We start from the raw sequence: 115,202 nt of genomic DNA on the forward strand, positions 1-115,202 counted from the left end.
CAATATGTTAGTTGTAATTCTACTTTATTTGTAAGTAAGTTGAACTAAAGTTTGGTTACAAATTTGATTGTCTACAGCTTTATTGTAAACGCAATAAACTTTATTGTTATATATGAAAGTTCACGCATATTTATGTCGATGTATATGTTTGCTATTGAAATATTAAAGGAATCATAAGTTTAATAAGACGAATAAAAGAATAGTGATATATTCATCATTAAAATTCAATGTTTGACATTTGACAAATGCAATCCATCATTAAGAACATGTTCCTCACATTTTAATATATCATCTTTAATGTTTTTGTGATAAATTTTGAATGTAAAGGTATATGTTTAATTGATAGAAAAAAAAGTCAACTTTCAAGATATTTTTGTTGACAATGCAAAAACAATATCACGATAGATATTAATTGTAAGTCTTTATTGTTGATTGAAATTTGGCATCGTGAAAAATCTAATTATGACACTAACTCGAAGAGTCATCTATAAACTTATATTGATAGTGGATTAGAGGACTAAAAACAAGAGTCACGGAATCTAGTAATGACACAGTTTTAGAGTCAAGAAATCGGGTTTTCCTTGTGGTGAGTAAACTCTTGGTTACATGTAAAACCTGGATTATTCGATGTATGCTCCTGTTGATGATCTGCAAGTTAAGGAAACAAACAATATGATCAAGAACAAAGAGAGTAAAGCTAGCCATTTGTTGCAATTCATGGTCATGGGTGTTTTTCCTCATTGTGTGTAAAGCTAGAGGATCAGCTAACGAAACAATATAATGATAAGTACACTTAATTACTTGATTCCAGTGTCACTACTGACTCTTCCTTATTCACAGTGCACAATGTGTGGAAATCATGCTTGAGATGAGGAGACACAATTTTATTTTATCCTGCCAAAGATGACAAATATTAATTAAGAGATTATCATTATGTGGCAATAAAATACTTCACATAATCCAAAATAAAAGTGGTAATTATTCTACCTTGAACTTTTTAAAGGAGCAAAAATCTGAACCATCACAACCCTATTCATTCAAATACAAGAGATTTTGTTAATAATATACGAGAAAACGAGATTACTTCAAAGAAGTTCCAAGCATGAGATATGAATAAGAAATAATGATACGAGACTACGAGTGATTGTAAGGGCGCTAACCGGCATTGCTATGGGTTCTTCATTATGCAAGACTCGAACAAAGTACTCGTCGGACGAGTTAGCCATAGGGCAGCTATAGAGAACCAACATGTTATTCCCAGCAAAAGGTGAAACATTTCTTACCTTCCAGTTTCTAGTAGTTGGAGGCCGTGGAGGAAGCTCTAAAGACTGCTCCCTTCGGATTTGTTTAAATCCTGTTATTTTAAAATGTTTTTTGTAACAGTTTTAAAGATGTATAATAATTAAGTGTATAACAACATTTTTCAATATATCAAAATCTATCGATTCTAGACTTTATCACTAATAATCCTAACGAATATGGTCTATCACTCCAACGTTAAAATTTTGATAACTTAAGAATTGGGTTTGGGTTTGGGTTTGGGTTATTGGGTTAGTATTTTTTTTTCTAATTAATTTAAAATATTTAAATTTATCTACAAATGAGTATTACTCCAACGTTAAATACCGAAATATTCTTATACCTATTATAAACTCAAACATATACATATGAATGTATATACATATATGTATATTTTGTGGGTTCAAGTTGGTAAAGAAAAACATGTTATTGATTATCATGTCTCTTTTAGAAGAACAAATTCTTTTACCGTTTTACATACTTCTTTTTTATTAAGACAACTTATTTCATGTTCAGACAGAGCCAAAAAGTTTATAGGTACAAATCGAACATTTGAATGTGTGACTTTTTAATTTCTAAATATTTTGTTTTTAAAATTTTGATTTTGTGTTAAATAAGTTTTTAGTCTAATAGATTTTAGATTTTAAAATTCATTCATGAATTTTTCAAAATTCTTTCTAACATGTTATTGATTCGTTCATCAATAATTTTCTTTTCAAATTTCAATAATTTTATTTCTACAATATTCCAAACTTCAAAACAATTGACAAATTTAAATAAAATCATAAAATAATCTTTAAAAAAGAGAGAAAAAAAACTAAGATAAAACCTTAACTTATTTCTTAATTACTTCTATTATAGAAAATATTGTTGAAGTGCAAGACGTCGAGATATTCTTTTAACACTTTTAGTGTGTTGTTTATAAAATTTTTGTATTCGCTACCTCACTTCATAATAGATTAATGACTTGTAAAAGTTGTAAAAATTAGAATTGTGTAAGATGACAATTAGAAACTTACAAAATATTTTTGGTCCTTAAACTTTCGTAAAAGTAATAATTAATCACTAAACTTTGCTTTGTAATAAGACAATTCCTAAACTTTTAATTCTGTATCAATTTAATCTCCAAGGTAAAACGATTAATCATAATTTGATTTATTACATCATGATGCGGTCAATGTGTTAAATAAAATTATCCTATAAATAAATTTATAGGAGAAATCACGTTAAATTTTTCCACTAACTTATAAATTTTTACAAAATTTAAAATGTAGAAACTAAATTTTTATAAAATTTAAAAATTCAACCAAATCGTTACAAACCAAAACTCTGAGAAAAGTGGTTTTAGCTCAATTAGCAGTGCAGTCCAAAAGTCCGTCCAACTAATTCTCCCAAAAAGCCCAGCCCAAATATTCCTCTATGAATAACCTAGGGTTTTCTTAAACTCAAACTCTTTAGTCTCTACCCCTGCAGCGGCCGGCCATCTTCTCCTCATCTGCTCCGTGGAACATCCCGTTTCGACAACATGGTAAGTGGATCCGTCCTCAATTCCAGAAATACGCACGCAATCGATGAGGTTTTCCGATTAAATTAATGTGTATGTATGGGTTTGACAGGCGAGGGGTTTGAAGAAACACTTGAAGAGGCTTAATGCTCCCAAGCATTGGATGCTCGACAAACTTGGTGGTGCATTTGTGAGTTTAATTTTTATAGTCTCTGATTTTTGTGTACTTTTAGTTCTGTGGTTTTGATGTTGAGTCCCTTTTGTAGGCCCCAAAACCTTCATCAGGACCTCACAAATCAAGGGAATGTCTCCCATTAATCCTCATATTGCGAAACCGATTGAAATATGCTCTCACATACCGTGAGGTTATTGCAATTTTGATGCAACGCCATGTTTTGGTTGATGCCAAGGTCAGGACTGATAAGACCTATCCAGCTGGTTTCATGGGTATGCTCATCTCAAACTCAAACTCAATATTGCTTTTATTTGAATAATTGTTGGGTGTTGCATTCTTCGTCTATCATCTAAATTTTAGTTTTAAGGATATATGGGGAGTTTCAACTTTTGCTTCAATGCTGACTTGCTTCCAACATAACTCAAAAACATTTTTTTAATGAATATTTCGACCGTCAAAACTACTCTTTCATACAAATGGGGAATGCATCTTCAACTCTATCACCAATCTTACTATTTGCTGCTAACAAACACTTGCGGTCACTTGTTATTGCATGGAAATTGTTTGTTTGGAACTGCTCTGTCTCCTAGTTATTGTATAGTATGCATTCTGTTTAATAGTTTTATAGGCTTAACAATTCTATTTGTTCTAGATGTTGTGTCCATTCCCAAAACAAGCGAGAATTTCCGGCTTCTTTACGACACTAAAGGTCGTTTCCGTCTTCACTCAATCAGGGATGAAGAGGCTAAGGTTTGTTATTTTCACTTATTATTTCTTACGACAATTCTGTTTATAGAATCAGAATGAATGTATGCTGCCCAAGTAAATACCATATCTTAAAACTGTTTTGAACTTTTCTATATCACTTTTGTAAGTCAACTGTATAGTTGTTTAATATCTGTTAGGCCACCGATTATCCTTCAATATAGGAAGAGGCAAGTCAGTATGGTTAAGATTGATTCTGGAATGTTTAAAATGTGTTTGATCACACAAAATAAAATTAATATTAAATTTTATATTTCTAAATGCAACTTTCATCTGATGAAAATTGATATTGAATGATGAAAAGCATATTTCAGAATTCATAGTACTCTTGAGGTGACAAATCTGATTTTAATCATATCGAAATCACTCTTGTACATGACTTAGTTACATGGGAACGATTTACAGCTTTAATGCTGGCATTGTTGGGTGCGGATGATTAATAGAAAGGGGAAGTTGTTTGTACGAGTAGAAGGGAGCAGTAGTATAAATATATGAGAATCGGGGAGGTTCTCATCTTTTTCATTTTATGCTTTTGGCATCAGAGAACTTGTATTGCCTTAGGAAAATTTCCTTTTCAATACTAATACATAGTGACGGTGATCCTTACAATGCCATTTGATATGGTCTTTGCAGTTCAAGCTTTGTAAGGTACGCTCAGTGCAGTTTGGGCAGAAGGGAATTCCTTATCTGAACACATATGATGGGCGTACAATCCGTTACCCTGACCCTCTAATCAAGGCAAACGACACCATCAAGTTGGATCTCGAGTCAAACAAAATTGCTGATTTCATTAAGTTTGACGTAGGAAATGTTGTGATGGTGACTGGTGGAAGAAACAGAGGGCGAGTGGGAGTAATTAAGAACAGAGAGAAGCACAAGGGAAGCTTTGAGACAATTCACATTCAGGATGCAACTGGGCATGAATTTGCCACTCGGCTTGGCAATGTGTTTACAATCGGGAAGGGGACAAAGCCATGGGTGTCCCTCCCTAAGGGCAAGGGTATCAAACTAACCATCATTGAAGAAGCCAGGAAGAGGCTTGCTAGCCAATCAGCAGTCACCGCTTAAGAGTTCTGAGTTATTACTAAATTGTAGTCTTGAGTTTTTTAATCAGTTTTGGTAGACACATACCTTTCTCGAATTTGCTCTCCTATTATGCCTAAGTTTGTATTTTGAGACAATTTATTTCTACCAGAAATATTGGTGAGGCCGTTACTTCTTTGATTTTGTTTTTAAAGAACACTTTTCGCATATTCATAGTTGTGTAATGTGTTGTGACTCTGCTCTATAGCCTCATTTATCTGATCTATTGTCATTTTTTATATTAGTATTTATTATTGGCTGGTCTTTTTTTTTTTTTTGAAAAAACTTATAATCTTTCTTCAATCCAATTATGTCTACTGTACATTGTGTACTGTCCACAAGTTAATATATATGCATTGATAGTTGACACAAAAATTAAGTTTTTTCATTTGAGTTCTTTTCCAAGCCTACTAGGTAAAATGGGGTTTTGAGGAGAGATTGTTTTCTTTATTTGAGTTCATTTCCATGCCTACTAGGTAAATGGGGTCTTAAGAGATTGTTGTGTTAGCAAATATTTGTTGCCTTTATGGTTTTGTGTTCTCATCAGAGACCCCACCATTGATGGTTACATTTCTATGTTTGACGTTAACAGGGCATTGTTTGGTTTTTTAGCCTATAGTCTGACTAGAATGAATAAACTTCATTAATACCCTCCTCTTGACCATCTCCTCCTTTCTAACTGATGCATCGTCATCACACAAGTTAATACTCTCCTCCTTTCTAACCGTCATCACACAAGTTAATCACCACGAGTTAAGTATTTTGTAAAAATTCGAACTTAGATTTATAAATCTTGATGCCTAGAGATCATTACGGGGTGCACTTATATTTTTGCATCTTGGCTGCAGGAACTTTTTATCTTTTTTCTTTAAAATATTTTAGGAATAGTTGCAAATTTAGTAATTCAATTCAAATTAATTAAGTATATAACACAATTTTAAAAAATTTGCAAATATAGCAAAATATGTCAAATTCTACCAATGATATAAGTCCATCACTAATAGACTATGTTGCAAATATTGGTCTATCTGATATACTATATGAAGTCTATCAACGAAAGTCTATTAGTGATAGTTTTGCTATATTTGCAATTTTTTAAAAATGTTGCTATATCCTTGATTATTATTGCTAAAATAGTCATCCATTGCAATTTTCCTACTATTTATGAGAAAGAAGGAATGAACCCGAGTATTGCGGTATTTGAATATTCACGAGAAACTCTATTCTATTATCGTAATTAACCCAACTCTATTCTATTATCGTAATTAAACCAAAATAGAGGTAAAAATTGTGGGAGAAAAGGGCCAAATTGTGGGAGAAAATGGCCAGTGGACTTTCTTTCTTGGGCCTTTTCTTCTCGTAAAATGGTGTCCAGTTAATTCTCCCAAAAAGCCCACCCCAACCCAAAATCTTCTCCTCTTCCTTCATGAATATAACCTAAGGTTTAAGCTCTACGAATATAACCTTCTCCTCTTAAGCTCTACCTCTCTGCGGCCGGCGGCAATCTCTGCTCTCTGTAACGTTCCATTTCGACAACATGGTAACTAGATCCCTCTTCAATTCTTAAAATATGTTCAATCGATAAGTTTTTCTTTTCGATGAGATTAATGTGTTCTATGGATTTGACAGGCTAGAGGTTTGAAGAAACACTTGAAGAGGCTTAATGCTCCCAAGCATTGGATGCTCGACAAACTTGGTGGTGCATTTGTGAGTGAAGTTTTTTTTTTTTTTGTTTACTATTATTTCTGTCGTTTTGATGATGAATAATCCCTTTTGTAGGCTCCCAAACCTTCATCAGGACCTCATAAATCTAGAGAATGTCTCCCATTAATCCTTATATTGCGAAACCGATTGAAATATGCTCTTACATACCTGCAATTTTGATGCAACGCCATGTTTTAGTTGATGCCAAGGTCAGGATTGATAAGACCTATCCGGCTGGCTTCATGGGTATAATCCTAACGAATATGGTGGACTCCAACAACTACATCTACAAAAATTATGTTGTATTTCTACTGATACTTTAACTTTGATTGATTTATTTGTAATTGTTCGTTAAAAAAAATTAGTGTACCTTTTCCTTCTTCAAGGAAGAGCCCCAACAAACATGTGAATGGAATCAAAGTTTCAGCATGAGAAAAACGAAGTCTTGCCTTCTCATAGGTTCCGGGAACTTGTTTTTCTACCATAACATAAAAAAAGTTAAATACAAATTCCACCATTAATTGGTCTTTAATTAAGATGTGTATGTGTGTAATATATATATATATGTGTATATATATGTATATGTATGTATATATAGTATATGTATATGTATGTATGTATATGTATGTATATATGTACTTTCTTTGTTGTAGATAGCTTTGTCCATGGAGTTAACAACATCTTCCAACAAATGAACTCCCATCCTATAATTTAATGAATTTCCATAACCCTTCAATATAAACACCTCCATATCATCCGTCCACTCCAACAAAGCAACCTATATTGTGCAAAACATAAGATTGTAAAGCTGAGAATCAAGAAATGCCAATAAGAATTTGTAAACTTCATTTGTAATTTGTTTGAGTCTAGTCTCTTTTCATTTAAATAACCCTGAATGTATGTGTGTCTATACCAAATTGGATTACCAACTCTCGATCATATTTGCTCTCCCTTACCTATTGTCTCTCTTGTTACTTGCTTGTTGAGAAGTAGTTATATATACACGAACATATATTTACAAATATAGTAGTTATACTACTATATTCACACATGGATAGTTCTATATAGTAGTTATACTACTATATTCACACATGGATAGTTCTCAAATATAACAAATTAAAATAAACTAAAATACTTACAAATACAGTAAAATATCACTTATATATTGGTAAATATAACTGATAGATGTTTGTTACTGTCCATCACACAACTGATAGATGTTTGTTAGTGTTCATCACTATTTATAATCGAGGACTTTAAAATTTTGCCATATTTATAAAATATATTTTCAACCGTTTTTCATTTAAAATATAATTTTCTTTTATATATATATATATAAAACTAGTGTAAATTTCTTCTCCCAAACCCTCTATTGATCTTTTAAGGAATTGTATATCTCTCCGACTATTAGCAGATTAGGGCTCGTTTGGTAATGTTATTTTCGTTTCTCGCTTTCTGTTTCTTGTTCCCTGTTTCTTGTTCCCCATTCCCTGTTTCTTGTCTTTTTAGAACAAGAAACATGAATGTGTTTGATAACAGTTTCTGCTTCTTGTTTCTTCAAAAAAAAAAAAAAAAAAAAAAAGAACGAACTAGAAAATGTGCTTGATAATTGTTTATTGTTTCTTTATTTTCTTCAAGATTTATTTTTTATTTTATTCATGTTATTTTATTCACATCTAATTCAATTAAACAGTACACGACTCACTTTATCAAACATAGATAGAAAGGTCTTCTAGTAATCTTATGGAACTCAATATGAAGATTGAGATATGAAGGATAAAGTCGGAGAAGTGGAAGACGAAAACCCACGATGAAGAGGACTAAAACCCATGATGAAGAGGAAGATGAAGATCCATGGTAAAAACCTACAGATTCTACAAAAACCTAGATTTGTGCGAAGAGGGAAAAGGAAAACCCAGATCCCACAAAGAGGAAGACAATGAGAGGCGAGAAGGAAGATGACGAAGACAATGAGAGGAAGAGGAAGACGATGGTTATTTGGGGAAGACAATAGAGATAAGAGGAAGAAAAAGGAATCACATGGAAAAATGGAAAAGGAAAATGAAATTAAAAAAAAAAATTGAGAAAAATGAAAAGGAAACCGATAAAAATAATTGAGAAAAATAAAAAAGAAACCAATAGAAATAATTGAGAAAAACGAAAGGAAAAATGGAACCAATAAAAATAATTGACAAACGAAATAGGGGAAACTACTTTGTTTTGTTTCCAATAATTCCTTACAAAATGGAAAACGTTTCTACTTTATTTTAGAACGAGAAACCGAAAATGTTACTAAAATACCTATGTTTCTTAAAAAATGAAAACAAAATAGGAAACATGATACGGAAACGTTACCGAATGGGCTCTTAATTTCTCATTCAACCCTTTTTAGGTTTGTTCAACCCTTTTTAGATTTGTACGATGGCATACATAAATACAAGTTCATATTGAAACAAAAACTAATTTTAATTAGATGAGAAGTAGTAAGATATAGTTGCTCCATCAAAAATGAGGACGATTTAAATCATTGATTCAAAAAGTTTAAGGAAGTAAATAAAGATAAACTTAATTATATATTATCTAAGAATAGCAATTCAAATAATACCTCAGAAGGGGTGAACAGTCCACAGGCTTGATCCGTTGTGTCAAATAAGGATGCCTCCTACATATGATTTAAGCACAAGAGGGGTTGTCTTAGAATCATAAACGTACGTAGATCCAGGAAACATATGAATGAAAAGTCACCTGCTTACAAAGAAACCACAAAGTTGAAATGTGTTTTGGGGTAAATTTTAGACCATAACGTGCAGTGACTGACTTAGTTATATCAACAAGTACAGGTTCCTTAAGCTCCTCAACTTTAGGTTTCTGATCCTTCTTGTAATCCTGCCATTGAAAATTGATATATGGTCATGAATGATAGCAACTTGTCAACCAGTAAATAACTAATTAGTAATGGCATATTTAAAGGCTTTAAAATAATTTAGTACTCGTGGAAGGAAGAAGGAATGATTGTGTCTTGAGCCCTAATCCTATTGAACGCTTCTTTTAGGTTGTGGTTATGATATCTTTCCTCTTCTTTGCTCTGATAGGTTTTAGAATGCTGGCTAGGAAGATGACCTCACTAACGAGTCCTTCAATTTCAACTATATATTAGGGTTGTCACAGTTGTGAGGTTTGTGTGGATTTGTAGTTTATTGGAGAAGTTGATTAGTTGTCTAAATGGATACTCATAGGATGATCAGGAAGTTCCATCCTTCATTTGCCTTTTAGAGACAAAAAGTTTAAGGTTTAGGGTTTAAGGGTGTTGTGGGGTATTTGGAGAGAGACAATATAGAATGTTCAAAGTGAAGTTTCATTGTTTTGGTTTGGGTTTGGATTAGTAATTATTTTCTAGGTATCATCTTACTCAGTCAAAACCCTCTCATTTTGCATGTGATTATTTTTTTTTAGTACTTGTATTCTTACAATTTCTTTCAAATAAACTTGTTGATTATATTAAAAAAAATCAACAAAATAGTTTCTTATAAAAGAAATTGTAGTTATTTCCCCTTTTCATTTAAAAAAATATATCCATTGTTAAAATTTGGGAAATATAAACTAGAAAATTAATAAAAAAGATATATTAAGAATTTTGCATAATAATTAATTACCTCATATTTGTGACACCGATCGAAAAACCTAAGCATGGTATCGTTGGCACGACTCTCAGTAACAACAGAAAAAGCTCGATGACGATCTGAACCAAGACTTCCATTCCCACTGAATAGCCCCATACCGAATGCCACAGCACTAGCTGATGCTCGAGCAACCTAATTATTCATGGAGGAATAACTCACATAAATAATAAGCATACAATTAATTAACTTACCTGATATACTTTAGTTAGTTTTGTAACAACTAAAAAGTATTTTCAAATATCTTTCTTCTCTATAACTCGTGGATAGACATTGATCAGTAGTAAATAAGTTGGAAGGACAACAGATACAATACTAATAGCGAATATAATTAACCTGAGTTGCTTTGATTGTGTATATATCGGAGTTGTAAGGATCGATGAACAAGTCAGAGAACAATTTTTTGGTTTGGATTCCGAGATCGTACAATTCTTTCTCTCCTTCGGGGATTAATTCTCCACCATTAATTTTTGCAGCCCAAGGAGATTTCCAATCCTTCAACCAGGAAGGAAGAGAAAATAAGTGATCGTCATTTCCTACATTAGCTCCTAAAAGTTTCTTCAATTCATTTTCCAAGTTGTTTAACTCTTTGATCCTTTTTGTGGTTGGAGCACGAGTTCCGTGTCTTGCCTGACCAAAAACAAAATCCATACTGAATTAATCACTAATTAATTTACATATATGAACATAAATAACAACAAAATGAGCACACTTGAAAATAAGTTGTGAAGTTATTTAAAATAAAAACAAAAATAAAAAACTTAATTGAATACTAAACAAAAACTTGTTTTTCAAAAACTAAAAATCAAAAAATCAAATGATTATGGAATGGACAAAACCAACAAATTTAGAATATAACATACCACAAGATTTAAGTAAATTGGAATGCATCCATTCGGAGGAGCAGAAACAGAAGCAGGTCGATCACCTTTCGATGCACCATATCTATCTAGAAAGATTAATATTAGAAGGTATCATTTTTTCCGATTGAGGAATCGTGTGTCTAAAAATGTTGAAAATATCTACAAATAATTTTTTTTCTTTTTGAAAATGTATTATTATTATTTGCTCAATATTTGAAATTGTATGTTGGAAATAATAAACATGTGCAACACCTAGGGTAAAAGTATAAATTATAAATGTGGAATAAAATTTTTCTTGGACTATATTAATATTAATCTTTTTAAAAATAAATAAACTATCTTTAAATAATCCTTTCTTAATATTTAACATTTAATTGTTTATTTATCATATTTCATCCATGAATTGATATTAATATGTAAGATAACCAAGTCAATCAACTTCTCTCTCACTACTCTTTAAATTTTAGGTAGCAATAATATATACTTATAAACAAGAACTTCTCTTAGTTTGTTCTTTTTATAAAATAATTTCAACTAAAACTTATAACTTTAGCAGTAATAATGGTTTTATAACCTCTCTTTTTATATTCTCGTGATTTTTTTGGAGTTATAAAATGAACATTTTTCATTTTTCTTTCACAAAGGTGGGTTGTTTATACATAATGATAACAATTTATAGTTATAATTACATTTTAAATAGAAAAATCACGTGCTAATTACACACACAAGTAGAACTTTATAAATAAAAAAGAACCCCATGGGCCATGATCATGTAATTGACATAATCTTGTCTACTTCTCATCTATGGAAGCTAATTAAGCTAGCTATATTTTAAAATAAAGGAATATTTCTAAAAAGTCCATTTCAGTAATTGTATGATATGTAAGATTAATGTTTAAAAAAGGTTTCAAACAAACACAAGCTAGCATCCATCCATCTTTAAAATCATTCCCAAGCATACGTACTCTCAATCAACACAAAGCAAAAAGGAAAAAGAAACCCACACAAAATGGGGTGAGAAAGGTAAGATGATGAAGAGAATTACCTGGTAACAGTGGACAGATGTTGCTTTACATTGAATGTTATCTCTTCGCCTTTTGAATTAGTGAATAGAATTAAGAAAATAAGAAGAATAATCGCCATCACAATTTTAGTTATTTCTTCCCTTGTGGCTATTCATTTCAAGTATGAGTATATATAGAACAAGAAAACCCCAAGAAACTCTACAAGAAAAACGTGATAAGTCATGCTGTTAAATTAAAAACTTTGGATTTAAAAAAAATATTAGGAAAACCATGTGATACCTGTTTCCTTATAATAATAATAATTATTATTAAGAAAACCATGTGATACCATGTTTCCATGCATTTTCACTTTTTCTTTCTTTCTATAATATGGTTTAATTTCATATTAAATTAGGGAATCTAAAAAGTTTAGAATTGGTTTAATTTTAGTCTTCCCTGCTTCATTAGACAAGATTCAGAAGTTCGTGTTATGAAGATCACAATTTGCATAGGATCTATATATATTTTCCTTAGACTTTAATTAAAAGATTATAATACGTTACTAAATTTTTGGTTTTTTATCTATATATTCTTAAAGTATCAAATTTGCATCAAAAATTTAGAAAAATGTTACAAAGTTAGAAAAATGTATACATTGAAAAATAAAGTAAACAAAATTAAATAAGATATTTATCATGAGTTTTTAATTTGAGAAAATAACTTAGTATTATTTAGGAGGGAAATGATCCAAAATGATAATGTTGGGAGTTTTTCGTCTTCTTCTCACAAAATCATGCCTTTTTCATTTCGATACATTCTATGACTATTTTTTACGGTCATTGATGACACAAAAAAATAGCTATGTTCGACGAAAAACTCCCTACTTTTCCACTAATCACATGTAGAATGAGTTTTTATTATGACTCATTTTCCAATCCCCATCCATTTTGGCTACTAGCCATAGAAGCCCCGATGTTATATTTTATGTTTAAAAATCGGCTTTTAGTTGTCTTTTATGTTGAATTTGTAACAATGATTTTTAGTTGGTTTATTATGTTTGAATTCCTTATTAGTTTAAGTTACGTTTGTATGTTTTTGTATGGTTGTTGAACCTGATTAATTAAGGAGTTGATTTCATTATTAATATTTTGTTAATTTCGTAGTTATATGTTGAGAGAAGATGGGTGTTTGAATGTTGTTGAAATTGTATTTCTTTAAACATGTTTAGAGTACAAATGGTAGGGTTTGTTCTTTTTCTACTATATCATGCAACTATAATAGTCATAACTTAATAGTTGCATATAAGTTTAGTTCATTTTTTTCGTTTTTATTAAAAAAATTCATTAATCTAACTTCTATTTATTTGTTTATACAATCTCATTTCAACATGTTTAAAGGTTGAGAAAATTGAAACTGACCATGAATTTGCACAAGATATTCTCCTGAAAGTCAAAGTAATTTAGATACACATAGATCTTCTAATTTAATTAATGATGTTGGCTGCTTGCACTCTATGTATTTGTCTCGTAAATTCCTGATTTACTTTTTTATGTATTTGTAAGGGTTATTTAGTTGTATTTCTCAAATGTGTTGTAGTTAACAATTATATATATTTAAGAAAAACGCTATATGGTGAAACTGTCGATATATGAGACAACTTCATGAAGCATTCGGGATCATGAATTAATTATTAGTAATTTCAATGTTTTAGAGTTCGTATACTTGTTATATTTATGTTTGCAAGTTCCGTGTACGAGTTTGCAAAAGATACAGATAGTCATACTACTTTTCTTTAAGTTAATTTTATGATGATATCATAATGCTAACTAGGAAGTACGTGATATTATCTATTATTCCTAAACTTGCTCTGAATATTATTGGATGCAAGAATACTGCTGCTTCCCAAACTTTTATTCGATGCAATGTATATATGTTTACAAGAAATATATATTATAACATGTACAAATTACAACAAACAATATTTTTAATAAAATATAATGACAAACATATATTTCATGGCTTAAAACAAGATATTTAATGTTTGTTTTTAACTCATTCACCAACATTAAAATCTGATTGAATGTTTTAAAAATGCACCCTTAGAAAAAAATCTCCCAATTATAAAAAAAAAATTGAGTAAAAATTTAACATAGAAGATGGTGTACAAGGTAAGTTTTTAAGTAGCATTATATTGAAGATGGTGAAAGATAATTGATACTGAAAATTTGATAATCTATAATGTTAGTTTAGAACCGACGTTGTGTCGATATTGTATCGTTTTTAACTTACATTAAGTTCTAGTTCTATACTAGTGAGTTAAGAAAAACAAACAATAATGTAAAGCAACAAAGAGTATATAGACTAGTAGGCAATATTTGTTACAATTCATCTTTTTGAGGTTGTTCATCATCGTTGCGAAGCCAGAAGAACCAATCTAACAATGATAACTTACTTGGCCAATCGAACAATGATAACTTACTCGATTCGAGCACCTGTGTTGGTTCTTCCTCATTTACCGTGCACAACTTCTTGAAATCATGCTTAAGAAGAGGATCCACAATTTTTTCCTACATAGGATAATAGTTTTAAGATTATTATTAATAACGTGGTAAGAAAATAATTGTGTAATTCAAAATGGAGAAGGTAATTCTACCTTGAACATGTTGAAGGGACAAAAGTACGAACCATCACAACCCTATTCATTCAAATTCAAAAGTTTGTTACTATACCAACTAAAACTAATAAGATTAATTACTCAAAGAAACCAAATGAACACAAATTAAAGATAACTATATTGCAAAATCAATAATGATAAGACATAAGAATGGAATTTCATTCTTAATAGAAGTCAAGCATCAGGTATAGGAATAAGAAATAATGATACGAGATTACGAGTGATTGTAAGTCTGCTAACCGGCATTGCTATGGGTTCTTCATTATGCAACACTCGGACAAAGTACTCGTCGAACGAGTTAGCAACAGGGCAGCTATAGAGAACCAGCATGTTATTCCCAGCAAAAGGTGAAACATTGCTGACCTTCCAATTTCTAGTAGCGGGAGGCCGAGGAGGAAGCTCTAAAGGATAATGCTCCGTTTGGATTTGTTTAAATTCTGTTATATATATTCAGATAACAAAATGAAAGAATAAAAAGAGTGCTTTGGTCATAAAAAGAAGTGTGTAAATGAATCTCACGACACTTTTAGGATAGTACTTAAATTTATAATATTTTTTTTAAAAAAATTGTAAATATAGAAAAACATATCTATGATATTATCACTAATACTTCTATAACCATTATGTCTTTTAATAGATTCCAAAAACTACATATAAATTTTGCTACATATGTAACGACTTTTCTTACACTATGTTATTGTCTCAGCTAATCTTTTGTCTCATTGCTATATTAGAAACTTTAGAAGAAAAAACACTTTACCTTCTGCTTCTGCTTCTCCTTCGAGGAAGAGCCCAAGCAAACATGTGAATGGAATAACAGTTTCAGCATGAGAAAAACGAAGTCTTGCCTTCTCATAAAGCCTTCCAGGGACTTGATTTTCCACGAAAAAAGTAGATATAATTTCCATACCATATATTAATTAAGATGTGTCGTGTTTGTGTATATATATAGATACCTTGTCTGGCTTTGATAGCGTTCTTCATGGATTCAAAAACATCTTTCAACAAATTAACTCCCATTCTATAATTTAATGAATTGCCATAACCCTTCAACATAAACACCTCTATATCGTCGGTCCACTCCAACAAAGCAACCTGCGCATTTACACAGCGGAATCTAGAAATTTTGTTAACAGAAGAAAAAATTGAAAAATAAATGCATGCTGAGATGGGAATTTTAACATGATACAATAAATAATAAAGTAGGAACGATAAATCAAAGTACCTCGGAAGGGTTGAACAGTCCACAAGCTTGATCTGTTTTGTTCAATAAGGATGCCTCCTGGTAGTTAATTAAAGGCAAGAAAAATCCTATTTTCAATATCCTTGAACTTAAATATTTTATGAGATACACTATGACATCTCGTATTTTCTAAGTATATGAATGAAAAATCACCTGCTTACAAAGAAACCAAAGAGATGAAATGTGTTGCTGAGTAAAATTTAGATCATAACGTTCAGTGAGTGACTTAGTTATATCATGGAGTACCGGTTCCTTAAGCTTCTCCACTTTAGGTTTCTGTTTCTTTTTGTATTTCTGCATTATTGAAAATTGATAGACATGAATGATAGCAACCAATCAACCACTAATTAATTAATTAATAATATAGCAAATTAAAGGCTTCGAAAATAGAAGAGATTTTGGTATTTTCTGATGTATTTCATCGATCAAACTATGGATAATACAATGGTACTTATACACGAGAAGATACCTATACAAACAGCAAATATATCGGAACAAACTAGACCATCTAAGCTAAATATAACAATTATGTTTACATCACCTCAAACTCAAGTCGTAGGTAGGTTAGAGACCAACTTAAGTTTGCAGTGTAACTGGTTGGGCGATTCTAATGCTTTAAAAAGTTGTGTAATTTTTCATTGTTAGAACTTAACTAAATCTGATAATAATACTAGAGGTAGAGATTGATCATTACTTTTTTCTCATTTACCACTGCTCGCACGAAGTTTTGCTTTAAATCAAATCTATAATGGAGGAGTGTGGAGAGAACATAACTAATGGAGCAGTTGAAAGACCCATGTTCGGAAAACACTAAACAATGGCGAGGTAACAACATAAATTCATTCTTCATTTTCATTCTAGCTAATATGTCAGACCTTATATTTAGTTTACTTTCTTCGCTTATATAAAGATAGGATAATGTGTAATTTGGTAACTGTACTATTCTATATTACCTGTCTATTTCTCCTTAGATCTTCATCAAAAGGAATATGCACTTTTTACCCTTTTCTTAGTTGGAAAAATCTTTAACACTCTTACTTTTTGATTGACTGTATGAAACTATCCTCTCATTTGTTTTATGCTCATGGAAGGCACACAAGAATCTTACATGATTCTTTCTTCTTGTTTCATTTTCATAGTTTTTGGGTTAAAAAACTCATGGCAATCAAAGCTTCTAGAGTAGTGTTTAAGTCAAGGCAATCAAAACACATGATGGAAATGCTATGTATATGCTTTTATCCTAGAATATTGAAGAGGTTCAAATGTATGGACAAAAATTCTGCTCACTTATCTCTCTTATATGTAGCAACAATTTAAATTGGATGCTTTTTCTTAATGTATATGTGAAACTTTCCTTTACTCAATTATCATTCATTTGATTTCTATATATAAATTTTATTTTGTTTTATATGAAAATATTTATTTGATAAATAATGTTTTAAAATTTAGGATTTGATATAAAAAAAAAAAAACGAAATAAACCATAAGAAAATAGGTTTTTCTTAATGTTTTGGGAACTCCCGATGCCATTTTTATGTCGTTAGGAGTTTCTATCTCCCAACGCCATATACTATGTGTCAGAAGTTTTCAAGAACTCCCAACGCTTTTTACTTGGCGTCAAGAGTTACTTATTTCCCGACCAAGCTCCAGACAATTAAAATATCATCGAAAAATTATGATCAATGATCTTCAGATGCATGTTTTACCATTTTTCGATGACTCCAAGTGTCAAAAAATTAAATTATTGTTTTCTTTTAGTGTTGGAAGGGAGTAGGATTATTAGGCTCTAAAGGAATCACACAGTAATTAAGGCTCTTGATCACTTACACTCTTCCCTTGAATCAGACTAAAAGGGAAAGAAAGGTTGATCCTCAAGGAAAGTGATATATCCATGGAAACAAAGTAGTTACGAGAAGGAGGATGAAAACATTTATAGTCTTGTTTGATGACGAGGATTTCCAACAAAAACACAAGCATGAGCTTGAAGAGTGAACTTGGTCTGGTTAAGGCTATGACTATATGAACATAGGTAATGCATCCAAACGTAACACACAAAAGGGGACCTCAGGAATAAGATAGGTAGAAGGATAGGACTCATTGAGACATTCCAAGGGGGTCTAGAGGCGAAAAATACGAGAATACATTTTATTAATAAGATGAACTACAATGAGTACAACATTGCCCCACAAATAGAAGGGAGGGGAAGTAGACAACATAAGGCAGCAGGCTACTTTCGTTAGGTGAAAATTTTTTTGTTCGGAAACCCCATTTTTCTTAGGAGTGTACGCTCAAGAACTTTGGTGGACAATCCCTTTGGAGGATAGGAACCCATGAAGGGTGTGATTTTGGAACTCATGACTGTTGTCACTTTGTAAAATTGCAATTTGGGCATTGAACTGTGTTTTTACAGAGTGTGATAGAAATCTTGGAATATGAAAGTGACCTCGAATTTATTAAAGATGAAGAAAACTCATGTAAAGCAGGTATAATCATCGATAAAGCTTCAACAAAAATCACTATTTCCCAAAAGAGGTGGTAACGTTGGATTGTCTCCAAACATCACCATGGATTAGGATAAATGGTTGGGTTGGTTTATACGGTTTTGAAGGGAAAAGAGATCCTATGTTGTTTAGCACAAATACACACATCACAAAATAAAATAGAGATATCAACTTTAGAGAAAAGGTGGGGAAATAAAAATTTCATATGTTGAAAGTTCGGGTGGCTCAGATGGAAAATGCCATAACATACAATCTTTCTCAAAAGTAGTAAAATACGAAGATAAAAAAATTGGTCCTAAAGGTACTTCCCAGCAATTGGAGTCAATAAACCATCTACTTTCATGATTTTATCATAACTAGCACAAGGAAGATAGGACAAAAATTCTCAGAAGAACCTATCAAGAGCGATCTGTAGCAATGAATCCAGAATCTAGGGATTCTCCCAATCGATACCGATAAGACTGAAGGACTAATTAGGCATACCTGATTGAGCAATAACTTCCAATGAAAGGACTAGGATCATTCCAATTTTCTATGGAGTCGGATCGTTGAGATGTTTTAAATTATTCACTCACATATGTCCGCCTTGAATTTATGTTTTTCATTTGGTGGTTGTTTCTTACCACCTAGAGACAAACCATGCAATTTTCAAAAGTGTTCTTTTGTGTGTCATGGTTTCTTACAATGCTCACTAAAAGGAGCATGTTTTCTGTTGTGCTTCTCACTACCAAAAGTAGAGGACCTTGCATTGAATGTGGTTGAATCATTGGCAAGAGTGTGGTTAGAATATTCATAGCACTCGTACGATCCTCCTCTAGACAAACTTCATAATAGACCTCTATCAAGGAGGGAATAGGTCTCTGCCCAATATGCGACCATGAATCACATCAAACTTGGAGTTGAGGCCAGAAAGGAAGTTACATTCATAGTCCTCTACATGCATCCATGGACTCGTGTTCTCAGTTCGTAGAGACAAGAAGCGCTATGATATTTTGAATATAACTTTTGAGTTGTGTCCCATATATCCTTAACAGTAGAAGCATTTAATAAAGGTTTGCCAATTTGTGGCTCCATACTGTTAATCAACATAGATCGTATGAGAGAATCCTCTCTTTTCCAAAAAGTTCGTAAATATCACTTGGTTGAGGTCATGGTATCTCTCCTATTAGAAAGTCAAATTTGTGGCATCCCTCAAGAATCATTTTAACAGATAGAGACCAAGAAATGTAGTTTTTGTCATTTGACTTCACCTTTGTAAAGACTTCTATAGATTGTGCCACAGACCTAAACACATAAGTAAGAGTCGCATTAGGGAACAAAGTTATCATACTCTATCAAAATACATTGACAAGGTTGTAGGAATGTCAGAACTTGGTGTGTGTATGTAGAAGCTCTTAAAGTTGCCTCAAAAGTTGTGATTTGCTGTTGAAAACATAGCAAGTTGTTGTTGGGTGGTACCTTGAGAGAAATAATCTTGCACATTTGGTTTGGACTGAGTCAAGGATTCACCAGCATCAAATTTTGACTAGGTACAGAGGTTACAAACACGAGGAAGACAATTTGGATAAGGTTTTATTCAGCTAGGTTAGGGTTTTCGACAACAAGGGTGATGGTGGCGATCGAGTTAGGATTTGTGTTGACGGTTGGGTAAGGGTTTGTAGAATAGTGTGCAGTGGCTGCAGTTGGACATGCAGCGGCAGCTAAGCTTGACGATGCGTGGAGTGGTTACAACTGGGTGAAAGAGGCGCTAAGTAGCACTTGCAATTGGATCATCATGTCGATTAGCATGGTGATCTGAAGCCAGCAAAGGAGCTAGTCCATGGCAGCGACAATTCTAGCATCTATGACGACTTGAACTAGCAGCACTAACACTGGCTCTCATCTTGTTGGCAGTGTGATCCTTTATTGTTTGCTCCTCTGTTTAGGTTCCATCAAGGTGTGGTTTCTAAGGTTTCGTCATTACCTCTCTATAATACCATATTAAAAGAAGCAAAAAAGAAAGAACACACCAAGATATATACGTGAAAACCATAATATAGGAAGAAAAACGACAATATAGATAATTTTTTCTTATTATTTTCTTATGAATCAGAATAATAAATAGCCAACATGAGTCTTAATAGAACATAAAAGGAAACTAGATATAGTAATTTACCATGGGGGCTTTTAACAAACTACAATCTCCTAAATTCATATAGCTTTTTTATTAAAAAAGATTATTGTTTATTTTACATTTTTTTTTAATAATGCATCATCACATGCTTGTGTTTTAGACACGGTCGATAAATTAAAACATGTAGAAATACAAATGAAAAAAAATTTAAATAGGTGAGTGTTAAAATTTTTTATATGCACAAACAAACACATAATATAAGTAAACATGTCTATTATTTATATTATATGTATATTAGTGTCATTTTGGTGTTTAGTTTTTGTGATTTGTGGAAATTTTTTAAGATGTAATGAAAATGTTGATTCACCTTTTCTATCGATATCGAACCCATGAAAATGTGAAAATAAACCATAAAAATATCGACATAACAATATATCGTCATATCAATGAAAATTTAAAATTATAGTATTTGTTTTGGGTGTTAAAACATTGGTCTAAAAATTGGATTAATGAGAGTTTTTTTTATATATATAACTTTAAGGGTATTAATGAAACTTTTGAATAGTTCATAGTTATTTTTCAAATAAAACTTTAAAAGTTAGTATCTAAAATTAACGGTAAGGATATTTTTTTTTTTTAACTTTTTTAAAAGTTTACATGCATTTTTTACATATATCACAAAGTTTATGGGCATTTTGTTATAATTTAGCCTAATAACAAAAGTGCAAAACAGAAAACAAATGTAGGATAACGACCATATTTGCATGCCCATCTTTTGTGCATCTCTATTCTCTCTCACCACTTAGGTCAAATTTTGGCGAATATAAACTACAAAAATATCAAGAAGATATTGAAAATTTGTAATTACCTTATATCTTCGACAACTTTCAAAAAACCTAAGCATCATATCACTAGCATGATTCTCACTAATGACTGAGAAAGCTCGATGACGATCTGAACCAAGGCTTCCACTCCCATTAAATAGCCCCATACCAAATGCCACAGCACTGGCCGATGCTCGATCAATCTAATTTTTCGTGGAGGAACAAACGTAAGCATATATATTAAATTGCAAAACTACTATAAATATTTGTAAGAATAACAAAAAATAAAAATTGAAAATAGTAACTGTGGCGGAACAACACAAATTACAATGTGGAAAGCGAAAATAACCTGAGTTGCTTTGATTGTATATACGTCGGGGTGATAGTTGTCACTCAACAAGTCAGGAAACAGTTTTTTGGTTCGGATTCCGAGATCATACAACTCTTCCTCTCCTTCGGGAATCAATTCTCCACCGTTCACTTTTTCACTCCAAGGGGATTTCCATTGCTTCAACCAGGAAGGCACTTTGTGATGAGACGAATCAATCTTTCCTACATCATCTCCTAGGAGCTTTTTTAATTCATTTTCCAAGTTGTTTAACTCTTCGATTCGTTTTTTGGTCGGAGCACGAGTTCCATGCCTTGCCTGAGGAATAACAAATCCATATCCACAAAAACTTTATCAGCATTTTATATGCATGAATTAACTATATAGTACATACAAAGAAGAACAATAAAAATAAATAAATAAATATATAACTAAACATTGAACTATACAGCCAAACTATAAGGATCGGGTTCGGGTGAAGTTTGCCTATTCTTGTTGGGTTGGATTGAGTTGGTTGAGTCTAAGGATATGATTCTTATGATTATTACTTGATCTAGCTCCTTGAGTATTACATGTATATTAATAACAAATATATACAATTCTTTTTTAACTCTAATTTAGAAAGTTTATCTTGTAGAGATATTATAGATATTGATATTTGGTATTTAAGAATTGAGTTTAAATTTTAGTTATTCAATATGGAATGTTAGATAATTTTAAGTATTTTAAATTAATAAAATTAAAATAATAATAACCTATCAATCCAACCTTGAGTTGGGTTGGAGACCTATAGGTCATTTGAATTGTCAACTTGACCAATTCAAAGTTTTGGGTTGGTCAAAAAACTGCCACAACCCAATCGAACCCATATGTGGCATGAGACAATGGTCTCTTCCATTAAACCAAAGAACACAAGTTGAATAACCATCAAAATATATTTGTTATTTAAATTTAATAAAAAAAATAGAAAACTCAATTGTATAAGGCATTGTTTTCAATATTTTGTTTTTGAAAAATTAAATGTATAGAGACTAAGGATGTGTTTGGGAGTGATAGTTTGAATGGTGATTTTGGGAAAGAAGATTTAGATAGAAATGAATTTGTAAAATTGATTTCTAAATTTGTTTGGTTCCAAACTTCTTTTAAAATTGATTTTCAATATTTAAAATTGGTTTTAGAGCATTCTAAAAGTGATTTCAAAATTTCAAAATTATATATTATATTTTTTAAAATTATTTAAATAATTAATTATAATAAATCTATTTTTTTATGAATTTACTTTACATTAAAAAATTATTAAAAAGTTGGCCATCAACCGTTGCTAACAAACTGTTGTTGGAAACAATGGGTGTCGGTAGTCACTAAAAAATGGTGATAAGAGATAAGGTAACAATGGTCACTAGTTGAATTGAAGTTGATCAAAAGGTTGGCAATAATGGAGCGGGAGGCACTCCCCATACCTATCCCTGTGGGGCATCTCGTTCCCCATTTTGGGGAGTCGGAGTCAAGGTCAGGATCGAGTTCCCGAGGGAAAATTACTTGTTTCTGTTTTTTAATTGTTTTTTTAAATAAATTAAAATTAATAATAATAAAAACTTTACTAATCATTTATTTTTAATTTATTTTAAATTTTAAGTTAATATAAATATTAAAAAAACAAAGCTACTATTTTTAAATTTAAGTAAAAAATATGCTATATATATCTCTATATATAACAAAAATTATTTGGGGCGAGGTCGAGGATGGGCGGGGAAATATACCCTCCTCGTCTCCCGAATTCGAGGACCTAATTGGTGTCTTTAGTCAAATCGAGTATCCCTTCCCTCGGGGGAATTTTGTCATCCTTAGTCACTGAAACACAATCGTCTTCTGTCAGTCAAACCGAGGATCCCTTTCCTCGGGGGAATTTTGTCATCCTTAGTCGCTGAAACACAATCGTCTTCTGTTGGGTGAAAATAATTTTTGAGAATATGGTGTCCGAAGTTCTAATAAATATGTAACTTTATTAATTTATTTTTAATAATTTTTAAAAATGCTGGAGGTGATTCTCTTTCCATCACCAAAAGAAGAATCACTTGATTAATAATTTTTAACAATTTTAGTCCGGTCAAAATCACTCCCAAACACACCTTAATTTTATCTCCAATTCTTTTTCTTTGTTATCTACTTTACCAACGGTTTAAAAAATTAAGCCAAAATTTTAAAGAGAGTGGTTTTTTAAAATAAGAAAATTTATTGTAAATGATAAAACTAATAAGAAATGTTTACAAAATATAACAAAAATTTAGAATCTATTAATGATAGCTAGACTAGTGTCTATCAACGATACATATATTCATAAAATATAGCAAAATTTGATATTCTATTAATGGTAGACACTAATAGAAGTTTATCAAAGTCTTATCACTAGTAAATATGAATTTAAACCATTGTACTTGAGAAAAAAATGCTAATAATTACCATATATGTGGAGAAAATAAACTTAAATTTCAAATACCAAAAGCAAAAAAAAAATAAAAAACCGAAATAGTTACCCAATGCAAACGAATCCATTACTTTTGTTTTTAAAACTAAAAAAATGAAATGGTTACCAAACAACTTCTAATTAAATTGTTTATGGAAACCAAACAGGTTTGAAATATAACATACCACAAGATTTAAGTGAATGGGAACACACCCATCCGGAGGAGGAGGAATATTATGGTTACTATTACGACCACATTTCGATGCTTCATATCTGTAAACAAAAATATCAATATTAGAAGTTATCTCCATTTTTTCTTAACAAGAAAAATAACAATTCTTTTTCCTTTTTCTTTTTGGTTGATATTTGAACAGAAACAATAACTAGAGGGAGAGGAAGAAAAAAAAAAACCCTCTAGGTTGCATGCTTTCTTGCAACCTTTTTTAAATATACAAAAGATTTCCCAAACATCAAACAACGCTACTAATATAATTAGAAATGTATATAGTAAAACTACCAATGTGAAAGAAACTTTTTTTTTTTTTTTGTACTATTATATAATTCACTCTTTTCTTAATATTTAACTTTACTCTCACTCCTTAAATATAAGAGTTTGGAATACCAAAAGTTTTCCAACTCATTTTCTTTTCAACTATAAAAAGTATTTTTTTCCATCTTCAAAAACTCATTTTCATATCTTAGGTCTTGTTTGGAACGAGTCGAGAAAAAAATGTTTTTCAAATAATGTACTTTCATTTATACTTTTATTTCTTTCCAAAAAAAACCTTAAAAGAAAAGCACAAATGTGTTTGGTAATTTTTTTTTTTTTTGTTAAAAATGTAATTTTTAGGTAAAAATTTGGTTGATTTGGTATATACTAAAAGGTTTCTTTTATATATAATTTAAAATTATAATAAAAGAATTTCTCCATTGAGATTTTAATAGGAGTTTGGTAATGATCGTTGAGAATGATGGTTGGAGGTACCAAGGAAAAGTCCCTGTCAAATGATACTTAAAGGTTGGCGACAGCAATCGTTGGAAATCAATTGATTGCAATCACTGAAAAACAATTGTTGGCAGTTCAACGATAATGATCACGAAAAAATGATTGACAAAAGTATATTGACAACGATCACCAAAAAACGGTCGACAAAAGTAAACTGACAACAATCACCAAAAAAACGATCAACAAATGCTGATAGAAAATGACCACAAAAAACGATCAAAGAAAGTTGGCTAACAATGGGCACCAAACAATAGTCGACAAAAGTTGGTCTGAAACAGTCATCGAAAAACGGCCATTGGTAGTTGGCCAATAATTATTATCGAAAAACTGCCGATGAAATTTGATAAAAAAAAAAAATGGTTACCAACGGTCTACAAAAATTGGCTTACAATGGTTAATAAAAATGTGTTGACAACAATCATCGCGCAATGATTGACAAAAGTTGGTCAACAACGGTTACAAAAAATAATCAATGAAGAAAGTTGGCAAGCATCATCGAAAATGTTCGATGAAAGTTGGCTGACAACGATCGTCGAACATTGATCGACAAAAGTTGGCCAACAATATTTACTGAAAAATGATCGATAAAATTTGGCCAATCATGGTTGTAGAAAAGAAGTCAAGAAGATTGGTCAATGCAAATGCCAGAAAATGGTGGTTGAAGGTTGACGATAGTAACAACCAGAGGTTGGTTGGCAGCGGCCATTGAGAAACGGTTGTCAAAAGTCGATGAAAGTTGACCAAAAACAGTCACCAAAAAATTAACGACGAATGTAAGATGACAATGGTCACTAAAAAATTATCGACAAAAGTTGACTGTCAACCATCACAAAAAAATAGCCGACGAAAATTGACTAAAAACAATCAATGCAAGACGGTCGAAGAAAGTAAGTCGACAATAATTCAAAAGTATTCAAACTTCACATAATGAATTTGTGTACATTAAACTTTTGTTTTTTTTTCTTTCTTTTTTTCTTCTTCTAATATTCCTTTTATTTTTTATTATTTTATTGATATCGAAGTCATATAAAAGTTGGTATTTAATCACTTTAATGAATTTGTGAACAAACTTATCTTTTGATAGCATTATGCCATGCCCAAAATAAATCCCACGATACTCCAAAAAATTTTGCAAATAGAACTCCTTAGCATAGACAGTATGCCCCCACAAAATTCAAAGACAAATAGCACAATCCATGGGACACACATTGTACCGTCATAAGCACCTACCTTAAGCAGGAACAAGGGCAAAATGCTATCCAAATATGGAATCAATTCAAAATTGAGCTTCGTAAGGACTTTCTCCCACGCACACAATTCAAAAGGCAAGCTTTGATGCCTTCGATGGGCTATTAGCATACTTGATTATGTCAAAGAGTTGTCACCCCTCATCATTGAGATAGACAATTTGTTCGAAAAGGATGCTCTCTTTTCCGCTTTAAGCTTGGGTGGAAAGATTGGGAATGAGTTGAATTAGACTGGCACAATGTACAAACTGTTGATAATGTCAGTATTGTAGTTGATACACTCACCGATTATTATGCCCAAAATAAGGGGAAAATTTTGGTCCACGTAAGAGCGGGGGAGACAAAGTTGACAAACAAAAGGATCACAACCGCAGAGAGGGAGGCAAGTTGAAACTATTTAGTAACAAGTTTGGAAAAGGTTTCGGCGCAAACAAATGTGAGTCCTCCAATCCTTTGAAGCCATGTTTTGTCTGTGATGGCTTGCATTAATTGGACGAGAGATTGTCTAAATTGAAAAGCCATGAATTCCCTTGTAGCTAAGCTTTGTGAAACAAAAGCGGATGCTAACACTCAAGAGGCTAAGCTACGGTCATTTCAACAAATATGCACACCTACAAAGGATAGCTCCTCAAAGAAAAGCAAGAAGAGTGGCGCTTTCTATAGATGTCCTAAAATATGGGAAGGCTGCTATAGCCATGATAGATACGGGTGCCATTCACAACTTTATGAAGGAACGAGAAGCAAAGAGACTTGATCTTAGTCTCTCAACAAAGCAAGGCGTCGCTAAAGCTGATAACTTAGAGGTTCGACTTATAAAGGAGATAGTCAGGAATGTCCCTATGAAGTTTGTCGAATGGCAACATAAGCTTGACGAATTTCAACTAGTCCTTGGTCTAGCTTTCTTAAAATTCAAAGGGTTTACTCAGTTTTATCAGTCAAGTTTTATTATGTGTAATTAAGTTATAGTTATAGTTAAATTTTAAATAGAAAAAAGCATGTGCAACACAGACGCAAAAATCTATAGATAAAATAGAAGGCACGATCATGCCATTGACTTTCTCGTCAATTCCCCTCAGAGAATTCATGAAAGAAGATGAAGCTAAATTTTAAAATAAAGAAATTTTCAATAACTTCCATTTGAAGCGTATGATAAGAAAGATTAATGTTTAAAACAGGTTTTAAATAAACAGGTCGAGATCCAAAATCACTTCCAAAGCATATCCTAAATCAACCCAAAACAAAAAATGAAAAATAGGAAGGCAGATTGAAAAAAGAAGAACCAATTAAGAGAATGAAACCCAGAAAATAGATGAGAAAGAAAGATTGATGAAGAGAACCTGGTAACAGTGGAGAGATGTTGCTTTACATCGAAGGTTAGCTCTTGGGCTCTGAAATTAGAGAATAGGAATAAGAAAACTATTAGAAGAATAATGGGCATATCACAGTTTTAATTTCTTCCTTAGGTTGTTGCCATTCATTCAAGTATGAGTGTATATAAATAAGACAAGAAAGCACCAAGAAACTCCACAAGGAAACTAGAATCTTAATTCATGTGACAATTTTAAGATATTAAACGAGATCATTAATGGAACCATTTCATACCATGTTTCCTTTATATATATATATAAAACTCCTGACGAACTGGCAGTTGCATTTTCATTTTTTATTTTCTTTCTATATTAAATAATGAAATATAAAAAAGTTAAGAAGTTTGTGGGAAAATTGCCGAAAGTAAGACAAAAGGGAGGGGTTAGCTTTTAATTTTATAGACTTAGAGGACTTTCCAAATGTGAAAGGACTTTTAAAATGGTATTTGTTATTAGCTTTGTTTTGTGTGGGCTTCAACTTTTGAACCAGTTAAATATTCTGGAATGAGATTGGCCAATCCTTTGAGCATCTGAGGATTTGTACAGTAAAAAATCACCAAATAAATACTTGTTCAAACACGTTTAAGATCACTCTAAATTATTCTAAAATCATTTAGAAAACATAAAATTGATTTGGGGTTGGAAAATTTCAATTTTGAAAGTTGCATGATAAAAACTTGTTTACATAAAATTGATTTGGGGTTGAAAATTTTCAATTTTACCATTTTAGATCATTTAGAAACTTTTCCTTTTGTTTACTTTCTACCGATTCTGGATTCCATTAAAGTTTAATTGGTTGATCCTAGCAAAATCTAGAATTTCAATTCATATCCAACCTCTTAAATTTAAAACTAACTTTTACTAAAAAGAGAATGACAATCTTAAAAAAAAAAAACATGGATTTCTCCTCTTCCAAAAATTACAATAAAAAAAGAGTGAAAAGATAAAGCTCATCTGAGACAATAGAACTTGTTAGTGAGATATTTGCAAGATAAAAAAACACCTAAAAGATAGAATAAATTTTGGGTTGAGTTTTTCAAACTTGTAAGTTGTGAGATGCTTGTGTGATATTTGTGAGATAAAAAACAAGAGTAAAAACAACACTCTATAAAACATATGTAAAACCGTCATAAATCATCTAAACAAGTAGAAAATTGAATTGGAGTCGTTGGGTATTTTAAGTTTGGAAGTTGTGAAATATTTGCAAGATATGTGAAAGAATAAAAAAAACATAAAAAAAATCATCAAACTTGTAAAATCATCTTATAATTTGCCTAAAACAAGTAAAAAATTAATCTGGAGTTGGTATTTCAAGTTTCAGCGTTCTGAGATTATGTGTGACATATTTGTAAGATTCAAAAAACAGCTAAAAATCTTCATAAAAAATATTGTAAAATCACCTAAAACAAGTATAGTCTTAATTTGAAGTTGAGTATTTCAAATTTGAATATTGTAAGATATTTGGAAAATGTTTACTAGATGAGTAGATCGTGTTTCTTTTTTTTTTTTTTTTTTTTTTTGCAAATTAAAATAGAACAAAACAACAACCATATTCCTTAGCCAAAATAATCATAAATCTTCCATTTTGACGGCCAATGCAAATTATACAAATATTAAAAAGAATAGAAACCTCCAAAAAAAAAAAATACAACAAAAATGAGCCAACCACAATATTAATAAGAAAGTTGACCAATTTTAATAATCCTAATTCTTCCATTTTGAAGGTCAATGTAATTATACAAATAAATAAATTAATTAATTTACAAACAAGCAAGCAAATAGAAACCTCCCAACAAAAATAAGCCTAAGCAAAGAATAATCTAATAATCTAAAATGGTAAAAATTTCCTCAAAGAAATAAATTTGAAGGTTTAAGTTCTTCACCAGTTGAAGTTTGAGGAAGAAGTTGTCATCTTCTGCCTTAGTTTTACTATCAACATCATTGATGAAGTTCAAAATCCCGTGGTTATAGTTCGTCCAAGAAGTTATTCTCGATTCACAGGGGTCATCGAAGTTGCTGGGTTCGTGGCCGACACTTAGAGTCAGTTCGTCTGTTGAATTCGACATCCAAATAGTTTGTTTGCCACTGCAAAAAAAAATAGAGGAGATGGGAAGAATTAGAGCATGAAATGTGGAGTTTTTTACCATGGCAATTATGACATTTTCCATCAAATTTGTTCCAAAACTCTTCTTTCTAAAAAAAACCTTTGACATCTTAAAATGTGTCCCACTTTTAATTTAGTATTTTTCTTTTTCAACTTCGTTTAATTTTAGTTTTTGTAATTGAAGTGGGATCATTAAAGGGATAAAAATTTGGGTATGAACTAAAACTTTATAGATCCCTAAATTTTTTATTTTTTTATTTTTGTCTAATAAATTTTTAAATTATTAATTTGCATGCATCCGGTAAGTTTCTAACATATCCAAAATGTTAAAAACTAAATGCTACATTATTAGACATTAAATTTATATGTGAGTCTACAAAATATTATTGGTCATTTATAAAAATTAATGTGTGTCTATTAACTAAACCCTTGAAAATTTCAGGTTTAATTGGAGAAAAAAAGTTTAATTAAACAATTAAAATTTAATACAATAATTTATGATGTCTAGTTTAATTAAGTAAAATAAGGTAAAAAATTACTTAAAATGTTTGTAGATTCATTCACATCAATATACTTTTTTTAAAAAAAGAAGTAATCTTAGATATTTCTCATAAGTTTTTATATATAAAGAAAACAACCAAATATTGTTCTTTTTGAGAGTTTGAAGGGGCCAAGGGTTGGTCCAACGTATGTCTTCCATGTTATAAGGGTGTTATATGTAACGGACATACTTGTCCAAGGTGTGTTACCTATGGCCGTATGCTCCGATTAGCCCCAATTTATCTTGTCTTTATGTCTTGTAAGTAGTTTAGGTAGTTGCTTTCAATTTCGAGTCGATATGCTTGGGTGTGACGTTTCGGCATTTTGCATATGCAAGCCTGCCAGAGATGAAAAAGTTAAAAATGTACTATAGGGGAGTCATACCTGTTGAATCCCCGCCCAAGCCTTGTCGTACTCTTTGCAACCTATGCTTTCTTATTGCAATTGACAGTCTTCAATGCTTGTTTTAACAATGTTTTCAATCAATTTAATCATCTTTCACGTTTTCTAAAAATATTTTCCAAAAACGTGAGGGGAGGTTGAAGCATGTGTTAAAGTTGTCCGCGAATTGCGGATTTTGATCGGCTGACTTGTTCGTCGAGCTAGAACAAGTGCCGCACAATCGTTCACATCGTGTTTGAAGGACTACGATTGTGACAAGAGGCATGGTTCGTTAGGAATCAAACCAATACAAACTATAATTTGCATTACAAAATTCATTCGTGAATGTCATGATGTGTTCTAAACATGCGACTTAATTAAGAAGGTGACTAGGCTAGGGTTATACGATGAAAGGGGGCACATTCTACTTATGCGTTGCTAATTTCATATTATTCAATGTCTAGCAGAAGTTTTCCTCGAAGTTTTCCTCTCTCTTGCCCAAGTGTGAGCAAAGAGAGAAGTTTCCAGGTAAGTTTAGGGTCGAACATAAAGAATTGGTGCTCTAAATGGAATAATCGTGCATTTTAATCCTACGAAGTATATCTATAAAATACATTGTTATGAACAGTATATTTTATCCTAAATATTTACACTAGTGTGCAATGGAGTTAGCAAAATGAAGATGGCAATGAGATGTGGTGAATTATGAACTTAGGTAATAGGCGTGATAATGCAGGAAATATAATATTTACCCAATTACATTCAATGTGAGGGAAAATAACATATTGAGGCGATACAAAGCATTTATTTACTTTAAAATTAAGGCACTCAATAAAAAGCAACTCATCCTAAATTAAGTGGAGCAACCTTTTGGTGCTTTCACCGCACAAACTTGCATTTTTTATATGAATGCCAAAGATAAGTTTGGTGACCAGATTGCATTGCTACAATATCCTTGCCTTCTGTTTAGTTAAGTATGAGGTCATCACACGTCAAATGACAACAATCAACCCTTTGTCTTTTCTCTCGAATAAAACAAAGTATTGATGGCCCACATTTAACTGAATAAGAAAAATAACAGAGACATCTAGATTTTGATCTATTATTAATTACGCCTTAACATGGTTCATACAATCAATTAAATGTAAAATAGATGGTGAGATAAAGAGATGGCAGAATGACACTAAAAATGCATTAAAATTATAATTAAAACTCTAGGTCTCGCGGCCATAGAGTAGTCATTACAAGTTAATACAAATAAAATACAAAATAGGGTACACACAAATAAGGCAAGCCACGAAGTATGATTTCTCATGCTATTTGGCTCTAGATTTTGCCTTTTTTCTCTAGGGAGAAGTGATATTGGGATCTCTCTATTCTAGATTCTCATCTAAGACAAAGGAAACGATGGAAGTATAAAGCTTGCTCTCGATTTGTAATTTTTTCACACCGGCAAATGAAGAAGACACTGCTATTTTAATTACGTTAGCTTTTACTTTATGTTTTTTTCCTATCAAGTGTAAGGGAGATTTTACTTGACATTTTATTCACGTTAAGTATAGTAAACATTTACATGACGCGAACAAAATGATAAGTATGGTGTTGAAAAAGCAAAATTTTCATAAAATTTTTTGAACTATTTTATGTTAGCTTTTACTTGACATTTTTCTCGCGTCAAGGATAGTGGAGATTTATTTGATGGTCTATTCGCGTCAAGTATAGTAGATATTTTACTTGATGTTTTTTTCTCATCAAGTACCTAACATTTATTTGACGCAGAAAAAACGTCAAATATAGTTAACATTTTTATTTGACATTGTAGATACCGTATTTTGTCCTGCCTTTTTATTTTTTTCATTTATTTTTTTATTTATTATTATTTTAAAAGAATTTGAATTTAAATTTAAATTCTAAAATTTAAATCTTAATTTTTAAATTTATGTTTTAAAACAAAAACAAAAAAATAACATATTTAAAATTAAAATTAAAAGAAAAGATTTTTTTTTCTTCTCCCTATCTTTCTCAACCATCCTCTATTTTCGTGGGTCACAACCCTCCCACTTTCTCTCAATCTCTCACGTTCTCCCACTCTTCCACCTTCTTCCCCAATCTCTCACGTTCTCCCACTCTTCCACATTTTCTCTATTTCTCTGTACTTCATTTCAATATCTAAACCTACTCCACTTCTATCTAAAAAAAATGAGACATTTCCCTATAAAAAGAGAATGAGAAGATTCAATTGTAGGGGAATTTCTTTTGCTATGAGGATTATTTGATAGAGAAGAGAGACACGTAAAAGATATTTTTTTGGAAGAGGTGAAGAGGATCAACCCAGAACATTTTACATTTAAGGCAGACCTTGTAAGTTCTTTTTTTTTTTATTCAAGTTGATAATACTGGTTTAATTATTTGGCACACATTTGGGTGCTGTCTTAATTATTCATTTAAATCACTCATTAATTAGCGGTTGAGTTAATCATTTGACACTCATTTCACATCTTTTAATTATTTGCATCATTTGAATCATTTGGCTCCCATTTGACTCTTTGATTGCTGCCCTAATTAATTAGTGTTTGTTTTGCATCTAATTACACTTATTTATGCACATCTATTTGGCCATTTGACTATTCTGATGGTTGAGTTCTGCATTCGTTTAATTATTTGGCACCCATTTGAATGTTGTGAGTTAATTATCTGATTTTGCTGCTATTAATTATTTCATTTGGTTAATTAATTAGCATACTGTCAATGCTATGTTAATTATTTGATCTGTGTTAATTTTCTGCAGCATCATTAATTATTTGGGGATTAATTATTTGCATTATTTGACATCCATTTGCGCTATGTTAATTATTTCATTTAGTTAATTAATTAAATGATTTGTTAATTATTTGATTGATGTCTTAATTATTTAACACTCATTTGACACCTATTTGGCATAATGATTTAATTATTTGCTATCTTTTTAATTATCTAGGCATCCATTTTACATTCTGTGTTAATTGTGTGTATCTATTTGGTATCTTGCTTTAATAATTATCAATTTGACATATATGTTAATTATGCATTTGAAAATAACTATTCATTTGACATACTCTCTTAATTATGCATTGTTAATTAATTAGCACAATGTATTTGACAGTTTTAATTTTTGGCATCCTCCATTGTGAGCTAATTATTTGCCTATTGTTAACTTATTTTGACACTCATTTGGCATCTTATGTCAATTACGCATTCAAATTATTTGTATTCTATATTAATTAATTAATCACTAAAACTATTTGACATCCATTGGGTACTATGATTATTTATTGGTTAATTATTATTTCACCCATTTGACATCCTCGAGTAATTATTTATTACTCTAGTCTGGCATAAATAATTATTTTGCATATTTCTGAATTAATTAACTAATTTGCCTATTTCTGCATTAATTAATTATTTTGCATCCTTTTGAATTAATTAATTATTTTGCATCATTATGCATTAATTAATTATCTTGCATGTACTGTATTAATTAATCATCTTGTACATTTTGCGTATTGCTTACATTATCATGTATTTGTTTTATGCATTTATTTTATCTCAACATATTACCCTTTAAGTATTTTTCAAATTTCATAATGTTTTGTCATTGTTATTATTCATTTTTTAATTTAAATATAAAAATGTAAATTGAAGAAAAAATATTGTTTTTTATGGATTTTATAATTTAAAATCCATGAATACATAAAAATTTTCCGTTTGAAATTTAATTAATAGATTGTTTTTAAATAAACACATTTCATATTTTAAATGAGACTGAGTAGTGTTTTCATTCTAGATACATGAAATTTCTCATTAAACACCTATGATAGATATTAAAATATCAAGTTTTGGTATCTTAATATTCTTAAGGTGAATAAAAATCTTTTAAAACAAAAATAAAGTTAATTTTTCTAATGGCTCCTATGCCACCCATAATCATCAATTCATGCTTAGGTTTTACTTTCTTCGATATGAATTGATAAACATGGGACATTTAAACAAAACCTAAATAAAAACTTTGTTTTGTGAACCTCTCTAATTTAATTTAAAAGATAAAATTGGGTAACCATTTTTTGGGTGTTGTAGGGTGCTAACACCTTCCCTACACACAACTGACTCCCGAACTTAAATCTCTAAATGTACGCAAACCATTTTTTTTCTTTTTTTGGTTGACCAATCACACCCTAATATGGTTGGTGGCGACTCCAAAACTATTTATTAAAATTAAATAAACGGGGAGGTCGGTCGCTCCGCGTAGCGATCACGTCGCGACAGACATTTTGGAAATGTCAATTATAAAAAGAATAAAAATAATTTTTATTTCCCTTCTCTCATTAAATAAATTTAATAAATTTTTTATTACAATTTATTTATTGAAATTAATTAACTAAAATAAATTTATTACAATTTATTTCCCTCCTTTCATTTTTTCGGGTCTTTCAACGAAAACCTTAAACTAAAAGATTTCATCACTAAACTCATAGAAAATGGTAAGTATTTGCAATACAATGATATATATTTACATTTTTTTCTTCTTATAAGTATAGTGATGAAATCTTTTAGTTAAAGGCTACCAATATAAGAGTTGAAAGGTCATTAAATTAGTTGAATATTGGAATTTTTCGTTAGTTGTAAAGTCGCATTCATCTGCATTTGAACATGTTTTCACTTAAGGGATAAAAGTCCTATGGCAGCGGAAGATTTTACGGAATCATTTATCAATTTAATTTGAAAATCCCAAATAATTAAGAAATTAGTTTTCTTATTAAGACTTAAAGGCTAAGCATGCTTTCTAATTATAGATTAAAGAAAAAAAAAAAAACTTACTTGTTTGACGTCTCTCAATATACAAAAAAATCTCCAAATTGAGACACTATCCGTTGGAGACCTTCTTATCCTTTGGGATAAGATTGGTTTGTGGAAACCAATTAGGATGAAAATAAGTTTAGAGATTTTCTAGAGAAACTCTTTTGTAGAAAAACAAAATATTAGTTGAAGAAAAACTATTTTCAAGTCCTTGAGACATCATTTAGGGGAACACTCATCTATTTACCCTAAAGTAGGAAATGAGTGAATTTCATCTTGTGTAATTATGTTCTCAACTTCCCACTCAGTCTTATTCTTAAAATGATAAGCTTATTGAGTTGACGATCTGACAACTCTACCCCATACAAATTAAATGACAATTTCTCACGAACATGAGTTCATAATACACTCAGAAATTAGATTAAGTTACATACGTCATCCTAATCAAATAGAAATCTAACTAGTTAACGAAGTTACATTTAGTACTGGTTACTATTTTGATGTCCGATTTTATACTCTCAAACTCACTTATGGAAGAGGGAAGAGAAGGAGGAAAAGGAAAGAATTAAGAAGATGAAGAAACTTTATCAAATTGAAAGAGAATTGAAAAATTGAAGGGTTAAAATTACAAAAAGAAAAAAAATGCTCCTAAACTTTGTAGTTTGTGTACAAAAATACCTTTAAAATCTAATAAATTTTAAAAATGCCCTTGAATTTTTAGGAGTTAAAAAATACTCTTACTATTAGTTTTGGAAGGAAACTGTTAAAGATTTGTTTCAAAAGTACTTCAATACTATTTAAAAAGTTTCATCAATACCCTCGAGTTTAAAATAAGTTGAAAAATACTACACCAATCAAAATAAAAACTTAAATTTTAAGTTAATGTCATAATCTCAATTTTATTTGACTAGTAACACATAGTGATAGATCGCCAACATAACCAATCTCTATAGTTATTGTTGTACTTAACATACAATTAATTGTAAAATAAAATATGTATTGGACTATTAACACATAAATTAAGTATGATAAATCTATTTGTGAGATTGTTTTGTTTCACTAATTATTTTTTTAGTATGTTTGAAGGATAAATTTTTATTTTAGAATCTTGTGAGATTTTGTACAAATTTTGTTTTTTTAACCAAGGTCTAAAACAATGATGTTGATGGATATATCAAACTCTTAATTTTACAAAAAAAAAATTATTTCAATGGATATTTCTAGAAAAGTTATAAAAAGATTTTAAATTAATTTTTAAAAAATATTTTATTACTTTTAAGTGAGTAAACATATGTATTATTTATATTATATTTACATTAGTGTTATTTTGATGTTTATATTTTTATGGTTCGTGGATATTTTAAGATGTAATGAAAATATTGATTCACATCTTCTATCGATATCTCAAACCTATGGTTGACATATCGATGAAAATTTAAAACAATGATTTTAACTTAAAATTTTAGTTTTTACTGTAGATGCTAAAAAATTTGGTGTCAAAATTGAATTAATAAAAGTATTTTCTAATTCTTTAGGTTCAAGAGTATTTGTACAACTTTTCAATCGTTTATAGGTATTTTAAAAGAAAAGGAAAACTTGAACCGTTTTCCTTATAAAATTAATGTTAAAAGTATTTTTTAACTCTTTTCAAAAGTTGAAAGATATTTTTGAAATTTTGGAAAGTAAAGGTGGAAGAGAAAACTGAATAAAATGATTGCTTTGTTAGAAAATCATGAGAGGAAAGAGAGTGGGAAAATCGATGAAGGAAAAACGTGGGTGAGACAATTAAAATCGATTGAAGCTTCTTCGAAGATACGTACAAACTTTCTTTCTTAATTACATGTTTCGCTTCCTCAAATCAAGCATAAGCATCCAATCAATAAAGAATCAAATGATCAAATTTTAGAGATCGAATTACATTGTATCAAATCAACAAAAATACAACATCAACTCAAGTTCAACTCCACGAATCAAATTTCTCCGAAAAATGTCCTTCAATCTAAGTTTCTAGTGCCTTAATATACATATAATTAATAATACTTATAATTAAAAGCAGATTAGCTATGGAATAGAAAAAAACCAAATCATATTGAACATTAATGTTTTATAATCTAAAAAATTTGAGGTCTTCTTCTTCTTTTTTATATTTGTATCTGTATTTGTTTTCTTTCCTACAGCTATTAAAAAATAAAGTAATAATAAAAAAAAGACTCTTATATTCTCAACAACCATTTAAGGTCAAATGTTCTTCTTTTTATATTTGTATTTGGATTTTTTGTTTTTCCTTAGTTTTTCCACTTGCTTGCTACACTAGCCATAGGAATTAATAAATAAATAATAATAAAAAAAAAAAGCAAAAGCTCGTAAAAGTTGTCACAATGCTTTTAGGTTTAAAACAACTCAAATATTGTCTATCTCGATCAAATTTGCATTGAAAGACGATCAAAATGCAAACAACTTTTATGATTGTGCTTGGAAAACGAAGTAAAAGTTGATCGAAAAGGAAAACATAAAAACAGATAAGAAAAGAACGGAGAAGTATTTTTCTTCATACTCTTAACATAAAAAAATGAATATGTAACTATTCAACTTCAACCGTCAAATTCAATTAAAGAAAAAATCAATTGGATTTGAATCAACGAAAAATGCGGATAATAAAAAAATATTTGATTAAAAAATAAAATAAAAATATAGTATTATTTTATTTCTCATCCCGTCCCGCTTAACTGACCAAATGGATGGTGGTGCACAAATGTGAAAAAGACATCGAGTCCACATTAGTCTATCTTCTCATCCCTATAAATCTTTTTAAATCGGATAAAAGACATCTTTTTAAATTTTAATATTTAATAGTTCATTCTATTTTAATAATAAAAGCTTAAAAAAACTATTTAAAATAGGAAAACGGTTAAAATTATCGACAAATATAATAAAATTTCATAATCAATCAATAATAGATATTTATAGTCACGGATAATTAATGTCTATCAATGTCAATGAGTATATTATTGTCTATTAATGTTTATCATCAATAAATTCTAAAACTTTCTATTTTTTTTTTTCTGTTAATTTTTCTAAATGATGGTGTACCAATATTCAACTATTTTTTTTCAAGATCTTTTTTTATATTTGTTAAATTTAGTTATAGCCAAATCTAAACATCGTGTGTCAATATTCTAACGATTTTTGTTTCACATCGTGTACCAAGATCTTTTATATTTTTTACACGATCTTCTTGAAATATAATCTTGAACCAAATAACAGTTTAAAAAAAATATATATAATACAAGATTTATGATTGATTGAAAACAAATATCATGATTTTAAAAAAAAATGAAGAAGAAGAAGAGAAGAAATCGATGGAAATGAAAAAAAATTTGCAAAAGAATAAGAGAAAAAATAAGATGAAAAGGAATGACAAATTGGAATATTTATAAAAAATAGTTGATTTCATGAACTTTTTTATTTTGTTATACGATCCGCAAATATTTTTGTATTTTGTTATATTTATGAAAATTAGCCAAATCTTTTCGGTAACTTTACAATTTTTTTAATAATTTGCATGTCTTGTATTACTATTATTTTGAGCTTCTCTTTGGTCGGGTTTTAAAGACTAAACCATTCAGGCTCGACCAAGTTTAAATTTTTTTCATTTTTCATTTAAATTAAAAAAAAATTAATCTATTTCAATTTTATTTTTATGTACGTAAAATTTAAATTCTTATTTTTTAAAATTTAATACTGATTTATTTTTCTCCATGTAACGAAAAAATCTACTATTGATCAAGAAGTTACACTCAATTAAATTATGTCACGTCATCACAACAAACATTGTGATAATTATAAATTGATTGGGTTTGGGTAATTAAATTTTATCATACTCAACCCAATTCAGGCCTTAGATATGAAAATTGAACCAAAAAGGATAATGATCCAAACCCAAGTCAAACAAGTTAATGGATCCAAGCCCAACCCCAAGTTCAAAAGACAAATGTGGGCTCAAGCCCAAGCTCGCCAAACAAATGGGCCCAAGCCTAAATCCAACAAGCAAATTGGCCAAAGTTCACCTAAAAAGTCATGGAATTTCTCTATAAATAGAGACTTTCTCATTCATTTTGAGGATCTTGGGTTGAAAGAAGAATTGAGGCTCTCAAGAATTGAATACTCAAACTTCTAAAAGCACTCAAGACGTTGAAATCATCATCTTCTAAAAGATTAAAGACTTGAAAGATTATATTTTCCTTGGATTTCAGAATATCATCATGCATTAATTAATTATTTGACATTCTAACATCTTGCCTTAATTACCCTGGTCTGCGTTAATTAATTATTTTGCATCATGCAGGTTCGGTTTGTAGCCACCTATTTTTATCCTACATATATATCTTTTTTTTAAATATTAATATTAGTAATAATTGCTACATTATTTATTTATTTACTTTAAAAAAGTAAAAAAAATTAATAATAACATAATATCTTATAATATTTCATTTTTATCATTTTAGGAAACAAAAATAAATCAATTTGTTTTTTAAAAATCTTTTAATATTATATTTGCTATTTTAGGAAAAAAGAAATGAATTTGTTTTAAATAAAATCTTCTAATATCAATTTTGACTTACTTAAATCATTTTAGGAAAAAAGAAAATCAATTTTAAATAAAAGTATCTTAATATTCATTTGATATATTAATTTATTTTTCACAAAATCTCAAAATATCTCATTTAATTTATTTTAGGAAAATGAAAAATTGTTTTATTAATATAATATCAATTTTTGATTTTATTCTTATTATTTTTTCCTAATTTGTGATATACTCGGAGTCTATAAATAGGGACCTTGTTATTTGAAAAAAAGGAGGAGAGGAGTTTCTTAAACAAAGAATTCTTTAAACAAAAAATTCTTTGGAGGAGAATTTCTTACAAAAAAATTGGAGAAAGTTTGTTAGAGAAATCTTTTTAAAAAGAGTGCTTAAGAAAGTTTTTAGAGTGAATTAAACCAAAATGTGCAAAAAAAAATCAAGTAATTTCTACAAAATGTGCGTTTCTATTATTCTCATCATTACCTTATTGTCTCTATATTTTTTTAAAATTTTATCTTAAGCAAATTAAACCTTATTGTTAACTAAACTTAGTTGGAGGTTGCATTTGGTAGGGATTTAATCTCAATGATCCGCACCTCATACAACAAGTAATTTCTTTGTGATTCGAATTCTTATTTTTCTTTTTTCTTTTCTTTCCTTATTTCTTCATTCCTTTTTCATTATTGATTTATTTATTTCATTTATTTCATTTCTTCTTTATTTTTATTTATTTATTTATTCATTTTCGTTATATGGCGCTTCTATTTTCTTTTCATTTATTTTAAATTGTTTTTATTGTATGCATAATAATTATTGTTATGTAGTTTTAAACTTATGAATATTTTTTTACATTTCGCAATGTTACCATGTTAGTTTATATCAATTATTTTTTCTTCTTCTTATATCGTATTTATCTTTACATTTTATCATTCTAAAAAAAAAATCTGACGATGGAATTAGAAATATCTGGGAGTCCGTTATTTCTAAATTCTTAAAGTGAGAAAATCGGTTCTTTGGGAATCCAAGATTCGATTCCCAATAATTTTTTAAAAAAAATAAAATTTTATCTTACTTGCTTAATCCGTCGTGTGATATATTTGATTCCATTGTGCATTATTTCCTATTAAACTAATTTTGAAATCTTTCTTAAATTTCCTTTTTTAACCGTTTAAAAAATTTTACTTTAAAACTATTCCTTTTAATTTTTTTAAAAAATGTTTAAAATATAAATCTATATTTCATATGTTTTCCTTAATCAACTTTTTTAATAACTCACTTCTATTTCGCTCAAAATATTCTTATGATGGAATCTAGGAAATTTGTAAGTTCGATTTCCTAGAATTCTTAAGGTGAGGGATCATATCTTTGGAAATCCGAGATTTGATCTAAAAAAAAAGGAATTTAATCAATCTTTTAAAAAAAAAATTTATTCAAATACTAGCCTATGATAGATTTTGAGAAATGGTAATAATTTCTCATTTTCTTAAGGTGAGAAACTTTCCTTCAATATATAGTCTAATTAATAGAATATAATTCCACTTATTTTATGAGACCATTGTTTCAAATATTGGAGTAACGAGGGATGAAATAAAACATTAGTTTTAAAATAAATTTAAAAATATTTTCAATTCAAGATTTTAAATTTGGCCACCGTTTTTCTAAATTGGTGTTATGGGGTGCTAATACCTTCCCCACACATAAATGATTTTCGAACTCAATTCTATTTTTCGCAGACCATTTTTTTAAAATTGTTTATTTTATTTCGGTGTCCAATCACACCGTAAAAAAGATGGGTGGCGACTCCTATTTTATTTTAAAACTAGCTCTTTTGAGGACGTCGGCCGCTCCGCATCGTCTCGGACACGTGGCGATAGAGTTAATTTATTATTTTGCATCATGCATGTTGCATTAATTAATTATTTTGCATTCTCGCATCTTACATATTTTTGCATCCCACTTTATTATACCTTTATTTATTTGTTTGTTTATATTATTTCCCTTTTTATTTTATCTCTCTATATTATTTTATCTCAAACTTTTTGTATCACTAATCATGTGTTATTTTATCTCAATCTCTTCGTATCATTTTATAATTTTATCTCAATCTCTCTGTATCATTTTATTATTCTATCTTAATCTCTCTGTATTATTTTATATCATTGTATATTTTATCTCATCATATTAGCTTATTTATTTCATAAGTATTTCTCAAATTTCACAATGTTTTGTCATTATTATTATTTATTTTTCCATTTAAACATAAAAATCTAAATCAGAGAAAAAAAAATTGTTTTTTATGGATTTTATAATGTAAATTCTTTGAATAAATGAAATTTCTCCATTTGAAATTTAAATAATAAATTATCTTTAAAATTATAAATCATTTCATACTTTTAAATTGGATTGAATAGTGTTTTCTATTAATTTATTAATTCTTAGATACATGAAATTTCTCATTAGACACTTATGATGGAGATTAAAATATCAAAGTTTGGTATTTTAATATTTTTGAGATGAATATGAAAATTGAAACAAAAATAAACTTCATTTTTCTAATGACTCTTATGCCACCCATAAATATCAATTTACGCTTAGATTTTATTTTCTTTGATGTGAATTAAGAACTATGGGGCATTTAAAAATAACAAAATAAAAAACTTTGTTTGGTGAACAATTTTTAATTTAGTTTACAAGATAAAATTGGGTAACCATTTTATGGATGTTGTAAGGTACTAACATCTTCCCTACACACAACTGACTCTCAAAACTTAAATCTCATGAATTTACGTAGACCATATATATATTTTTTTTTATTTGGTGACCAATCACACCTTAATATGGTTTATGGCAACTTCAAACCTATTTATTTATTAAAATTAAATAATCGAGGACGTCAGCCGCTCCGCATCACGATCACATCGCGACAAGGTGACTCAATGCTAGTAATACATCAAGTCAAGGAAGAATGGGAAACAAGAGATGCTAAATTGGTGTTTTACAGTCAATATGTTGCAAAATTGTCTTTGTTGGAGAAATTGAGAGTCCTGACAGTGATGTTTTGAGATGGAACCTCATATTATCAAATTTAACAATCTTAAAATTTTGAGAAATTTTTATTTGACCATGTTCACAAAGAATACAATCGAATGACAGATGCATTAGCCACCCTGGTAGTGATGTTTGAACTTAATCTTGAGTGTGAACCTTATCAAATCCAAATTACAAAGCGAGATGCACCGGTATATTGCATGAATATTGAAAATGATAATAAGCCATGGTATTTTGACATCAAGCAGTATATAAAGTATAGAGAATATCCATATGAAACTTCAAAGAATCACAAGCACACAATAAGAAGGTTGGTCATGAACTTTTTCTTAAGTGATGAAGTTCTTTATAAAAGAAACCATGATATGGAGCTCCTTCAATGTGTTGACTTGGAAGAAGCAAATCAAATTATAACAAAAGTTCATGAAGGAATATGTGGAACACATGTTAATGAACATATGGTGGCTAGACAAATACTTAGATCTGGTTATTATTGAACAATGATTGAATCATACTGCATAAAATATGCAAGGGAACATAAAAAGTGTCAAATTTATATGGATAGGATCCACATAGTAGCATCTCCATTGCATGTCTTGTCAGCACCCCGACCATTTTGTTTGTGGGGAATGTGGATGTTTCAGACCAATTGATCCTAAAGTCTCAAATGGTCATCGTTTTATTTTTGCGGCCATTGGTCACTTCACTAAATGGATAGAGGCAACATCTTATTTCAACATTACAAAAGGAGTGGTGCTCATCAAGTTTGTCAAGAAAGAGTTGATTTGTCGTTATGGTCTCTCAGATGGTATTATTATGGATCATGCCAAGAACCTTAATAACAAAATGATGGATGCTATTCAAGATCAATCACATAAATTCGACTCCATACCACCTTAATATGAGTGGGGTAGTTGAGGCAGCCAACAAAAATATTAATAGAATCATTGAGAAGATGACAACAACATACAAAGATTGTCATGAAATTTTACCGTTTGTGCTCCATGGCTATCGCATCTCAGTTCGTACTTCAACAAAGGCAACATCATTCTCTTTGGTTTATGGTATGAAAGTTATCCTACCTTTAGAAGTTGAGATACCTTCATTGAGAGTTCTCATGGAAGCTAAGTTAGATGAAGTTGAATGGATACGAGGTCATTATGAGTAGTTGAATTTCGTTGCAGAAAAAAAATTGGTAGCATTAAGTCATGGACAACTTTACCAAAGAAGACTAATGCGAGCATACAAGAAGAAAGTGCACCCTCGAAGATTTCGAGAAGGAGATTTGGTGTTAAAAATGATACTTCCATTTCAAACGGATCATCGAGGAAAATGGACTCCTAATTATGAAGGTCCATTCGTAGTGAAAAATGTTTTTTCAGGAGGAGTTGTGCTTTTAACTAATATTGATGGCGTTGAGTTAAAAAAATTTTGTGAATTCAGATTATGTTCGAAGATATTATGTATGAAGAATTTTCTTAGAAAGTTCTGTAGTGTTGAAAGAGGTCAGAGATATTTCTAGAAAACTTACATTTAGTTCTTAGAATGTTATTTCCATATATGTAAACTTTCCCTTACCTCCTCTTTTTGTACTCCTATTTGAAGAATCATTGTTACCTTTTCATTTCTTATTATATAAACATTTGTTTATTTGTCAATCCTTTCTTTCATCTTTTTAAAATGTCATCAAATTATAGTAAACATTCATTATCTATCAGTATATTATTCTATTTACTATTAATTAACAGAGATTCAATACAACTTATTGTATTTGCAAACCAAGGAAAATGTATGATTTTCTCTTGTTAAGACTTAAGGAAATATAGGTGTTTACAAGTCTAGAAAAATTTCTCTATGATTGTGAGTTGTTGCAATTGAAAGTCTACATCCTAAAAAATTCATGTTTTGTGAAGTCCAAAACTAAAACAACATTAGGTCTTTACAACATAGTGTAGTCTTTCACAGTTTGGATTCATTTGTTTAATACGAAGAGTGGCGAGTTTGGTAGCTTAAAATGTTCTTGTGATACATGTGTTTATTCTACCCTATGACCATGCTGATCAATTGTTAATGGGATTAGTAAAATGGAGTAGTGAGTTATTTATTTTTTTGGGAAGCACAATATTTTCAAATTAAATTTCAACTGAGTTTAAAAGAAGGATGAGTCCATTTTATCAAACCTAGTCCTAAAGGTAAGGTTGATGTTTTTTCAATTTGGTTAAATCGAGCCTAGAACTGAAGTTGAGGTCTAAGCTTGTATAACATGTCCTTTATTTATCAAACCTAACCTTAGAGCTAAGGTTGATGTTTTTGTTCAAATTTGGTTAAATCGAGCCCATATTTGAAGTTGAGGTCGTAGCCTATATATAAGGTCCTTTCCTTTTATCTCTCTAAATCTCTACTAATTCACTAAGTATTTGAACAATAAATCTACATAAGACAATCTTAACATTTTCAATGCAATAAAAGTTGTCAAAAGATTTTAAAATATTAAAACATATATTTAAGGAAACTAATTGAATTAAAAGTTTTTATTGAGTAATTAAGAAGTGGGATTTTCAAAAATAGCAAATTTTACAAAATATCTACAACCTATAACAAAAATTTTCAATTCTATTAGTGATAGTCACTGATATGCTACAATAATAGAAGTCCATAAGTAACAATCATTGATAGAATCTAAAATTTTGTTATTGTAAATATTTTAATTTATTTTGCTATTTTTAAAAATGTCTCAATTAAGAACTACATTCGACTTTTTCAATGACGACTAAACGTAAAAGATATTGAGTAAAATAATAGGTGATATATTTTTATTTCAAAATTTACATGTTGTAACACATAATTATGAAGCAGAATTAGAAAATGATAAAGTTCAAAGTGCCAATAGAAACTAAATTACGAAGTTTATTAGAGGATGCATGACCTAGACGAAGATGCCGCTGACATAAAGTGTATCAGTGACTGGTGTAGAGATATGTGGAAACACAGGAGAGTGTTGGAAAGATGTGAGCTCAAATAATCATCCCACCTTCCATCCTGTACCAATCACTTGCCCCGTCTGAGAATTATAAACTTGACACCCATGAGAAGAAAATATAATGGTTTAGTTCGAGATCACATAATTGGCCAACAGAAGCTAGGTTGAATGTGAGATTTGAAATATGATAGGTGTTTGACATATTTATGGTGGGTGTATTAAAAGTGCCAATGTGAGAGATTGACATGTGATTATCATCTCTAGAGTGAATTAGAGGAAGAGATTGAATGAGAATAGGTGAGGATAAGAATAAAATGTCAGAAGTCATAGAATCACAACAAGTCGAATCAAGGAGCCAAGAAGTACCTGGAGTGACAGCAAGAGCAGTAGAGTTGGAAGAGATCACATGTTTCAGTAAGTCATGAAGATTATTTAGCTGAAAGTTCTGAAGTGCAGTGATATCAAATGAGGTGGCAGCAACAACAATAGGTTGATAACTAGTTTTTGAAGAAGACTTGGGTTTATGTGAGTGACCATGAGGGCAGGGTGAACGAGTGGGATAGTTGTCCAAGATGTGACCTCGCTTGTGAAAATACTCACACTCAATAGTAGGGCAATTAGCAAGCTTATGACCATGAAGCTTACAATTATTTGCAGAAAGTGGACTCATTAGCAAGTCGTGGATGTGTGGTTGCAAGAGCGACATCAGAAGGCAGAGGTGAGACAATGCCAAGTCATTTTTCTTCAAATAAAATTTCTTGGATGGCAGCGTCGAGAGATGGCAAAGGGTTGCGATGTAATAGTGCAGCACAAACTGATGCGATGTAATAGTGCAGCACAAACTGATTCATACTCTGGGCGAAAACCCATAAGGACTTTGATGAGGCAAAAATGATCAGGACTAATTTTTGGCTGATCTAACGAAGTCCAAATTGATTGAAGAGTGGCAAGATACTCATTCACAGATTGTCCTCCCTTCTGGTTTAGACTAACAAGACGAAAATTTAATTGATAATAATGAGCAAACCCAATAGACTGAAACCGTGTGGACAGAAAATCCCAAAGTTCTTTTGTCGTATTAAATGCATCGAATTGAGTATGAATTGCTGGAATTGAAATGTTACTCAACCAAGTGATGATTTGATGATTTTTGCTATCCTAGTCCTCAAGTTTTTCAATGTACTTGTCGTCTTCTTCGGTGGTCTCTTGAACGGTGGCATCAAATGAGTCAGTATCGTCTTTCTCAATGGTATCCTTAATGTTTTTCACTAGAGAAGTAGGTTTGACCGATTTGGTGACATTGCTAGTAACGATACTCCATAACTTTTTATCGATCAAGAAACTCATCATTTGATGAGCCCAGGTAATGTAATTCGTCCCATCAAGGATGGTACTATGGGACGAGCAATATCATTTTTCTCCATATGAAAAGTTTAGTGAGAAACACAACCAACAAATAACTCCCCAATCAAAAGAATGGCAAAAAGACAACAACACAATGCCAAATAAAAGAGCGGACGGACATGCACAAAGATAAGAGACAAATCTGGATAGAAACTCAACAGGAAGAACAAAGACAAATCTAGACAGAAAACCCAGCGGACGAGTTTGGAGATGATCGAAGATGAGATCTAAGATTGAATGAAGAACTTGAACAGAGACTGATACACAAATTGAACCCTTGAACAGATGAACGATCTGAAGATGGATGCTCGAACAAACGGAGATGCACAAACTGGTTCAAGTCTGAGCAGAGATGAACAACCAAATCAACTCAGATTTGATGCGCGAATGGAACGAAGCCTTGAACGAACTTATCTGCAAAAGAAACAGAGATAGATCAGGCGCGAATCGAAGAAAGGTTTCATGGCAACGAAGGGATTGGTCTAGACGGAGACGAACTGATGCGCGAAGGTATCGATTTAGACGAAGATGAACGGATAAAGAAAGATCTCGTCTTCGCCGACGAGATTCATGGTAGGGAGGAGCAGCGACGACGACTACATAGGATCTAGGTTAGAAGGCTCTGATACCATGTAGTTTATTATTGAATAATAGTTTATTTGTTTGATAATTTCCAATAATACAAATGTAATTATACACAAAACAATGCAACATAAGGAAAGAATAAATACAATAATATTATCCAAAAACATAGCCAAATTATCCTAATTACGATGATAGTTTTTATTTTAAATCTAGAATTATTAGTTTCTTTTTTTAAAAATTAATATTATTTTTTTTTGTTTTTAAATCAATGTTATAACTTCTTTATATTAATACGAATTTTTTTTCCATTTTATTTCTTCATTGTAATTGATTGTTTATATTAATATGAAAATTTTGTAATCCATTTTTAGTTTTCAATTATTTATTTGGGTAAAAATTTAATTTTGTAGTCGATCCGATTTATATTAATGTGAGATGAAAAATTACGGTTGTAATTCATCTAGTTTATATTAAATTAATTTTGAGAAAAATTAAAGGAATATTGCATGTTTTCAGACTATTTATTAAAACGGTGTAATTCTAAAATTATTTAGCAATATAAGGTTGTTTTGATTTTTTTTTCTAAAAAATTTGATCTGTCTCTTTGGTAGAGTGTTGAATACTCGACCAAAATAACAAATTTTTTAAAAAATTTAATAATGATTTTACTATTTTTAAAATCATTCTAACCAACTCTTTAGAAAATTTAATTTGGCACCAACCCATTATCTTTTTTTTCTTCTTAATTTAATGTTTATTTCCTTTTCTTTTTAAGTGAAACAATATGAGGGAAAATCTAAAATTTAATACTTCTTTACATTATTTACCTTCATTTATACTTCTTTTATTGTTGTATATTTTAATAATTAAAAATTTTGTCATTTGTTTTATGATCATTCTAGATTGTATGGAGTGTTTTAGATGTCTTTGTCAGAGGAAATAATCATGTTAATAATTTTGAAAAATTATTTATCAAATTAATACTTTTTAAAAACTATTTATTGAAATAATGCCTTTTTCAGAGGGAAAATCTACTCTTTTTTTTTCCCTTTTAACATCTGACATAGCATCAAAAGTGTTTTTCCCTACTTTTAGATATACTTGATATGTTATGAATTGTAGGATGTGTTTGTAAATATAATTAATAATCCTAGGATGATGATATATGTAGAGACAGAAATTATAATCATATTTTCTTATTAGAGAATAAGAATGAGACCTACCCCTTTTGGAATTATTATATGGACATGTGTCATAAATAATTTCGAATAATTGATTAGTTTTGATCATTCGACCTAGTATTAAACATAAGAAGTAATATATTTTGATGCATCAAACAGTGTTTTAAAAAGCGCCCTAAGGCGCGCCTAGGCTCAAGGCGCCCACTTGGGGCTTATTTGTGAGGAGGCGCAGCGAATTATAAAAGGCCCATATTAGGCGCGCGCCTCCCTTGAGGCGCGCCTAGGCGCAAGTCGAATTAGGCGTGGGCTTTTTTTTATAAGTTATGGGCTGGGCTTTAATTATAAAAAACTATTATTATCTAGGTTTTTTAAACCTATTACGTAAACGTGAAGAAAGAACCCTTCTCCTTTCGCGCGTGAAGTTTCTTCAACACGACTCTTCATCTACTTCTTCAGTTCTTCGTCTTCCGTTCTGCTTCTACTTCAAAAAAAATTTGCTTCCTTTTCCACCCTTCCGTTCCGGCCACCCTTCTTCTTCACACAAAACGGGTGCTGCGGCTGCCATTACTCTGTTTTTTGGTGCAAAAATAGAGGAAAAGAGAAGACAATAATATTCTGTGCTACAGTGCTAGTGCTTCAGTTTTCGCCTCCTCCATCTCAGCTTTATCACGGGTGAGTATCTCAATCGTTCAGTTAACATCTGCATTGCTTTCTCCTTCTTCTGTAACTCTTTGACAAGAACATCAAACTCCATTGTTTTCTGTTTTCATAGCATGGTATACCCATTGAGTTAGAAAAAACTCTCTAAAGTCTACATCTTCTTCTTCTTATACTTCTCGACTTCAACTTCCTTCGATAACCCATCAAACTCAACCTTCATCTCATCCATCTCACAACACACTCCCCTCCAATCCTCCATTTATAACAACTTCATCCCATCCATAGATAGCTTCTGTTTTTTTTTTTTTAATAACAGCTGCTGTTTTAAATAGTTTCTGTTTTTTTTTTATAACTTAGATCATAGATGGCTGATGAAAGTTCGAGAAAAGATCCGGCATGGAAATATGGTCAATTGCAAAATGACCAAAATATAAATACGTTTGTCTGTGGATTTTGTTCGAAAGTAACAAAAGGAGGGGTATATAGAATGAAACAACACCTCGTTGGTGGTTATAGAAATGTCACCGCCTGTACAAAATGTCCGGATCACGTGAAGGAAGAAATTAAAGAGTACATGTCCAAGAAAAAAGATATTAAAGAACAAAGAAATCTGATTGTGGACATTGATGTAGAAGATTACGATATTGAGGATGAAGATGAAGGGAGTGTTAGTGTAAACAACAAAGCAACACCAAGGGGCCCGAGCTTGAAGAAGCCAAGGCAAAAGGGTCCAATGGATGCATTTTTTACTCCTAACCCAGAAACTGTGGTTCAAAATAGAAAGGACAAAGGAAAACAAACTTCATTGAATGCGACATACAAGAAGGAAATGAGAGAGCACACCATCCAAAGAATTGCTCGATGGTTTTATGATGCAGGAGTGCCTTTGAATGCTTGCACATATGAAAGTTTTGCCCCTATGATTGAGTCAATTGGGCAATTCGGTCCTGGATTGAAACCACCATCTTATCATGAGTTAAGAGTTCCATGTTTGAAGAAGGAATTAGAAGCAACAAATGAGTTGATGAGTAACCATAAGGTAGAGTGGGCCAAGGTTGGATGCACTGTTATGGCTGATGGATGGACCGATAGAAGAAATAGGACATTAATTAACTTTTTAGTTAATAGTCCTAAAGGCACCATGTTTATTGAGTCCATCGATGCTTCATTTTATGTGAAAGATGGAAAGAAGATGTTCGAGTTACTTGATAATTTTGTAGACCAAATTGGAGAAGCGAATGTTGTACAAGTAGTTACCGATAGTGCCTCAGCAAATGTGATGGCAGGTAAGAATGTAGACTACTTACAAGTTATAACTTTAATTTATTAGATTTAGTTGAGTTCTACTTTAAATGTGTACTTATTTTCTTTGTTAATAGGGAGATTGTTAGAAGCAAAACGACCACAGTTAATATGGTCTCCGTGTGCCGCTCATTGCTTAGATTTGATGTTGGAGGATATATACAAGATGTCGAATATTCGCAAAGCATTGAAAAGAGGCATAGAGATCAGCAATTTCATATACGTTCGTCCTGGATTGTTAAACATGATGCGACGTTTTGCTACTGCTTGCATTACATTATCGAGTATACATCGTCAAAAGAATAATCTGAGGAAGATGTTTACTTCAGATGAATGGAAGGACAGCAAATGGAGTAAGGAGCAACAAGGGAAACGAGTAGTTCAGACTATTTTGTTGGCTAGTTTTTGGACTACAATTGTTTTCGCTCTTAAAGTATCTGGCCCATTAGTCCGAGTTCTTAGATTGGTGTGATGGCGAGAAGAAGCCACCTATGGGATATATTTATGAGGCCATGGATAGAGCTAAGGAAGCTATTGCTAAATCCTTTAATAATAATGAAGAAAAATACAAGGACATTTTCACCATAATTGATAAAAGATGGGAGCTTCAGTTGCATCGTCCTCTGCATGCAGCGGGTATTATTTAAACCCGTCATTCTATTATTCGAATCCTAACATCCAGGAGGATGATGAAATAGTTAATGGACTCTACTCATGCATAACGAAAATGGTTGCTTCATTGGAAGTACAAGACAAAATACTTGCAGAACTAAGCAAGTATAAGAGGGCTGAAGCATTATTCGGACAACCTTTAGCAATCAGACAAAGGGACAAAATATCTCCAGGTAAATTTCAACTAAACGATTACTCAACGATACTAGCAACAAGCTCTTCTATTAATATATATATTTTTTTGTTTGTGCCTATAGTGGAATGGTGGGATAATTTTGGACAATCAACTCCAAACTTGCAAAAGTTTGCTGTGAGAATTTTAGGTCTTACTTGTAGTGCTTCTGGATGCGAGCGTAATTGGAGTGTGTTTGAACAGGTTACCTTTCCTCTCCTTAAGTACATTGAGAATGATAATCAAAATTTGTTGATTCACTGACAATGAAACTTTCTAATTTTTCAGCTTCATAGCAAGAAACGAAATAGGCTTGCTCAAAGTCGTTTGAATGATCTAGTGTTCATCAAATACAACAGAGCACTAAAACGTCGATACAACCTACGAGATATTGTCGACCCCATCTCCTTGAAAGGTATTGATGATAGTAATGAATGGTTGATTGGAAGATTGGATGACGATTCTGAGGAGGATGATGAGTTGGTATTTAATGATGATTCTTTAACGTGGGGTGATGTTTCTAGAGCTGTCGGAGCAAAAGAACCATCATTCTATTCTAGAGCTAGTACCTCTAGACCAAAGACTATTGTTTCATGTTCATCCTCGTCTACCACGCAACGGAAACAAGTAAATTTAGATGACTTCGATTTGGAAGAAGAAGATACTGATGGCTATAAGTCTAACGAAGGATTGAATGAAGACGAGGATCAATTTAGTGATGATGAGTTTGATCTTTAGGGATGAACTTTTATTTTGATTATTGACTTGTTGAATACTGGGTAGTTTTTTGTTGTTTAGGCTACTTATATTGGGTACCTATATTTTATACATTGTTGCTCTGCTATATGTGTGTATATATATATTTTCTTCTCTTTTTATATATAGTGCGCCTTATGAAAAAAAGATCGCGCTTTTTTTTGCGCCTTGCGCCTAGGCTCCAGAGGACCAATGCGCCTTAGTGCGCCTTGAGCCTTTAAAAACACTGGCATCAAATATTACCTTTAATCAGATAATTATAAAGGTTGTACTTAAATACGTTATGAATTATGCAGTTGACAATGATTAAATCAAGATGTAATTTATCCCTCTTACTATGGAGAGATATCCCCTTGATTAAACGTAACTGTGGAAATGCATGGTTGTGCTATAAATGAATTAATAAGGGTATTCATGTAATTTATTATTTTAATACGTTTATTGATCTAGAAAGCAATTGAATTAGATAAAGTGACTTTGTCCATGCCTTATATTCGGATATCGCATGATAAAATGATTAAAGCAATAATTATATTAGGTTATATTGGATTACCAATTTAATTTAATATGGGTAGTCATAATTGCTAGAGGCCAATTATGACTTATGGACCATAACACGAGTTATGAGCCCATCATCATATAAAATTAACCTAACGGGTAAAGATTTGGATCAAATTTGTCTTTAGATTAGGTAATTAATAAATCTGATCGGAGAATTGGAATCTTATTACAAAACTTAATTAATAAGCGTAATTGGAGAATTAGAAGAAAAAAAATTAGTAAGTCGAGAATGAGAAGCTTATTAGGATATCCTAGGAAGCCTATAAATAAGATTTTGGAGTCTTATTTTACCTACAAGCAGAGACATAAAATTCTTTCTATAGAGAAAATAAAGAGAGTCGAATTTTCAGTTCGTGTGTGGATAATATCAAAGAACTCACGCTTGTGATTCACAGTGTTTTGGTGATACAAATTCTTTAAGAAATTTTGAGGAACATCCTTATCAGAACAAAGACAATTTGAATTTGAAACATAATAGAGACAGAGGTATGATTATTCATGATTTAGTTGCTTATGCATGGTTTGTTTACGTTCTAAGGGTTAGAGGTTTTTTTATGTTAATTTCGTTCCATCTAGATATTTCGATTTCCAACAAAAAAAAAAAAGGTCAATTGCTAATAAAGTTCTAAGAAATTAGTAAGTGTAGAAAATTTTTCAGTTTATAAATCTTTTTCATAATCGATCAAATTAAGGATGTGTTTGGCCTTTAGACTTGAGAGGAGTTGCGTGAGTTATTTAACACTCCACTTTTGTGACATGAATTAAGAAAAAAGAGATTATGATTATTTTACTCCATGCCATGGATGCCACACACTCTTTCATTCTCCGGTTGTTTTTCTTGGAGTCAATCTCGACCAAGATCACTCGAGATTTTTTTCAAAATTTAAAACTCTTCTAACACAATTTCTATTAGATGTAATCAATCCCAAAGTTGTTTAGGTGGCTTAGGCAATTTAGCAAAAAGAAAAAGAAAAAAGAAAAAAAAGAAGAAGCTATTTTCGTCATTTCTCTCACTCGCTCGATGTGTTTCGTTCTACAGGAGACATGTCGAGGGCTTTGTGAAAAAGGAAAAGAGAGAGAAAGGAAAGCTCAAGTTCTAGAGAGAGAAAATCCTCATTCATCAACCAGAGGAGAGAAAAATTCGGAGGTGGAAGACAAGTCTTTGGAGCTCATATTCAACAGGAGCTTAAACCTAGGGTTTCCAGTTCTTTTGTTAAGGCAAGAAACTTTATACTTGCGTTTCTTGCATTTTTATGTTTACTCATTCTTAATTCCTTCTTCATTCTATACTGTATTCCGTATCTGCGCATTAATTTACACAAGCACCTTTTGGAATTTTGCATTCCATTTTCATTCACGCCGGTTTTTAGTTTAAATGCTGTTGTAAAGCAGTGTGACTTCGTTTGATAATTTCTATTTCTTCTTTGTTCTAACCTATCATCTTATTCTGAGATACGTCCATGTATAGTTTCTTAATCTCGTTTGGCTTTTTCTGGGAATACTGACGAACTGCTTACTTAACTCTGGTTGTTATTTGGAATTTTTTGTCGTTTTTACAATCTAGTTGCATTGGTAGCTGGATGATTTTGCAATTTCTGTAGCGAAAACAATGATTTAGTGAATAACAATGATCACTTTCCCTTTTTACTGGTTTTTTTCTTTTCAAAATGGCTCTGCCCTTGATTGTAGTAAGGGGCACTGCTTTGGATTTTGTTGGTAATCGATAGTTGGAATCTCCAAAGCAGTGGTAGGTTGTCTTCCAAATCACGATTCATTGCCACATCGTGTTTAATTTTGCATTTTAGAAAGTTTCACAGGAACGAAGAGCTTGCTTGTTACCGTCCTTTGTTTTTGGTGAATATGTTGAAAATTCCTACAATAATTGAATGGGTTTTTAAACTGTTACTCCTATAATCTAAATCCACTAGCTAATATGTTTTCTAAATCCACTAGCTAAGTTGGTGGGAGGGGGTTCTCTCTCCCCAGCCCTTGGGTTGCCCTTGTCTTTTTAATGAAGTTCTTGGTGTTTCTTGTTTAAAAAAGGAGAAGAAGAAGAGGAAGAGTGATTTGGATGAAATACTGTCCTTTTGTTGTAGTTTCTAGGTAAATCTCTCTGGGTCTGTAATCATTAAGAACGTTGCTTGTAGTTATTGGAATACTAAACTGAGACAGTCTTTCTTTTGTTTTACTTGTTTCCTGACTACATTTTAAGTTTTCATATCAAGGCAATTTTGGTGCAGGATCAATTATAGACACTGTAAGGTTTTAATTATTACAATCGATTTAGATGTTTATTCATTGGTAATTTTTAAATGTTGCCTTGTACAGCTATAGGATTGAGGTGCGATTTATTATTATTATTATTTTTATTATTTTTTGCTTTATTTTGATTTGATCTTTTAGCTTATTGACTTCGAATACTTTTCTTAGTGTGTGGTGTACTTTATCTCAGGTGTATTGATAACATATTTTAATTTATTGAGCCGGATGCTCGTGTAATCATCAGGGTTTCATTTCAGGCCTTTTATAATTGGGTTGCTGTATTTTTGTTGTGTAGAACAATAGTGGATTTATCAGTTATTCCTGTTTGAACATTCTTATATCTGATACAAATATCGAGTTTAAGTGAGAACGATGAATACAATAAACTAGGGCGTATATCAGATACATACCCAACAATTCTCCCACTTGTCCTAATTTAACCCGTAATCCAAGATTATACAAAATGGGGCTAAGACGTAATTTTAGTTTTTGATTATTTGGGATGATTAATGATTTGTTTATTTGCCAAATTTGTTTCTGTAGATTGAAGATTTTGTCGAGATTGAGATTGTTATCCAGCTGATTACTGATACAGAATTCTCAATATCTAATGGATCGACAGTCTCAAGACTATGCAGCTGCTTCTGCTATGGCTGCATATGCACAACAGCAAAGACAAGCAACTAATATGCAACAACAGCAGCCGTTTGGATTTCATGGCCAACATCAACAATTTCCTCCATCTGTTCCAGGTCCCCCTTTCCTACCGCCACATCCTGCTATGCAACAGTTCCCTTATCACCACCCTATGCAGCAGCAACCACAACTTCACCCACATCATCCACCCCACCCTCACCTTCTTCATTTTCAACAGCAGCAGCAGCCACCACCAGCTTTTGCTCCTCATTTACCCCCACCCATGGGTCCTTCACCTTTCCACGGGCCCTATGATTCTGCTCCTCCACCACAAGTCCCACCTCCTTCAGACCCCGAGCTCCAAAAACGGATAGACAAACTTGTGGAGTATATCATAAAGAATGGCCCTGAATTTGAGTCCATGATACGAGAAAAACAACAGGACAATCCAGCATATGGCTTTCTCTTTGGTGGGGAGGGGCAGAGTTACTACCGTTATAAGCTTTGGTTAATGACTCGCCCCCATCTTGGAGGACCCTTCAATTCTCCCTTTCCATCTTCATCTGTGGCCATGTTGCACCCTCATCCAAATCCTATGACAAGCCCATCTCCCCTTAATGCTCCTCCATTGAATGCTTCTGCATCAATAATTGGGGGACCTCAAATGCATCAAACTCCTTTTGCTTCTTTCTATGAGCAGCAGCAACACCATCAACAGGCTTTTGGTATCCCTGGTCGGTCAGATTATGATCAATCATCAAAATCTTTTAAAGGGCTTTCTGGACCTCTTCCTTCTGATGTTGCTTTGGAGCTCAACAATGTACTCAGCAACCTTACTGGTGCAAAAGAATCCATTAAAGGTGCCAAAACTTGGTTCATGCAGCGGTCTCCTTTTGCACCAGCCATGGCTGAGGCACTTAGAGACATGATATTTAACATAGATGAGTCTGAGAAGCAACTTCATATTATATACCTTGTCAATGACATTCTTTTTGAGAGGTACACAACCACATGATTACTTCTGTTATTGGTATTTGAATTTTGTAATTTCTTGGTTTGGTGCATTTAGCTTGCTGAAGTTTGTGATGTTGTTGAATAATGGTAACATGTTTATTTTCTTGAACTTGTCTAAACTAACTGCTCGTGAAGTGAGGGATGTTCTCTCCTGTTTGGCTTCTTAAATAGAATCAAATCAGATGAGGAGTTTTTTTAGAAGCTCTATTCAATAAATTGTCATTTGTGTTAGCCAAGTAATTTGATAGCAGTACAGCAATATAATAATTCGAGGTGAATTAGTTTTTCCTCATTAATTTTTCTTCCAAAATTTGCAGCATGATGCGAAGAATCAACTCAAAGGACCTTGACAACGAAGCTCTAGCATTTGAACCAGTTTTAGGTTCCATGCTTGCAAGAGTATATCACAACCCTCAAATGAAGGAGGAAAGCCAGTTGAAATTACAGAAGTTGGTACAGTTCTGGGCGTCTAAGGAAATTTATGATCAGGATACTATTAACGCACTTGAGGGGGAAATGATTAATGGGATTCCAACTAAAGCTTTGCCAGGGCATCCAAAAGAGCTATCTGCTACAGTAGATTCAGCTGCTGGTAGGTTTTCGGCTTTCGTTTTTGTATGCATTCACTTATGTTCTTGTTTGCAGAGTGCTTTTGTGAGAATCTTATTTTCAGGTCAAATGGGTAAAATCTTTGTTAAACTTTTTCTTGGTGCCATGCAGGATTGACACAGCATACAAACAACCACGCCATGCACCAGTGGCAACCTGATAGGCAAGGGGCCATTCCAAGTTTTCCAGATCAAGAACACCCAGATAAGGCTGTTTCCTCAGGCCAGGCGCTGCCAAGATCTGTGACGCCACAGCAATTTCTACCAAGTACAATACCCACTGCTGCTTTTGTAAGCTCCATTCCTTTGCCAACTTCTGTTCAACCACCAAACCAACAGCCCAACGCCCAATTAATGCCACCACAGCCTGCTGCTGTGGGTGAAAAATTGCCACCATATCCTTTGTTCCCTCCTGGTCTTATTCCTGGAATGGTGAGAAAAATGCAGATTGGAAGTGGAGTCCCATATTCTCCCATGAGCCCTTTGGATATTCCAACTGTAATTCCTCCATCCACTATATCTCCCTCTGAAGTTCTTGAAAGAGTGTCTAAGTTCTTTAAAGAGATTGGTGAGGTTAATCCCTCAGAAGGACCCATGGGTTCTGATGGAAAAGACGATGATTTTGAGTATGAAAGAGAGCCACCTGTACGTAAGGGTGGAGCTTGCATTCCTCCTCCTCCCAACCTTCAGGTTGACCCAGAGACAGGTGCTTACGCTGATGGAAGTGTAGATCGAAAGGGCTCAGGAAGATTAGGACTTGGAGCAACAACCAACCCAAACGAGGATAGTCAATATGATGATGTTTACACTTCTTATAGAAAACAAAGAAGTACCAATTACCACTCCTCTATGAGCGCAAGGGCCACAACAAAGTGAAGAAACATTTCTATTTAATTACTAGGAGAGACCTCATAGTTTGGAACATATAACATACCAGCCTTTTTCTGTTTACTTCTAAGTTTTGCTAGATTTGTTCATCATTAGGTCATTAGCATCGGACCCAACCGGCTGAACTGTGTATTTAGTTCTGATCTAAATGATCATTCTCAAGAAAGACAGACGTTACAAATTGAGACTCAATTGTTTTTTTGTTTTTTTCTTGGATTTTGACTTCTCGAGTAAATTGAACAGTGAGTTTTATGGTGCATGGATTAACAGTTGGCTTAATTATTTGGGGAATTTCTTCTTGAAGCTATTCTTGACGGGGCTCAGAGCAAAACCTTGATTGGCAAAAGCAGATTCAAAGTAACATTTCCTTACCTTCACTATCACACATGCATATATAACTTTATAAGCAGAACATGTGCATCCATTCTTTTACCAAATTTTACGAGATAATTAGAAATATGTAAAAATGATATACATGAAGAAAGAAATAGGTAGTATTGTCGTTAAATTTAAACCAGAGTCAAAGATGTTCGAGAACATATGAACTAATTAAATCACGGATAGGTATTGATAGATGCAATCGTAGAGATTAAATGATTGCCTTTACCAATGTTTGAATTGGCAATTAATCAATCTTTAATTAAAATGTGAGATAGAAGATAATTATGGAAGATTTTAAGTGTAGTACATCATCACATGTTAACGAATGTGTAATTATTAAAATTTCGATAACTTAAGAATTGGGTTTGGGTTTGGTTGAGTTATTGGATTAGTATTTTTTTTTTCTAATTAATTTAAAATATTTAAATTTATCTACAAATGAGTATTACTCCAACTTTAAATACCGAAATATTCTTATACCTATTATAAACTCAAACATATACATATGAATGTATATACATATATATGTACATTTTGTGGGTTCAATTTGGTAAAGAAAAACATGTTATTGATTATCACGTCTCTTTTAGAAAAATAAATTATTTTAAAGACTTATTTCATGTTCAGACAGTACCAAAAAGTTTATAGGTACAAAACGAACATACATCCAACTTCATGAAAATTTGAATGTGTGACTTTTCAATTTCTAAATATTTTGTTTTTAAAATTTTGATTTTGTGTTAAATAAGTTTTTAGTCGAATAGATTTTTAGATTTTCAAATTCATTCTAACATGTTACTGATTGGTTCATCAATAATTTTCTTTTCAAATTTCAATAATTTTATTTCTACAATAATTCCAAACTTCAATACAATTGACAAATTTAAATAAAATCATAAAATAATCTTTAAAAAAGAGAGAAAAAAAAAAAACTAAGATAAAACCTTAACTTATTTCTTAATTACTTCTATTATAAAAATTATTGTTGAAGTGCAAGATGTCGAGATATTCTTTTAACACTTTTAGTGTGTTTCTTATAAAATTTTTGTATTTGCTACCTCACTTGATAATAGATTAATGACTTGTAAAAGTTGTAAAAATTAAAATTGTCCTACCATAATTATGGAGTAAGGTGACAATTAGAAACTTACAAAATATTTTTGGTCCTTAAACTTTCGTAAAAGTAATAATTAATCACTAAACTTTACTTTGTAATAAGGCAATTCCTAAACTTTTAATTCTGTATCAATTTAATCTCCGAGGTAAAACGATTAATCATAATTTGATTTATTACATCGTGATGCAGTCAATGTGTTAAATAAAATTATCCTATAAATAAATTTATAGGAGAAATCACGTTAAATTTTCCCACTAACTTATAAATTTTTACAAAATTTAAAATGTAGAAACTAAATTTTTATAAAATTTAAAAATTCAACCAAATCGTTACAAACCAAAACTCTGAGAAAAGTGGTTTTAGCCCAATTAGCAGTGCAGTCCAAAAGTCCGTCCAACTAATTCTCCCAAAAAGCCCAGCCCAAATATTCCTCTATGAATAACCTAGGGTTTTCTTAAACTCAAACTCTTTAGTCTCTACCCCTGCAGCGGCCGGCCATCTTCTCCTCATCTGCTCCGTGGAACATCCCGTTTCGACAACATGGTAAGTGGATCCGTCCTCAATTCCAGAAATACGCACGCAATCGATGAGGTTTTCCGATTAAATTAATGTGTATGTATGGGTTTGACAGGCGAGGGGTTTGAAGAAACACTTGAAGAGGCTTAATGCTCCCAAGCATTGGATGCTCGACAAACTTGGTGGTGCATTTGTGAGTTTAATTTTTATAGTCTCTGATTTTTGTGTACTTTTAGTTCTGTGGTTTTGATGTTGAGTCCCTTTTGTAGGCCCCAAAACCTTCATCAGGACCTCACAAATCAAGGGAATGTCTCCCATTAATCCTCATATTGCGAAACCGATTGAAATATGCTCTCACATACCGTGAGGTTATTGCAATTTTGATGCAACGCCATGTTTTGGTTGATGCCAAGGTCAGGACTGATAAGACCTATCCAGCTGGTTTCATGGGTATGCTCATCTCAAACTCAAACTCAATATTGCTTTTATTTGAATAATTGTTGGGTGTTGCATTCTTCGTCTATCATCTAAATTTTAGTTTTAAGGATATATGGGGAGTTTCAACTTTTGCTTCAATGCTGACTTGCTTCCAACATAACTCAAAAACATTTTTTTAATGAATATTTCGACCGTCAAAACTACTCTTTCATACAAATGGGGAATGCATCTTCAACTCTATCACCAATCTTACTATTTGCTGCTAACAAACACTTGCCGTCACTTGTTATTGCATGGAAATTGTTTGTTTGGAACTTCTCTGTCTCCTAGTTATTGTATAGTATGCATTCTGTTTAATAGTTTTATAGGCTTAACAATTCTATTTGTTCTAGATGTTGTGTCCATTCCCAAAACAAGCGAGAATTTCCGGCTTCTTTACGACACTAAAGGTCGTTTCCGTCTTCACTCAATCAGGGATGAAGAGGCTAAGGTTTGTTATTTTCACTTATTATTTCTTACGACAATTCTGTTTATAGAATCAGAATGAATGTATGCTGCCCAAGTAAATACCATATCTTAAAACTGTTTTGAACTTTTCTATATCACTTTTGTAAGTCAACTGTATAGTTGTTTAATATCTGTTAGGCCACCGATTATCCTTCAATATAGGAAGAGGCAAGTCAGTATGTTCAAGAGTGATTCTGGAATGTTTAAAATGTGTTTGATCACACAAAATAAAATTAATATTAAATTTTATATTTCTAAATGCAACTTTCATATGATGAAAATTGATATTGAATGATGAAAAGCATATTTCAGAATTCATAGTACTCTTGAGGTGACAAATCTGATTTTAATCATATCGAAATCACTCTTGTACATGACTTAGTTACATGGGAACGATTTACAGCTTTAATGCTGGCATTGTTGGGTGCGGATGATTAATAGAAAGGGGAAGTTGTTTGTACGAGTAGAAGGGAGCAGTAGTATAAATATATGAGAATTGGGGAGGCTCTCATCTTTTTCATTTTATGCTTTTGGCATCAGAGAACTTGTATTGCCTTAGGAAAATTTCCTTTTCAATACTAATACATAGTGACGGTGATCCTTACAATGCCATTTGATATGGTCTTTGCAGTTCAAGCTTTGTAAGGTACGCTCAGTGCAGTTTGGGCAGAAGGGAATCCCTTATCTGAACACATATGATGGGCGTACAATCCGTTACCCTGACCCTCTAATCAAGGCAAACGACACCATCAAGTTGGATCTCGAGTCAAACAAAATTGCTGATTTCATTAAGTTTGACGTAGGAAATGTTGTAATGGTGACTGGTGGAAGAAACAGAGGGCGAGTGGGAGTAATTAAGAACAGAGAGAAGCACAAGGGAAGCTTTGAGACAATTCACATACAGGATGCAACCGGGCACGAATTTGCCACTCGACTTGGCAATGTGTTTACAATTGGGAAGGGGACAAAGCCATGGGTTTCCCTCCCCAAGGGTAAGGGTATCAAACTAACCATCATTGAAGAAGCCAGGAAGAGGCTTGCTAGCCAATCAGCAGTTACTGCTTAAGAGTTTTGAGTTATTACTAAATTGTAGTCATGAGTTTTCTTAATCCGTTTTGATAGACACAATATCTTTCTCGAATTTTGCTCTCTTATTATTTATGGCTAAGTTCCTCTTGTGAGACAATTTGTTTATGCCATAAATTTTGAGGGGGCCATTTGCTTCTGTGATTTTGTTGTTAAAGAGAACGCCGTTAGCTTATTTGTTAGTTGTGTTGTGACTCTGCTCTATAGTCTCAATTATTATCTATAGTCAGTATTTCTTCGAAGAACATTAGTAATTTACTATGCTACAAATACTCTTTTGGTTTAGTTAGGTTGGAGTCTGGTTTCTATTTTAATCTTAGGCTTCGAAACTTCAAAATGGTCCTTGTTGGTTTACTTTCGTTATGCTTATTAAGTTAAAAAAAACAACCTTAAGAGCAATTAATATGTTGTCTGATTTAGTAGAATTACACATTGTTCACTTATTTCTGATATTGCTGCTTCATGTCGATTTTGGAGAACGATGTGGGGTATTCGATTTTTAATCGCAGCTGTACAAAACCATTCAACTCCTTTACCATGAAAACTTTTGAATAAAAGGGAAGAAAACAGAAAACCTAAACACTCAGATCTATTGAGAAGAGGAGCGTTTATGGTTGATAATCGATCTCTCACTATAATCATTTTGCTTTCAAGTCCGACATCTATCATAATTCACGATTATGATTGAGTTTTCTACACCTACATTCATGAATTTTCTCCACCAATATTCATGAAAATTCGCAATCGCAATAAATTGAGATTGTGATAGAGCTGGTCTTTCATTTTAAGTCTATACATGACTGACTATTACTAGATTCATATCATGATTAACAAGGTTAGGGGGCTGAAAAGTGTTATAGTGTTATGTTGGAATAACATAATGTTATTGGGACCAGAGCGTATTGAAATTTTAAAGACTAAATAAATATTAGAAACTAAAAGTTTATTTTGCTTTATAAATGTTTGTTTTTTTTTGAAAACGTAATTTGTATTTACTTATTTTAATTGAATAAAAGGAACACAAATGTGTTTCTTCATGGGAATCCACAGTATTTGACCCTAATTTCTTTTTATAATTATCTTTCTATATTTTGAGTCCATACCCTTGGCTAGTAGGTATGTAAAGTTAGAGGATGATTGTTGTTTCGGAGAGGGAAAGTGAAAATCTAAAATTAGTTTTGATTACCGTCTAATGTTTAATAAATTATGTTTGTGTTTGTTTTATTAGTTTTTGTTTTTACTAAGTTATACATTATACTTTCTGAAAGTAAAAGAAAACTAAATTTTAAGATGAGAAACTATTTTAAACTAAAAGAATTTATAAACATATTGTAGTCTATTTTAATCTATGTGTAGCCTACCTACTCAAATTACAACTTTAAAATTAAAATTTTAAAACTAGAAAGACATAAAATAATGACTAAAAAACTTATAAAACAAAATTGAATATTATGACTATAAAAGCCTTATAAAACAAAATTGAATCCGAAAAGATCACGAAGACATAAAATGATGACTAAAAAAGCTTACAAGAATTGAAAATCAATACGTATATACCAACAAACAACTTCGAATGACGTTGCTAATTGCAAGAAAGGTAAAAGCGTGAATCTGAATTCCAAAACACATTTATACTGGTTTTTTAAAATGGTAAAGAATCCTCCTCCTACCAAAGGAAGCGTCAGATAACCTAACGTTTTTGTTTATTTTGTTCTGTTTTGGTGAGAAAACCGTTACTTTTATTTATAAAATAAATGTAAATAATAATCTCCATTACTATCTCTATCTTATGCGGATGATTTTCATTTCCAAATCGAACCACTCAACTCCTCAATATGAATATTGAAAAATTGAAGATCAAACAATATTGCCTATTACGCCTATCATCAAATAAATCTCTCTGTGTATCTAGAAGAAAACAAAAATTACCAACATAATGTTAATACCATTTAACCATTAACCCTCCTGCCTCAAGGTCATATTATAAAATAAATAAATAAAGATTTATCTTAATTAAGAAAAATAGAAATATTGGAAATGCTATAACAATCATCATAATTAATCCTAAATTGTGACGCCTTCATCCTATCTTAAAAAATGGGATAAGGATTAGAATATTAAGAGTCAAATAGGGTAAATAAAGTCTAGTTTAGAATTAAAAACAAGTGAGAATCTTCCATTAACATCAAAATAAACCTTTGAAAACCAAAACACAACATTAACTAACACGTTAACAACAGAAAATTCTAACACAAATCATCATCTGCCCTCTAAAACTAGAAATCCAAACAACCACATCCAACCTGGACACCATTTTATTTTCATATTTCACTAAACTTTTACTCTATGCAGCCAAATCCCTTTGTTTATGCTTCCTCGTGAAGCAACATCTGATCAAAGTGCCACACTCCTGAAAACAAGGTTTCAAAAAGAATATCGTTAACCACCGGAGACACATTAGGAACGAGAAAACCGAAAGCCAAGAGGCAATGGGGGGCGAGGGCATTGTTGTTATCCTTACCGTGTCCCTTGCCTAGTCTTCTTAGCTGTGCAACATACTCTGAGATTTTCTTGATTGCTTCTATCTAGAATGGTTAAGTTTTAAACATTGAGAATATTTATGCTTATGTGACAACAAAGTATAATTAAAATCAATCACTCGCAGAGGCGTTGTTACCTGTTCTCCCAAGAATTCGCTTTCAATAAACTCGGTCATCTGCACGTCTTGATTATCTTCAGCCACCTAAGAGAGAATGCACATAATAAGTATATTTCTACAACTTCAGAACTCAAGCAACACCCTAAACAAAAATGTGAAAGCCATAAATAAAACTCTACCTTGTGCAAGTGGAGTAACTTTTCATTTGTTAGCTTCTCAAGGGATAAAGCGAGCTCCATTGCTTAAAATTTAAAACACATAAGACATCTCAATGTCACAATCAACAACATAATTATAGAATTATAGCATGCAAGTATAAACTAGGAATAAGACATCAATCAACATGCAGATAATTTCACAAATTCAAGTCCTTATCATTGATGTTAGGAAGTCAACATCAGTGAAACAGAAATGATAAATAATTGCAAATCTCATATTCAAATATATCTACCATTCATATAAATATAGCAATGAAAAGATTAAAAAAAAAAAAACAAGGAAAACTAACCATATAAGGCATCTCCTTTTTCCTCATTGTCATATTCACACAAGGGCTTAATCAAAGACTCTAATGTCACTCGCCCACCTCGTTTGTTCTGCAAAATGATCCAAAATCAATAAAAGAAATTCTAAAAACACAAAATCAACCTTCCTCGCAACTTATCTACCTGATATTCCATCAATTTCTCAGCGTGATCCCTTTCTTCTTCACTTGATTCCTTGAAAAACCTTTGAAGTTCCACAAATTATAAGGAAAAAAACCACTTAGTAACGGTTCGATTTGGTTTTTGAAAATAAGACAAGATATCCAAAAATCAAAACTCACTTGGCCAAACCCTTGAGTGCTACATTGTCTCTGTCAAAGTAGGCATACATGGAATGATATACATATGACACATTGTATTCAACACTGTTATCAAATCCAATCTCGTTAGTTTTCATATATATAACCATAAATGTAATATCAAATCAAATATGCATGTTTCATTGTAAGGTAACAAATAAATTCCATGCAAAGAATCATATGCATATAAAAATACCAACAAGGAAACTCCAAACAAAATATGTACGTTAAAAGAGAAAAAAAGAAATTTCCTGATAAAGATTCATATTCAAACCAAAGATAAAAAACACTAAACCTCAAATCAGCAAGAAATGAAAGCAATCCATCACATAATTAAGAAAATCAGATAACTAACAGAAAAATAATCCTTCCCATAACAGAACACAAACTTAAAAGGATTCACAATAACATAACTCAAAAACAGATGTCCAAGAAAAAATCCACAAACAAAATTCCTCCCGAGAACAGACCAAATCAAGGGAAAAAGAAAAAAAGAAAACAAGAAAACTCACTTAATTTGCTCATTAACCGCAGCCTCACAAGCATCGGTGTACTTCTGACGAGCAAGCGAGACTTGAGGAGCAGAGGGAATAAGACTAAGCTCCTTCTTAACCTCCTCAAAAGGCTCAAAAACCACTCCCGTTAAGGGACGAGTATTGGCGCCTTTGGAGGCTGAGACAACGAGCGAAGCGCCAGCGTTTCTGGGGGGAGAAAGCTTGAGAATGGAAGAGGAAGAGGAAGAAGAAGAAGAAAAGAGAGGAGTGAGATTATCGGGTAGAGAATTAGCGAGGGAGAGAGCAGATGAAGGAGCACGAAGAAGCATGATGGAGAAATGGAAATTTTTTGAGGGTTTTGAGAGAGTCACTGTGCGTGTGTGTGTGTGGTGGAAGAGGATGAGGATGGAGATGGAGGAGAGTTGAGAGAAATATAAAAGGAAGAGAAAAGGAAGGAAGGGCGTTGGATTAAGAGGGACGTGGACGGATATGATTGAGAATCGGAGATGAGCGCGTGTCAAGCTCGTGCCAGGTTGTGAGTTGGATATTGTTACCGGAAATATCTCCAGACTTCTGATTTTCTATTTCTCAACGTAATTCCACTCCACCCAATTCTCTCTTTCTTTTCCCCCTTCCTTTCTATTTCAAAAATAAATCAACAAAATGACTCTTTTTATATTTCTTTTTGCCTTCATTCTTTTTTTTTTTTTTAACTTTTCGGTTCTTTCAACTTAAAAAAGAAAATTGTATGTATATATATAAAAATAAAGCCTACTGTGATTTTATGATTTTGATCATTTTTTATTTAAATGTGTACCTTTATTATAGAAATAAATTAGAAATATTTTTTTTAATTAAGTATAAAGTAAGATCGTTTTTAATATAGAATAATATACTAATTAATTATAATTTTATAATTGGATAAAATAAGATTTTTTTAATTTTCATTCTTATACCAAAACTACATCATTCCTCCCGAAATTAACTTTAAAGTATATATTTGTTTAGTAAATATCATTAAAACTGTAGTAAACTATAAAATTCTTACATACTTATTATCATTTTATATATAATTTAATATACCTTTAAATTATATATTTTACGGGTATATAATTATGTAGTGTAAGAAGTCTAAATTTATATAAACTAAGTATCTATAATAGTACTTTTATTTAGTTTATATAAGGTGATAATATAATTTTTTTTTAAAAAGTACCAGTGGTATGTTAGTTTGATTTGATTAAGTACATGAGTTGTGGTATCAATTTGAGTTTTTATATAAAGTTGAAGAATAGGAATGCAACATTTAAAATTAAAATTATTTTGAAACAAAAATTGAAGAGATAAAATTTGAAAAATTTTAAAGTCCAAAAATAGAATTTGAGTCATAATTTTCTTCTTGGTTGAAGAGTAAGAGAATAAAGAGGACAAAATATAATTTAAGAAGAAAAAGTTGAAGGAGGAGATTTCTGACCACAAACACACAAATGAGGATCATATTTCATGGAAATTTATCAACAAACTTTTTTTTTTTGTGCCTAATTTTTTTCTAACATGTGTCCAAAATTGAATGGTTCTCATTTTTTGTTTACTTTATGAAATTTAATTTCCAAATTGTATTATTTTAGTATTAGGATATGTGAAACCTTCACAAAAAAAAAAAAAGAGGGTTTCAAACCTATTGCTTTTACAATACTCCTTCTCAAAGCCTATCTTATTAATGGAATCCTCTTGGTAAAATAAAAGAAAATTTATAGTGAAAAAACTAATAAATAATAAAAGTTTTTAAAATTTGAATACTAAAACAAGTAGTATACTTAGAACAAGAAATTTTGACCAATCAAATATCCTCATGTCATCCGAGTGAAAATCGAGCTTATTGTGATGATTATAATATTGATTTGGTTGGGTAATTAAAACTAGTTAGACCTAGTTCAATTCAAGCCTCATGAGATGAGATTGGGCCAAAGAAGATGGAATCCAAGTCCAAGCCCAATAAACAAATAGGTTTAGGTCCAAGCCCAAGCCTAACAAGCAAAGGAGACCAAATTCAAGCCAAATAAACAAATGGGCCCAAGCTCACCAAAAACCTATGAAATTTCTCTACAAAAAGAACCTTGTCATTCATTTGAAGGATCTTTCGTTGAACGAAGAATTTGAAGCTCTAAAGAATTGAAGATTCAAACTTCTAAATTAATTAAAACATGAAAGTTCTTATCAACTTCGAGGTTACCATCTTATGAAAGATTGAAGACTTAGAAGATTAAAGCTTCCTTGAATTTCAAAAGATTGGAGCTCAAATTGACTGACAACCACAACTTCTTGAAGATCGAGGAGCAAAAAGTTCTAAGTTCTAATTTATGTTCGAGATAAAATATCAAAGGAGTAAATATTAAAGATTGTATCAATTACACTAGAAATTAATCTACAAAGTTCAAATTCCACGAACTACATTTCTTTGAAAATCTTATGTGAACAATTTGGCACGCCTAGTGGAACCATCTCTACCTTAGGTAGTCTTACAATTTAATAAACATCAAAATTTATTAAACCATCTCTGCTAGCAGAAGTTAGCCTTACAATCATAGTAGCGGCCCGTGGGTCGAAGTCGTTTCTATAATGACAACATGACCTTGTTGAAGAACGAGGTCTGCCAGTTGACCGACTAAAATTATTCAGAGAAACCCATGCTTGGAATGGAGAATTCATTTTGCAGGCGGCTGCGGATGCGCATGTAAGTTCGAACTTGATTTTGTCATAATTTTGTACTTACATTTCTCCAATTAATAATTTACATAAATTTTAATTTGTTGCAAAGTCAAATGCTGGAACTTCAGCGCTAGCCTATCCTAGAGGGCTCTCAGCCACAATCTGACGATGATATTTGCAAGATTGTTTTGGGTAAGCGTCCAAGCTACTCAAAAGATCTTGATTGGGGACCCAGACCCAAGTCTCGCAAGAGTCCTGCTAGCAATTCTTCGACCACTTGTTCGTATTCTACAGCGGTCGAACATGCTAATACAGTCCTCATTGAGCAACAAAAACTCGAGCTTCAAGAAGCTAGACGCATAATTGAAGAGCAGAGAAGGATGTTCGAGCTGCAGTCTAAACAAATGGAAGAAATGATGAAGAAGATTGAAGAAATGAGTCGGGCACAAAGAGGACTGTGAGTGGAGATCTTGCGGTACCTATTTTTAAACTCTAACCTTGTTTACTTTGCACTATTAGTGATATTAGCATTATATATATCTAAATTTAATTTTTTCATCCTTGTAGGTGTGGACCTGTTTAGTATGACATTCGCGGCTAAATTATTTTAATTTTTCTTTTTCATGTAATTTTTTAAACAAATCTGAAACTGTCTTCTTGTGACAAATGTTTATTTAATTATAATACAATTTCGATTTGGATATATTATTTACTATTTTGGTTATTCAGTTTTTATTTAAATTAAATTGAGATGAAATCGAATAGAAACTACAATTGAAACAAAAGAATTAAATTTTTTTAAAAAAGATATTAATTATAATAATAATACTTTTTAAAAAAAAAACCTCAAATTAATATTCTTGACGCGTACTGTGTCGGGAAGAAGACCTTCCCGCGACGCATGTAAGATGTCGTTGGGGACAGTTTCCACGATGTAGTGTTGGGACACATCTTCTGACGTGATGAGGACGTTGGTGGAGTCATACAGTTATCCCGACACATTGATGATGTCAGCCAAAAGAACGTCGAAAAAAAGGGAAATCCCAATTTATTTTTAGCTTGCATCGGGAATGGGTCTCCCAACACGATTTTTCCAACATCCTTACTGATGTTGAAGAAAAGGTCGGGAAAGCTTTGCCCGATGCATTTTGTAATTGTCCTTGACGTCGTACTGCGTCAGGAAAATACAAAGTTCTTGTAGTGCGATGCAACCAAAAGAGACATTTATCCAATCAATGCCGACAACGAAAAATGGTAGCATATGTTGAGGAAGAAGAGAGCCAAGAAGACGAGGCAAAACGTAATTCCGAAGAGGAAATAAATGAGTTGGAATCAGATGAAGGGGAACAACTATCTTTTGTGATACGACGAATTCTCCTAACATAAAAAACGGAGACTCACCCTCAACGACATTTATTATTCCTTACACGCTGCACAATTAACGGTAAAGTTTGTAATGTCATAATTGATAGCGGAAGTAGCAAGAACATTGTCTCCTCAAAACTTGTTCAAGCGCTCAACCTCAAACTTGACCCACATCCACATCCATACAAAGTGAGTTGGATCAAAAAATGTGGCGAAGCACACATAAGTTCAACTTGCACCATCCCTCTTTTTATTGGTAATTTTTATAAAGATCAAATTATTTGCGATGTTCTTGACATGAATGTTTATCATGTATTGTTAGGATGTCCTTGGCAATACGATCTACAAGCATTACATCATGGAAGTGAAAAATACTTACGAATTCACTTGGATGTGTTAAAAGGTGAAGCTCTTATCTTCTACGAGCTCAATGGAAAGATTAGCTTCCAAGAGCAAGAAAGAAGTCAAGAAGTAACTTCTTTACATACAAGAAAGTGGAAGAATCATTGATAAAGAGGATAAGAAGGTGTGGGCTTTGATAGTTAAAGATCACCCCTCAAGACCATTCTTGCAAGAAGACAATCAAGACATTAAAGATTGTTAGAAGAATTCCATCAAGTGTTGGAAAATCCAAAAGACTTGCCTCCACTTCGGGATATCCAGCACAATATCGATCTCATTCTGTGTTCCACTCTTCCAAATCTGCCTCATTATAGAATGAGCCCAAAAGAGTATGAGATTCTTCAAGAACAAGTTAGTGAGCTCCTAGAAAAAGGACACATAAAACCAAGTTTGAGTCCTTGTGTCGTTCCTATCCTTCTAGCCCCTAAGAAAGACGGTTCACGGAGAATGTGCGTGGATAGTTGCGTCATCAACAAAATTATAATTAAATACCAATTTTCCATTCCAAGAATGTTCGATCTCTTTGATCAACTTGGAGGAGCAAAATTTTTCTCCAAGATCGACTTAAAGAGCGAACATCATCAAATTTGAATCCAATCTGAAGATGAGTGGAAAACAACATTCAAGACCAATAGTGACATCTTTGAATGGTTGGTAATGTCAATCAGACTATCTAACACTTATAGCACGTTCATGAGGTTAATGATCCAGGTTTTACGTCCTTACCTTAATAAATTCGTAGTAGTTTATTTTGATGACATTTTAATATATAGCAACACTTATGATGAACACTTATTTCATTTGCACAAACTTTTTTAAAACACTCCAAGAAAATAAGCTTAGCATTAATTTCAATGTGTACTTTTGTTGTTAAATAAATAAACTTCCTAGGTTTTCTCATAAATGAGTTTGGAATTTTCGTAGACCCTAACAAAATAAAAGCAATAAAAGATTGACCACAACCAAGAACGGTAAAAGAATTGCAAAGTTTCCTTGGGCTTGCTTCTTTTTATAGAAAATTTATAAAAAATTTCAACACTATTGCATCTCCATTAATGAAAAGAAAATTTGTTTGGACTAACTATTAAACTCAGTTCTTAAAAAATAGGTTGTCCAACACACCCGTTCTTACCCTACTAGATTTCACACAACCATTTGAAGTTGTCGTTGATGCCTGTAGAAATGGAATAGGTGCAGTCTTATCCCAACACACTCACCCAGTTGAATACTTTAGTGAAAAAGTTAAGTGAGGCAAGACAAAAATGTAGCACATACAAACAAGAGTTATACTCTTTGGTAAGAGCTTTAAAGGTTTGGAAGCACTATCTTTTAGGACACGAATTCATTCTATTCTTCGATCATTTATCACTAAACTATTTGGAAACATAGTAAAACATTAGTAGAATGCAGTTAGGTGGCTTTCTTTTATTCGACGTTTTAACTTTGTGATAAAACATAAGGCCGACAATACCAATGTAGTAGCGGATGCCCTTCGTAGGAAAGCCAACCTACTTAATATTCTTAAAACTCAAGTCGTTGCATTTGATTATTTGCCTAGTTTTTATAAAGATGAACCCGATTTCGGTAAAATTTGATCTTTTTGTGTTGATCATGTCAATTGTAATGACTTCCATTTAACTAACAATTTTCTTTTTAAAAATAATCTTCTTTGCATCCCTAGAACATCTCTTCATGAAGCCTTAATTAAAGAGCTTCATAGCAATGGTCTTGCGATGCATTTTAGCATACACAAAACTTATCAATTATTGAGTGATAGGTTTTATTGGCCTCAACATCGCAAGGACGTTACAAAGACTGTTAAGCATTGTTTTAAGTGCCAAACTGCCAAAGGACAATAGTAGAATACCAGACTGTATACACCTTTACCTATTTCCAAAGGCATTTGGGAAAACTTGTCTTTGGATTTTATTCTTGGCCTTCTAAAAACACAAAGGGGGTATGATTATGTTCTTGTTATAGTTGAGCGATTTAGCAAAATGTCTCACTTCTTACCTTGTAGGAAAACACTGGATGTCGTTATATTGCTAATCTATTTTTTAAAGAAGTGGTACGTTTGCATGGAATTCCCAAGTCTATAATTTTCAACTGTGATGTCAAGTTCTTAAGTCATTTTTGGAAGACACTTTGGAAAAAATTCAACACAACTCTCAAGTTTAGCACCACTAGTCAACCCCAAATCGATGGACAAACCGAGGTTACTAACAGGACGCTTGCCAACCTAATAATGTGTATTGGAGGAGATAAACCTAAGCAATGGGACCTTGTTCCCTAGCCCAAGCAGAATTTGCTTATAATCATATGAAAAATCGAACAACAGGGAAGTCACAATTTGAAATTGTGTATAATGAGTTACCTAGACTAACTGTTGATCTTACTAACATACCTTCCAATGTTGATCTTAGCTTCAAAGTTGAAAATATGGTGGAAAGAATAACAAAGCTCCATAAAGACGTAACCACCCAAATTGAGAAGATGAACCAAGCATACAAAAGTCAAGTCGATAAACACCAAAGATTTAAAGAATTCAAGGAATTAGGAGATCTAGTAATGATACACCTTCGGAAGGCGAGACTACTGGTTGAAAAATACAGCAAACTACAGCCAAAGAAGATAAGACCCTATCCAATAATAAAGAGATTTGGAGATAATGCGTACAAGATTGATGTCTCAAATCACATACACATCAACCATATCTTCAATGTGGCCAATATATTCGAGTATTTCCCTCCCTAACAACTACATCTTTCTACCTAAAACTCGAGGACGAGTTTGCTATTCTTAAGGGAAAGGAATTTGATCTACAGATAAAGAGTTGTTTTCTCTAGTCCGTGCCTTGCAAGTGTGGCAACATTACCTATGGCCAAAAGAATTTGTGATTCACACTGGTGATGAAAGGTTAAAGCACCTTAACTAGAAATACATGTGTGACCTAGGATCGAAAGAAGATTTCTTATGGGAGTTTAAGATACTTTAGGGGATTTTGAGATTATAAGCTTCTAATATTCTGATTATTGAATTTCTTCGTTTACTTTCATGCATTTGATTTTTAGGGCTTTCACCATTGCTAAGAAAAATAGGCATGTTTGGAAAGTCATCAACGTATAAGGGTGAGAATTAAATACAAGTAATTGGTAAATGTAACTTTATTTTGATAATTCTAAACATAAACTATATTATTCTTTGTTATGTGCATGGTGTCTGAAGCAGTTAAAAGTTGTTGAATGGAGATATTATGTCATACGATTCATGTGTCCGAGTAAGTTTTTCTTGTAATCTTTTTTTTTTTTTTCAAATTCTTTGTGATGACTTTCATCTTAGACTGAGAATGTTGAACCATAGCTCTCTTATATTTTGGTGAAAGGTAATATTTATAAAACATATCTCCTAAAACTTTGATTTGACTGAATTGAATTAGAATAAGTGTTGAAGTGTTCTAACTATCCTGCAGTTATGATAGTCATAAATTAGTTGTATGGATAGATTGTTTAGACATTTGGGCATTTGACAAACCATGTTGGAATATAATTAAGAAGTTGATAGATCTTGAATTGTGAAATGGGTAGCTATGCAAACCCCTCTATGCCAAACGCATGCACATAGTTTTAATCCTCTAGTGTGTGGGATGTAGTTACTATCGTGTTATGACATTCTATTTTTACTTATAAATGAGCCTTTTATATTATCTGTGATTTTAAAAAACTGTTGCATTGAGTATACTATATTGTATTATGCAATTCAATTAGCTACCATATGTTTTTTATGGATGCATGGTTGCAACATAAATGTCCCCCATCTACGTAGTTTGATTACGAACTTCTCTCTTGAACATTATAAAGAAGTTTATAATTTATGTATTTGTTCAAATGAATATAGTTGATATTAGTCTTTTTTTCTTCTTCTTAGTTTTTGATAAACTTAGTTTGTTGAGTTGATAAGTTTGATATGTTTTTGTCCTATAGTCTTGTTGTTAAGGTATTTATGGTTTCCATCGACTTATATGTGTTTATAAGTTTTTTTGTGTGCTTATTATGTTGATCGTGTGTGCTTGTTAATTTAAGTAATATTTCAACATTTTGTATGAGTAAGAAATTACATTACAAGAAATATTCAATATTGGCATGTACTGAACATTCATTTTCGATGATTTTGTAGGTTTTCGAAGAATTCTTGAAAGGATAGAAACATGTCACCTTAGATGTGTTAGTTTTCTTTTTTTTTCTTTCTTTTTTTTGTTGAGGATATGTGTATCATGTATTTCATTGTAATGCTTTATGGAATGGATTCTTGTAAAACATTTACCAAATATTGCTTTGATAATGTAATTTAACTTTTCATTGTCAATATATAGATCAATTTAAAGATGTACACTACTTTGTTCTTTAAATTGTTTGAGAAATGACAAGCTAAATGTGTCTCATGAAAATTTGAAATTGATTTTTTTATAGCAAAAAATGTAGAATTATGTAATTACATGTTTGTAAAATCGATGTTGTGATATGAAAATAATGACATTGAAGAAGTGCTAGTATATAAGTAATTATAACACAACAAAATTCTTATGAGTGTATATATGTAGACAGTAATAAATTGTTACTAAAAGTCAATCTATGACACAATAAAACTGTTGTTATTAATGAAAACGTTACAAATAAACCAATTTGGACCTCAACAATGATCATTTCATTGTGTCGAAATCGAGTTAATATAAGAGGAGTAAATATCATGATAAATTGATTATTGAAGTTAAATCAATGTTGTTTAATTCACAATAAGACACTTTTTTTAGATGTGTCATTAAATATCTTATCTTTATAGGGGCTTCAAGAATGCAAAATATATGTTACAAAAACTATTCGTCACATATATTTTGCATCGTTACATCTTAGTTTTCTAGTAGTGGAGTCCTATTTTGTATTTGAACCCAACCAAATCAAGAACTCTCTTCGTTCATTTCATATATTTGAGGATACAAACAAATTTGAGAAAACAGAACATACGTTTCTTAATCATCATGCTATCATCTAACTTTGTATACAATGAACTAAAAAAGGATAAACTAGAAACTTAAGAAAATACTAAAATTTAATATGCAAAGAAAGAAAAGTTAAGTAAGGTATGAGATTTAAATCTATAAAGATATACAACTCACTTATTTAAGAAATCTACTACTAAGTAGATTCATACAATGATAGATACATTTTAGGCACTAAGTATTCCTTCAATTAATTTAGGAGGAAATAGGTGCCAAACAAATATGAATCTCTATCCTCAAAAGAGAAAAAAAGTAACATATGTTTTTTTTCTCTTTTAAATAAAAAGTAGAATAGGCAATTGATAAGAGAACGTTATAAATTAGTTTCATTTTATTAATTAAGGGTAAAATGTAAGTTGCCCTTTATTGTTGTGGTAGGTTTGTAATTAAGAAATGGCCATAAACATAAATCTACCTTAATCTCTCTTTTTTATTTTGAATATTTATTTTTAAAAGTATACAAGTTAGTAAAGGGTTAAATTTCGTAAATATAACAAAACACCAAATTATTTACGATCGGTATAACAAGATAAAAAAGGCAATGATATTTTAATAAATTCCATATTTGCCCTTGAATATCACGAACGATTTTTCACTTCTTTTTTTTCCTTTTTTTGCGATTTATTCATCTACTCTTTATATTATTACTTCTTTACCATGTTCTCACTTGTTTTTGTTCGTGATTTCTTCATTTCCTCTTCTAGATTTTCTTCCTTCTCGTCATCTCTCTTTTTTTTTTCTCTTTCCTTTTTAACTTCTTCAAATCACTTGGTAAACGATCTTCATCATTTCTCATATATTTCATCTTCTAGATCTAAATGATCGTATACCAAGATCTAAACGAACTAAGTTCAAGATCGTGTATCAAATATAAAAGATCTTGGTACATGATCTTCAACAAAAATCATTTAGATCTTGTACTAAATATAGCTGATCTTGGTATACAAAATCGTGAACCAAGAACATTTAGATTTAATTGGTACACAATCGTTTAAATCTTGGTACACGATCGTGTACCATTTTCTACACCACGATCTACACGATCGCGTATTGTGATCTTTTAGAAGAAGACTTACACATGCACGCGTGGCAGATATTGATACTACCTATACAATTGTGTATGATTTTCTAAACGATCGCGTATAATGATCGTTTAGAATAAGAATTACATGTGCGCATGTGGTCGATTAATTGCGTGTTAACTTGAGCATTTTTTATATTTTCAATTTTGGGCGTGTGAGCTTTTTCCATTTTTAAAATTGTTTTATATAATTGTTTTATATAATGTAAACATTTTAGTGATTTATTATATATTTTTAAAAACCTTATAAAAATAGCGAAATAAAATTATTAATTACGAATTAAGAATGGACCAAAATAACCCAAACTAATTCAAACAATCTAATATTTTATTACTATTAAACAAACAAATATTTTAAAATTCTATTATTTTCTTACAAAAATAAATAATCAAAATTCTAACTAATTCTAATTTTAGAATTATAGAATTATCGTGAGAAACATATCATCCACTATGGGAAAGCCTAATATTTTCAAATTATATCAAACATAAAATTACTGTTAATAAAGAAGGAAAAAAAAAAGTAAACAAACCACAAATATTTTGTTCACCAAATAACTCTATTAGTATTCACAAAAACACTCCAAAAACAAATAACTAAAAATTGTGTACTTAATATTATCAACAACACCATAAATATTTTGTATTTGCATCTGATTTAAAATATCAACATACAACTATTAGGTTTTTAATTTTATAGAACCGTAGATACAATATAATATAGTATACAATAGTTACACACCTGTTCCAACGAAAAAATGAATAATTGTGATCTGCACTAGAGGTGAAAATATGTTGGGTTTGGTTGGGTTAGGAGACATTCTTAACCCAACTCATATTTTTGAGTTGTACTCGAATAATCCGAATTAATTTCTCAATCCGATCCAACTGGGTTGGGTTAGGTTGGATTATCGGATTGTATTGGTTTTTTTTTTCATTTCCAACTAAATGATCTTGTAATTTTCTAAATGGTCGATTACCCTTTTACAAGTTTGTTTGGCTTTTTACCTTCAAACGGTCGTTTATTTCTTATACGATCGGCTAACTTTTCATATGATCGTTTAATTTTCTATACTGATCGTTTAACAACATACTTCCTAACTTTACTTTTATTAAATAAATAATAAAAAATATATAATATAAATATAAGTATATATATATACATATATTATTAATTCTAGTTAGGTTGTTGGACTAAATTTTTCAACCCCAGTCCAAAACCCAATCCAACAAAAAAGAAAAAAAAACCAAAATTTTCAATCCAACTTAATCCACATTTTAAACTAACCCAACCCATATAATATGGGTTGAGTAGTCTGAATTGTCGAGTTATTTGATTTAGACTTATACCCTTAATCTGAACACACGTAAGGATTTAATGAAAAAGTAATATAGCAATAAGTATTTTTAACTATCCCATCAAAAATTAGAAAAAAAATACTCTATAATTATCTTGATGCATAAATTAAGTTTTGGTAACTCTGTTCCTCTACCATCTAAAGTGTAGACTACATAAAGAAAATATTATGTATTTGTCATCTATAAATTATATCCTTACAATTCTACTATCGAGTTGGATAATATAAGTACTTATATTTGTTATTTGGAGACTGCAACTTTATAACTATGTAAATTAGAAAAGGACACTTGGTACTTTGGATGTTCAAACAAAATTTAAAAACAAATAACAAAAAGCAATATTTGGTATCTTTGAATTTTCACTTTTCATCTACTTACACCAACGGATCTAATTTTAATAGGTCATCCAACTTGTTCTTCGCTACTTACATTTGTGAATATTGATATGAAGTATCCTAAGTTTCTAAGAGATTTGTGATGTTGGAATGAAGAAACTTTGAAAACAACTAGTATAGACTTCTACGAATAGTTTTATCCTTCCATTCAACCTGACATATCAAAATGTACTTCCAAAAACTTATTCGATTATATCAAATTTTTGAGTTCTCTATTTCTATAAGATATCGTTGAATGAACAGTAGCATTAGCATGAAATGAAGGCAATTTCATTTTTTACTTGATCCTTGTTTTTCTTTCTTAAACAATGTATCATGTTTGTTGGTATGTTATTGGTAGTGAGTAGAAGATTTGAAAATTAATGAGTGATTTTCTTTTATAAAGAGTTAATTTAATATTGGGTGACCAATTTTGTCCATGGTGAATATGAAATATTTTAAAGATTTAGTTACATTATATAGAGGACATTTTTAGGCATTTTCGAAATGCCAAAAATCTAAATCACTTCATCCAAAACAGATTTGCTAAAATTCATTTTAAATTTGAATTTTGTCACACACTCCAATTCCCCTAATATATTCTATAGGGTCTTTTTTGAATAGTGAGTTTGGAATAGAATGGGATTTGGATTACTCTTCAAAGTTGTTATAGGCACCAATTTTCTTAAGCCCAAGCCCATGAGTTTTTGGACCAAACCCATTATTAGTTGGGCTTGAAACCCCAATCCATACCCAATTCATATCTTCTCGTACACTTCCAACAACTTTTGAATATAAATACTCTTTCTTTTTCTTTCACAATATTTGTTATCTTCCCCTCTAAAAACTTATTTGGACGTTTTGTATCAATTTAAACTCTAAATTTTAGACGTTGTATCAACTTAAACTTAAACTAATAATTATCATATCCATTTAAATCTTTAACATTCACGAATCAATTTAAATTTATAACTTTTGTAAGTGTGTCAATTTAAACCCTAAATTACTTCATAAGGTGTATCTAAATAATACATAATAGATGGTTTAAATCAATCAATACAGTTATTAGTTTGAGGTTTAAATTGATAGAATCAACAAAGTTGAGAGTTTAAATTACCATTCTAGTTTTATTTCGAATAAAACCTCTTGTCCATCAATTATATTCATTAAATTTAAGTTAATTTAAAAAATGAAAACTATTACATTTACATATTTGGCTCGTATTTTTAAAACATTATTTGTTCTAATAAACTTGTTTGGACAACGTTTCTAAAAAATTACTCTACGGTTCATATTTCTAACATGATTTAAAAGGATTTAATCGAATGATAACAAAATTTAATATTTTGTCAATTTCACTAGAACTTAGTGTGTAAGACATAATTGATTAATTGTTATTTCAAACGTCAATAATGCTTTACTATCCATAGGTGCAATCTAAGTTGTATACTATATTAGGTATGAGGTAGGTTGGACTATATAATCTTATATTTAATGTCTTTGTATTTCAAATCTTAATATAACCTTTTCAATCGTTACCTTTTGTTTTGTTTTATTCTTCTTTTTTTCACGGATCGAAAAAGAAATAATAATCCACAAGTCAAAGTTACCCGTCAAGGACTTAATTAAACTCCAAATGAGGGGATAAATCGAATTGAAGTTTACTTTACTGTGGATGAGTTCAAGGGATTTGAGGTTAGATTCCATATGACACATCTATTAGAATATAAAAGTTAATTAAACTCGAAATAAGGATATGTAATGTTTGATTTTGTTCCATTGATTCACAATATTTTTTTGATTCATCAATCATTTCATTTGATTCACAATATTCTTTTAGAGTTCTATCAAAATACTCACCACATCTATATGATATTAATCTTTTTATCCTTTTACCTAGTTGGATTTCAGACTCTGCCTTAAGTTTCAGAAACATGCTACTAGTTTCATCTTTTGATTTTATCAAGTAAATATTAGTATATCTAGAGAAGTCATCAACAAAAGATACATAACAATTCTTGCCTCCTCTACTAGGGGTGTTTTTGAAATAAGCTAGATCCGAGTGAATCAATTCTAATAATTTAGTACTTTTCGTCGTAACAAATTTGTAAGATTTCTTAAAGCACTTACTTTCTACACATATAGGACATTTACCAGTTTCATGCGATTCAAATACATTAATTAGCTTTAAATCCTCAAGCTTCCTAATTGATGCAAATTCATATGTCCTAGTCTACCATACCATAGATCAATATATTCAATTATGTAGGTAGAACTAGAAATATTTGCATTCATAAAGGCAGTATTCAGTTCAAAAAGTCCATTAGACAGATACCCCTTACCAACATACTCTCCATTTTTGGTGAGGACCATTTTGTCACCTTCCAGTATAATCTTAAGATCCGCCCGATTCAACAGACTCCCAGACACCAAGTTCCTATGTAGGAAAGGGACATACAAAACATTACTCAAGGATAAAGTTTTTCTAGAGGTTAATTTTAAAATAACCTTCCTTTTTTTATTACTCCTGCGGTGGCTGAGTTTCTCATGAACACATATTCTCCATCAGCAACGTTCTCGTAGTCATGGAAAAGATCTCTGTTGGCGTAGAAGTGTCTTGATGCTCCAGTATCCAGGATCCATTCAGTCTTGTTTTCAATTAGGTTCACTTCCATAACTGCAGCTATGACTTCATCATCTTGTTCACCAAGGTTGGCTTGAGGTGCTGGTTTTTGGTTGTTTGATTTCTCCTTCCTTTGATTGCACTGATATAATTTGTGACCTTCCTTTTAGCAGACATAGCAGATGAGTTTCATTTTCTTGATTTTTCCTCCATGGGCCTTGAACTGCATCTTTTCTCGAGTTCTCCCATCCTGCCTTTTATCCTGTTTTGTCTTGTCTTTGTTTACAAAAGAAGACTCAACTAAGTTAGCATTAACAAAATTTAAATTTTTGGAAGCTAACTTATCTCTTAATCTGTTGGCCTCTTCTGGTGGCGACTCCAAAACTATTTATTTATTAAAATTAAATAAACGATGGAGGTCGGCCGCTCTGCGTCGCGACATTGCCAATAAACTAATATATTATCCTTGATGTTTATTGTCCATCGAAAAATAGCTTTCTTGACGTTTGTGGACCATCAACAAAACTAAGAAAACTTTATCTATCAAGGAAATCAAGAATCTACATTTTTTTTTTTTTATGTTTTTTCATATTTCTTCAACAAAATAAGAGAACTTTTCTTGGCGTACATGGCCGTCAAGATAAACATTGTATCAAGAAAAATATTTTTCTTGATGGTTCTTTGTCATGGCCATCAAGAAATCAAAATTTGTATGCGTCAAGAAAAAACCAAATTTGTAGTAGTGATAAAACATTCTTTAAACACAGTATAAGCTTGAATTCAAAATCTCTTTCAAAACATTTTTATCATCTCAAACCAATAAGATCTTAAAAGGAAACTTCAAAAATTGAAAACATTTACAAAGAAAATCACTCACACATTACTTGGTTAATTCGAAATCATAATGCTCATATACTTCCTTTTCTCCAGTAGTCCTTTCACCACACCAACTTGGCCCTGAAATCTTTCTCTTCAAATTTTCAGAGTTACCTTTTAAACATCTGACCTCTTTCCTATTTATACTAATACCAAAATGGATCAATCACCTCTACACTCTTAATAGCTTGCTAGCTCTTGCTCTTAATGGTACACGTGTAAACTTTTAAACTTGCTTAACTCTTAACCTTACACGTAAACTCTTGTCAAATCAAGATTAGACATCTTCCTCGCCTAACTTCATCCTATGAATAACTCCAAATGCCTATTGATTCTTAAACGCAAAGTGTCTTATCGTGTTATCTCATTTCCTCGTGAACTAACTCAACATCAACTTCTTACAGCCTAACCAAGTCAAAACGCCTTCTCTCAAACACTTAATCAAATTCTAGTCCCCTCCTGATTTAGGTATGGGTCTCACATTAGTGAAACTATTGTTACTAGTATAAATTAAACTTTATTACAATGTAGCTAAACTGGGTATTAGATTATTAAGAAAATTTGTTATAAATAATTTATTCACGTTTTAGGAAAATCTCGTTTTAGGAAACCTCGAAAATAAAGTTTAATATGCTATGAATGTTTATGATTTAGTAAAGACAGTCACTCACTGAACCTTTCCATTCATTATTTCAAATGTTTTCGTTATTGTTCGAGTAATGATCAAGATCTCAAAGCTTAAATAGCCTACTACCACTAGTTAGGCAGTTGTCTAGTAAGAGGTGGCTTGTCCTTGTCCATAGGAGGCTTGTATAATGTTTTTAGTGTTCTATCTAATAGAAGAGTTGTGTTGTATCCATTCCTGAAAACATATTTTATAGTTTTGTTTATTTCCAAAGCACCGCACTTAAAAGTAATTTTTTCCCTATGTTATTTTTAAGAATTTTGCTTAAACAAGTTAGTCAAGTCTAGATGGTTAGTAGATATCGTGAGAGAGTCGACATGTGCTGACTTCACACCTCTTCCTCAAGCGATAGAGAGTATTAGGAGGGTAGAGGTGTAAAACTAATAAATCAATAATTATATCAATTCACAAATCTTCTTTCAAATTTAGTTTAAAAGATATCTTACTAACACAAGTTAATTTTTCAATTAACCTACAAAATTGTTAACATGTGAATCAAAATTAAAACCTTTATTAAGATTATATTTCAAAATGTTGATGATGGTACAAATTCTTATTACATGTCAGATTTGTCAATATTTAACCAATTAATGGACAATAGCAAATTTTTAATGGACAAAATTTAAAGAAACATGAATAGAGAATCTAAATTACATCATTTATGTATACTTAAATAATTGATTTTGAAAGTCTAAATAGAAATATTAATTTATAGGTTTAAATTGAATAGCATAAAAAATAGAGACATTTTGAATATTTGGCTAAAAGAACCACATTAAGAAGACACAAACAACGATCTGTTTTGTTCTTTCTTTAAAAAAATCAGTATTAATAATTAATTATCTTCTTCATAGAATTTATTATCTATATCTTAAACATCCAAACCCAAGTATTGAATTTTGGGTCACACAGAATATTTAGAAGTGAGATTACCAATGTGAAGTGAAGAAGTATATAGAAGAAGAAGAAGAAGAAGTATATAGAAGAAGAAGAAGAAGAAGAAGAAGAAGAGAAAAAAGAGAGAGAGAAATTTGACCATTAGAGACGAGATTAGATTAAAAAAAGAAGCAAATGGCATCCGAAAGAAAACAGGCAACGAAGCTCATTTAATGTTTAGCATTGGAAGGCTCATGTTTTTCCTTCTAAGGCGGTGAAGATGTCTGTTTTTCTTCCTTAATCTACACTTTTTCCATTTTTTTTATTTTTACTTCTTTTCTTAAAGAGAAAAAGAAAAACATCACACAACCCCAAAATAATAAAATTAAAAATGTTTTTTATTTTTCTATTTTTGGTTCTCTAATAACATTTTCTCAATCTTCATTAAAAATTAGGGTTTTACAACATGATGACAAACTTGACATTAATTAGGGGCACTATGTCCAAAATCTCTCTTCTCTTTCCTTTTTTTTTGTTATTTCCCAATGCCTTTAGCCCTTTAGCCCTTTAGCCCTTTAGCAAAATTGTTATATATATATATATATATATAATAGATCAAAACCCTAATTTTCTTTTTCTTTTTGTTTAAAATTTATGGGTATTTTCTTTTGATTATTGGATCTAAAGGAATCTTTTGTAATTATCACTTGCATGCTCTCTTTTCTCTTTTTATTTATTTTTTGCACATTTTTTTGGTGGTGGGAATATCTTAAAAGGTTTAGTTTTCCAGTTGATTTACATTTAAAAGGAAAAAAATTGACTCTTTCATACTCCTTGTTCATTTTTCTTTGTTAAGTTTACCAAAATTTCTCTCTTTCGTTGGATTTGGAGACATTTTGTTTTAACTTAAAAAAAGTGCATGAACATCAATCTTATTTAAATTAGGTGAAAATAAGATAATATTGTTAATATTGAAATTTTGGTGAACTAATTGATATCGGCTACCATTTGTTAATTTGTTTATAAATAATTTGTAGCTTCCATTTAGATAACCATTAACTCTTGTTCCATAATTATTTGATATAAAAAAGCACGAGCATACAAAATTAAATTTCTTCTTAAAAAATTAGTTATTGTTTTTAGACATAATTTTTCTAAAAGGATAAAAATATTTATTTTCTTTCCATTTTTTATAATCATTCGTATATTTCTTAAACAAATTGAGTCTTAAATTTTTAATTATTCTAACAATGAAATAACATTTTAAAATTGATATAATTAATTTTAATTTATTTTTCAAACGTTGACATAGATTTAAAAAACATAAGCAAAAAAACACATAATAAAATAAAGAAACCTATGAAGGGGAAAATGTTTATAGGTTTAATTTTTTTAAAAAATGAAAATCAAATAGTTATGAAAAAAACAAGATTTAAATTAAACAATCATCTTAATTCATTTTGCAATTCTTTTTACGCTATATCCTTTGGTCCCATTTATATTCACATCTCTACACTCTCTAACCTTTGATTACAAAGAATCAATCCCCTCTTTCACAAACAATTGCAAACAATGAATGCCTCTCTTGGTCCACTAAAACAACTGTATTTGTTTAAAAAACAATTGATTGTAGGGTTTTTTTCAAAATTTGTTTTGGACAACAAATATATGAACTTTCAATACCACATATGCATGCATGTTGAGTAAATTTGAAGTACCAATACTAATATAACGTTTACATTTGAGATGGAGAGATTACTACCTTTAACTATGATCAAATTAAAAGTGAATTTGATCTCTCTCTATCATCTTTTGTTTTAGGAATGCCCTAAGAAATATAAAATTAGGTAGGAGGTTTTTGCCCTAACTTGTTAAGAATTGAAAAACCAAAGTAATTAATGTGTGTAAAACGATTGCTTCAATGAGAGACCAACATACAATGAAGCAAAGCTAGGTGTTGGGTTTTGTAATTAGAACAATAAAAGAGAAAAATTAAAGACCTTAGAATCATGTGATAAGCAATAAATGCAATTGAGACTTTGGAGTTCTACAAGAAAAAAAAAAAGAAAGAAAAAAACTCCTACAACTTTCAATAAACAGAACACACACTTCACTAACATATAGTTAATTTATTAATTAAGAATTGATTATTCCAAAAATGGGTTTCATTTCATTTGTAATAACAAAACCAAAAGATCATTAATGTGTTGTCAGAATGACATTAAATTGTGTGGGTTTTGTAGGGTTTTTATAATTTCATGTCATTTTTATTTTTTTATTTTTTATTTTGAAATTTCTCATGTTTTTAATTAAAAAATATTTTTACTCTGCCATTGTCAAGATGGATTTGGCAGCTGATATAAGAATCTTTCAATTTGTTTATTGATGGGGTAGCCAGTTATGGATATATGATTTAATTGATCATTGATTGTACATAAGACATGTGAGATTTAAGCATAGGGCTTATGCTAGAGGAATTTTTTTTAAAATACCTTATTCTAATTTAATGTTTAATTTAATTATATGTCTGAGATTTGGTTTGGAATCATGTTGTTATGAGTTGTCCAAATGTACCATTTACTCATCATATTTCTCCTTTATTTATATATATAGTCTCTTTTATTTATTAGATAGAGTTTCATTGTTCTATAAATTAAAAATAAATACAAATTTGATGCAATTTTATAAAACCATTCAATTTCAGAATGCTAATCTGTGTCTTAGCTTGATCCCGTTAGGTTATGTTTTGATTAAAATAGTATACGTAAATCCACAGTGAACTGTTGGTATAGAAGTGTAGTAAGACTCAAACTTCCTTCAACTTTATGCTATCTATATGTTATAAAATAAAATAACACTAATATCGATAGTTGACTCAGTGGTAAATTGATATCTAATCTTATCTAAAAACTCAACTTTAAACCTTATAATTTTTCTATTTATTTTTAATGACTTATAAAGCACCCGTCGGTAAAATTTTTAGAAATTTTTAGATTCGTCACTATGTACATATATTGTGTGAGACGTGATTTCTAATTTTGCAGGAACACATGCGTTACACAATTTTAAATTTCCAATCTTCCTTAATGGAAAGTTAATATCTAGAACTAAATATGTGAGTATTAAGGAAATTAAATTCAAAGGTAAAAAGTTATTATAAAATTTTAAAACTTTCAAACCAAATAAAATTTAATAAAAGCAAAGTTTGAAGATAATATTTTCAAACTTTGGAACGAATATAATACAATAGATATTACCCTCATAATCTAGGGACTAAGTGACTCAGAATTGTTTTTTAGTTATAATTTTTAATCCTATCAACGAAAAAAGATGATTTAAATTAATAACTGAAGTAAGGAAAAAAATGTGGGGTGGAATAATCACGAACAAAATAAGAACATTTTAAAATTTATTTTTAAACTCTTATAGATTTTTAATTTTAGAAAAATGTTTATGAGAGGCTACTGCTGAGTTTTCTTCATCCACTTATGTAATGTTTATTTGTTGTTAAAGTATACATGTTTGAGTCTTTCGATTTCTAAGTTAATCGTTCTTTTTCTTTCGAATCAGATAATATGTGGATAGAAAGATTTAACCATCAATCTAAAATATTCTAAAATATTATATTAGATTAATTATTGCCAAATCATTAATGTTAAGATATTAAAAATTATTTTAAATGATAATTTTTAAAAATATTTACAAATACAACAAATTATCATAAATAATTTGCGATAGATTGATTATAATAAATTAAAATAGATTACTATTTGTGTTTATCATGATACAACTTATAAACACAAAAATAAGTTATTTTTGTCGATCTATCTTACATAGACGATAATATTTTGCAATATTTGAAAATAGTTTCTTTCAAGGTTAGAGGTTAGAAGTCTTACTATCACATGTGATCGTGAGTTTATGATAAACAATTAGAAGACTAAAAACAATTAGAAAAATAGTTTTAGTAAGATCATGGAAAAAGTGAAACCCAAAGAATTGTTGTCTAACAAACCTTTGGAACTTTTAAAAAGCATAAATAAAACTAAAAGCATTATGGAATAGCAGTGCTACTTTTTTTTAATTAAGTTCGACCAAAACTCCAAAAACTAATATTTAAATCAAACAAGTTAGAGAGCTATCGATATTATTTTAAAAAACAATAAAATAGTTATTAAACGAGAAACTTTAACCATCTACTTTATTCCATAACACCATATTTAATGTTAATTAATCCTACAAAATTATTAAAACATGTCAACCAAGCAATCAATTGATGAATGTAGAATAGAGAAATTACATGTTTTAGTTGTTAAAAATTAATTTCAACGATATAAAAAGCATATTTAAAAATATAAAATCAAGTATTGATAATTTTTAAGTGATGGAAGATATGTTTCTAAAAACAATTTTAAAAAATAGGGTAAAAGTAAAAATTCATACTAGTAGAAATTCCTTGTCAAACCTTTCTTTGTCTTTTCCTTTTCTCAAATTTGTTTTTATCAATTCCCAAAAGCAAACAAAATTACAAACATCAATGCTTCTATTTCCCTTTGTTCAAAGCTACTAAATATTTCTTTAAATATTTCCTCACAACTTATGATATATTAATTTATATCTCTCTCCTTTGTTGTTTGTTTGTGATCTCATGATGGATATGAATTCTATCATATTTGATTGGGTCAACTTCACGAGGACTCATCTTTCTTTCTTTACCTAATTAGCACTTGGATTAAAAAAATTACAAATTCCAAGAAACAAAGGGATTTTCAATCATATTTGATTTGGTTTCATTATATTACATTTTTTTTTTCAAATATAAGATTTTAATGTAATCTGTTTCAATATATATTTTGGAATATTTGCAAACACAATAATTAGATATAAAGTATTTATATATAATATAATCTAAAACAATTTATAAATACACTAAAATTTAAATTCAGTTATCAAAACCAACATGTAACATGTCTTATTTTTCAAACCAAAACTAATTATCTTATTAATTTTCTACAATAACGAAAACATAAACTAAACTAATAGTCGTTATCCATCATAATCATTACTCACATTAATTCATAAATTAATTGCAAATAATTCATCGATAATAAACTATTACATCAGAGTCTAATTCACAACATACTATATCAATAAGCAGGTAAACAATCATCATAACAACAACATACTATATCAATAAGCATGTAAACAATCATCATAACAAGTAAAAGTAATTTATCATCACAAACATATAATAGACTATGCATATAGTTATGCTAAATTTCTTGTTACAAATAAAATGGTATTTTTTCCCACATAACAAAAATTAAATTTCTTACCACTTGCCTAAAAGAAGCTTGAAAATCAAATGCAACTCATTCTCTTTAAATAAACATAATATATATACACACATATATTTATCATACATATGTATGTATCTAAGTCCCCTTTCTCTTCTCTGATTAATTCCATCGTCTATTTTCAATATTTTATATTCAATATATAATTATCAATTTTCACACTTATTAATTATGCAACCAAAATTATATTAAATATACATACACATATATACTAATTAATCCAACACATTACACCAAATAAAATTTTTAACTTCTAATTTCAATTAATCTAACTCGAGGATAATCTAATCATAAATTATTCAAGATAATTGAGTAACAAAATTATTTTAAATTTTGTTGGATGTTACACCTTGTTAATAAGAGTATCATTAATAAAGATTTGGATTTATTAGCGAACTTTGTTATATCCATAATATATCTTTTAAAATAATTATTAGTTTTGAAGTATTCTAGTTATCACAAATTTATGGATCCTTTTAAGTTAAAGTGAATGGTGAGAAGTTTATCGTTTGAATTAGACTGTTTTGGTTCAAATAAAAAAGTTACAAGTCTCCCACTTGTGTATATATATTTAATTCGTTTAAGAAAAAAAAATAGAGAGTTGATATAATTATATAAAGCTAAAATAATGGGCATATATCTTCGATAAAAGACAATTTATACAATAGTCTTGTACATTCAAGACAAGAATATTGTTGGTGTTTGAACCTAAAAACAAATAATTAATGGAGTTTCAAGTGGCATTTTAACTTCAAATTCATAGAATGAAACCCACTTTATTTCTAGTAATTTTATTTATGATCATAAAGAAGGCCACACAGAAGAACAACAACTAGCTTTTTTGTTCTTTTTCTTCTTTTTTTTTGTATACTTTGTACTATATGTGTCAACAGTTTTGTATTTTTAAATTTTTAAATTTTTAAATGAAGAATGTATATAATTCATAAATATGTAAAACGTTATATTCTGTTTTTTTCTTTCTAATTTATTGTATTTTTCTGATTTTGGAAATCTAGAGAAATGGATTTATTAGACTATTTATTAAACCAAATCGTATTTTGCCCCCACCCACTAACTGAGTATCCACTAAATAAGGGTGGAAAATGCAAAATGCAAAATGCAAAAGGACTTTTCTATTACAATATATACAAGCACATAAAATTGTTCCTAAGTTGAGTGATTCATTGGTATAAAAAGTTCTCAATCATCAAATTTAATGTTCCCTTTTTTACAATATTGAATTCCAAATCGTACTATCGGGTGGTAAATGATGTTGAGGGAGAAATATGGAATAAAAAGACATTAAAAACAAATTTACGAAGTAGTATTTGTAACTTTGATATATTTTAAAAACATCCTATATATATACAAATGAAAAAATATTATTTAGACTCGTGATTTAGGTCTAATTTTGATTTAGATTTAAAATGTTTTAGTTTGAGTGTATATTTCCTAAATTTCAAATTTTACTTTTAACATTGATTTTTTACCAAATACTTCGTTTTAGTCTTTAGTATACATTGATGTCTATAATTAAATTAAAAGTATTTAAAATTCACTTCTTTTTTTTTTTTTTTGTCACTAGGATAGATTTTTACTTCATAATCTTGTGAATTTTTACTTCACTCAAATCTTTAAAATAAAATTGTAATTTAAATGGAAAAAAGAGAATGGAGAGAGAGTTGGATTTAGGGTTTAATTTAAAATAGTAAACAAATGGAGGGTATGCTAATTTGACTGTGGCTTTGAGGATATCAATATTGAAAAAACGATATTTGTAGTCAAACAATGAATTCTATTACAAATATTTGTTTTCTTTTCTTTTCATTTATTTATTTAGGTTTCACGTGTGAATGTTTGTGTTTTGTGGGATATTTTTTAGGGAAAAGAAGAAAGGAGAAAACAATACAAACATTCATCTCTTACTCATTTCTATGTCAATTTCAACCTATTTCCTTTATTTTAGATTTTCTTACAAAAAAAAATAAATTATTTTAAATAATAAAACTTCTAAAAAAAATCTACAAAAATAACAAAATATTAAACTAATATTTAGTTTGTGTCTATTCATTAGACTATCTTGATCTATTGGGGTCTATATGAGGTTAGAGTTCGATATTTTTTTTTACTTTGCTATATTTAAAAATAGTTTAAAGTATTTTTTATTTTTCTAATTTTTAGCTAACTTTTATTGGGGTTTATTTTTAAGAATAATAATAAAAAAAGACAAATACCAATTTACACCTTCAACAATGAGTTTGTATCAACTTAGATCATAAACTAATAATTGCATCAATTTAAACTCTTACTTTATTGCAAAAACTAAATATTTTATCAATTTTATCCTTTTTTTTTTAATTCTCATGAATACTGTCATTAAAACAAAAACTATAAAATATTATCAATTAATCCTATGGTAATGGCACTTTTCATACTTTTATAACTTATAACATTACTTATAATTTAAGTAATACAATACCAAACTCCTCTTTAGCTTCTGTCGATAATAGCTTTTATTAAAATAAAATTACATAGATAACTAAAAATATGAAATCAAAATAGAGAGGAATAAATGGTCAAATTTGAATCTAACAAAAACAAGTAAAACAAATTAAAACAGGTCATACGTTTACATATTTGACAAATCATATCAATCAGTTATTTTTTCATTTAGAAATTTGTTTGATAACCACCTTTTTTATGAAAGAAAATAATTTTAAAAGAATTGAGTTTGATAAATAATTTATCTTTTGTGTTTTAAAGGAAAATTTTTATGGATAAAGAAAAAATTAAAATTATTTACAAAATATAATAAAATAAACATAAAAGAAAATTTTGTATAGATTAAAATTTTTTTGCTATATTTGAAAATGTTATTTTTAAATAAGAAACTTATTTTTAAAAATGAAAAAAAAAACTTTGAAAAAATAGATTTTATTTTCTAAAAACAGAAAACAAAATCAATTATCAAAACATATATTGTTCTGTTGTAAAACACTCTTAAAATATATATAGTTAACAAAAAGATAAATAGATGAAAGTGAGATTTATAGAGAAACAACGTACATGTTGAATTCGAATATAGACTACTAACTATGGTTAGATGAAATAGAAAAAAGAAAACAAGAAATAATAAGATAGAAAAATGTTAACACACATGCCATATAATTCTCACTCTCACTGTTAAATAGATCAGGATCGATACAGTTCCAGAATGAAGGAAACTAGAACGTGGAAGCCACATATATACCAAATACATACCAAATATATATACATATATAAAATTCTACTAATTGGTTTGCTTCATACACTCAAAGGCTATAGGGCGGCGGTCAACCATTGCTGCTACTTCTAGTCAACCTCTCTTAGCTACTATACTATACTTTGCAAGAGAAACCCTATTATATATTAACAACCAAACAATATATATACATATATAGCTTAATGTTATAGATCAATTTAAATTTGAGTTTCTTTTTTTTTTTTTAATTTTATTTTAGTAAGTGAATGTCAAACATGTCTTGGGTTAATGGTTTTAGGTATGTTTCTATTTCCTATAAAGTTTTTTTTTTCCTTTTTAATTGGGAAGAAAAACAGGAAGTAGCTCAAGGGCTTGTTTGTATATGTTTTTTTAATTAGCTTTTGTTGTTCGTCTTGTTTTTGTAAATCGGGTTTAGGGTTTTAATATAATATATGAACAAAAACCCCCTACTCAAATTCTTTGCTTCCAGTCAAACCTACTGTATTATTACTAATGAGTTCAAAGAATCTTTTCTTATTTTTTGGGGCATAAGCTCCTCTCTGAAGTAGAGTGGTTTAGGCTTAAATTCTTAGATTGAATATGATGCTTTATGGATGCTGTTAATTCTTCTTATTAATACATACAACAGACTTATTTTTCTGAATTAGTGATGTTCATCTTCTTGTGAGAAATTTTTGTTAATGTTTTGGCTTGGAGGAAAACAATAACTTTGACATCCTCTTGGTTGTTCATTGATTTGAGAGGGGGTTTTTCGTATAGTATTCTTCCCTCTCGTTCTTGGTGAAGTACCTCGAGAGTAGTTGGTTGAGTTTATTGTTTGGTGCTTTGTATTTTTCATCTTAAAAGAACTCAATGAAAATGTTATATTTCAAACTTAACATAAATATATCTCTATATAAAATGGCTATGTCAAAAAAATAAATAAATAATGGAATATTTTACACTTTTAATTAAGTATGTCAAAATGTTTGTTATTTATATTTCATGGTTTAGAAAAAATGTCAATTTATTGATGTTGAATTGAAATTATCACTAATATAGACATCTCTTTCTAAATAACGTACTGATTTAGTTGTTACACTCAAGCACATATAACAATATAGTCACTATATTTTAAAATTTGTACACTAGTTCGATGAGAAAATATTTTTTGGAATAGAAATTAAATTATTTCAAATTTTATAATATAAATGGACTAAAAAAATGAATGAAAAATGGGGGAGAAGTTAGTGAGTGTATTATTAAATAAAAATGAAAGAATTACAAATTTAAAGAGAAAGTCAAACATTATATTAATTGAATGAGAATAAATGTCAAAGAAGCAAAAAATAACAATGATATAAACCATGCTTTTTCAGCCGACTCCTTCAACATATATTATGGTTTGAAATTTTTTCTTCTTGAAGGACTACATGATTACAATTTTTTTTTAGTATTGACCAATTGATATATATGTGTGTATGCATATTATTTTTAAAGCAGATATTTCAATATTTAGTTATTTGTTTTAATTTAACATAAGGATTCAAACAATTGACATTTTAGTTATGATGATATATATTTTCAATTTCAATACTCATTCACATAAAGAATCAATATTTACACATATATTATTATGATTAGGGTTTTGATATTTAACTTTGAGGAAATTTTTTAATTTATACACGTGAACTTTGGGATTTTTATTCATTTAAACCTCAAACTTATAATTGTTACAAGTATATCAATTTAGATCATAAACTTATAAACCCTTGATTATGCTTTAATTGGATACACTTATGAAAGTTGATAGGTTTAAATCGATACATATATAAAAGTACAGAAATTGAATTGATGTAATTACAAAAGTTTAAACGATACAATAAATAGTTTAAAGCTTAAATTGATACAACCCAAAATTTATATTTCTAATTTGCCCTAACCTATTTACCAATTCTTTCCTTGAAATATTCTTGGTAGATGCAAGATAACAAATGAAGTTTCTTGAAAGATTACCCTTAATTTGTTTCTTGAATTTTTATAATTAAATATAAATAATAAAAATTTGAAAAAAATCATCTGTTCCCATCAGAAAATAATTTTGACATTTCTAAATAAATGAGAGCACATGCTAATATATTTCTTTTAGTTTTTTTTTTTTTTGGGTGAAAAATTCTAACTCACTATTAGCTATATATCTTATCATCAAGTTTTATTTGGATGACTTTTTGTATGGTAAAATATTATTTTGATTTTTGTATTTTGAATTTATTTTATTTAGTTTTACTTGTCCAATTTTAGCATTATGTAATTTCAATCAATAATAAGTATTATGTCCAAAAGATGGTTTTTCTTGTTGAGTTCTTTTTTTCCTTTTGTATATTATCTTTTCTTACATATATTTATTTTACCATTTATAAAAAAAATAAATTTCAATGGCTAAATTTAAGAGTTAGAGCAATGAACTAATTTCAAGGTGCAACAATCAAAAGTATATGAACCAAATTAAAACAAATTTTAAAATTTACCTCTTTGTAAATTTAATATGATAAGTGTGTTGAGATGCGCAAACCATGGTGAATTTTAAATTATCAATTGATCCAAAAGCTTAATTAAGCTAGTGAGTAAAGGTAAATCTAATTATATCATCTAACATTCTCTCGTGAGCTCGAAATATGAGTAAGACCCAACAAGTGGAAATTAATATTAATTTGGGAGCAAACAATAGTGTAGAGGCTTGAACATCAGATATGCATGAACCCACATGCTCTAATACCATCTAATTAAGTCTTTGATTGGCCTAAAAGTTTAAGCAAGTGGGTGTATATTTAATTATAGGTTGCAATCCTATTTTGTTTCCTAAGCTTTTGTATCTCGTTCTATTTTGGTCATTGAACTCTTAAAAGTGTCTATTTGGTTCCCGAACTTTGGATAAAAACTTACTTTGATCCATGACATTGGAATTTGGTTAACTCTTTAAGGAAATGTTGATGTGACTTTTCTATATTAATTGAATGATCAAGCTATATATTCATCATATTAATTCAATTGATAAATAATCAAGAAATCTTGCTAATTTATTATCTAAATCTTTTATGCCAACTTAGAAATATAATTAATACTACTAGTAGCATTACCACTAAACATCAATGTATTTTAATGTTTTTTCATCGAAACTCGAGGTTTGGGTCTCATAAGCTACTCTCTAGCCTTTTTGTATTCTTGCTTCCATTACTGATTTTGCATATTATTAATGAAGCGGGAATGATGAGGGTGCTAAGGAGATGTTCATCTAGTGAAGATGTCCTGTTGCACCTGCTGACCCATCGTATATTTGTCAAACAAAAAAAGAAATATAATTAATACACTTTGATTAAATAAACTCAAATTAAAAATTAGTTCTCTTATATATTTTTTTAAAAAATTAAATCCCTTGCATCTCTTCCCCGAGTACCTTTCCATCCTTTATTTATTTATTAAATTGAAATCTTGAACCAATTCGGAAAAATGGCATTGTGAGTAGAATGAAAAAATAAAATAGAATTTGTCATATTAGTGGTGTTTAACATCCATGACAAGGTAAAATAAGTATAACACAGTTAGATTAATTTTAAATAAACTTTACGAAATTGTAAACAAATATTTTCACAATAAATGATAAAAACCTCCAAAAAAAAAAAAAGTAGGAAGAAATAATTGGGTGGAAAAGAAAAAAGCAGCTCAATAAATCACAAAATATCTCAAACTTGAGACACTAAAAAATTTATATGTAAATGAATTGCATCATGTATATGAGTTGAAAAAGTGAAGTAGAATAATAATGTGTCAAAGTGGGAACGATCAAAATCTAGAATACAAGTGACTTTTTGAGTTCTTCAATACAATGTTAATTTTACCATTTAACATATACCAAAAAATTAAAACCCTAGATTATTAAAAATGATTATCTTAATTGGCATCCTAGTCATCCAAAAGTCCACCTCACATTTTGTTAGAGAGTTAACAGAACCTAGTACGTAATACGGACCAAAATATGTTTAATTTTTTAAGTTTAGGTATTAAAATAAATACTTTTAAAAGTTAAAGGACCAAAATAAAACAACACATACACATTTTAAAAGACTAATATATAATTTAAACCTTAATTATATCATCTAAAAAAGATCATAGTGGTAAAAAAGCGAGATTAACTCAACTGGTCAAAATATTACTTGCATCTTTAAAAGTTGGAGATTCAAATTCTCGGTCCACGTATTTAATATCTATATATATAACCATTTTTTTCAATACCTATGTATATAACCATTTTTTTCTTGAGAACTCCATAGAAAGAGAACATCTCTCATTCTAGATATTACCACTTGGAGAGAGAGAGAGTAGAGAGCATGTTTCATTCAAAGAGTCACAAACAAATTACCATTTTGTATTGAAAAATCAATACTTTCTAATGTTTGAATTATTAAAAAACAAGATCAAGTGAGATTTCACTAGAAGCTACTATCCACTAATTTTCAAACAAATTACTTCAAAACGCAATTAACCATAAATAATAATAATAAACAAAAGAAAATAATCACATGTTCAAAACTTACCTGCCTTGATGACCACAAGGCTCTTCTCCATTCAAACAAATGCTTCTATTCTTAGTTAACATATAGACAAAAATAATATCCGTCCTATATTTTTTACGTATATAGTTCTTATATTTTAAGAGCGTATAAAATTAAAGACTAAAAAGTCAGCATGAGCTTAGCTCAACTACCAACTGTGTATTTATGTGGACAAGAGGTCTTACATTCAAATCCTCACCTCAACATTTATTATAATACCTTCACAAAAGAAAAAAAAAATTAAAGACTAAAATTAAAAGTATTAGATTCAAAATATATGAATAAAAAAATATTTTTTAAATAAAAATAAATATAAATATTTTGATTATCCTTTAATCCTTCAATTTTAAGATTTATATTAATTCAATTAGTTGTTGAACTGATACCAACTTTATTTTGTTTTGGATAATTTTTGAAATTTTAGTTTGAAATTTTAGTTTGAAATTTTCAGGACAATTATCCATAAAAGTTAATTTGAAATATTGTAGGTGAATTAGTTTTTAAAATTAATGGTAATATACAAACATATACTCCTTTTAGTACAAAAACTTTTAAGTAGTTCTAGAATTAAATCGTGAAAGTAGACACTATATAATAGTGTACCCCTTGTAGCTCACATATTATAGACGAAACCTATATTAAGGAACATATCAAAAAGATAATGAACTCCATGAAGTCAGTGCGTATATATGTAGTTGAGCTCGTAACATACTTAAAAGGGTGTGTAGAGCAAGTTTACATGAGATGAACAAAATACACCTCAAGATGAATAGCTAGGCAAATTTGTTCGTAAAGGTTATTTTATGTCAAAATATGGATAATTATCACTAAAAATTTTGTTGTATTAAAAAAAAAAGTTAGATATTAAAATATTTTAAATATGTATTTAGTAGTTAATACAAAAATTAAAGATGGTAGGGTTTGAAGAATTAGATGAGATGCATACTAATTGAGTAATTTTTTTTAATTAAAAATGGTGGAAACAAATATTTGGACAAATAATTAATAAGAAAATAAACCCTCAATTATTAACTAATTATGATTACTATTTTCTCTGAGGCAATTAATTGATATTATAATAATTAATATATTTTAATAATCACTCACACTTTGGGCTCACACACGTTGGTCACCCATTATAAATATACACTCTTTAACCACTTTCTTCTTCAACAATATTGACTCTTTCTCAAAGTTTCAGTTCTAAAAAAAAACTCTCTCTCTCCGCCGTCTCTTTCTCCCTCTAAGTTTTCTGTTCCCTGGAAGCAAAAAGAAATATGGGTGGGAATTCGCCCTGTGCATCGTGCAAACTCCTCCGGCGACGGTGTGCCAAAGACTGCATTTTTGCTCCCTATTTTCCCTCTGATGACCCCCACAAGTTTGCTATTGTCCATAAAGTTTTTGGTGCTAGCAATGTCAGCAAAATGTTGCAGGTACTTCTTCCTTCCTTCCTTCCTTCTTCTGTTGTTTCGGGTCGTATTTTCAAAAACAGAAAACAAAGTAAAAAAATTTCTTCTTGATTTATAATAATAATAAAAGAAAAAAATGATTGATATAAACAGGAGCTGCCAGTTCAGCAAAGAGGCGACGCGGTGATGAGTTTAGTTTATGAAGCAAGTGCAAGAGTAAGGGACCCAGTTTATGGTTGTGTAGGGGCAATTTCGTACTTACAAAATCAAGTTTCACAATTACAAATGCAATTGGCTGTTGCTCAAGCTGAGATTCTTTGTATCCAAATGCAACAAGACCACCCCGTTTTCCCAAATTGCCCTCAGATCCACTCCGACGATAAACCCTCATCTCTTCTACTCCCCCCGCCCTCTCCTCCCCCCTCTCAGTGCCTCAATTTTGCTGCTTCCTCTCCTAATGTAATTTATGACACCATTTTTGGACATGACATAGTTTCTTAATTTATTCATATCATCATCATCTTCCTCATAATTGTTATTACAACTTCTTTTTCTTCATCTCATTTAATTTCCTCACTATATATATTATTATGAATCTTTTAAAAATTAATAATATGGATCTTAATTAAAGTCAATATCATTCAAGCCTTTATGAGACAGACAGAAGAAGTTTATGAGAGTAATACCCCAAAAATCATTTTTAAATTTAAAATGGGTTACTTTAAAAACAAAGGTGAGATCGTGAGGCTCTTGACTTTCCAATAAGTAATAAATAGTTAATTACTTAAACTAATAAATTTAAAATAAGATGGTTGTCAAAGGAAGTTTTTCTTTCTTTCTTTCTTGAATTATGTATTATTATATATTAGTAGCATCCAATTAGTGATAATTCAACTCATAAAATTTTTATTATTTAAGGTACAATCTAGAGTTTAATTTCAATCTCTACGTTTCTCATTTAATTTGCTAGCTTATATATATATATTTAAAAGAAACATATTTTTATTATTTGAAATTATTAACTTACTCCATTGCTCTATATCTTGATCTAAAGTCAACTATGAGCTTAAAATTAATAATAGAAAGGGACATAATTAGTTGTTTTAATGCTGAACAATATTCATATATAGTTAATATACTTTATGAAATGAAAGTGCTAGGTTAGATGAATATATATACGGTAAGATTATAATATGTTAAGTAGTTAGAAAAAAAATTAGTTATTAAAAAGAGAGGAAAGGAGAAGAGAAGGTGGGGAGAGAATTACCAAACTAAAATTTCTAATCATAAAAAATTAATATAATTGATTTTCATTATGCTTACCTACTATTTTGTTAGTCAATTTATTAACGGTGGAATGATTCTTTTGAACTTTTCTTTTTTTTAACTTTTTCAAACATTAATTTATTTTTTAGCTTCTTAAATAAATTTATGATTAAATTTTAGTAACCACAATCACACATATTAGACGAGAAAAACAAAATAATATAAGTTTTTCTATACCCAATTGAAAAGCTTAGCAATTTAGGAAGGGTAAAAATTAATTTTAACTTTAAAAATCAACGTCTTGCTTCAAACATTCAACTATAAAATATTCTACCCTCTTTCTCTAGTCAAAAGAAAAACGAAGAGAATAATAGTAGTGGTAAAACTAAATATTCGTTTATCTTTTAATTTTACTCTTCATAAATACTATCGTGTAGGACTTTTTTCGATCATAATTAATTTCAAACACGTGTGACGAATCATAAATCATTGTTTCTAAGAAAACTTTAACACAGAGTGGCTCACGTGGAGTGCAATTGGTAGAGGAAATGAATGTGATTAGTTCGTGGGAATGGTAACCTTCAAGTTCTTTTTTTCTCTCTCTCTCACTATATATTAATAAATTACATTATTATAAAAAAAATGTCAAATCAGAGGAATTATTATCAATGATAAGTAAATAATGAAAGGGTTTCTTTTTTTTGTGGAAAAAAATAGGAAAATAAAATAAAAGGCATCAACCTGTCTCTAAAAAGATTCCTTGTCTGTTTAATGTGGAAGCAATTTCACAAGTCAAAGCCCAACAGGAAAGAAGCATTTCCATTTTTTTCTTCTTTTTTTACTATGAAATAATCTGTGTAAAATTCCACTCAGAATTTTGTAGCTAATTTAGAATATTAAATATTAGTGTAAACAGATAACGATTTTGTTTTTGATATATATTTATCTCATTTTGTTTCTATTTTAAAAATATTTGAAATGATTTATGTTTGGTAGGGACAAACTTAGCAAGCTTAAAATGATTTAGGGAGAGCACGATCTAACGTGTTTAGTGGAATCCATGGAATAAGTTTAGAGAGGTCTAAATAGAGATCGAGAGACTTCTCGTAGAAGAACTTAGAGAGCTTAAAGAGTTCAATAAAACTATAAAATAAGTTTAGATGAAGTCTTAGGAGGGAGCTTAAGAGGAACATAAGAACTCAACTCAAGAAGAGTTTAGGAGAAAGCTCGATTTGGGAGATTAAAGGTACCATTGATCATAAGGGTAACAAATATATCCTATTTTTTGCTTTGTTTTCTTCCAATTTTTTTTAATTATTATTTTTACTTTTGGCAAAGAGAACCAATTGAATTTATAGTTTGAATTTTAAAAACAAATAATAAGTTTCTATTTAGTCGCTAAAACTTGACTTGATTTTCAAATACATTACTAGAAAGTTAATAACTAAACATATATAGAAATTATTAAATTAGACATTTTGTATCTTTTAGAATTTAACTAAAAAATCAAATGTTTTCTTACAAAAAGAAACTCGTAAAGAAATTGTCAAAAAATAAACTAAATTAAAAAAGAAAATGAACGGTTACCCTATTGGCCCCACATTTTCAGTACTCTTGGTTTTAAGAGAACATATTTTCTTTAATCTTTTAAATATGTTTTCTTAGATAAATCATTTTTTTAACACTTTCTATCAATTCCAATTTTTCCTTTGACAAATTTACATCAAAGATTGAAGGTTACGTTAATTCTAGGGAGGAACCAACCTTTAGCAATTTAACACTAGGGTCGTGTCAATTTTTCTTTTAAGATATCAAACCTTTCACGACACAACAATGATTGAGTTTGAAAACTGACAACGTCGAAGAGTAAGCAGGACGTATTTAAAAAAAACATTTAAATATAATGCTTGACTTGTTTACTACTATTCTTTTTAGGTTCCATAAAAAATGTTTCTTAACAAAGACATTATCATATATGTGCATGTCATGCACATATAACACATACACATAGAAAAACATAGTAAAAAATAACTTGAAATTAGAAAAGAAATCATCAAAATCATGATCATCCCATAATCTAGCTTTTCCAAAGAGATTTTCCCTTATCCATTTAAACTCTCTCAATTAAATAGAAGCCATTTTAATTTGGGAAAAGTAATAATCAAAGTAAAATAATAATAATGAAAAATAATATTAATAATACATGACCCATATTGTAACAAGTTCAATGATTCTTGAAGATGATAAGTATAATGAAAATTAGAAGTTATGAAGTGGTAGAGAAAAAATGATTGATTTAAGGAAACTGCCTTTTTTTCACTAATTGCCATTTCTATTATATGGTAGGGATTTACAAAACTTACACTTGGCAATGGATTTGTTTTAAATAATAATAATAAACTAAAATATTTATAAATATAATAAAATGTTATTATATATATATATAGTAGTTTATTGCACATAAACAATGATATATTTTATTATATCAACGTAAATATTTATTTGCAAAAGTTTTGCCTTTAAAGTAGAAAGAAATGGGACTTTAAGTCATGCCCACAATGATGTAAATGATTTGATCATAAGCAAATATACAAAAATAAAATTATAATGATTATATTTAAAGTGTTTATATAGCAGCTGACAAAAAAAAGAAATGACATTCTTTGAATTAGTTCATGCATTTAAGAGACAAGAGGGATTAAAATTGAAGCCAAAATGAAGTTTGAAAAAGATGGCACCAAATAGAGAATCAACTAAGATTTGTTTTTTTAGGGGTTTTGTCACTTATCTACATTTTTTAATTAATATTTTCAAAATCATATCCATGGTTTGAAATAAACTCAAAATTAGTTTTTGTTTTAGATTTTATTGACTAAAAACTCCACTATTTAGTATTTAGAATATAATTTCAAGAGAATGAGATAAATGAAGTTTAACTTTTTAAAACCAAAGGGAGAGATGTCAAATCCCTCCAGATTTAGAGTTTGAATGACTCCAACGATTCTCGTTGCATCCCCCAAGACTGACTTCACTATATTATCCTTGTTTATCTTAAATGCTTCTAAAGTGGAAGTTTTCCTCACAAACCAACACGAGTTCTTTTTGGTGGTTTACTCATATACATCATAGAAAAATTCTCAGGAGATCACCTACCATTAGATTGCTCCAAGTTAAGCGTTTGGAGTTCTTATGATTGAATCATAAAAACAAAGGTGTACATTCTTAGTATATGAAGTAACTTAAAATTCTTTTAAGCCTTTCTTAACCATACTTTAATGTCTTTTAAATTTCTCTCATTTAGATGTTATATCAATTTAAGTGTACTAAAGATAATAAATGAGCTAGATCAGAGACACTATAATAACTCAATTTGAGAGCTATTAGCCATGCCTCCACCCGGTGATGCAAGTCATTACACCATTGAAGCTTTCCGCTAGTGTGTAAGTCTCACACACATGCTCTCTCTCCCTCCCTCCCGCACGTCGATCATCGTTTTTTTATACATGTGTGAAATATGTATTATTTTTCTTTTAGTTAGTCATTTTTAGTAGAATTAATGTATTTGAAATCATCATTTTTTGGCATACTACAGAGCATTGTTGCATTCTCTAGAGAACAACCCTATGCTTCAATAAGGGGGCTAGAGCATAGCTGAGTTGCTCTCAGCAGAGGCTTTCCTTGCGCCTGATTACCCTAAAACGACTTTGCTGCGTTGCCCTAAAGTGTTGCAGTGCTCCCTTTCCAAATTTGAAATTTTGATATTTTTAGTAATTTCATGAGCAACAAGTTTGGATATGTCTTCTATTTATTTGGATATGCTTCAACAGCTAATACATGAAACTTCTTAGTTCTAAAAGTGAGAGTTTGTCTTAATAAATTATAGAGGATGTGAAGAATTAATCTTAGAGTCTGTTCTGAATTTCGAGATGTTGACCAAGAGGAGATTGTCTGATTCCATCAAGGGAAAAACAATACTAAAGTAAAGTTTTCTAGTTCTTCATGTCTTGTCTAACAATTTTATGCTTGCAAAGTTGTATGAGAATATGAATTTAAGAGCCACCATGGATGGTTAAATTCTCTAGTTTTAGGGGTTGATGCAATTACTTATGGATTTTAGATTAATATTTAGCATTCATCTAGTTATTGTTGAATTTCATGATTTTTAATGTTACAGTTATTTGATTGTTGTTGTTTTAGTGATCAATGAATGTTGCTTAAACGTTCAATTGGTCGATTGTATGCTATTTAATTGGATCTATAGCATTTAATCACTGCTAATCTCTCATGGAAATAGTTAGGTTAATAGTGGATGTTGCTAATGGTTTTGGTTTAGTTTCATGTTCTTTAATTGATTTCAAGAGATTACATCAATTAAGTTGCACGAAAAAGAAGATCGTTTTTGGGAAAAAATAAGTGAGATTTAAGATTCACTACAAGAAATTATGGATCTCTCAATGTCGGGAGAGATAGCGTTGGGAGATGTGAGAGAACTTCTGACGCATTACTCAATACGTTGGGAGATAGAGGAAAACTAGCAACACTTTGTTAAAGCATCGACAATGGTTGGATAACTCTCGATGTGATTTTGAGTGGTGTCGGATGTTATCTTATAAAATCTCAAGACCGTCAATTCTCTGTCCCTTCTCTTTTTTTTTTTTTTTTTAGTTTCTTCTCTTCTTCCTTCTCCTTCCCTTTTTTACCCTTGTTTTTCTTTTGACAAATATTTAAGTGGTTTAAAATGAGTTTTATTATTGAGGGTAGACTGGTAATTATGCCTAAATGGAATTTTTGTAAATCCTCCATCTTTCTCTTTAGGTCTCTTAATTAAAATAAAGGAAAAGAGAGGAAGGTGAGAGGGGGGCAGCCGATAGTCATAGAGAGAGGAGAGTGAACCTTTTCTGCAAACATAGTAGAGAGAAGAGAAGGTGTCGACTGTCAACGAGGAAGGGGTTGGCGTTGACTGCATTTACCGGACGGCCAAGCGGCAGAGATTCTAAGGTTCGTTGTTGGTTCGTGCATTTTTGGTGAGCAGAGCAATGTAGTGTCTACGTTTTGGTCTCATTTTTCGAGTAGCAATGGAGCTTTGACGTTGACGGGTTTTGAGCCGTCAGAGAGGTGGTTTTAGTTGTGGTTCTTCTTGGGTTTGCAGTTGGTTGTTCGACACGTGTGTCTCTTGTTAGAGGAGACAATTTTCAGTGGGTTTTAGGTCTCGATATCAAAGGCAGTAGCCAGCACGTGGGTCTCTCAGTTTCTTGGTGTTTGGTGACGGTAAAGTCAGCTTTGATGGTAAAATTACAAATTGCTTATTACTTGTTGATATCTGTAATTTGTATCTTGACTTTGCTTTTAATAAAATCCCTCCAAGCTAATGCTCAAAGTGAATGTAGACCAAATTGGTCGAATCGCAATATATCTTTATGTCATTTATTCTTTTATCTCTTTCTTTGTGTGGTTATCTAGCTGTTGCGTTCTAGTTGGTTTGGATTGTGTTCTCTAGTCTAGTGCAGGAAATTATACCAAGTAGTTGGAAGCTTTGTATAGTCATAACAAGTGGTAATAGAATTTGGTGTATGTATTCCTAACATTTTGATCTATCTTTTTTCACGGATTTGAGAATAAGCTAGGGAAAGAGGACAACGCATGCTACCGTTAGGATTTAGGGTTTTACGTCAAGGATGATGGTACAACATAGAGAATAAAGAAAGAAAGAAAGAAGAAGATGTCGTAGTGGTCACCAATCATGGCCCATCGTGTGCGACGACTAACTAGGTAGGTAGGTTTATTTGTGATGAATCTGCATTTTGGTTCATGTTAGTCAGGATGTTAAATGTTCTTTGATTTGTTCTGTTATGCTTCAATTTACAGGGTAAAAATGGTAAGACTTATACTTTGAGAAAATGTTTGTAAGGATGAAGTTCAGCTTTTGCATTTTTAACTTTGAATGAATTTGAAAGTATTACTAATTTCGAAATGATTTTTTTTTCTTTTCGAAAGGCACTTCATTGATACATAATACCTTCCATTTAATAATGGAAGACATATTTTTTTAAAAAAATATAGGATCTCCCGACGCACAAGATAAAGCGTTAGGATATCCTACACACATCTCCTGACCTTGTAATCTTGTGCACTGGAGATTCACTCTCATTTTGTCTGACTCCTATCCCAACGTGCGTTTATGAGTCAGGAGATCCTTTCTCGATGCCTTTTCGTTTATCTCCCTACGATTTTGTGTGTTGAGAGATACCCTTTTTCTTGTAGTGATTCTAAACTTAAGCATGAAATTTATATAAGTTTCCATGATTAATCTAAGCATGATCTATTGAAATACTTAATAAACTCTGAAATTAAACAACTTGATCTTTTGAATTTTCACAAATAGTTATTATTATTATTTTCAAAAATGAACTTCAAGTTGATTCCTCAAATAACGTCAAAACAACTCTTGAATAGCTAAACATTAACCATAATTTAACACAAGCGCTTGTGTTCATCAAGTTTTTCAATCATCAATCTTTGTGTTGTTGTGTAAAAAATAATCAGATTTGTATAGTAACCTTATCGTTAGATATTATGGGCAAGTTTTATTGAGTTTAATCTACGTACCCGTATTGAATTGATGATTAAGTTGGTGATTCTTAAAGGTTTTTTTGTTAATTTTTAGTGAGTTCTTAGAACCCTTTTACAACCGGTTGAGGTATTGGAAAGCCAAAGTGGTAGGTCAAATGGGTACCTTAAGTAGAATATAGTTACAACACAACCACACATGCAAGATATCACCATTTGAAGCTATATATGGTCGACCACCTTCTCTTACTTTGTATTATGCTAGAGGCACAAGTTTAGTTGGTGAAGTAGACCAACAAATGAAGAATTTGGATGATATGCTAGCCACTTTGTAGGCCAATTTATAGTAGGTGCAACAACGCATGGTTGCCTTAGCAAATAAAAAAAGGAGATGTTGAATATGGCTATTGATGATTAGGTGTGTATTTGAAGCTTCGACAATCTTCCTTAGCGTGCCATAGCTATCCAAAATTAGCTCTAAGGTATGTAGGGGCCTTATCAAATTGTGAGTCGTGTGAGGAAGGTTGCTTATAAATTGTCACCCTATTTTTTTTATCTCATTATTAAAGAAAGTTGTGGGTAACAATCAATCTTTCCATTCTGCCTCTTCCTACAAAATTTTCATTCCTTAGAAATCCACAACATCAAAGCTCCATCATTGGTCGAGAAATGAGATCGAAATGAGGATGCTACAATTACCTCCTCATAGAAAATGTGCGATCTCACGACAAACCTCAAAATTTCCATCGCGTGGTCGTTCAGTAAACGTCGTCGATGCCAACCTCTTCATTGTCGGTACCTACTCTTCTCTCTACCGTGTATGCAGAAAAATGTTCAATCTCCTCTCTCTCTATGATTGTCGGCTGCTCCTCATCCTTTTTCCTATTTTCTTTTGTTTAATTAAAATACCTAAAGAGGAAGATGAATGATTTACAAAAATGTCATTGAGGCATAATTACCACTTTGTCCTCAACATAAAACTCATTTTAAACCACTTAAATATTTGTCATTTTTCTACAAATCTCCCTTATGACAAACTATTTAAGACACTAGATTCTCCCAATCAACCTCTCATCCAAAATTAACCTTCATAGCTCATCTAACTAGTATTTAAACCTATGAGCTGGAAGAACCCTGGCTACCAACCTAGTCTTATACCTAGGCTTACTGTCACCTCTTGACTTAATCCACTTTGTTTAAATGAGTTTCTAAATAGGAGGTTTTGAAACCAATGACCACGTCTGATTTCTTCTCAAAGAGAACAACTTTTCTTCCACAGCATACTTCCATTATTTCTTTGAATCAGATACAATATTGTCACTAAAAACTCCCTCATCAATCAAAGTCATCTCCTATTGAGACTATACACCATCAAATTCAGACTATTTGTAACCTCTATTTGTGAAACTAGTGGTGACGAATCACTAGATACATCTGAACTTTTCTCTAATAGTCGTACTCCAGAATCAATTCTAACCTCTGCCACAACAAGATTAACTGTCTGTTGTTTCAGCTCCTCTGATGTCATAGTTGTACTACCTGAAACTGCCGTACCTTCCAACACATACAAAATATTCCTCAAGTTTTCCCTCAATTTTACCAAAGAACCCTTGATAACTTTTAAAACTTCGTTCTCAAATTTAAAAGCATAACCTGATATGTCTAATTCACCAAGAGATATTAGATTACATTTGAGTTTTGGAACATACCTCACATTTGTGAGCTTTCTGATCATCCCATCATGTGTTGCAATTTCAGTTGACCCATTTTCTTGACATCACAGGTACCACTATTACCCAATAAGACTTTACCCCATCATTTTTCTGAAAGTCAATTAGAAAATCTCGATTAGAAGTCATGTGATACGTGCACCCTGAATCCATGATCCAAACATCTTGCATATTCTTGTGAGACACCATCAAGACCTCTGTTGAATCATACCCATAAGTAACATTTGTTGCACTTGTCTCAGCTGCATGTTTGCTACTCCATGCTTCTTTGCTCTTATTAAAAGGGTAATGTTTCTTAAAGTGTCATTCTTTATGACAAAAGAAATACTTTCTAGCTTCCCCCTTTGAATTCATCTTGGAATTCTTCTCTTTTCCTTTCCAGCTTTTTTTGTCACTTTTTTTCGACCATGAGTAACTCTCCATCCATGCGTTCTTTCTTAATTTCGAGATGTCTAGCCTTGAAGGCATCCAACACTATATCCATGGTCAATGAATCTCGACCATATTTAATAGCTGCCTTATCCTCTCGATATGTTTCAAGTAATAAATATAAAAGAAACAGTGCTTGATTCTCACCAATGTTATTGAGATCAATTATAATCTTCTGAAATTCATCTAGGTTCTCTTCTAAGCCTTTACTTTGGTTCATCTTATATCCAAAGGATTTTTCCTTCATATATAATTTATTTGGCAAGGACTTTGTCAAGTAAAGACTCTAGCTTTTTCCACAACTCCTCTGTATTAGTAGCCTCATTTGCTAGCCTAAGCACTCCCATCTGAAAGATAAAAAAGGATCGTCGAATAGGCCAATTCATTCATATCCCTTTTCTCATCTTCTGTAATAGTTTCTAGAAGGTGCTCTTCATCTAAGATTTTTGCTACCTTTTGTTGAACCAAAATAGCTTTAATCTTTTTCCTCCAAAGAGCAAAACCACCATTCCCATCAAACTTAACCACCTCAAACCGTGTTGAACCCATCTTTACAAAAGTGATTCAACTAAGAATATGCCAACTGCAAACTACTACACAAAACCCAACTATTCTTTGGATCAAATGGAGCTCTAATACGACTTGTTGGAAATAACACACCCAAGTTCTGTTACAACTTGTTATGACTATACCAAGCTCTCAACTACTGGGTATAATTTCCTAAACTAGACCAGAGAACAAAATCCAAACGAACCACTGTGGTGGCTCGAAATCTATCGACGTCAAAGCTCCACCATTGCTCGAAAAATGAGATCGAAACGTGGATGCTACAGTTCTCTCATCACCAAAAACGTGCGGCCCAACGACGAACCTCAGAATCGCCATCGCGTGGCCGCCTGGTAAATGCCGTCAATTTGCCAACCTCCTTCTCTATCGACACCTAATCTTCTCTCATATGTGTTTACAGAAAAAGGTTCACTCTCCTCTCTCTCTATGACTGTCGGCTGCTCCTCTTCCTTTTTCCTATTTTCTTTTGTTTAATTAAAAGACCTAAAGTGGAAGATGAAAGATTTACACAAATACCATTGAGGCATAATTACCAATTTACTGTCAACATAAAACTCATTTTAAACTATTTAAATATTTGTCATTTTTATACAAAGTCATTTTTCTACATGATGGTATAGCTTGCTCCTAGTAGGAGATTACTTACTTATTTTATATACTTACCTTTCATAAAATATGTTTTTCAATTAGTAAAGGAAAGATCATGTAAACGAAGCATGACAAAAGGATGTTGTAATAGTCATTGGGATTAGTTTAAAAGCTTAACCTCCAACTTTAAAATTCTTGCAAGTCATTTATTTTTAAAATGTTAGAACTTTGTGGTTAGGCTGCATTCTTAGTTTCTCTCTTTTTAGCTAATGTTTATAGGGGACCCCAAGCCAAAAAATATTTACCCTATTTAGAGAGATCGTTTTGCTGATGCATGTCGTTACTTGCATTAATAAATTTTATTTTTGTTTAAAGTCAAATGGGTAAAAAAGGGGTTTGGTTTGAAACTTTTAATGCATGAAGTAATGGTAGAGAATTTAGGGGAAAGGGTCACTATTATACTAAGTTTTCCACATCCATGAAACTTTTTATAGAGATTTGAATTATTTTCTATTTGATTCTTAGGTTTTCCAATTAAAGTGGCACATATATTTTGAATCATTTCTAATGTTTGAATTTGATATCAACTCCATTTGTAAGGTTCATACTAAATTAGCTTTTAATTAGTTTCAAGAATATCCACACATTTCACAACATCTATTGGCGAGGTTTTAATTAATTACCTGCGGTAACTATTCATGTCATCATTTCATTGAATCAACTAATAGTCCTATCTCTATATATGTCTAATAATTTTGAAGTAGTGTTAAATTATAATATATGTTAAATAATGTTTTAATTTTAGTATATTTTATCTTTGGTATAAGATTTGGGTTCAAATCTCATTTACAACCGTTTGTTTTCACACCCTTCATATGATTTCTATTATAATGATTGTAAATGTCTCTAGAATATTATTTCTATTACACCTCTTTACATATTTTCTAAATATCTCTTACACTAATTTTTCTAGAATATTACAGTAATTATTACTCTTAGAAATTGAAAATAAGTTTATATTTCAGCGATTACATATCAGACTACCAATAAACTTAAAGTTTTTAAAACTTATAATATAATCACACGATTGAAAACTTTATAAGAACCAAAAAGTCATGGATGAGAAACAAACCCCTAAGAAAGGAAACCTTGAATTCCCTTTATTTATATATATAAAGACACAAAATTGTGTATTTTTCTTCTAATACATCCATCAACCTCGATAGTTGTTTAAGATTTGGTTAAATAAGAGAGAAAACCCTCTCTCTTTTGAGGGCTCGAGAGGACACATATAATATGTCCATAACCCTTCGAGTGGTTGTTTTGTTTTAGTCTCATATATCATTCTCATTCTCCCTATTGTGTGTCTTAATCACATCCAACTTTAATTATTCTTTTTCTTCTTTCCATGTTTGTTTTATAAAAAAAATTATTTAAAAAAATTCTAAAAATACTTTTTTATTAATAATCATTTAAACTCAAGAATTTTAATGTCTCAAATATAGAATAGAGACCTATATTAGATATGAACTAAACTTTCAAAAACATATTAAATTTGTGTTTATAAATTGATGAGCTAAATAGTTTAAAAAGTTGGCAAAGATCTAGAGTTTAAAATTACATGAGACTAAGATATTTGTTCAACTTAAATTTTAAAAGTTAAAATATTTACAAAATTTTATACTACGTTAATGATAGATACTAGTAGATTTTTATTAATATTTATTAACACATACTTATAAACACCGATAAATGTCTAAAATTTTATTATATTTTGTAAATATTTTCATAAATTTACTATTTGTTATAATTTTTCTTGAACTTTCTCATTTATTTAATTAATCTTTTTTCCTATTTAATAGCATGCTACATTTTCCTTTGATTCAAAAAATCGATAATGAGATAAAAGGGGTTGATGTGTCTCAACTTTGAACTATATGTTTGTTTCTAGGGTTTACTCATAACTTGGTAACCCATAATTCAAAATTTTGTACCCATCCAATCTTAAATCCTATATAGTATTTAATAAATAATAATGATTATTAAAGTCCCTTTGCATTATATAAAGTAGTAAGAATTATATTCCTAGTTTTCTTATTGAGATGTATCTTGTTTTTCTATAGGATATATATAAAAAATAATATTAATGGGACTTAAGTATGAAAAAAGGGAAGTAGATGCTTCCTAGTTTCTAGCTAGCCACTTTAAAGATAGTAGGTGTTGTATGTTATTGATAAGACACCATAAATAATAATACAAATGGATGCTCTTTTGCACTTTAATTTGTTTTTCCTTGATTTAATTGATGTCAAATAGTTGACAAATATCACAAATTTGAATACCTTAAAATGGGTTTTGACTTTTGGAGTGGAAAAAGGAAATTAAGAATTGAAAAGAAAAATGAATGAATCTGACTTTTAATTAAAAAGTGAGAAGAATGGAGATCCTTTTTGGCATTAATGAAAGCACACTACTAATGACAGTTTATGCTTCAAAATCAGTATGTGATCACTAATCAGCTCTCTGTCTCTATTCCACTAAGCACCATTGTTGTATTCATAAAAAGGATTAATAACTAAAATATTGTTATTTTTAAAAAGTATTTAGCAGTTTGAAAACTATTTACCAAAAATTTAGTATTTTTTCTCTCTTCTGGACGAGTGTTGAAGACTTGTCCAATTCCTCTTTTTCTCAACTTCTTCCTTTCTCCTTTTTTAAGGCTAGTCTTCAAGACTTGACCAATGTTTTATTTTATTTTATTTTTTTTTATTTTCATATAAATTTTATTGTCTTTTTTTTCAATTATTCGTATACATTTTTATCCCCCATTCCTTTTTCTTCTTCTTTTTCATATAAATTTTGTATTCTTTCTTAAATTTTTCTTAAATTCTACTCATTTAAAAAAAAAATAAATCGAATTATAAGAATATTTAGATAGTTGACAAAATAAATTAACAAACACAAGATAATATTATTACTTCTTTTAAATTTTTATGCTCTAAACAAAATTAAATTTTTTTTAAAAAAATATTAGATTTCAAGAGTGTATTTTTTTTTGTGTATAATTAAAAAAACATAATGTTAATAAATATTATTCTTTAAAATTTGAAATTTCTTGTATTTTTTGTATAATTAAAAAAAAAATACATGAAATTTCGTTAATAAATGTTAATAATTCTTATAAAATTTCGTTAAAATCTTTTGGTATTCTAAACAGAAGTAAGATTTTAAACTTCAAGATACGTAAAATTCTCGTTTCTTCTTTGAAAATCTCTAGGCTATATCTTCGCACCACATGTATATTATTTATATTTGTTAAATTCATTTTTTCTAAATTATTTACATATATTTTGATTAGATTTTTTTATTTTATATTTGTAGATTTTGTGGTCATTCCAAAAAAAGGACGAACAAGTCTATTTTCTTGTTTTTTTGTCCTATATATATAACAAACACTATTATATTCTCATGTTATTTACTTTTTGTGTAGTTTCGTTGTTTTTTATTGACAACCAAAAAAAGAAATTGAAAGACAATAGTATAACCCTCCTTCAATTTATAAGGTTTTTTTATCAACTGAATCAATTGTATTAGTATTTTATTCTAAAAATTATTTTTTCGTTGTTTAAAATGTTTGCTGATTATATGTATGATATGTGTATTCTTCTTTGCACTACCTATCCGGTCTCCAACCTTTTTTTATTTAAAAATGAACAAAATATGATTGTCGATGCATTTGAAAATTTGACACCGTGAAACTTAAAAGATAATAAAATTGGATGTATAGTTTTTTAATCTTGCAAATGGTCAAAATTAGAAATTATCTATTATATTTTACTAATGTCCATGTAGTTATAGTTTTCAACTTACAAAAAAAGAATAATAGAACTAACTAAACAAATAAAATCATTTACAATAATTCTTCTCTTGATTTCTTTTACTTTGGAATATTGGATTTTAGTCGGTGTTAGTATATGTACTTTTTAAATATTAAATTTTAATCTTTATACCATCAATAAACCAAGTATAATCATATTTTGTTTTTAATTTTAGGCTTATGATTTTATTTTTTGTGAAATGGTGTATATATAAAAGTTATTATATATGTTATTGACTCACACATTCTTCTTGTTTTAGAAATATAAATGGGAGGTTGAATCTCCAAAAAAATTTGTAAAATAAATTTAATTTACATTTATGCTTTATTAATTTCAATATTGTAAATTAAAGAAAAACAATCACATTCTTTCCTCTTAAAAAATAAAAGAAAAAGGAACAACAGTAAATACAAATTCTTTGTAGAATGAATAAACCTTAGGAACAAATTAACAATATTCCTACGAACCTATGAGTCCATTTAAATTCAACACATATACACTTTTAACGAAAAAATCTACTACACTTGATTATTTTCGGTCGAATAAACGTACTTACTTATAATTTTATACTTCTATATAACTTATACCGTTAAGTTAAATACTTAGAATTTATTTATTTTGAAATCACTTGTACTCGTGATACCTTTTCTATTGTATTTGTTTATTTATTTTTATAGAAAATCTTACTTTTGTTTAGAATATACCAAAATATTTTAACAAAATTCTATAAGAATTATTAACATTACTATTCATGTGTGTTTATTTTTAATTATACAAAAAATACACTCTTTAAATTTAATATTTTTTATAAAAAAATTTAATTTTGTTTAGAGCATCCCAACAAAGTTTAATGAAAATTTAAAAGAAGTATTAACATTATCTTATGTTTATTAATTTATTTTGCCAACTATTCAAGTATTCTTAAAATTCGATTTATTTTTTTAAAGTGAGTAGAATTTATTTTTTAAAAAAAAATTCTTAAAAATTATATGAAAAAAATTAAGAAAGAATACAAAATTTATATGAAAAGAAAAAAAAGAAGAAAAAGCAATGGGGGATAAAAGTGTATACGAATAATTGAAAATAAAAACAACAAAATTTATAT

The 115,202-nt window shown here is 30.3% G+C and overlaps 10 protein-coding genes and 1 pseudogene across 10 annotated transcripts; 7 read left to right on the forward strand and 4 right to left on the reverse strand.

Annotated features, from left to right (window-relative positions):
- Positions 1-2,666: 2,666 nt before the first annotated feature.
- LOC105435467 (40S ribosomal protein S4-3) lies at positions 2,667-5,067 on the forward strand. The gene is made up of 5 exons (XM_011656707.2): positions 2,667-2,827; positions 2,916-2,993; positions 3,070-3,250; positions 3,631-3,728; positions 4,377-5,067. The coding sequence occupies exons 1-5, from the start codon at positions 2,825-2,827 to the stop codon at positions 4,809-4,811; spliced, it is 795 nt and encodes a 264-aa protein (XP_011655009.1). The 5' UTR covers positions 2,667-2,824; the 3' UTR covers positions 4,812-5,067.
- Positions 5,068-6,215: 1,148 nt separating this feature from the next.
- Positions 6,216-6,986, forward strand: LOC116404146 (annotated as a pseudogene).
- LOC101205988 (multiple inositol polyphosphate phosphatase 1-like) lies at positions 6,818-10,858 on the reverse strand. The gene is made up of 5 exons (XM_031885411.1): positions 10,544-10,858; positions 10,184-10,342; positions 9,276-9,416; positions 9,136-9,192; positions 6,818-7,308 (listed from the first exon to the last, which is right to left on the reverse strand). Exons 1-5 carry the CDS (start codon positions 10,856-10,858, stop codon positions 7,063-7,065), a joined length of 918 nt encoding a protein of 305 aa, XP_031741271.1. The 3' UTR covers positions 6,818-7,062.
- Positions 10,859-14,247: 3,389 nt separating this feature from the next.
- LOC101205760 (multiple inositol polyphosphate phosphatase 1-like) lies at positions 14,248-28,046 on the reverse strand. The gene is made up of 11 exons (XM_004148144.3): positions 27,812-28,046; positions 24,407-24,494; positions 21,779-22,075; positions 21,474-21,632; positions 16,145-16,285; positions 15,974-16,030; positions 15,705-15,843; positions 15,509-15,619; positions 14,989-15,185; positions 14,728-14,769; positions 14,248-14,641 (listed from the first exon to the last, which is right to left on the reverse strand). Exons 1-11 carry the CDS (start codon positions 27,910-27,912, stop codon positions 14,453-14,455), a joined length of 1,521 nt encoding a protein of 506 aa, XP_004148192.2. The 5' UTR covers positions 27,913-28,046; the 3' UTR covers positions 14,248-14,452.
- An 18,074-nt stretch (positions 28,047-46,120) lies between these two features.
- On the reverse strand, positions 46,121-48,429 carry LOC116404145. Its single transcript, XM_031886420.1, has 2 exons — positions 46,676-48,429; positions 46,121-46,404 (listed from the first exon to the last, which is right to left on the reverse strand). The coding sequence occupies exons 1-2, from the start codon at positions 47,013-47,015 to the stop codon at positions 46,352-46,354; spliced, it is 393 nt and encodes a 130-aa protein (XP_031742280.1). The 5' UTR covers positions 47,016-48,429; the 3' UTR covers positions 46,121-46,351.
- Positions 48,430-49,665: 1,236 nt separating this feature from the next.
- LOC116403810 lies at positions 49,666-51,913 on the forward strand. The gene is made up of 3 exons (XM_031885414.1): positions 49,666-50,151; positions 50,497-51,425; positions 51,519-51,913. Exons 2-3 carry the CDS (start codon positions 50,504-50,506, stop codon positions 51,911-51,913), a joined length of 1,317 nt encoding a protein of 438 aa, XP_031741274.1. The 5' UTR covers positions 49,666-50,151; positions 50,497-50,503.
- Positions 51,914-52,081: 168 nt separating this feature from the next.
- LOC116404144 lies at positions 52,082-54,543 on the forward strand. The gene is made up of 5 exons (XM_031886419.1): positions 52,082-52,286; positions 52,371-52,489; positions 52,574-53,078; positions 53,998-54,004; positions 54,534-54,543. The coding sequence occupies exons 1-3, from the start codon at positions 52,169-52,171 to the stop codon at positions 53,021-53,023; spliced, it is 687 nt and encodes a 228-aa protein (XP_031742279.1). The 5' UTR covers positions 52,082-52,168; the 3' UTR covers positions 53,024-53,078; positions 53,998-54,004; positions 54,534-54,543.
- A 54-nt stretch (positions 54,544-54,597) lies between these two features.
- On the forward strand, positions 54,598-59,289 carry LOC101220778 (calcium homeostasis endoplasmic reticulum protein). Its single transcript, XM_004148125.3, has 4 exons — positions 54,598-54,820; positions 56,408-57,499; positions 57,832-58,106; positions 58,235-59,289. The coding sequence occupies exons 2-4, from the start codon at positions 56,475-56,477 to the stop codon at positions 58,996-58,998; spliced, it is 2,064 nt and encodes a 687-aa protein (XP_004148173.1). The 5' UTR covers positions 54,598-54,820; positions 56,408-56,474; the 3' UTR covers positions 58,999-59,289.
- A 1,602-nt stretch (positions 59,290-60,891) lies between these two features.
- On the forward strand, positions 60,892-63,300 carry LOC101205050 (40S ribosomal protein S4-3). The gene is made up of 5 exons (XM_011656705.2): positions 60,892-61,051; positions 61,140-61,217; positions 61,294-61,474; positions 61,855-61,952; positions 62,601-63,300. The coding sequence occupies exons 1-5, from the start codon at positions 61,049-61,051 to the stop codon at positions 63,033-63,035; spliced, it is 795 nt and encodes a 264-aa protein (XP_011655007.1). The 5' UTR covers positions 60,892-61,048; the 3' UTR covers positions 63,036-63,300.
- Positions 63,301-65,184: 1,884 nt separating this feature from the next.
- On the reverse strand, positions 65,185-67,480 carry LOC101221012 (ferritin-3, chloroplastic). The gene is made up of 8 exons (XM_011656708.2): positions 67,071-67,480; positions 66,541-66,624; positions 66,383-66,443; positions 66,223-66,310; positions 65,894-65,955; positions 65,733-65,798; positions 65,577-65,640; positions 65,185-65,465 (listed from the first exon to the last, which is right to left on the reverse strand). The coding sequence occupies exons 1-8, from the start codon at positions 67,379-67,381 to the stop codon at positions 65,422-65,424; spliced, it is 780 nt and encodes a 259-aa protein (XP_011655010.1). The 5' UTR covers positions 67,382-67,480; the 3' UTR covers positions 65,185-65,421.
- A 31,370-nt stretch (positions 67,481-98,850) lies between these two features.
- LOC101204801 (LOB domain-containing protein 12) lies at positions 98,851-99,616 on the forward strand. Its single transcript, XM_004148142.3, has 2 exons — positions 98,851-99,096; positions 99,226-99,616. Exons 1-2 carry the CDS (start codon positions 98,941-98,943, stop codon positions 99,571-99,573), a joined length of 504 nt encoding a protein of 167 aa, XP_004148190.1. The 5' UTR covers positions 98,851-98,940; the 3' UTR covers positions 99,574-99,616.
- Positions 99,617-115,202: the final 15,586 nt, after the last annotated feature.

This window comes from Cucumis sativus, chromosome 5, assembly GCF_000004075.3.
Source record: "Cucumis sativus cultivar 9930 chromosome 5, Cucumber_9930_V3, whole genome shotgun sequence".
NCBI classification, from domain to species: Eukaryota; Viridiplantae; Streptophyta; class Magnoliopsida; order Cucurbitales; family Cucurbitaceae; genus Cucumis; species Cucumis sativus.

Excerpts from the sequence above, each read along its gene's own strand:
- LOC105435467 (XM_011656707.2), top strand. Across the intron at positions 2,994-3,069 it reads ACAAACTTGGTGGTGCATTT|GCCCCAAAACCTTCATCAGG; the intron begins GTGAGTTTAATT and ends TCCCTTTTGTAG. Across the intron at positions 3,251-3,630 it reads CTATCCAGCTGGTTTCATGG|ATGTTGTGTCCATTCCCAAA; the intron begins GTATGCTCATCT and ends TATTTGTTCTAG.
- LOC101205988 (XM_031885411.1), bottom strand. The coding sequence starts at position 10,858 with ATGGATTTTGTTTTTGGTCAGGCAAGACACGGAACTCGTGCTCCAACC. Across the intron at positions 9,417-10,183 it reads ATCGGTGTCACAAATATGAG|GATTACAAGAAGGATCAGAA; the intron begins GTAATTAATTAT and ends TTTCAATGGCAG. Across the intron at positions 9,193-9,275 it reads TGTGGTTTCTTTGTAAGCAG|GAGGCATCCTTATTTGACAC; the intron begins GTGACTTTTCAT and ends AATCATATGTAG.
- LOC101205760 (XM_004148144.3), bottom strand. The coding sequence starts at position 27,912 with ATGCCCATTATTCTTCTAATAGTTTTCTTATTCCTATTCTCTAATTTC. Across the intron at positions 22,076-24,406 it reads CCATTCACTTAAATCTTGTG|GCAAGGCATGGAACTCGTGC; the intron begins GTATGTTATATT and ends GTTATTCCTCAG. Across the intron at positions 16,031-16,144 it reads TTTGGTTTCTTTGTAAGCAG|GAGGCATCCTTATTGAACAA; the intron begins GTGATTTTTCAT and ends ATTAACTACCAG.
- LOC116404145 (XM_031886420.1), bottom strand. The coding sequence starts at position 47,015 with ATGTCGCTCTTGCAACCACACATCCACGACTTGCTAATGAGTCCACTT. Across the intron at positions 46,405-46,675 it reads TGCTCTTGCTGTCACTCCAG|TTTATAATTCTCAGACGGGG; the intron begins GTACTTCTTGGC and ends ATGGGTGTCAAG.
- LOC116403810 (XM_031885414.1), top strand. The coding sequence starts at position 50,504 with ATGGCTGATGAAAGTTCGAGAAAAGATCCGGCATGGAAATATGGTCAA. Across the intron at positions 51,426-51,518 it reads CTCAGCAAATGTGATGGCAG|GGAGATTGTTAGAAGCAAAA; the intron begins GTAAGAATGTAG and ends CTTTGTTAATAG.
- LOC116404144 (XM_031886419.1), top strand. The coding sequence starts at position 52,169 with ATGGTTGCTTCATTGGAAGTACAAGACAAAATACTTGCAGAACTAAGC. Across the intron at positions 52,287-52,370 it reads AAGGGACAAAATATCTCCAG|TGGAATGGTGGGATAATTTT; the intron begins GTAAATTTCAAC and ends TTGTGCCTATAG. Across the intron at positions 52,490-52,573 it reads ATTGGAGTGTGTTTGAACAG|CTTCATAGCAAGAAACGAAA; the intron begins GTTACCTTTCCT and ends CTAATTTTTCAG.
- LOC101220778 (XM_004148125.3), top strand. The coding sequence starts at position 56,475 with ATGGATCGACAGTCTCAAGACTATGCAGCTGCTTCTGCTATGGCTGCA. Across the intron at positions 57,500-57,831 it reads AATGACATTCTTTTTGAGAG|CATGATGCGAAGAATCAACT; the intron begins GTACACAACCAC and ends CAAAATTTGCAG. Across the intron at positions 58,107-58,234 it reads TACAGTAGATTCAGCTGCTG|GATTGACACAGCATACAAAC; the intron begins GTAGGTTTTCGG and ends GGTGCCATGCAG.
- LOC101205050 (XM_011656705.2), top strand. Across the intron at positions 61,218-61,293 it reads ACAAACTTGGTGGTGCATTT|GCCCCAAAACCTTCATCAGG; the intron begins GTGAGTTTAATT and ends TCCCTTTTGTAG. Across the intron at positions 61,475-61,854 it reads CTATCCAGCTGGTTTCATGG|ATGTTGTGTCCATTCCCAAA; the intron begins GTATGCTCATCT and ends TATTTGTTCTAG.
- LOC101221012 (XM_011656708.2), bottom strand. The coding sequence starts at position 67,381 with ATGCTTCTTCGTGCTCCTTCATCTGCTCTCTCCCTCGCTAATTCTCTA. Across the intron at positions 66,311-66,382 it reads AGAAATTGATGGAATATCAG|AACAAACGAGGTGGGCGAGT; the intron begins GTAGATAAGTTG and ends ATCATTTTGCAG. Across the intron at positions 65,466-65,576 it reads AAGACTAGGCAAGGGACACG|GAGTGTGGCACTTTGATCAG; the intron begins GTAAGGATAACA and ends CCTTGTTTTCAG.
- LOC101204801 (XM_004148142.3), top strand. The coding sequence starts at position 98,941 with ATGGGTGGGAATTCGCCCTGTGCATCGTGCAAACTCCTCCGGCGACGG. Across the intron at positions 99,097-99,225 it reads ATGTCAGCAAAATGTTGCAG|GAGCTGCCAGTTCAGCAAAG; the intron begins GTACTTCTTCCT and ends TGATATAAACAG.